Source organism: Cupressus sempervirens, chromosome 3, assembly GCF_028749045.1.
Source record: "Cupressus sempervirens isolate cs-2001-9-10 chromosome 3, ASM2874904v1, whole genome shotgun sequence".
Classification (NCBI taxonomy): Eukaryota; Viridiplantae; Streptophyta; class Pinopsida; order Cupressales; family Cupressaceae; genus Cupressus; species Cupressus sempervirens.
Window position 1 is genome coordinate 489,200,914 of NC_143120.1, and position 144,179 is coordinate 489,345,092.

General features: G+C 34.7%; 1 protein-coding gene across 1 annotated transcript; it reads right to left on the reverse strand.

Annotated features, from left to right (window-relative positions):
- Positions 1-6,476: 6,476 nt before the first annotated feature.
- LOC149567302 (protein PIN-LIKES 7-like) lies at positions 6,477-65,287 on the reverse strand. Its single transcript, XM_089820484.1, has 10 exons — positions 65,022-65,287; positions 46,229-46,308; positions 45,571-45,695; positions 45,055-45,176; positions 44,565-44,813; positions 34,633-34,710; positions 33,725-33,825; positions 7,988-8,040; positions 7,628-7,813; positions 6,477-7,017 (listed from the first exon to the last, which is right to left on the reverse strand). Exons 1-10 carry the CDS (start codon positions 65,154-65,156, stop codon positions 6,893-6,895), a joined length of 1,254 nt encoding a protein of 417 aa, XP_089676610.1. The 5' UTR covers positions 65,157-65,287; the 3' UTR covers positions 6,477-6,892.
- Between the last annotated feature and the right edge of the window lie 78,892 nt (positions 65,288-144,179).

A 144,179-nucleotide genomic window follows, 5' to 3' on the forward strand; every position in this document is an offset into this window, starting at 1 on the left:
TAGAAGCACTGTTGAAGAGAATACAAGCTATATGGGTGCATTTTAGTTAAACAAGGAGTTGTCATTCTTTATGAAGAAGCATCCCACTTTCAATCAATGTATCTCGATCACCTCCATGTAAAGACGTGAAGATACAAAAGAAGAATGTAGAAGGAAAGGGAGATAAGTGTAAAAAAAATAATTTTTAAAAAAAGGACTAAATCATGTGCTCAGATTGAACCACAAACTTGTAAGTCATGGATGCATGATTCCTAAAGTGATTGTAAAACAAAAACATCATTGTAAGAACATCGCATAGGCAACATGATCTATATTAGAAACAATGATAAAGAGGTTAAGTTTGGCTATAATATCAAAACATCCATTGAATTAGGGATTAGATCATCACATCAATTAGACTAACAAGATTAGGAACATGTGATACATCCTAGCCACCATTAGAGTCAGAATTAGATCATCATATAAATTAGATTTAAAAGATTAGGAACTGTGATATGTTGCAAGAGCAATTATACTTGTAATTCATACGATCCTTGAAAAAAAAATTAAGACTCATTAGACATCTTTATTGTTAGATTGGAATGTTCATACGTTGTGTTTATCCTGCATATTAGCCCGTTGCCATCTTAAACAATTGCAATTATAATTTATTGCACCATAATACCTTCGATTCATATAGGGCCTCCAATATATCTCAGATCAAATACATTTACAGTTTGGCTTTGATACTATGTTAAGTAACATGGATCGTTTTTGCAAATGCAATTATATTGTCATTGTTATGGATATTTTCCAAATGTATATTTGAGGACTCATAAATATGAGAGGAGGAGACATGTCTTATGAAGAGACATGTCTCTATAGTTAATCATCATTAATTAGCATATTAAGATTATAAATAACCATATGCATAATATATAAATTATTTTCTATATAATATAATATATGTATTATGTATAATATATATAAGAATATTTCTCTAATGATAATTTACTATCAATAATGAATCTTGTGATCATATCAATTTGACTGTAACTACAAACTTAACAACATGGAATATGTTGAGCATGAAATTTCATGTCGTGTCTAAACTTGGAATCTTGAAAAGGCTTTGTACAGAGAAATAATATTACGTCTCTTGTGTTGTGAGCCATTTATTAAATTGGGAGATTGTTGATAGTCACTTAGAATTTCCCGTGAAAAAAATTATGGTGCACATTGACAGGCTTCCTTCCACACTTTGCAGGGACTTCCATAACTTCACTATTGCAGCCAAAATAAGGAGCTCAATATTTCGATAAAAATCAGAGCTTCTCATGTTTGAAATAGGGTTCGAATTGTATGGTAATTATTGGAGATCATAACGAGACACTTTCTACCAATTGGTATCTCTAGCTTTCTATTGGCGGCAAAGGAATAGTTGATTCTTCTTTGTCAAAAATAAACTCTTATTGTTACACATGTGGAGGTTGTATGTAATGCCTACCCCTAGTTTACTTTTCATGTCGATTATCAGATTCTTTTAGCCCAGATTTATGATTATGTTTAAAGATTAGCAGTACTTGGTTACTAGATTTGATTGGATGTTATTTCATACTCAATTATATATTTGATGAGCTACTTAATACTCGGTTATTTCATGTGTTCATGATTACTCTTTCGATGATGATATATGTATGTTCATATAGTAATTTTCAGTTATCTCATGATGATAGATAGATAGATGATTTATATACAGTTACTTACCCCATACTTGCATGTGTATGGTGTACTTGTATGTTTTACCTTATGTTTGACATTTCTAATGTAGTTGAGGGAGTCATAATCACTTGGTAGTCAAGATCTACAAGATGCGCCACTCCCCACCATTTCATGTTTAGTTTAGATTTATATGTATATGTACATGCTCAGATTTTATGCAGATTGCAAGTACCGAGCATCAACTTCCCTGAATTGTCAGGATGAGCTTGCCCTATCGTAGTATCTCAATGGTAAAAGAGGGGAGATAGTTCTTGAGTCCAAATCCTAACCCTAAGCCAATTGTCCTATAAAGTAGCACAAGTATCTGAGTTATTTACCCTTCCAAATTCATCAAGTGACGTGAATTCGTGATTTTGACCTTTGAGTTTGATTTAGTACTATGTCCTTTATGATGAGTTTCTTTTTAGTTTTGTTGGTCTGTTGTGATTTTCAATTATAATTAAATCAAATAAAAAGATTATTTAATAATTTAATTCAACAAAGATTTTATAAAGAAAAATTAATATTTAATCATATTTAATTAATTAAATAAAAGAATTAAATTTAAATATTTAATTAAAGTTCTAATTTTGGGCTTAAATTATATTTATTTAATTTAGTAATAATTTATTAGGAGTTTCATTTTTATAATAAACTCTAAATATTATGGTTAGTTAAATCAGTAAATATTTTATTTAAAGACATCTTGTCATTTAATAAGAGAAAGAGAGGAAATAAATATAATAAAGTTTATTTTAATTAAAATACAAAAAATTGCACATAAAATTAAAATAAAATAAAATAATAAAGTAAAAAGTTTCATGTGATTGCAAAACTGAAACCCTAACAAGAAGAAAGTTATTTATTAAGAAATTAGAACTCATTTCTTTACACATAGATTTGGAGGAGTCAATTTAAAGAGGATTTTCAAAAAGACAAGAATTATTGCGAGCTCCAAGCATTCATATGGTTAGCATCAAAGTGAGGTAGTATATTGTTGAGTTTTGTACTATAGTTTTACTTTCGAAATTTTTTGTCTTCTTCGTGCTTGTTTGAAAATCTTGTCTTAGAAATGATTCTATTTGAAAACCTTGTTTGTGAAATCATTGTTTTTCGTTTCAAAAATATTTGTGGTTGAAATCAATTTGAAACCCTTGTTGAGAGATCTTGTTATTCATAAATAGGATTGATCTATAAAAATAGTGAAATCAGGATAGGGGTTTTGTAAGGAAAACCAATTTTAATTACTAAATTGAACTATTTTAATTTTGTTGCCCTATAAGATCTAGATCATAATTACATTATATATATATATATAGTACAATAACTCATTTTTTCATAGGGGGTTTGTGTCTTGTATTTTTTAAAATAATATTTTTAAAAAATTACTTGGGAAACGGAGGCAACCATCTCCCCCATCTCCCTTGTGCCTGGCACTATATATATACTATTGTGGCAACAGGTTGCGTGCTAGGCACAGGGAGATGGGGGAGATGGTTGCCTTCGTTTCCCAAGTAATTTTTTAAAAATATTATTTAAAAAAATACAAGACACAAACCCCCTATCAAAAAATGAGTTATTGTGGTATATATATATACCACAATAACTCATTTTTTGATAGGGGGTTTGTGTCTTGTATTTTTTAAAATAATATTTTTTTAAAATTACTTGGGAAATGGAGGCAACCATCTCCCCCGTCTCCCTGTGCTTGGCACGCAGCCTGCTACCACAATAGCTCACAAATATATATATATATATATATATATATACCACAATAACTCATTCTTTGATAGGGGGTTTGTGTCTTGTATTTTTTAAAATAATATTTTTAAAAATTTACTTGGGAAACGGAAGCAACCATCTCCCCCGTCTCCCTGTGCCTAGCATGCAACATGCTGCCACAACAGCACACGTTGCATACAACAGTCATAAGCACTACAAGCAACGATTCACGATACTATGTGAACCCGAGAGGCTATAAACCTTGGGAAATTATTATTTTTTATTATATTTTTTTTAATAATTTTTAATATAGTTTATAAGTATTATTATTAATTAGTTTAAATTAATATTTAATTTTTTTATTAACTGTTAATAATTTTTATTATAATATTAAAATTAATAATGATTATTTATTAATAGATTAATATTATTTATTAATAATTTAATTATTATAATAACTTAATAATTTTTATTAAAAGATTTGGTTAAGAATGTCGTTAATTCATATTTAACTCATTCATTGTTATTATTATGTGTTGTGATTAGTTATTATTATTATGTATAAATCTTAAATAGATTTGAACCCAAGACTTCCCACATATGAGGCTCATAATTTATCGTTGTGTTGTAGGCTCTTGCCTGTATTTAACTCAATTTTAAATTGGGAAGATTAATTTTTTTTTAATGAAGTTTATTTTAATTTATGATAAATCATTTTATATATAAAATATGAGGTTTATATTTAGATGACTTTTAATAGATTTTTGAATCTATTGAGATTCTTGTAAACTCAGAAACCCTAACAACTTTGACACTAGAAAAAATGGAAAACTATAACCCTATTTGTAAATCAAAATCATATGTTTTCAAAACCAAACAATTTATGAAACTCCATTTGTTATACATTTAACATGATGTATGATTTACTAGTGTTGGTTTTGGGTTTGACTTAGTACTTAACCATTCAATATGTTTATTAGAGGCTTAGGGAGTTTTGTTTTGTGATATTGTTTTGATTATGATCTTTTATTCCTAACCATGGTGATGTATTCACACATTTTTATGATGAATTTTGATTAGTTATTTGCTAGTGCTTTCCAGTTGCTTGTGTAAAACTGAGGTGAATAGTGTGACTTTCTTGTGATAACCTTTGAGTTCTCAATCTGTTATCTTTTGATGTTTTCCAATTGCTTGTATAGAACTGAAATGATTATTATGGTTTTCTTGTTGTAACCCTTGACTTTTTGATTGGTTATCTTTGGTGTCTTCTAGTTGCTTGCATAGAACTCAGGTGAATATTGTAATTTGTCTTTAGGTGCTTTCCAGGTGCTTGTAAAGGACTGAAGTGAAAATTGTGATTTTTATGAATAATACTTTTCTTGAACTTAAGGTAGGTTACTTATGTATACATTGAAAAGTGATTTGCAATGGAAGTCAGAGCCCTAAAGAGCCTTCTTGGGTAACCCATTATAAATTATTTTAATGAGTGATAACATTTCATTAAATAAATTTAAAATGAATTAATAAGAATCAGTGTTTTTCCTCGCTCATGCCTTGAGTGCTAGTATAGGCTAGGATGGGAGTAGAGAGGATGTTTGGTTGCGACCTTGCTTTGTTAGCATGCTTTGTCTGTACGAAAGGATATTGATGCCACATAGAGACACTAGGGGGTCACACTTTAGAGAGGCTTCCAAGATAATTTTAGAGTTGACTCGTGTGATGACACTTGCCCACTAACATAGTAAATTTCCTATGTGTCTTTGTTGCCTCTGAGTTTAAATGTCACTTGAATCTTGGTACCTTTAAGATAAATTGCTATCAAGTTTTCCTTGACCTAGATGTTGGTTGTGACTTTTGAGATTGTTACTTGTTTGGGACTTGAGACTATCTCCTTAACGCAGTGGGAGTAAGCCATTAGGTTCCACGAGATCGGGTGGTAGTGTTTTTTCTTATACCTTTGACATCTGACAGCTAGATGTCGTTGTTGGATGTCTTTATGCAATGATTCCTATCATTTTGATCTTGTGTTTTCTGATGGTTGGTTATATTCTGTTGTTTTGTATTTGATTATCAAAGATCTTATGAGATGATGTATTTTATTCATGATGTATATTCTTTGAACTTTTCATGCCTTGTGACTTGTACAGTGGATGATTATGCATTATGATTTGCCAAGTGACATCTTATATAATTGTATATTATTAGATTCGTACTTGTTTTCTATCTATAATGTGGATTTGTTATGCACCAAATTTAATATTAATAAAACTTATATATGTGATTCAACATCATGGAACCCTTAGGAGATATAAGGAGATATAAATTTTTTATGAATTATTGTTGTGTATGTGAGTTATTGCTTCTGCTATATTATCTGTTTTGTTTATTATCTTTATAAAAAAAAAATTGACAAACTTAGTAAAAATTTAAGTTAATTTCTTTTGGGTTTCTGACAGGGTGTTACACTGTATAAGCAAGAGTTGAATATTCCTTGAAAGAGTTTTTGTTTAAATCAGTATAGTTGTGAACATTTTTTGTATTGAGGAATGAATAATGCATGCCAACATGAATTTCTGTTCTTGGAATCCATAAATATAATCGGTGTTTCTCTAGCACAACTTTATTCGGTTTGAGCAAGAGCAGTTATCATTTAATTAGAGTTGAGCAGTCAATCAATTTAAGCCCAAAATAGTAACATATTGGTTGTCGAGGGACAATCTGAAAGTTTATTTGATACAAGTATTTGTTCAAATATCAATCTGCGAATTTATAAAATTCTTGCGCAAATTTGGGAGCAATTAGTGTAAGGGATCTTAGACCTCTAAAAGAAAGGAGATAGTTTCTCTTGATTGTTCTGAATGAGGACTAATTTTATATGAGACATGTTTCAGATTTTAGTCAAATATTTGTTTGATTTGCATATGTAATTTGGGTTGGATTTGGTCTGTCATCAAAAACATTGATAGGGTAGTATAAATTCAGTTCAAGACAAGTTCAACAGATAAAATAATGCATGAAGTTAATCCAATCCATTCTTAAATAAAGAGTCAAAACAGACTCAAATACCAATGTATTTACTTCTGGAATCATATCTATCTTCATAGAACAACAATCCAGAGTCCTCACAATAAACTGCATCTGCCAATATAAATAAGGGCAAATATACATTTTCAAGTTGATAATTTAGCTCGATACTGGTAATAAAATACACCTTAACTCCTTAGGGACATGTGACCTCATATGCACTCATGAAGCACCCTTCCATGTTTAAAATAATGAAAAAATTAATAAAAATACAACAAAAATCATAGTGTAAGAACAAATAAGCTGAACTCCGTATTGACTTTCAGCAAACATAAATATGATTCATGTTGTTCTATTGGGATTCAACTGCAAAAATACATCGAGTACCAAAATGGATGTACCCAATTCAGATTAAAATCCACATATAGAACGTGGACCATATAGTGATAGCTACTGCTGCCAATAAGTAGGTCCACAGAAAAATGACAGAGCACTCACTTTCAGCAACTCCAAACAACTGTGTCATTGTTCCTACATCAATTCAATCTTTGTCAGACACGAGTTAAAAATTGCAGATTTATTTCAGTACAAGAGAATATGAAGAAGAATGTCAGGAAAGATTAGTGAGTTTGATTATTGCATATGCTTATAAACTATACTACTTTCCCCTGCATTTACAGATTGCTACCAAATTCAACTATTTATGTTTCTAATACAGTTGATTTCAAAAACAATCTTTTAAATATAAAATGAACTCTGAAAAACTAATGCCAGCAATTTATACTTCTAATGCTTTAGGCATTATTTAGATGTTCCATGTTTCAACCATCCAGCCCTGAGTCCCGCTTACCCCATAACCTCCCACTTCCCACATTAGAGCTCTACCTTTCTGCCACATGTGCTTTACATGTATGAAATGGGTAACGCTTATTTTACACGTAATTAGCTACCAATGACAATGTTAGAGCTGCTATTTTGTGATGCGGCAATATATTACTCACATTCCTTAAATCACTGAAAACCTTTAATTGAAAATTGTACCACATTTAGGTTCGTCATAAATAATTAGTTTTTCGCCAGGTTAAGTGAAAGAAATTATGAGCACCCAATATAAGAGGGAAAATTAGGTTGAATTGTATACCGAGGTTCATGGCAGGTGGCAGTGCAAATTGTATCAACAAGATAAATTGATATAATGGGTCTGCTGGCACTGCCCCAAAGTAGATCGCTGCTTTCACTATGCATAGTCCTACCAAGGGAAGCATCAAAAACCGCACAAGGATGATCCCTATAATAATTGAAGGTTTTACAGTTGCAGACTGTAGCCCTGCAGGTAAGCATAAGATCTTAAGAACAGAAGATGATGGATAACATCATACAAGAAACTGAAATCTTCCATGATTTCCTAAACTATTTAAAGTAAGGAGATTACATCTAGACATGTAATTTTTATAAACGTGTTAATATGGTACACTAGTATCTTCAAACACCAAGTGAATACCTTTAGTTAAATTTCCTCCAAGTAAAAGTGTAATACTTGGTATTGTTCCATCTCTGCAATGTAAAAAGAAAATAGAATCAGACTACATAACTCTTGAGATCAGAGATTATCTTCCTAGAGAATTAAAAACAGTAAAAGAAATTTTAGCAACGTTCCATGGCATTTTGATGACAGGGATGGGGGAATGGCAGGGGTTGTGTTTCAGGGACAGTAGTCTGAGGGTGTCCTTTTTCCGGATGGCAGGAGGCAGTTTTATATATATATATATAGAGAGAGAGAGAGAGAGAGAGATTCTTACAAGTGTAAAAGTGACCCTATGTTTATAGCTTTATACCAGTAGTTTTTCAGTGGTATAACAGTGGTTCAGCAGTTTATTAGATAAAAACGACATCTGATTGTTCATGTTTAAATTTTAGAATCAAAATTTTAAATTAAAGTAACAAAGAAAAAAATGTAGTTTAAATTTGAAGTTCAAATTCAAGTCTCAAACAGTCAATACTTTAAAATACAATTATGCATTATCTGGGCTATCAATATTAAAAGACTTTCTATGGCACTCTCTAGCTGAAGTTGTGGTTTGTCCAGCGGAATCCCGACCATGCTTACTCTATTATTCATTGTAAACAAGCTAAAGCTTAAGGATTAAGTGGGTCACATCAGGAGGAATCCACAGCCCTCAGATCCCCATCTCTATAACTCGAAACCTTAAACAGTGATCTTGATATCAGATATTTTCTCCAGCAGCGAAGGCACAACCTCTAGTAGTACCACCATCAATAAAAACTTAAAACAGAATGTATCTTTACTTTTCATATTAAGGTGAATAAGGGATGTGGGAGTCCACACCCCTTTGGGTGACAGAAAGATTTCCATTAAGATGATGGTTTCCCTTTAAGATGGTTTTACCAGTTGGTGAAATCTAAAACTGTTATGTTCAGCAGAAAATGTTAAAATTTGCTGTGACTTATTTCCTTACATAAAATATCAATTCTTTTCAAGAAAAATGCTCCAAAATGCCAATAGAAATACGAAAAAATAATTGATCAAAAACCCCAAAGTTTTAGAGGGATATTTGTAATAAATCTTTTCAAAATCCCAGTTTCGAAATCCCAGGTGAATTGTTTTTTATTTATAATAATGTCACTGCTACACTATATAACTATAGAGGAGTTTACATTTGAATGCAAAATAATAGTGTTAGAGCTCCACATGCCTTCCAAGATATTGCTTCTTTTTTGTAGGTAACTCCGACTTTCAATTAAGCTTCCACTTTATATTGCAATGTAAAATGCATTAATTGGCTTCAATTCATCTGTTTCAGTGCATTGAACTTTCCATAACATATTAGGCTTATACAATTTAGTGCATCACACACTGGATTGCCAACTAAATCCAGATCATGGACAGATGTAAGATGGGAAATTCATATTTTGTCATCACTGATTTTCATCTTTGAAGTTACCATCAATAGTAAAGTTGAGCAACAATTGGAAGAAATATGCAAGATGAAGCTTTAAACATAGACAAACAGATAACAGAGAAGGCCCAAGTAATCATTATGATTCCATTGTTAAGTTTCTTGATGCCATAAGTCATTATTTGGTGGAAAAATCAACAAAAACAAGATTGATGAATTTTGCAGTTTGACTAGGTATAATTCCCCATTCTTGAATCTCTTCCATTAAGAAAAGTGCAATACAAGTGTGGACAAGGAGTGGCAGTCCTTGAGATCCATTATCAGTAGTAGTTAGTAAGTAGAATTAGTATAAGCTACTATGCTTAAAGAACAAATGTTGAAGGAAACTGTGACGTCTTATAAATAAGATGGTTTCCTAAGATAGATCGCAAAATAAAGATCATCATACTCAGTAAGGAGAGCATGTCCATCAATAAGACCATTAAACTCAAGACCACAGATGAATGATTACCTTCAAACAAAGACAATACGCATTGGGAAGTACCTACGTGGATAATGAGCATAATCCAGTACTAGTCAGCAATCCATATTATTAAGGAGGTGAAGAGTTCATAATTGGCTATTGAGAACTCATAGCGATACAAACATCAAACTTCCTTGCCAAGAATGATATCACTCAGGAAATCGAGCATATATAGTCATGTATATGATTTAGATAATTGCAGACAATATCAATGATCAAGGCTGGCCAGCTACATCCATGGAGGAGGTTGATATCAATTTTGCACAAATAATTGATAATCTTTGTCAATGACAATATGATAAGAAGAACATTACTAGTATCGATTAATGATATCAATTTAGTAAGAAGACTAAGCAATTAACAAGCTAAATGAAGAGGTGTGATAAGTATGCAGAAGTTAGCATTTTTTATTAATGTAATTTACTAATTAGTAAACATCCTGGAAATGGGCAATAATGAAGGGAAGTGTCTCATTGTTACCAAGATCTTTTCCACTCCATTTATGATCATCAACCATTTTTTCTTTACTTATTAATCCATAGTGGATCAGCTCTGTTAAGAGAAAATTGCTATTGGCATTATTGGTTGAAGGCATATGGCGCAGATCAGAGATGGCATCCAAGGATTGCAGATATAACGGAAGATATACCAGACACAGAATCCATTATTAAGTTGCAGTCATTCCATTAAACATCTGAAACAGCAACTCATCACTTCTAGTGATACTATCTAAGTTGTATAATTAAACTGCAATACAAGATATAGCAGCCATTGCTAAAAGAAAGATAAATTATAATAATTAATTGCATAGCTTTATTGACTATATTAGATACAGCATCATCTTCGTTTATCTATAAGTGCTAGACCATATTTGTAGAAAATAATACATTGTATATCAGATACTGCTATCATTTCAATTTGCATAAATTAGTTGCTATATCAGAAATAGAAATTGATCACTGGCTTAACTTCCATTACTTGATTGGCATAGTAGAAAGGAAAGTAAAAGTAAAAGTCCCTATTTACTGACTTAGTCAGAAATGGGAACATTACACTAGGTTAACCAACATTAGTTGATATGCTGACAAGGTTACATATAATAATTCAAATGAACATATATGTGTGGCTAGTTTGACATAATCAAATTCAAGCTCTAACCAATATTTTCTCTTAAAATGTATTGAAGGACGCAAATTCCCTTTGAGGTTGCTGATCTACCAACATTAGTTGATATGCTGACAAGGTTACATATAATAATTCAAATGAACATATATGTGTGGCTAGTTTGACATAATCAAATTCAAGCTCTAACCAATATTTTCTCTTAAAATGTATTGAAGGACGCAAATTCCCTTTGAGGTTGCTGATCTTAGTTCTGAACTTTGACATCGAGGAAACATATTTGCCTATGAATTTGAGCTTTGATGTGCAATATCAGGATAGTAGCATCAATGGAATTGGCAGTGATTCCTTTAGCCAACATTGATTTCTGAATATAACATATTTGATTACTTTGACCTCATTTAACATGAATTATAGTCAATCTTTCTCATCACATATGTTGGAGGACTGAAATATCATCAAAGGCTGCTTACCGTAGGTTGTGAGTATTGACAGGAGGAAGCTAGATTTTTGCCTATGAATTTAAGCTTTCATGTCTAATGACAGGATAGTGGCATCAATGGGACGGATTGTGATTTCTTTAACCAACATTGATTGCTAAAGAAAACTATGTTAACTTTAATTTGACTGTTATGGATGCTTCTCATCCTGTATCAAATATTGAATATTTGAAAGATACTATATGGCTTTAGTTTGCTCTCCTAGTTTAGTGAATAGAATCTAGATCATTATTTAATTGGGAAAATCTCCTTCTTAAAGCACTATCATTCTTTATTGAGAAAACTCTATATTTATCTATATTCCATCTTATCAAGTTGGATTGGATCTACGCAGTTATTTTCCTTTATCAAGTAGTATTTATGTCAGTTATTCGACTAAGATGTCTATATTGAGCAAGACACCTATTTTTAGACTTGGCTTTGTATGGATTCATAATTTCATAATCATTTCTTTTATGCTAGGCTTTGTGGTGAGCTGATGCTCCTTAGCTGAAATAACAATCTTGTCAAAGGAAAAAAACTTAGGCACATTGCAAGCATGGGCATCAACAAACTTTCTTGAGGTGGCTAAGGATGAAGATGTTCTGTGGTTGTGACTATTACAGTAAAGAGTCATTGTCAAGCAACATTACATTTGTGGTGGAAGTCATTTGCAGCGACTATGAAATTATTGCAGAGAGTCATTTTCCCTAATTGTGTAAAATGGTTGCATCAATAGCACAACTCCAGTAGAAATTCAATCAGTTGTTTGAAAGCTGCTGCAGGAAGTCATTTGTAGCAGTTACACAACTACTGCAGAAGATCATTCGCAACAGTTGTACTGTTGCTGCACAAATCATTTGCAGATACAAAGCTTATGCAAGAAGTTGTTTGCCAAAATTATATGTCTGTTGTGGAAATTAGTCACAGTAGCTTTGTGATGGTCTCAACAAGGAACTGTTTAAAAGCCACTAAACAGTTTTAATGATTTCCTTCATTCATGTTGTCCAAGACTTTAAATTTTGCAGAAGGGGAGCACTTCACTAATAACTTACAAATACAATCTAGGATAGGATTCAAAGGGCTAAAGATTGATTCAAAAACATGCCTCGAAAGAAAGGCAGCCAAATTGAATTTTAAAAACAGTACTTTTTACTTATGTTACTGGGTCCATAGGGCCTGACTCAATCAGATCATATCTGGGAACCCCTAGGGCATGCATCAGGCATGTCTTGGGAAACCTTCCTTATTCCATGTACAACTATCCAAGGAAGTCTTAGCACATACATGAGAAAGCAAAAAAAAACAATATGCAAGAGAGAAATATCATATATTTGTCATTTTCCTCATTGGTTGCAAGAAAGCTTGCAAGATTAAGAAGATTATAGAATATCCTAGACCTTGCTGCCCGGATCCAGGTCCGGGTTCGTGTCCGGGTTCGCTGCAGGTCCGGGCAAGGTCCTTATTTTGGATTGTGGGTCCTTCGGGGTTCGTGACCCACAGTCCAAAATAAGGACCTTGCAAACCTGCAGTAAACCTGAAAGGACCCACGGCGAACCTAGAAGGACCCACGATGAACTCAAGAGGACCCACAACAAACCCGGGAGGACCCACAATCCAAAATAAGGACCCTACTTAGACCCACTGCAAACCAGGAAGGACCCATGGCAAATCTAGGAGAACCTACAACAAACCCGAGAGGACCCACAATGAACCCAAGAGGACCTGTGGATTTCTCTTTTTTTTGTATATATATATATATATACTCACGAACCCAAATGGGAAAAGAAAATTTGCTTGAACCCAAATTTGTCCCCGAACCCTAATCAGCAACTTAGATATTCTACAATACTAAAACAGCATAAAATAATAATATCCTGCAACTTTAGGGTGGATCATATTACACTTCATGTACCATGCTGCTTACAATTTCTGCTCTCTTCTCACCTAGGATATCCCACAATACCAAAACAATGGAAAAAAGGCCAATGGATAGAATCAAGGTTACAGACATCTACGTTTGTTACACTTGATAAAAGGAATAATATACTTTATATTTCTTTTAGTATACATTTGCCTCCACACTTGAGTAGAATCTTGCAAGTTGTACAAGGATATACATTTTGAGACACCTTCTTCAATTAAGCAGCAAGAACAGAATTTTTCGTAATGCTATAAGATTGAAGTCATATTCAAATGTGCTAGTAGATATTTAAAATTCAAAAAATAAACACCCACATATATTGCTTATAATAACATGGATAAGGCACCTAAGAGCAACAAAGAAAATTAAAAATTGTGTCACAGCCCCAAATTCTAGTAACGAGAAGTTCTGTGGATCCCAAAATAGAAACTTTGTCTATGGGCTAAAATAGAAATTGCAATATAAAAATAAGCTCTTATTATAAAATAAGTTTCATCATTTTAGTGGGAGAGGATTACCTTCACTAGAATAATGAAAATGGAGAGAATTACAAGCTCTCCTTAATCGAAATCCCCTTGTACATATTTTCATGATTATTCGGAATTTCAACTATTGTAGGACCATCTTCTTCATGAACATAACATATTTCTTCATCAAAAGAAGAATGTGAAAGCTTCATACTTAACCAAGCAACAATCTCCTACGTGTCTCTGGATATCCTACCATGGTTTTCTAACAATAAGTGGAGGTGAAGAAGAATCTTCTATTACCAATGCCATTTGCACTACTACACCTTCTCAATACCCTCTTACCTAGAAAATATAAATACATTTATATTTATATTACTTTTATGGATTTTTATATTATATGTATATTGTACAATCCTACAGACCTAAGCTGAACCTAAACCCATACATATGCCTAAATGGGCTATTGACCTAACTTTCAGTGAGGTTCCCTTGGATGCATTCCTCCATTTCATGTTGTGCATTTGCTCTAGTTTGTGCTTGATCTTTAGGCTTTCTTTTGTGCCACAAGCTTTTCAAAATCATCTATTTTACCTTACAATTTGTTTCATTTTCTTTTTACATGCCTTTTATTGTAATTCATTATGTTTTTTGGCACCTATATGTATGTTTTCTTATCTATGGTGGTTTATAATTCAGCCTCAAGCTCCTCTGATGGCAATGCTCACATCTTTTCTATATCTAGAATGCCTTGGGTATCTCTACCAGTCCATAAGAGTACAAAATTCAAATTGTTGTTGGTGCTGAAATTAATATTTTGGCACTCACACTCGAAGGATTCACCTTTTTTGACTTGCCTATCCATTCACCCAACCACTCAAGGAATGTGTACAATAGTGTCTCCTTTGGTGATCACCTCCTACTATAGGTCAATATAGAAAGTCCTCATGACTAGCTAATTAGCTCGAGCTATCTTCAAGGTTTTCTTTCTAGCTCTATTCACTTGCTATAGTCTATAATTGTTACTCTTGGTCCTCTCCTTTATCACTATTTCTTCCTCTACACCCTCCATGTGTCATTATGTTACAGGAAAAACACAAGCAACAACCTACTATGCAATTTTGTTTTACCTTATAAACCTTGTTCCCCATCATCACTACTAATTGATCTTCCCTACTGCACTCGACCCTCATAGTCAATGCTATCCACCTTTGCACTTGTTGCTCATGATGCATTTTTCTCCTACATGACTCCACCACTTTGGTCCACATGTTCTCAATGCCAACAAAGTTTCATCCATGGGTGCTCATGGACTATCCTACAGTGTCATGTGGTGATTTTCTAGCATCATTTATAGGTCCTACCTTTTTTCCATTGGCTTGTGGCTCTACATGATGGGGCAGATTTTTTTTGATGGAATAGACGGACCAAATTCTATTACTAAAAACAGCTCAAATAATACAGCCAAAAATAAATTTGGGACTGATTATTAACTACATGGATTCTCCATGAAATGACTATTCGTGATTTATCACCATTGGTGGTAGAAACACAAAAAGAATTGACATTCCACTTGGTGGTATATCGTATATCCAAGTGGTGACTCAACCGTCATGTGCCCATTCGAATACTATTCTACCCGTCAGCTACAATATAGAATTTACCGACAACATCATCCCCCCAAAAAGAAAAGTCATCTTCAGACGACAATACAACAAACTCAAAATAAACTAAGTACATCAATGCATAAATACTAAACAGAGGGATGTGTCCCTGGCGTAGTGGCTATTTGCGCCCTCAACTCGTTCAGCTCCACCCGTAGCTTGTAGACTTGCTCTTTCCTAACCTTTAGTTCCACTTCAGCCTCCATCTGAAGCTCTAAAGCTGATTGCATCAACCCTGCAATTTCTCCCAACTCTTTCTCCTTCTCTGCTGCTACTTGTTCCTTTTCCATTGCCAACCTTTGTAGCTGACTCTGTCTGTCTAATAGGGCTGCCCTCTTGGATTCCCAAGCTGTCCTCTCTGTGGCTAACCTGGCAGCTGACTCCTGCCAAGCCCTCTCAGCTACTCCCTAATCTGCCTGGCTCCTCCGAAGAGTGTAATACGCCTCCTAGTGTAACTTCACTATCCCGTGAGTCAAAGCCTCTACTCGACTCTCCATACCAGGATCTCTCGTCATGGCCCAATCCTGCCGCATCTCTGTAGTCTCCACATGTGGCCATCCTCACTCCTCAAAACAGACCATAAAGGCAATTGGGCATTCTAATCTCATAGAGGATATCGCTCCATCTCGTTCACTACTGAGTCCAATGCCTGAGTCTTTGTTGAAGCTAACACCTAGCGAGCCTGAGTTGCTAGAGCTGCTACATCAAGGAATGCCTCTCTCATCCCTACTTCCCGTGCTACTAGATGTTCTTGTTGCAGACCCATAGCCTCTCCACTGCTTCCGCTATACACTCAACAATGCTATGCAATAATCCCTTAGCCTGTGTCTACCCAGCCTCTTGTGTCTGCAATGGGTTCTCCTCTAGAATTGCTTCCCACGTGGGTTTCAAAAAGTACGTCACTCGAGGTGCCAGAGTATGGTGGAACCACGTACTCAAGTAAGCACTCAGCTTTTGGGTTTGGCTCTCTCTGTCTTGCTCAAGTGATGCTAGCAGTGTCGTGTCTACTATAACCACTGCATCAGAACCCACTACATCCAATCGGACACCTGATGCCCCCAACTCTTCACCTATCGATACTTCCATTACCCTACCTCTATGTCCATCTCAGTATCAGGTACTAGTGTCTCCTCTCCAGCCTCTGGTAAGGTCTCACGAGTCGGCTACATCGTTACCTCCAAAGTAGCTATCTCCATTGGTGACAGATGTGCCTCTGCTACTACCTCTGGAATAGCTCGTGTCTCTACGGCGAGCTGCATCACAGCTGACACTGGTGTCATAACTATCGGCTGCCTAAACTGAACAAAACCTGAAATGCCATGTATGCCAGCAAGAGCCAAATGTGTCGTAGTTGAAAGTGTAGGCCATGGCAATCTCAATGGCGTAGTTGTGATCACCTCTACCTCCTTATCCTCTTCCTCTTCCCCATCGGTCCCACTCTCTTCTGAAGAAGTCTCCTCTCGACCAAAATCTGTGTTTCCACCATTTGGCCTTGGTCGTTTCTATCCAATGGTTTTGGTGTTAGATTATGGTGACTGATCAGGAAAAAAAAAATTTGGGCCCTGGCCGACATGGTAGCCGACATATTATGGCCGACATATGGCCGACATGTTATAACCCTAAAGCGGTTTAATACTTGTATACAAGGGTTTAGGGTTGGGTATTTTTCATTATGTTGTGATGCGAAATTGGTTCTTGCGACAGTATTGAACTGTAAGGGATTACGGATTGTAATCAGGTTGTAATCACTGGATTGTAATAAGATCGGACTTGCTGTTTGGTGGACGTAGCCCAGGGATTGGGTGAACCACGTTAAAATTTGGTGCCTTGTGTTCATTTTTGTGTGATCTATTATTTTCTGTTATTGGTTATATTTGCATGTAGTTTTTTTTTTTTTTTTTTTTTTTTTTCTGTCTGTGGTTTATCCTAACAAGTGGTATCAGAGCGAGGTTGTCTTTCAGTTATCCTCTGCAAGAAAGTCTCACGGTTAAGTGGGAGTCTCACGGTTGAGTGGGAGCGATGGCAGATGAGGGTAAGCTGAGGGTTGACAGGTTTAATGGGCAAAACTTCCAATTATGGAAGATGCAAATGGAAGACTATCTATATCAGAAGGATTTATGGAAGCCGTTGGAAGGAAAAGCCAAGAATCAGAGAACTATGTCAGAGGCTGAATGGGATCTTTTGGACAGAAAGGCACTCGGAAGCATTCGGTTATGCTTGGCACCATCGGTGGCATTTAATATTACAAAAGCAAAGATGATAGAAGATTTGATGAAAACCCTAGTGACACTGTATGAAAAGCCCTCCACTTCAAACAAGGTATTTCTCATGAAGCGTTTATTTAATATGAAAATGGCAAAAGGTGGATCTGTTGCAGATCATTTAAATGAGTTTAATACTATTACTAGCCAGTTATCTTCTGTGGGTATCAATTTTGATGAAGAAATTAGGGCTCTCTTGATTTTGTGTTCTTTACCTGAAAGCTGGAATGGCTTGGTAATGGTGGTGAGTAATTCTGTTCCTGGATCTAATACCCTAAAATATGATGATGTGATCGGTGTTGTTTTGAATGAGGAAACTCATAGGAAATCCTCAAGTGGATCTACATCAGGAAGTGCTTTGAATGCACAAAGCAGGGGCAGAACGACTGAAAGAGGAAGTAACTCTGGAAATCGTGGGAAATCAAGAGGAAAGTCAAAGGGGAGGAGGTCTCAATCAAGAGGACCAAATGATTGCTGGTACTGTGGGAAACCAAGGCACAAAAAGAAAGATTGCTGGAATCGAAAGAAAAAATGAAGGAGATAAATCAAATGGAGACAATGAGGCAAATGTGGTAAGTAACAAATCCGAAGAGGATGCTTTGCTTCTGTCTTTAGAGAGTGTTGATGATTCATGGGTTTTAGATTCTGGTGCTTCATTTCATGCTACACCTCATAGAGGTTATTTCATTGATTATGTCCAAGGGGATTTTGGGCTTGTTTATTTGGGGGATAATGAACCCTGTCAGATTGTTGGAAAGGGAAAAATTAAGATTAAATTGCAGAATGGGAATCATTGGCTACTACATGAGGTAAGACATGTTCCAAGGCTGAGTAGAAATTTAATTTCAACCGGGCAACTCAGTGATGAGGGTTGTGTAGTTACTTTTAATGATAAAAATTCGAAGGTTTCAAAAGGTTCCCTTGTAGTAGCAAAAGGTGTGAAAGTAGGCACCTTATATCTTTGTACAGGTCATATTGTTCCTACTACTTTGATTGTTTCAGAGAAAAATGAATGTTCAAGAACAATTGCTGCAGTTAAGCAAGGAGAACAAATAGCTGTTGTAGATTCTGATACAGCGCTGTGGCACAATAGACTTAGGCACATGAGTGAGAAAGGTATGAAAGTACTTCATTCAAAGAAAGTTTTACCAGGTCTAAAATGTGTTAATATGGATTTCTGTGAAAGTTGTGTGTATGGAAAACAAAAGAAAGTGAGTTTTGTAAAGACTGGGAAGGAAAACAAAAAGGAGAAATTAAAGCTTGTGCATACAGATGTATGGGGACCAATTCAGGTATCTTCCCTTGGTGGCTCTCATTATTATGTTACATTTATTGATGACGCAACTAGAAAAGTATGGGTTTATTTCCTTAGACAGAAATCTGATGTATTTCAAACTTTTAAGAAATGGAAATGCTTGGTTGAAAATGAGACTGGTAAGAAATTAAAATGTCTCAAATCTGATAATGGTGGTGAGTATTGTAGTCATGAATTTGAAGATTATTGCTCCACTAATGGTATTCGTAGATAGAAAACTGTTCCAAGGACTCCACAGAAAAATGGAGTGGCTGAACGCATGAACAGGACTATAATGGAGCGCGCAAGGAGCATGAGGTTGCATGTTGGGTTGCCCTTACACATGTGGGCAGAGGCTATCAATACTGCAGTATATTTGATTAATAGAGGTCCCTCTACTCCTTTGGGCTGTGGTATTCCAGAGGAAGCATGGACTCGTAAGAAGGTGAGTTATTCTTTTCTCAAGACCTTCGGTTTGAAGCTTTTGCTCATATAGACTCTGAAAATAGAACCAAGCTAGAAGCTAAATCAAAGAAATGTGTCTTTGTTGGATATGGCATTAATGAATTTGGTTATAGGCTTTGAAATTTTGAAAATCTTAAAATTGTTAGAAGTCGAGATGTCATATTCAATGAGAAAGTGTTGTACAAAGATCTGTTGCAGCAACATGAGAAAAAAGAAGATGATTATGTAGTGCTGGATGATACTCCAAAAGCTAATGTTGCAGCCATTCCTCATGATGTGCAACAACTGCAACAACAAATACCACACACACCAGTGAATGTTAGAGGGTCAACGAAGCAAATTAGACCTCCACAAAGATTTTCTCCCTCTTTGTATTCTATTTTACTTACTGATGCTGGTGAACCTGAAAGTTATGATGAAGCTATGCAGGTGGATACTAAGATTCAGTGGGAGTCTGCAATGAAAGATGAAATGGACTCTTTGTTGAAAAATAAGACATGGGATTTGTGCAAGTTGCCTGCAAGTAAAAAGGCTTTACAAAATAAGTGGGTTTACAGGTTGAAAGAAGAGGAAGGAGGTAAGAAAAGATTTAAGGCCAGGTTAGTTGTAAAAAGATTTGCACAGAAAAAGGGACTTGATTTTGATGAGATATTTTCTCCTGTTGTTAAAATGACTTCTATTCGTACTGTTTTAAGTCTTGTGGCTACTAAAGATTTGCATTTAGAGCAGCTGGATGTTAAAACAGCCTTTCTTCATGGTGATTTGGATGAAGAAATATATATGGCTCAGCCACAGGGATTTGAGGTCAAAGGTAAGGAGAACTTAGTGTGCAAATTGAAGAAAAGTTTATATGGCTTGAAGCAAGCACCTCGACAATGGTATTTGAAATTTGACAGGTTTATACATGACCATGGCTATAACAGGTGTCATTCAGATTATTGTGTTTATTTTAAGAGGTTGGATGATGATAGCTACATTATTTTATGTCTATATGTTGATGATATGCTTGTAGCTGGGTCTAACATGGATCATATTAAGGGGCTGAAACGCCAGTTAGCACATACATTTGCTATGAAGGATTTGGGGGCAGCAAAACAAATCCTTGATATGAAGATTTGTAGAGATAGGAAGAACAAAACATTGACGCTATCTCAAGCTGATTATGTTGAGAAGATGTTGCAACGTTTCTCTATGGAGAATGCTAAAGCTTTCAGCACACCTTTACCTAGTCATTTGAAATTGACTAAGGAGATGTGTCCCAAGACACAGGAAGAGGAGGATAAGATGTCCAAGGTACCCTATGCTTCAGTTGTAGGAAGCTTGATGTATGCTATGGTATGCACTAGGCCAGATATTGCACATGCAGTGGGAGTCGTTAGCAGGTATATGAGTCATCCAAGATTTGAGCATTGGAATGCTGTCAAGTGGATTCTCAGATATTTGAGAGGAACATCCAATAAGTGTTTACACTTTGGGGGCTCTACTACTGATTTACAGGGCTATGCTGACTCAAATTTGGCTGGGGATATTGATACCAGGGGGAGTACTACAGGTTATGTCTTTACTGTTGGTGGGGCAGTTGTGAGCTAGGTTTCTAAGTTACAAAAGATTAATGCTCTATCCACTACAGAGGCAGAGTATGTTGCTACTACAGAGGTAGCCAAAGAGATGATATGGCTTCAGTTCTTCTTGGAAGAATTGGGACATCCTCAGAAGGATAATTATTTGTTCACAGCTAGTCAGAGTGCCATTCATCTTGCTAAGAATTCAGCTCTGCATTCTAAGACCAAACAAATACAGTTGCAGTACCATTTCATTTGGTCAGTTTTGGAGGATGGACAGTTAAAGCTGGAGAAGATACATACCAATGACAATCCAGCAGATATGTTGACAAAGGTTGTAACAAGGGAGAAGTTGAACTCCTCTTCAGCTTCGGTTGGTCTTTTAGACTGAACATGAATAAAAGAACAGCAGAGTCCAGGGTGGTTTGATCCAGTGGGAGCCCCATGTGGTAGTAGTATTGGTACAGGATCAGTCTCCAAGTGGGAGATTGTTGTTTAGTGTGGAGCTTGATTAGTCCCCAAGTGGGAGATTGTTAGATTATGGTGACTGATCAAGAAAGTACTGTACATACTTCATAAATAGTAGTCGACATGGCCGACATGGTAGCCGACATATTATGGCCGACATATGGCCGACATGTTATAACCCTAAAGCGGTTTAATACTTGTATAAAAAGGTTTAGGGTTGGGTATTTTTCATTATGTTGTAATGCGAAATTGGTTCTTGCAGCGATATTGAGCTGTAAGGGATTACGGATTGTAATCAGGTTGTAATCACTGGATTGTAATAAGATCGGACTTGCTGTTTGGTGGACGTAGCCCAGAGATTGGGTGAACCACGTTAAATCTTGGTGCCTTGTGTTCATTTTTGTGTGATCTATTATTTTCTGTTATTGGTTATATTTGCATGTAGTTTTTTTTTTTTTTTTTTAAATTTCTGTCCGTGGTTTATCCTAACATTTGGTGCCAAGTGTATCCAAATGCCTCCACTGCATAATCAGTGGTTCACCAAGTGCGAGCGGTCCCAATTTGGCCTCCAGTGCACCAGTGGGGATCATCCACATCATTGCCTCAAGAAATAGGCCGATGTCATAATGCGGCATGTAAAAGGTCTTGTGTTGCAATGTCATGAACTTTGACATCTGTTCGGCCAACAATGTTGCCTAGTCATATACCCTACCATGCAAAATCTCGTTCATCATCGCTACATGTGGAAATGAAATATCCAAGGCACAGCTAGAACTTGTGAGGTGGCTCTTCACAATGTCCATCAAACAGCACCAGTGACCTTCCTGTATATTAGATTTCTTCATCCCTCTACCCCTTGATGTGTTTGAAAGGGTCTCTTGTTCTATCTAGGACAAGTCTCCACACACAAGCTATATCAACTACATCTTCACTTCCCAACTCATCTTTTTAGGCTTACCTTCTATTTTCCTTCTACCTTGAGCATGGCCAGGTATCCCAAATACCCATGTGAAGTCGATCGGTTTGAATGACACTACTAAGTTGCAACCAAGATATTCAAACGTCCTGATTCAAGAGAACCTGTCATACGTTTCTATCATTATGCATAGAAACCCTTCATAGTCTCTAATGCAAAATACTAGCATTTGCACCACCTATTCTACCTGTGCTTTCCAGATACTAGCTTTCACCTGGTGGTTGTCTAGAGTCTCCTGCCACCACTTTCGGCATTCTGCACCATTTAACTCTTCGAAAGTAACTCTGTACTACAAGAATATTTGTCACAGCCGGCTATTTTGGTTGCTTTACTTTCTTCTTACTTGGACCTATACTGGTTCCTCCTATTACACGGACTCTTGATAGCACTGTCTTCATATTCCTGTTCATGGTTGAATCTTCGTCCAGTTTCTTTTTCCACGCCCTTTTCCCAGCTGACTACATAACTATCACTTCTTTGTTATTTTGCTAGATAGATCACAAACTATTAGGTCAATTGCTTCCCTATACAAATTGTTACAAAATTTCTCTCCTGCCTTAGCGTCCATACAGATCCATACGACCCTCCTTCAAAGCTCTGAACGGCTTCTGTTGTACGGCTACAACATTTCCTCTTCCTCAAATTGTACGACCAAATGATATCGACTCCTCTTGTGATTGTCTTAGCCGTACAGTAATGTAGCTCCTTGTTTTGGTGTACGAAAATTGCTTCCTTAGAGTTCTGCTTCCTTCTCTATGTTACGTCTTGGCAGTATGTGTCATGTCCCCTTTCTAGAGTGGACATCAGAGACGATAGAGTTAGCCTATAAAGGAGTCTCGTAAGCTGGCAGTGGTGTTTAGAGACTTAGTCAAGGTATATAGTGTTCAGATCTGGAGTTTCAGACAGTAGGAGGGCAGTTGAGAGTAGTTCCGTAATTGTAGGAGGAGTTTCCTACATTTTAGGAGGTGGAGATGGGTTATAGTCTTGAGTCTCTACAAGATCATTCTATGGTTTCAACTTTGGGAGATTTGGAAATGTTGCTATTTTTTAGGAGTATCCCTAATTTTGAGGGATGAAACTATCAGTTATTTCAGATTATCCAGCATCAGTCACAGGAGGTGATGAGTTTAGTTTCACCTTGTAGAGGTGTTTTGGCTATTAGTTTACTATTTGGGAAATATTTTAATATATTTAAATATTCTCCTAAGTTAGCATTTTAATAATTTAAATAAGGCTAAGTTATAGCCATTTTGGAGTAATAAGGGTTTTTTGGCCTCATCTGGGTGAATATCCCTTGGTGTAATAGCTCGTTCGAAAGGTCTTGAACTTTTCTAAATATTTCTCTTTTGACTCAGAGCATTTCGGTGAATGGATTTCTTTTTATTGGAAAAAAGGTCATTTTCTAGATACTTGACCACTTTAAAAATGAGAAATATATTATTTTATAACCCAACACCACATGGGGACACTTTTAGGGTTCGAGATAAGTTTGGTGGGTTATAAGGAGGTAAAGACAAAGTTCTAAGTGATTGTTGACATATTACATCTTGGATTTGTGATTTGGGCTCTAATTGAGCTTTCAGCACTTAGGATGCCAACCCCACTTGATTTGCCTGTTTGGAACGTAGCCCCCAAAATAGTGGTTTGGATTTGTTGCAATCAAAAGCATCTTGAAAATTGTGCATTGTTTCTTCTGGAGAACGCAGTATTGAGTCAGAGTTTTAGTTGGGGTTTGGGCATTCTATCCACATGTGGGCACTTTGCAGTTGTACGCCAGTACCTTGTAGCTGTACAGTAGCACCTGGCAGCCATATTCCTTCCCACGTGCAGCATCAGAGAGTTGGAACCTGGCCGTAGCTTCCTTCCGGGCTCATATTTCTCCTTCACGCCTTGAGGTTGGGTTTATCCTTGGTTGTAATCATCTGGATATTATTGTAAATCTTCATCTGGTTATAAATTAGGTTTTATATTCAAAAATCTTCTTGAAGTGAAATTGCTTTGATTGTATTTGAAATATATTTTCAGAATTGGTTCATGTTATTGTACTTCTATTATTACTTGTTGAAAAATATCAAAAACATAAAACAATCAAACTCTTCTGCAACTTTCGTCTAGCTCTGCAAGAAAATTTTAATAAACAAGGAAAAAAATTTAAAAATAATAAAATTACAGCAAATCAGCAAAAGAGATCCATCAAGGATCTTTCAGTGCGCTCCTTACTTCTTCCCCTTTTTTCTTCTTTTTTTTTTCCTTGTATGATACTTTCGGCTTTTACTTCTAATTTGGCCATACAACATTTCTCCACAACCGTACAGTTTGTCCTTCACACTCGCAATTTGATGTACTATCCTTTCTCTATTTTGTTTCTGTAAGGTCCTTGTGTCTAGTTTCTCCTTCCCATCATACACTGTATGGGCTTTTGCTTTGTTTCTCCAACTCTTTTTCACTGTACGTCGTATGGTCTTTGCTTTGATCCCCTTCAATTTTATTTCACTATATACCATATGGCCTTTGTGCGCTGTATCTCTTCCACTCACTATCCAACGTATAGTCTCTCTGCTCTGTCTCTCCTTTTGTCATACATCGTGCAGTCTTGCCTTTATTATGCTTGGCCTTTCTTATAGCCATACACCGTACGGTCTTTGCACCTTTTGTCACTGCTTCCTACCTCCGTACAACATACGTTCCACAAACTTTAACGGTTGTTTCTCTTTTACTAGCCGTACAGTGACTTTAATATACGTGTAGGACTTTTGTATGGGTCGTACATTGCAATGTTATCTGTCCAGTCTTATTGAGTTCTTAACCTGCTCCTTAATGCCGTATGGTAGGCCGTACGGTGCAATCTTTCCACTAATTGTTTTAATGACTACTGTTTAATTTAACAATCATGTTCCAAATTTGTTGCTTTCGTACTCCTTTAACACTCCAATCTTTTATTACTTTATTACGTCGCACTCAAAAAATTTGTTCCACTATATTTTATTTACTTATCTTACATATATATAGTATTTACAGTAGTTCTTCTCTCAGTGGTTCGTTGGTGGGGCAACATTTCTCTAATGATATATTTTTAACTTCGACCCATTCACTGCGTCTGGTATTTCTTTCCCGTCCAGTGTCCATAACTTGATTGCCCCATTATCGCCAACTTCTCGTATCTTGTACTGTCCGACCCATTTAACTTTGAACTTTCTAGGTCTGATTTCATTCTGTCTATTATACTTCAACACTAACTGGCCCGATTGAAACTTGTTTAATTTTAAGTGCTTATCATGCCATGCCTTCAGCCTGTTTTGTGTAACTTCGGTGGCCCATTGTACCTGCAACTATCACCCATCGAGTTTGTTCAAGTTATAAAATCTTTCCCTTAAACTTTCCATGTCACTCAGCTTGTTCTCAATTGCTATCCTCAAACTCGGTACCATGAATGCTGTCAGTACCATTGCCTCCTGCCTGTACATCAGCTAGAATGGAGTATGTCCAGTCGTTACTTTATATGAAGTACGATATGCCCATAAGGCTGATGGTAACTTCTCTTCCCAATCTTCTCCTCCAACTGCACAGGATTTATAAATCACTCAAACAAGGATCTTGTTCGTGGCTTCGGATTGTTCGTTGGCTCTCATATAGTACGGGCTCGACAATGAATGATAGCTTTTAAATTCAGTGGTGAGCAATTAGATAACATGATTAACAAAGTGTCCTCCCCGATCACTTGTCAACTGTAGTGGAATCTTGTACCTGGTGATGATTTGCTCATAAATGAATCTTGTTGTGCTTACTGCCGAGTTATCCGGTAGTGCGCATGCCTCTACCCACTTAGTCAGGTACTACGTCACTACCACAATGTATCTGCACCTTCTAGTTTTGCTTACCTTCAAAGGTTCGACAAAGTCCAATCCCCATCTTTTAAAGAGTTCTTGTGCGTGCAACGGATTCAGAGGCATGAAGTCCCTTTTTAATGGTTTCCTAGCTTGCTAACATGTGTTGCATGCAACAACCCAGTCTCTAGCATCATTGTGTACGATTGGCCACCATAATCCTGCTAGAAGTATGTTTCACGCAATTGTGTCTGGCCCCATGTGTCCTCCTTCCAGTCCTTCATGCACTTCCTTTAGTACCTTTGGAATTTCCTCCTCTAGGACGCACTACATTAGAATCTGATCAGGTCCCATTTTGTATAATAGCCCATTGATTAACTAAAATGTTCGGCTCCTCAGCACCAGTTTCCTTCTCTCATTTGGTGGCATTTTTCTTGGAAACTGTCCTGTCGATAGCTATTCTTCGATGCGTGTGTACCAGGATGGTAGTACTATAACATGAAATAGCTGCACATCTGAAAAATCATCATTAACTCCTTCTGGTGGCTCCCTTGATTTTATTCTCGACAAATGATCTACACTTACATGACTTTTCCCTGGCCGCACCACGATCTCAAATGTGAACTCCTATAATAATAGTAACCATCGACTTATCCTTCCTTGAATAATTGGCTTATTCACCAAGTATAGCAATGCTTGATGATCTACGTAGGAATATGAATGGCGTCGCCAACAAGTAATCTCTAAACTTTTGCACTGCATACACCATCCCTAATGCCTCTCACTCCGTCGTACTATAGTTTTTCTTTGCCTTCGATAACAATCTACTTGCAAAATACACTGGGTGGTCCAATCCGTGGTCACCTATCTATGCCAATGTTGCTCCAATGGCATAATTCGATGCATCTACATGAACATGAAATTCTTTGTCCCAATTCGGATAGGCTAGAATCGATGCCATGGCCAATCTCGTTTTCAATCCCTCAAAAGCTTCATTCTGTTCAGCTTCCCATTTGTAAGGTTCACCCTTGCAGGTGAGTTTGTCTAGCAAGTACGAAACTTTTGCAAAGTTCTTAATAAATCTCCAATAATAACCGATGTGGCCTAAAAATGACTATTTCCAACACATCTGTCGAGGGTAGCATCTCCAAGATTACGCGGACCTTGTCTGGGTTTGTCTTCAACCCTGCTTTACAAGGTCTGTCTTCAACCCTGCTTTACAAACTATGTGTTCGAGTAGCTTTCCCTGTGGCACCATGAACCTACACTTCTTTGGGTTCAATGCCAATCTTGCTCATCTACACCTCTCCATGCATTCTCCGAGTGTCGTTATGTGTTTTTCCTCTGCGCTAAAAATTGACTAGTCATCTAGGAATGCTTTAAAACTTCTGATAGACATTTTATCAAATATGTGTAGGATAATCCTTTGAAATGTCGCCGAGGCATTGCACAATCTGAACAGCATCCTGTTGTATGCATATACTCCATCTTCCAAAATGAATGTTGTTTTCAATTTGTCTTCCTCAACGATTGATATCTGATTGTACCCTGAGAATTTGTCCATGAATGAATAAATCTCATGCCCTACTACTTCCTCCAAGATGCTATCTGTAAATGGTATCAAAAACAGGTCTTTAATTGTTACCGCATTTAGACATTGAAACTCTACACATATTCTTATCTGCATTGTGTCCTTTTTTAGGGATATCACGATCGATGATACCCACTCACTCGTTTGCACTCTACAAATGATTCTTGCCTCTAGCATCCTATCGATTTCTTCTGTGACCCATGCCACATAGTTTCTATTCATTCAGTATGGCCATTTCCGTATGGATACTACACCTTCGATCAATGATATACGGTGGATACATAGCTCTGGTGGCACTCCTTTTAAATCTTTATATGTCCAAGCGAAGACATCCTTATACTCCATAAATATTTTGAACATTGTCGCCTTCAAAACTAGGTCCCAATCATCTCCTACAAGAATGTTTTTCAGATTTTCCTCATCACCCAAGTTCATTGTTTTCACCGTAGGCTCTTCATACTCCATCGGTTTATCTTTACTGAATGTATGTGCCAATGTTTCATCCACCTACGCTTCTCCCTCTTTTAGTTCACTATACTCCTTTGGAAACTCATTACCTTCTTTTTCTTCCTCGACACCCAACATGTTGCAACTCGAGAAGAGCTCGTAATCTTCCATCTACCAATGTAATAGTCCATTCACCGAATCTAGGTCGTCATCAGTCGACCCTCCTAATCTCAACACCCCTTCTTTATCTGGTTCCATTCTCTTTTTCCTTCATCATCACTCCTGCCTTCACCCTCTAAGTCTGACGACGTTGCCTCGTCCCCTACCATTTGTGTATGCAAATCAATTATGAATCTTCTGCCTCCGCGTTCCATGGATAGAATGTTCCGTTTCCAATCATGTTTTACTTTTGCCTGTACTAACCACCCCTGTCCAAAGATGACATTATACCCTCTTCTCTTCAGTGGGATGACTACAAAATCTAGTAAAAATGGTTGCATCCCAATCGTTACCGGTTGTGCCATCAAAGTTTCCAACAATTTTATCCCATGCTGGTCTATCGTGAGTAACTGGAAGGTACGTGGCCACAACATGGGTTGTCCTAGCTTTTTCCAAATATCTTCCAGTAGCACGTTCACACCCAATCCTTCGTCTACAATTGTATCTATCAACACAATGTCTAGAATGCTCATCTCAACTACTACTGAGTGTCTTCCTGTCGTAAGTGCCAATAGCATCAGGTCTATTGCCGTTGTTCCATTACTATCCCTTCCTATTTCCTTCATCACTCTCGAGGCCGGTGTCATTCATAATAGTTGTTTGCAATTGTGGCATCATGAGACGGTGGTCATTTAATTTAATAGGAACTTTTGTTTGCATTATCTGCCTTATCATGTTTTGTTTTGCTAAGTTCCTTTTCGAGGTTTTGACAGTGTCTTTTACTTGTGATTTCCCTGATTTCATTTGCCTTTCCAACTCTGTTCGTGCTTTGTGCATCAAGGTATTTTTCTTTTTTCATCTGCTCTCGTGTGACTGCCAAGACCTTCTCATCACATATTTCAATGCTTAATAGATTTACACCTTTCTTTGGGCATTTTGAATCTTCGTGGTTTCTCAGACCACACCATCTACATAGTAGCTACGCATCTCCTTCGTAGTACAATCTTTAGCGAAGTGGCCCCAGAGATTGCACGCACGGCATTGAATCATCGGCCGTCCACTCGAGTCGTACTGTATTCGACTTTGGCCTCCATTGTTATTGTTGTTGTTATTGCCACCCCTTCCGCATCTATTATTGTTGCGATATCCTCCCAAAGTTGCATCGTTGCTTGTGTTGTTTCCAATGGACACTTCCTGCATTAATAACACCTGCTAGTGTCCTTTTGATTTCATGTTAAATGAGCACTCCTTTAGAGAATGTCCTGCAACCTGGCAGATGTCACAAAACTGTTTCTTCGAGCATGAGCCCTTTGTATGGCCATCCTCTTTATAGTCTGTGCACCACAGTTCTCCCTTCACTGTGTCTGGATTCTTTTTCAAATTCTTAAATTCTTTCATCATTCTGAGCATATCTTTCTATAATGCTTGAACTTTCTTGTTTGATTCTTCGTCACTACTGCTACTGTCAGATGATGAATCGTCTAAGGTCGACAATTTATGCTTTTTTTTTCTTACTTTTCTTTTGTTCACTTTCCAGATCCAGTGCACAATTATACATGTCAATGTACGATGCAGGTGGTACAATCTTCATCTTCTTTTTCAGAGCCGGCCGCAACCCCTCCACAAACCATCATTTCTTCGATCCGTCTGCTAGTTGACTTTCCATCTTCCCAACCAGCTCTTTCAACTGTCTAGCATAGGCCCAGATTGTTTCATTCTTTCCTTGCTTGGTGCTATATATCTCCGCTACTATTTCATTATCATCCTGTACCAATTGAAACTTTGCTATGAACTCTTTTTCTTACATCCACCCATGTAGTCAGTTTCTAAGGGTCGGCATCCGAAAACCAATCAATTGCCACACCCCGTAGGGTTGCTGGGAACTATCTAACCCAATCATCTTCGTCCATCACGCCATTTGTTGTACATATGGTTTCACATGTCTTGCAATGTCTGATTGGGTCTACTGTACCATCACCATTAAATTTCAGTAGTTTTTCTTTAGGACCTACCATTGCTACTTTCTTTTGATTCTTAGATACCTGAGCGCCCGTGTTGTTCTGAGCACCCGCGCTGTTCCGCACAACACCCGCATTGTTCCGCACAACACCCACGTTGTTCCGAACACCACCCGCACTGCTTCGAAAAACCATCCTTCCGACAACTGCATTACTTGGTGAGAAAAAATCTTCCTCAAGCGAAGTTGTTTGATTCTCTTCTTGTATCCTTTCGTTGGGTGTATTGGGAACAAAGAGTTCACTCCACGCTCGTGCTCCCTCGGCACTTCAAGTCGTGCGAGTTGCTTCCCTTCCATTCGACTGCTCTACCCTCGACATATATAGGTTAATGAACTCCTTGCTTGTTTCTTCCACCAAATTCAATCGCTGTCAAGTCTCCTCCAGCAATTTCTTGGTACTCCTAGGTGAGTGCACTCCCTTCGTCTATGCCCTTTCACCCCCTCGATGTCTGTCATCAATCTATTGAAGCTTCTATCTGCACTCTACCTGCTATGCTAAAATTAAAACTTCTTGTGTTGTACGTATTTCATCCTTGTTTTTTACCTTGTTCCTAACCTTGTTAAGCAAATTCGGCATTAATCTTCATAATGTTCCTTCATTCTAGGTTCGTCTAGCAACGGCGCCAAATGTTTATCGTATAGGGTAAAGATACTTAACGCATGTAGTATAGCACGATATAACACAGAACGGGTACTTTATTCATATACGCAATATGCTTATTACAATAACTCCAATGATGATTCAAAGTCTATTCTGGATGGTGTACATATACCTTTCTGAAGGAGTGACTCAACCGTCACGCGCCCGTTTGGATACTATTCTACTCGTCGGCTACAATATAGAATTTACTGACAACAGCCATGTGGTGAAGGTGGGTCCCTGTTTGCATTTTATATGACACCCTTGGTCTTGGTCAATTCTCTTTATACAACACCCACTTATAATGAGAGCACATATTAGTTTTGCACCAACTGCCCAATGATAAAACTGCCACATGGACAGTAGAGATCTCACTAATGTTCGAAGGTTTTACTAACCCACCATGCACTATTCACATTGATTGACAAAAGAATGTTGATGTCATGGTTATTATGGTTGTACCTATAGATAGTAAAAACCACAATCAACATAGGTACATTCTCCGTTACTTTTACTTGTGTACAAAGAAGACTATAAATCTCACAGTTTATGGTTGTGACCCTGCAAGTTAGTTAGGTACACCAATACAAGATATAAAGGAATGTTGTACACTAATACTTAATTAGCGAGTACACTGATTGAGCTAACTCTGTCTTATTCCGCTAAGCTAGCAGTATGTTGACTGGTCAACCAATGCAGTTGCAGAATTCTTCCAAGTGTAATTGGATGGCTTTCTTTCAATAATTTTGGCTACTTGTAAGTTTGCAAATATAGATTGTAGAGACTAGCTTATGGTTAATGGTCGCAGTTCTGGTTTCCATGTTTGTGCTTGCATCTGTCTGGTGATTGTGAGCAAGGTAATGCTGAATTTCCCTTGATCAAGTCACCAGTCTACAGTGATTCCCTGTTACTCCAACATCACTCTAATCATGTTAAGATATCTTTTATTCTTGTAGTGTAGTTTCTGCCCTGCATATGTGTTTAGGCATCTCAAGTGAGTTAATAGTCAAATCATACTTTCAAACGCCTATGAACATATAAATTGTACTCACCTCTATTACCAGTTGCTACTGCAATATTCTATTTTAAGAGAACTGATCCATAATAAACATCTGGAGGGTTGTAATGGGTAGGTTGCAAGAGACACATGTATAATAGGTTAAAACTTACGGGGATTCATCAAGAGTGACAAGATTTTTTCTTTCATCCGTTGCTCTAGATGCATGCTTGATTGAAAACTGCTTGTTAGTGAGCTCCAGTAAGCTTGATCCTGTTTTCTATTAGGCACAGCCAAGGCCTGACTCCTATTTCTTTTTTTCTCTTTTAATTGATTCATGGGCTAAAGGGAAACTGCCTCCTCGTCTTCCAAAAACTAAAGAAGAGGAGATGCCCTTCTATGCATTGGCCTCAAACTGTCCTCATTGTTAATCCAACTCATTGGCCAAAACACATAGCATCCCTTGCCTTGGTTGTGAATAGTGGTTCTAAGGGAAAGAAGCCCAATAGTTTTGTGAGCCAACATACACAACAAATTATTTATAGAATGAAACATAGGAGAAGGAACTTGAATTGAAGAAAGTTAATACTTACCTGAGCTTGACTTCTCTTAATTTGTAACTAGTTTTCTTGAAATCCATCAGATCTAATAGCTCTTGTCAAAAAACAGAAGCTCCTAGGCTTTTTCATGAATAATTCTCTTGAATTCAGATTAATTTGCATTGAGAAGAAAATTTGAGAAAGGGAATGTGAAGAATTATAAGTTTATACCAATAGATTCAGACTTCTTCAAAGATTTGTTAAGATGTGTCTTTGGTAGCTTTTAGATGAATCTTGAAAGAGCATTTATTTCTTCATCTTTATATGGTATAGTTCTTGGTAATGTTTATGTTTGTAAAAATCATACCATGAAACAAAAAAGAAACTAAAACTGAAGCCTTCTTTTGGAATCTTACTTGTCCCCCAATTCTATTCCACATAACTAATTATTAAAGAATAAATTGAGTACTTGTTAAGAAACGATTGTTGTAATGTTAACTGTTTCATTAGCCTCTCATACCAACAACAAATAAATATTAGTAATGCTCAACTCGGATTAATATTATAAATTACAACAAAATTGTTGCAGATATTTGTTCATGAACAATAATTTACTGAAACTTTAGCATGCGATAATAAATATACTACAAAACAAATGTGAAGTTTATTTTTTACTTGTAAAAAGCTATGAAAGAAGAACGTACTTAAACTTTGACATGTGATAGTTGACATACTGACAAAAGAATGTAAATTTCCTTTGTTGCTTGTAAACAACAATATAATTTTTCTCAAGTCTCGTCACCTATTTAATACATTGTTTGAATTATAATATCCCTGAATTTCTATGAATCAAATCATAAAATGTGCAAAATATAAACTCAAAATGTGCTTAGGTACACACCCTAATAAAGCGATAGAGCCTTGGATGACTTGAAGAGGAGCACCCTGGCCAACAAATAATCTTTTTGTCTGTGGAATTGCTCCAACAATAAATCCCAGAATCTGCAGAGTGAATGCATAAATCAAATGCAGCTTAACTCTTTCATATCCAATCAAAATTGCCATCGAGAACTATAGTCCATTTAATTGCATTTAAATCTGTTCTAGCAATAATAGCAACATTGTTTGATCAAAAAAACTAACAATAATGTGTTAAAACTTTTCCAAAAATTTATTATGGCTACAACACAAGTATTTTGATCATTTATTAACAAAAATTATAAATGTTTTCATGTTCCAGTAAATGAAATAATGAGCATCGATATGCCTCTCTGTTTCCTAAATCCAGTTATTCTCCTTTATATTTCACAATTTTCATTTTATTTCATCAAATAAGAATCTCTGGCCCTTTTTCCATGCTTCGCTTTCCATCACTTATACCTTCTTTAATCAATAATTTTGAGTACTCTCGAAATATGAATAGTACTCTCATGCATATCTTTAATTTGTCATCCATAGATACTGTTTGTTTACAGAAATTAGTGAGAGGTACCTATTATGAATTTGGTTAATCGTCACATGGTAATTTATTTTCAATAGTTTTGACTTAGGTCTTATGACTCTTACAAGAATTCTTTCTACCAGTGATATATTCTGGCTGTACGAATAGAATTTTAGATTTTAAATCTTTGAAGAAACATATTACATGCATTTTTCAACCACCTTCACAAAATAACATTACTTGAATCTTCATCAGGTCACATTAATTCATTATAAGCTTTATCTCATGTTAAAATTATGGTTATACAAAGAACAAAATGATAACATTGATGTCCCAAAAGACATGTAAAGTAAGTCAGAGAATTATACCGCTCCAATTGTAGGAGGTGCCATGATCTCTTTAAGGTGAAGCCCATTTGTAAGTTTCTTTAAATGGTGTTGAAAAAACTGCAGAACAAATCATTATTAAGATATGAGGAATTAATAGTTTCTGGTAAATCTCAATAATAATGTATAATCCTTGGATATTCACTCAATATTTACCAAAATAATGTGCCACAAGTATTTCACATCGACAGAAAATTATAGGCAGTTCTTACAGAAGTTTTTTATTTATTATGACAAGGAACCTTAATACAAAATGATAAATTAACAAGTACCTGTGTTTTAGCACAACAATATATTATGTATTCAAGGGGCAAATCATGAAGATACCTAATGTGTTCATTAAATCACTTCAAACAATTGTCTATCTGCAAGGACCGAAAACTACAACATATAGTTACAGATTACAATTGAAAATCTCTAGTAGGGGTTAAAACATAGAAAGAGCTTCTAATAAAGTGCATAATACAGGAATTTATGTGTTGTGTTTTCTTTTTGAGAACAGAAAAGGGATTTCATCTATGAAAGTGATTAATGGAAGTGTAGGTTTTCAGTTCTTCCACGATAGATTTCCAATAAGACTACCTAAGAAAAGAGACTTCTTAATGTATAGTGCGGTTGCTTGCCCAAAAATTGAGTATAAAGGTTTAAGGAACAGCTAACACCAAATTGCCATATAGAAAATTATTTAAGAGAGAATTAACATTACTGAATGTTTTATAACCAATATCATGGTTCTAAAATTTGGTGAATTGCAAGAATTTTTGCTGAACAAGTTAACACTCCATAGATTTACAAGTTGATTCTATCAAACGTCTTGTGATTTCTTTGGGAGTGACTTCACATTTTTTGTTTGCAACTCAGTTAGACCATCCAAGTTTTCACCTACAAAATCACTCAAACTTGGCAAGTTTTTGCTTGCAACTTTGCTACCGAAAACACCAATAGTCCTTGTTAGAACCCTGATTTTTGTGTTGTCATTCTCATTTTCAGTGATAAGGATATCACCAATGTTTATTGATTTTCAAATGATTGAAATACTTACCTACAATCAATGCACCATGAAAGTCCCTCTATCCCTAGACACCTTGTGGGGTGATGCTCCTCAGCCCCACTAGAGACTTTCACCCCTAGACCTTGCTATGGTTTTATAAATTTTGAAATTGTTTTGGGCTCCACAAAATGGAAAGAGTCTCTTTCCTTGTTTATATAAAAAAGTTCAACATTTTTCAAGTTTCCCTGCTAAAGTAATTTATTTTAATATATACTTTTGGTTGGCCAAGTCAATCTCAATTCCAAGTAATGCTAATATGATAAAAAGTAGACTAACATATCATCAAATTCATTATTTATCAATGAACCTTGGGAGAACGTTCCCCTGTCCCCCACCCCAAAAACAAAATTTAAAAACCCCCAACATCCAGCCCATTCCAAGGATGCACCGGAGACTCCCTAGCAATGCCAGCACAATTTCTGCCCACCGCCAAAAAAGCAAGGACATCCCTACATTCCCAAAATGCTAAGGGGTATGCAACAATGTCCCTCAAGCATTCTGAGGAGGCTCAAGCATCCCCCAACATAACAGCTCAATAATGTGAATTTTAAAAAGAAAACACATTTTTTAATTCATTCTTTGGTTCTTTTGATATCATGCTAGTCGATGTAATAATCTCTATCATCAAGTATTGTTGATATCTATTAGCATATGATATAATAGAACTTTTCCATTTGTTGATTCGACAATTTAAAATTTTATCATTGTGTAGTATTGAGTATTCTAATTAGTAATTCGATGTTTACTACTCAATGTTCAATATTTATTTGTCAAAGTTCAATGCAACGTTCAAGTATTTAGTAATTTACTATTGAACATCTTTATTTCTTATACATCTTTTCATAACTACCACTTTAAGTACCATATGTATAGTGTATAGTATATACAACCCGCATAGAAACCAAATTTCTATTGTAAGTTCAGTTGCAGTGTTTAGCCGGTAGCACCCTTAGTACTAATTTGCCTCAAACTTGGTATCAGTCTTGGTCCAATACACCTATTGGTCCAACCAAGGTACTCACGAACGCACGTTGGCTCATTCTAAGATAAACTAGATACTTGGGTGCCCCTTTTTTAGTTTTTACAAAATTTAATTTGTTTTAAAGTCCATGTCTTCTAAAAGTGAAATGAAGCTTAAAAGTGATCTTTTTAACACTACAAGAATTGGGTATACCATCCCCTATAAACTTGAGTACATTAGATCAACTTTTTAATGTGAATAGTGACGCTAGCATGACAGGTCCTCTGCTACCATTTGGGCTAGGGGAAGACTAGATCTCTAGATCTCGTGACTTCTTGCTTTACCATAGTAAGATCTTTCCAATCAAGCTAGGGCCTAGTCCCCATAAATGTGAGTTTCAAAACACTTAGGGAGGTTATTTCTCTCATTTGTTGTGCATGTTGCTTTTTGTTGAAAGTTGACAAAAAATTTGGCTTCTAGCATCAAATAGAGGGAATTGAATATTGATTTTTGAAGCTTGACCAAGTGTTGCAGCTTCATTTCTACTCATTCGCAGGCTTCCATTGGCAGAAAAAGGGGAAAAAAATCATTTTTTTAATCCATTTCACAAACATAAAATAAATTTTATTTACTTTACAGTTTTACCTTTATTTTCCATCTTTTTGTTTTTGTTTTGAATGTGTTCATAAATTTCTTGCTATAGGAACTAAAATGACATCTACCTCTTCCTCCATAAGCACAAATAAACAACAAAAACACAAAGCAAACCCAAATTCTCTTCTAGGAAATGTGCTGATATTAAACAACCCATAGGTCAAAATGTCATAGATATCTCTACGATAAGTTCACTTATTCCAATATTGGTGGTGCAAGAAGTTATGAAGCTTTCTAGCATGAAATTATCGGATAAAATTTCCAAAATATCGCAGAGAAACTGGGAAAATATCTATGATAACTTGATGTTTTATCATGAAAAGTCAAACTTATAGCTCGTGGATGCATATACACAATGACCCAAAAAGGGCAAAGCACGATTTTTATGAATGCAAAAATAGTTTTGGCGAGGAGAGAAAGGGTGGACTATTTTGATAGTGTACTTGTATTTGCTTATAGTTTTATAAAGACAATTTTCTATTTTTAGTTTTCTTTAGAATTCAAACTATCAGACTATGGTATATATATATATATATATATATATATATATATATATATCAGCTTGCTTGGTTTGTTTACTCATATATTTGACTCATTAGATGCATCTCTTTATTGAATTTTGCAAAAAAAAACGCATTTCTAAATAAATTTAAGCAATTTTTTGAGTTCCCAGTATTTTCCCATGAAGTTTACAACTTATCTACCATATTTACGGATATCTTTTTTCTGTCCTCAGCTATAAGATATTGATAACAATATGCTGAACTATGATACAACCACTTCCAGGAGGCAAGGGAATACCATTGGAAATGTTAGGGATGTGATGTGGAATATATAATAGTTCATATTTTCAAGTGATAGGCCATTTGTATTAAATATCAGGAAGAGGCATTAAAAATATGCAATGGAGAAAAATGGTGTTCTCCTACCACAAAGACAATGTTAAAATATATTAAGGAGCACTAATACTGTGGTAGAAGACCATTCATTTTTTACTGCAACTGATCCTAAAAGTAAAGCACTCATTGTACACAAAAGAAAGAGATCTTTGGAAAGTGCATCTCAAAATAAGAGGCGAGACATTAGTAACCAAGATGTATATATGCAAATGGGTTGGCTTTCAAGTTATCTTCTCCCCATAATGAAAAAAAAAGTTGGAAAGTGTTAATGAAGCTCCAAGAGGGTATAAGGGCTTAGGGTATGAGAGGGTACATGAAACCTTGTTGGAAAAAAGAGGTCAAGGAGTTTGAAGATACATTAAAGCCCACAAGGGATTCATGGATTGAGACAAGTGTATCCACTATTTTAGATGAGTGGAAAGTATCAAACAATCATCCCTTGATGTATCCACTATTTTAGATGAGTGGAAAGTATCAAACAATCATCCCTTGATCACTATCATGGTTGTGTCTCCTAAATGGGCAATATTTTAAGTCATAGATTGTAAGGAGAGGGTAAAGACAGGAAATTTATTGCTAATATTCTCATCTCCAGGATTGAGATGGTGTACCTAGACACATTCAAGTCATATCTGACAACACAAAGAAATGTAGAGTTTATGGTTTGTTAATTGAAGAATGACTGAACATCATATCTTTTGGATGCCTTGTGTGGTCCACTCACTCAATCCTATGCAACAAAATACTAGGAATAAAATTGAGTGGACCAAAGGGATTTATGCATAAGTTTAGGACATCTAGATGTTCATCACCAACCACCACATATCAAGGGATTTCTAGATCATTTTTAAACTTGGAGCTATTGAAGGTAAGTTTAGTAGTAATTTATTAAAAACATTAGTATTTTCTATTTTTCTTATTTTCATAATTTAATTGCGTAATATATATTCTTTAAAGTTTGTCTTAATTTTTTAATCATAATGTATTTAGTTTCCATTATGTGTTACAAAGACTTGTTTTGCATCTAACACAATCATCTTGAGACGGATTGTGAAAGTTAAAGTGGCACTTTGCAATATGGTTATGAGCCAAAATTGGTCTATATGGAATCAAAGAAGCACTAAGAGAGAAACAAAAATTTATCAAAAGATATTAGATGACTCGTGGTAGGATCTCGTGGATTATCTTCCTAGTTTCACTGAGCCCATTATGAGCATGATTTGATACACTAGCAGAGATAGACATTGCATTGGATAGTTTTATGATGGCATCAATTCAATGCTTGAGAAGATGGAGTACATCATAGATGCAAAAGAGCCAGACCCTAAGGAGACATTTTTTCAAACAATTGCATGTGATTTTCGAAGAAAGATGGAACAAGATGACCACTCCTTTAAATCTTTACTATGCATTGACTAAAAATTATATTAAAAATTCAATATCTTGACATGCCAAGAAGGCTTGCACCATATAGAGATTTAGAAGTTTATGAAGGGCACAAAGCAGTGTTTCATTGACTCTTCCCTAAAGACGATGTTCGAGATTTGATTATGAATGAGTTCATAGATTTGTGCATGCAAATGGTCCAAGTGTTGATGCTATTACTTATAGGTTTGAGAAGGATGCTCCTAGTTGGTGGTACCTCTATGAATAGTTCTTCCAAAACCTGCAAGCTTTTGCAACCAAAAATTATAATAATTGAGTCTAACAATTAATGAATATTTATTTTATCACAAGTGGTTTTTAATTTATAATTAACTTTCTTTTCATAGGTTACTAGTTCATCTTCATTAAAAAGATATTGGAGAACAATCTTTCATCCATTCAAAAAATGCAATAGAATGTAATTAAAAAAAGCACAAAACTTAGTATATGTGAGTTCCAACTTGTGTATCCTTTAACACAAGAAAAATGAATACAAAGAAAGGAAGTCAAAGATATGGGAGGTACTAGAACACCTAAGGATTTTTTCTTCAAGGCTATTATGAGCCTATGGTCATAGGATGACCTTTAGGTCTAGTTTTGTCTATCTCGCCTAGATCAATGGACTTATGACTTGTTGGTCTCAACCTTGCCTTCACACATGTCACATAAGCTTGGCATTCAATCTATCAAGCCATGGTGGAAGGATTCTAAGTGGTATCTTGGGAATCCTCTTTCCAATTACAAGCCCAAGATGGGTTATCACCCGCTCGCCCCCCATCTGCCAATAGTCACCACTCTCAACCAATGCTAGCATTTGTAGTCTTCTAAGAAAGCCTGGAGACTTCAATTTCTTACTATTTTGTTCACTACCACAAAAAAAAAGATTGCACGCTTTTCTTGGGGCATGCCTTTTCAATGGTTGCCTTTGGGTTCCATACTTAAACACTTGGGGGTTTTGGACACCAAATACCCTTTTTGTGGGCAACCAAACTTTTCTCCATATTTTCTAGTTTTCCAGAAGAGCTCAATATTATTGGAGTTGGGTACATGTTTTTCGGCCCTTTAGGCCAATATCCTTTTCTTGGCATATGGCCTTGCTAGGTAATTCACCCAAGATCCCCTTTAAGTTCTTCTAAATTTAGCGTGCTTTCAAGATGGAGATTTTATTCACATTATGGATAGATTGAAATATTGTTTTATTCTCTCACAACTTTTTGGATATAAATGTTTCTACGTAAACTAATTCTTATATTTGTAGTAATGTGATAGTGATGATTCAAGTGCAAGCCAATAAAGTGGCTTTGGAGGTGGCCCACCTGCAAGAGCTAGTTCAACATTGGGGTAGTGCCCCTTGTATGATGGTCGAAGTGTCATTGGACTCTACTTTTGCAAAATGGACTTCTCCTAGTAGTCGTAGTTCTTTATCTTGCTGCTCTCAAACCTTGTAGTCCTAGGCCCCTCGTCATTATACTAGTGGGAGAGATGATTCATGGAGGTGTCGCTCAAGTTTGCCATTGTGTTGTGGCTTTGCGTCAAGTTGTCTTGTTGCTACTCCTATGCCCTTGGTACCTACTAAATTGGACTAGCCTGATGTTGAAGGTGATTTTGCCTAGCCTACGACCACTTCCTCCAAGTGGTTTCCTCGTGTGGCCCTAGCTATCTCACATTCCAAGAGGGAGGAATAAGAAGAAAAAGACATGGAGACAGATGAAGACAAGTGGTCCCTCCTAGACCCAAGCCCCAACTCTAATGGTGTATGGGGTAAAAAAGATGATCAAGATGCCCCCCTCGCTTGGCACTTCTTTGGCCACATGAGGTGGATTATTCTAGTTTTTTTCATAAATAGTTGAATTGTACTATGATTTCAACCTTGGGCGGCTTGACTCCCGCAAGGTGATCTCCTATCCGCTAGATTTGTTTTGTGAATATATACTTTAATATTATAAATCAATAAAGGCCTACCGATCAACCAAATGATGCGGGATATAGAGCTAGAGCATACAGACTTGGATGCTTCCATTTCTCAACTTATTGCAATTGAGAACTTGAGAAAAGAGAACACTATTAATGCAATACAAGTCAAAAAATGGCTTGGCATTGCTTGTGGTTCATCTAACGTTAAAGACGATGATGATGTTGCTGATTTGGAGGATCCATTTGATGATTAAAAATTAAAAATAAAGTTCCAATTGTTTAAACAATGATAATTGAACTCAATATTATTATTTTAATATTTTGATATTGAACTTGACATATATGATGCTATGATGGGATGATCATTATGTTCTAGTTAGAATTTTGTTGTGCTTTTGTTGTTTATATGATATTATGTGAAATTCTAATCTGAATTCATGCTTCTAGGCTGCATAGATATAGATATCGATATATTATTTTTACTTATTGACCCAAAACCCGATTTCAATTTTTTCTTGTATGAATGAATTAGGTTCTTTAACTTGAACATGAATTGATAACTTAGAATATACACAGAAAAGTGGTAACCTCGTGATTACATGAAAAAAAGACACAAACATATGTAATTAAGGTATTGGAATGATGTGGTCATAGAGCCACCATTTTTTTTGTGTAAACGTATACCTCCCATGGATTTCATTGTGCACCAAAGATTAAAAAAATTAAATTATCCTCCATCACTATGTCCTAGAAAGAACAAAGGGAATAGACCCTATCACTTTGTGATATATGGTGGTATCTCAACAAAAAAATTATCTCGTCACACTTGCAATTGTTCAAGGGCCTCAATCCATGAAACCAACCATATTGAAAATGTTTGGTTTAGCCAAATAATGGTCCCCTTCTCAATATGTAAGAAATGCCCAACACAGAAATCTAAGTTGGAGTTAAAAGTAGTCAAAGGGGACGTCCAATTAACCTAGATGTATCAAAACTAAATTTCCTCTCTAATGGATTGATCAAGGCACCTCTTCCCCTAGAATAAGGCCACAAGGGACACATAAGGAGTACCTCAAAGTGGGTAGATCATCCACAAGAATGTTACTAAATTGAAATAGAAAACAAGCATCAAATAATCATTGAAACCAACATATGAGGAAATGAAAAAGGAAATGTCCTCTATAGAAGAGTACTAAAAAGGATGTATCACTTGCAAAGACAAGGTTGAGAGGCAAATTTTAAAGAAGAGGACCAATAAATCAAACTCCATAATAGGTATAAGAAATGGAGATCTCTATAGGGCCCTCTTTGTAGAAGATACAAACATGAAAAGGGAACCCTTTGTGATATATTTGATTGCATCATTTCAAGCTCAAAAGTGATACTATATGATCCATGTATTGTTTTTTATATTTGGGGTTGAGATCTGATGGTTGCACTAATATGGATTCCCCTTGGCATAAATTTCTCAATTGTAAATTGTGGGATTTTGGAATCGTTTAGCATGAATTCTAACATTTTCTAACAAAGCAATTTTTATCTTCTTTCCTTTGAAAAGGTACTAGAGTTGATATCTTATAAAATTTCTATGGAAAAGTATAGGTTTTGTCTTCCTTCAATGGATATTTTGCACATGCCATGTTTCCTTGTTAAATTTGTTGCAAGTGGCAAGTTCTTGGATGCAACAGAGGTATGATATTCTAATGTTATCTTCTAGATACAAACTCATTAAGGATGGTGCATATGTTATTCACCATCTACTTTTATAGGAGATGTTACAAATTCTATTGGCTTCATTAATCCCTTTAACTTTAGACCAAGAGTAGATATTAGTGAGTTCAATGGTTGTGGTTGTCCCTTTGATATGCTTGAGCTTTGGGTAGTGCCTCCAAGAGGCTCTAATGTTTGAATTTTTTCATTTTGTTATATAATGGAACTAGATAGGTGCAAATTTTTTATACATTAGGGTTCATAATTATATTGAGCCTACACACCTAATAGAAAGGAAAGAAAAAGACATTTTGTAGTCCACATATACTAGCCATTTTGGGGGGGTAACAATGATAAGGGACCAGCCATACTCCTTACGGGAGGCCCCTAACTATGCTACAATTGAGACATACATACCTTACCCCTTGTAGAATTTGAAATTGTGACCTCTCTTTCAAGAGCACATGTTCTCCATCACAATCAACTTAGGTTGCACCCAATTGATAATTATAAAAGGTAAGGCCCTTTCAAATGTATATAACACAAGTGTTATGTATCACTTCCCATTTATACTCAATTAACTAATTAATAGTTGTTTTATATGCCAGGTGAATGAGTTATTCCCTCCCTCCATCATGACTATATCTTGGAAAAATTAGAGATTGTGTTCCAAACTTCCAACAAAACCTTATATGCATCTTTGTGTGTGTTAGTGTATGTGCAAGCAATACACACACATGATACTATCATAAGCATCTACTGCAGATACCAATCTTTGTGTGATCACATTATTTTCTTGTATATCTTCACAGAATGTTGTTTAATCTGTATAAATAAAAGCCAAGGGAAATTGTCTACCAGCACCATGAACTTGCATCTTAAAGCACATGAGAAATGAACTCAGAGAATAATTTATACCCTGGATAAGCTCTATTAAAGTTTTTAGCTTAGGTTTGAGCCATAAGACAGATTTAAAGTGCTAATGACTTGACCAAGGGGCTAATAAGGACACATGCAGATTCGCAGGATATAAAAGCTAATAGAGGCAAACTACATGAACAAAAAGTTATGTAATAAACTTGACTTGAAAAAACAAAGGATCCTTCCCATAATTTAACTATACTAAGATTTTCCTTATAATTGATAAATCTAGGTGATAGGCTAAGAAAAATGTACCTTTACATCTACAGTACTAAAATATTCAGGAAAAATCCAAACTCTCAAATAACATTTGTATATCTTCGATCCATAACAAAAATTCATAAATATTATTTCATGGAAAAAAATAAATAGAACTCACATTTAATTTCCCAACTTCTTCAGAAATAAATGAATCTGAGGGATCCTTGTTGCCAATCCTTTCCATACAACTTGGAACTTCAGTATGGACTGCTTGTAAAAGACTAGATTGTAATCCAGTGTTTGAGGATTCTATATGTGGGATCTTTTTATACAGTCCGGGCTCAATTTCCCCATCATGTTCATCCATTTGAATTGATGCTGACCTCACGATATTATAGGTGATAGACCAAATATAGATGGCACCGATCTGTCCAACAAAACATATTAGAGACAAGTTAGACAACAATAACTTTCTGTATAACAATATAAACTTGCTTGAACAATCAAGTTACCAGCTCTATAACACTCTTAATTTTCTTATCAAGGCATAGTACTCCCCAAAGCATGTCTTCTATTCAAGTCAGAAGTTGCATGATAGTGTACAGTAAGTTTTTTATTACATGGTTCCCAATAAAGTATAAATATACAACTTTCAAGGGAAACTATACCGCCATAGAAAACGATGCATAAGCAATTCCATAATCCATGCAAACATCAACATCACCAAAAGGACTTCCATTTTGCTCACAGAGTGCAGGAACAATAATGAGAAGCAGATTCCCCAGGTTTCCTGTACACATCACAAGTATTACTCCAAAGAAAAGTAACATGTTGTGATGCAAAGAACACCAGACGAATGTACTATATTTTAGAGGGGCCTGCCGCTAGTAATGAATAGTAAGATAAATCAGGTCAACTTTACTACAATGATAGTAGAGAAAAATAGAACATCCAGAGGTCTTTGTAAGACATGAGCATCAATAAAATAGTTCTAGAGATATTTAAGTCTATATATCAGAAGAGGAAATGTATTTACAACATTTGCATGATTGCAATTGTTGAATGATTGTTCTTAAAACTAAGTAAAATCTGCATGAGTCTGCAAATCTAGAAAGTGTAACCTTCTGTAAATACATGTAAAACTGACTTCAATTGATAGTGCAATAGACATTAAATGCACCTACCTGAACAACAGTTCCCTATAACAAGACCACTTAAATGTCTTGGAGTTCTTGTAAGCTTCACAACAATCCATCCTAGAAGTCCTCCAATCAAAAAAGTAAGAAGAATATTAATGGGCATATACCACCTGCAGCAATCAATATAGGATGTTATTATTTGATTAAAAGAAACAATAATATCAATTTATAATCAGATTAAAAGAAGCTAAGAATATCAACTTCCACTGTCTACATAAATGAATACTTATTATCAATACCTATGAAAATGATTGTCTTATTTTTTATGCAACTTTGCAGTCCTACCCATATAAGCAAGGGAAAATGCATTCCAATCACTTTTTTTGTACACAACTTCGTAGATGCACTAGTTGTTATGGACCACTGAATGCAAGGTATCTTACTGTCTGGTGCTTTTTAAAATATTCATTTAAGAATAATATACCATTTAAATTGTACATATAAAACATAATCTGAAAAATAGTACACAACTAAATGCAGTAGATTTAGCAAATCAATCACAACTAATAAGAATTTTGATAAAATTACAGTATTCTTTCTGTTTTCAAGTTTCAATTGCAATGGTAACCACGTCTCCGTCATGCTGACCAACTTGTTGACATGGCATAAAATAATTGAAAAAACTTACTACTGCACCACTTACCAAGAAATTATATCGTCAAATGTCACTGATTTTGCCAAGCTTGCAAACATAAGAGCTGGTGTAAACACAATAAACACAATCTGCAGAATGACATACAAACCAAAAAAATATAAGAAACTTATTTTTGGTTTCCATGATGGGAGTTCTCAATTATAAAAATTATTGAAAGACTCTGCAGAGAATAATATAGTGCTGATTCAAAACAACTAAATGCAAGAAAAATAAGTAGCTTAGCTTTTAATAAAATAATCATTTGACAAATGGCTAGATTTAACACGTTCCAGTATCCGACTTTTTAAACTCTTAAGAAAAGCTTTACCTCTTCGCAAACATACTTAGACCTTTTAAACGAATAGAGAAGAAAGGAACTTTGCATGGTGTAGTCATGGAATACAACAACCTTACCTAGCATACATGAATTTTTTCACCACCATTGTCGTGTATCATATTCAAGAGTCCAAGTTACATCCAAATCTAATTTTATCAGGTCATACCCTCTAAAAGCATCAATTATAGACTATAGAGGCCATAAATAAGGCTATCTTTTGATCAGTTTAATTAAGCTAAAGCATACAGTGTAATCCCATGTACTCTTGTCAAAACTAAAGACCTGCCATATATGATACTCTCATCAATAACTCACTTTTATGTGTATTTACTACTTTATTCTTGTGTCATGGTCCTTGGCATCATTCTAGAATAAAACAAAAGATTTCTAACATCTACAAAGTCAAAGATAGTATATCGGGCAGCAGATCTTAATATTTTTGTTTTGTAAAGTGCTTATCTTCTCATTCAATTTGATAATGAATTTTCCTTTTCTCTCAACCATTTTTTGGCTGATTAATTATTCAAAAGAAATTACTGATAAATCACTTATGTTCTTCCCTTGAATATTTATGTAAGCTTTACAATCCCAAAATAAAAAGTTTCTATTTCTGGTTCAGATCTGGTCACCAGGGCCTGCTGCTGGTATGCTTAGGCCACTACTCTATTGGGTTTGATCGGGATTGAGATTGATCATCCCCCTCCCTATCAATTTTCTATAGATGCTACCACTCACCTCCTCCCCTCTCGTCATGAGTTGAACAGGCATGTTAGACTCAATATTTATGAACAGTAAATTATGACGACTTGGAGCAACACTTCAAGAGGGTTGCGTTCGAGGATGGCCTTTTATTCCAAGCACTTCTTAGATATCCATGATGAGATTATTGTGTGTCCTACCTATTTAACTCAACATTGGTGCCTTGCCCTTTGTATCTCTCTCAGTTCCGTCAAAGTTGGATCCCACCAACCTAGATACCAAACTGATCATCACATTGACAAAGAGGACAAGATTTGCCACTTATGTACCCTTGCAAAGACAGAACCAGAGACTCACTTAATTTTCCATTGTCCCATCTACTATGTGATCATAGGGAGGTTTTACTATCTTTTCAGAGATTGCAAGTCCTTGTTGGCTTTTTTTAGTTACATTGTCTAGTGTTCTATTTCTAGGAGGCCACTCAGCTTCAGTACCGTACTTTGAGACTTTATGCATCCATGTCCCCTGCCAAGGGCATGAAGTGGCAGTTCTACACACCTGTTCCCATCCATATCAAATCAATGAGACCTTGTTGTGGACTCACAAGACAACAACACTCCTCATCCAGTAGTATTTAGAGATGGCCTGGGACCCTTGGTCGCCATGTTCCTTATCATTGTGTGCTAGACTTCTTTCGGCCAAGGAAGGACCCCTAGCCCTTTCCTTGGTGTCCTCATCCAGTAGTATTTAGAGATGGCCTGGGACCCTTGGTCGCCATGTTCCTTATCATTGTGTGCTAGACTTCTTTCGGCCAAGGAAGGACCCCTAGCCCTTTCCTTGGTGTCCTCCTTTGCTTTCTTTGTTTCTTTTCTCTTTCACAAGCACCATTTGGTGCCCTTGTTGTGGGTGGTTTCCCTTGTTTGTAAACTTTCAGTCCCTTAGACACTTGTTTTGATTAAGTAAAAACAGGTTTTGAAAGGACCTGAAACCTTTTAACAAAAGGCCATAAAGATATAACAATGAGGATAAAAATACAACTGTGGAAAACCACCCAACAAAACAGAGGGACACACCAAAGTTCCCAACAAGAAGACAAACAGCCCAAGAAGTAATAGACCATCAAGATTTACATTTTGGTCCAGTCTTTTGAGAGCATAAAGACATATCAAAAGAAGGAACAGAGGATTTACCTTTTTTTCCTTTGATTGATGTCCAACCATCCTCTACCTTCCCAGCAGCCTTTTGCCAGTCCCAATTGACCCCCAACAACCCCTCATCAATAGAGTCGGCAACAGAAAAAGGGACAGCAACAACATTACAATCCAAAGCCAGCAAAGGGACAACAGTCGAATCAACAGAGACAACAACAGGCAACGAGTTAGAAACAACATTATGATTCGAAACCATCATAGAGACAATAGCAAGCGACGAGTCAGCAACAACATTTTGATTCAAAACTGTCATAGAGACGACCTTCGAATCACCAGAAACAATAACAGAATCCTCGGCCAAAGAGAGATCAATATGCGAAGAGCTATACGAGCCATCCACCTCCATAGAAACCTTATGAGCCGTGTAGCGTTCATTCAAAACCCTCGACCACCAAGAAGGTGATTTCATCGATCTAGCCTTGTCAGAGGAGCAACTCGTAGCAAGATGGCCAATCTTATGGCATTTCCTACATCTGCAAGGAATACCCTCATAATCAAGCAGTTGAATCCAAGAACCAGTTGGAGAAGCCAACTTCAACATTTTTGGAAGCCCCTTGGCAGTATCCATCTCCACTAGGATGCAAGCATATGTTGTCCTATAGACATTGGAAGAAACCGAATCAACCAATATGAAATCCCCAAGAGCATCCCCAATAGCCTCCAGGATTGAATCCTACCAAAAATGAAGGGGAAGATTCGGTAACCTCACCCAAAGAGGAATCTTATTATAAAGGTTTCAGTAATCGAATTAAATGCTGGAAACCAAGGTTTGTTTGGCCATCAGGGGGTACCTTTCCTCCCAAGAGAAACCACGACCTAGTATGGCATTTCTATCATCAACATTAGCAAATTTCACAATAAGAAAACCCCATGCCATAGGGTATATTAAAGATTTCAATAGTCGGATTAAATGCTAGAAACCAAGGTTTGTTTGGCCATCAGGGGGAACCTTTCCTCCCAAGAGAAACCATGACCCAGTATGGCATTTCTATCATCAGCATTAGCAAATTTCACAATAAGAAAACCCCATGCCATAGGGTATATTTGCATTTATTCCGAAATGATTGGTTCCCAAAATTTGGAAATCCAAGCATACAAATCTAAAAGAAAGGGCCAAAAACCCCAAAAACGAAAAATAGCAGCCGTATTGGAGTAATCCACCACATATGAGTTGATCTCCTCAACTACATCTTGTTCAAAATAAAGCACAAGGGGATTACTAACTGGGACAGGCATAGCCGAACGACTGACTGAAGATGGCTAGATCCCCTTCCTCACAGGATCCGAAATAGTTGCCTCATATGCAACCACATCTGCATAAGAAAGAGCAGAACGAACAGGAGAAAAATTCGCAGTAGGAGAAACATGAACACCGGGACCAGGACCACTCCTAGCCGCAGTAGACACCACATGAGGAAACCTAGCCACAGTCGTCGCAAAAACAAAGATCTGAGAAGCTCCCTGGGCAGGCAGAGACGTCGCAAAAGCCCCAATAACTAGCGCAGGAGAAGACGATGGACGAGCAGGTGAAATCACAAGAGCAGGAGTAGGAGTGATCTTCACCGCAACCAGTGCAACAACATCCCTGACCGAAGGGACCACAACAAGGGCAGTCATAGAATGAACGACAGGAGCAGAAGTTTGAATTCGCCCATGGGCAGGAGCACGGGCAAGAGCGAGAGGCATTGGTTTCTTGTTGGACATTAATAAATTGTCTTATCTGTTTCAACTTTCCAAAAGGCATGTAGTAAACAAATACTAAAGATCCATAAGATTTTTTCATATAAAATATTATAGAAATCGATCACCTTATATTGTGATAAAATAATGAGAAAATGTATTTTGAGGAAGGTGCCTTTTTGGCAAGTGGGAACATAAGGTCATGTGCATGATGTTGGCCAATTGTATTGACTGAATGAAGAAAAAGGGAAGAATTTATCCCCATAGAAAACAATAGCCATAGTTAAAAGTTGGTTGGTGAGGAAAAATTTCCGATGGGATTTTAAATCTGTTCAACAATGAAGGATAAGAGAAAAAGCCTTGAAAGAGAAGGATAATGGTCCTTTCTGGAATACAAGAGAGTCAAAGACAAAACAATTTGGTTCTAGAAAGGGATGATGACTCACCAAGACAAAAAATGTGGTGGAACCACTTTGAGGGCTGCTTAAGAGACTCTAAATAAAGAAGTTGATCAATATATCAAACATGATATGTAATCTGGAAAACATGACTTGAGGGTCTGATTCATTAGTAACAAGTCAATGAACTTAAATGTCCAATCCAAATAAGTATCTCTATTGCAATATTACCTCTTCCTCATCCATTTCTCAAACTGATAATAGATCACAACATTTTAGAAACTCCACAAATGAACGCGTGGTGATATTTTAACTTTCTTAGAGTAAGAGACAAGAGAACGAGCTCCCAAAGAATCCCACAAATGAAATGGTATAGAATATGGGTAGCTCCTTCAGTAGCTAAGGTGCCACAAAATAATGAGTTACCTCCTCTCGAAATCTACCTCACAAATTTGATGGCAACAATTCTAGCATACATGTTCTGTAAATGCAGTTCTAACACTATTCCCAAGTAATAATGATATGAAGGAATCTAACTAGATTCAGTAAAGTAGCAAACACTTAATTGTGAAAATCTCATCACCCTCCTACACATATATTAGTATATAGTATACACCAACATCCTTTGTAGCAATCGGGAAGTTGGTTAACAAGTTAGTGAATTGTCTAGCTACTTGGTACAATGGGCAAATAATTGACAATAGCCTAAGCGTTCACAATAATTGTGACCTCTCCAATCTTTAACAAAAGTAGCATAAACAAATTTTGTAAGTTATACTTGTGGGCACCATCTTGGGCCCCAAATCAATGTCATTTATAGTGTGGAATAATCAGTTCTTCCGAGATGGTCATAGTTAACATTGAACTACACAAACTTCAAATTTTCTTCAACAAGCATCACCACAATAACAATCAATATAACCCCATCAGTGAAACTAAAATTACACTAGGGATGCATCCCTCGCCTTATTTCCCCTGTCCCCATACCTGGGACATTTAAAGGACTTGGGGACAGCCAAAAGACATCCCTCATCCCCTTTTTTGCAAATCTAATGGGGGCATCCCATCCCCCCTTTTTGCAAATCTAATGGAGACATCCTAGAAACTTGGGGAGGATTCCCAAAAAAAAAGGGGACGTATGTAAGTCCTGAGAATAGTCGAGGACGCCATAGTCATCCCCTGACCATACCAGAGACGATCGTTTGTCCTCAATTTTGTCCAAGCAAAAAAGTCAAAAATAAATAAATTAATTAAATTTTGTTTAACAAAAAAGCCAGAGTCTTGAGTATAGGTGACTCCAACAGTATAGCGGGGTGTTGATTTTGAAGATGCGACCTAGGTTGATAAGGAGTAGGTACTAGCAAGATTAGTTGGGGTTCCATTAAACTAGGGTGCCCTTCTTCCCATGGGTTATGACAGAGATGACTCTGATTTTGATGCAAAGTTGGCTAAATCGGAATAGGCGCAATAGTGTAGTTTAATTTTTATGTATTTTGATTTTTATATTGAAAATGAAACTATATGGAAGCACTAAGGCTTTGGACTTTTTGGTTTTGTAACTTATTTACATATTTTTTGTTATCAATAAATTCCAATTTCCAATTTTGAATGCATATTGTGTTTTGAAACAATGAAATGTTGTAAACTTATGTTTAAGGTTCTATGATGCAAAAACTAATATACTATTGGCTTTAAAACTATCATTTCACCTTCTAAAAATATCCAAAATGATTATCCTAACATCGTGGACGCCTAGAAAGGATTCAAGCGGTTTGATATTATCATCATTGATTCTGGACAATTGTTAAACATGGAGCACTTTTTCATAGCAGCCCCCTAACATGACAATTCTAACATGGTCCCTGATTCCTACAAATCATCAGAGGTCATCTGCGGCAAGAAATTCTTTCAAAGTCTTGTCATTTAATAGAAATTTGCTCAGGTAGCTGTCATTCTCTTATCACCCCAATCATCCCCAATTAATTCCTCATGGGATCCCATTGATGAAAAAAGCAATGAGGCATCCATACATTATCCATAGTGACCAAAAGACTTGATGCTAAGGAATCCAGTTGTTTAGATTTAGCTACTCAATGGCAATGACAATGGCAGAGAGCAGGGCAGAAAGGAATATTCCAGATCTAGGCACTACAATTCAACAATTGATAGGTCAGTAGCCATTTCATCACGTCTGCATCCATTGCTACCACCGCACAGTGTCTTTTTTGATCAATGCTACTTATTAGGGTACTTCTATATCTGCGGTCACGATTTTTTGAGGAGCATCAGGCTGATTGCTTTTATTAAATGGAAATGTTCATCATTATAAAAGAAAACACTTTATTGCAATTTATGTTCCTCTAACAAACTATATCACAAAAATCTAGATAGAGGAAAGCTCTAAACAGCGAACAGATGAAGAATTTAGCTGCCGACTCCACTGAGGCAAAAATATTTCCAAAAAGAGCTAGGTGACCATAATACCGGATGATGAAATCAAGGCTGTTAGAAGAAATTAACATCAAAGCAGCAGAAACTCAAGGAAGATGAAATCACTGTCCTGGGTCATTCATAAGCGAGGATGGACTGTCAAAAAGAGTACGCCCACTTTTCTTTCCACATTTGTCTTCCCTTAATTCCAGTCTAATAGCTATATTGGGCATCCCATTAAAATTATTATTATCTCTAAAACTGTTGCGATCCAGCCTTCGACGTCTCCCCGCCTAGAATTTTTTTGCACTGAACCAAAAATAACTAGAAGCAATCAGCCTCTTCCGCTTCTGTGACAAGAGCCATTCTGAAATTCCCCCTTAACATGGAAGCAAGCAGTCACGCTCAAGACATTAAACTACTACTGGAACAGATTCCCACTCAAATCATACTTCAAGATATACAGTTTTATCTAATTTAAATTACTTTTCATGACTATACAGCAGTGGCGGAAACCAAAAGCAAACTAGCTAGCCAGCAGAAGCGTATTGTTCTGCTGATTGATAACGACACAAGGACAACCAAATCGACGTCGTCAACTGTTTAAATAAGCAAGAAGATTATCTCATAATGCGAAGGCACCATCAGTTTGAATAAAAAGGCAAGATGAAGACTTACCATAGCTGTCCAACATAATCAAAATCAAGTAGAACCCAACAGATCGAAAAATGCAAAGAATTTCCCAATGGCTGAGAACCATGTATTTTTGGATCGTGCACATGAAAGAGGCATTATTGATTGGCCCTAGGGTACTATTAGAATAAACAGGGCTGGTCCTCTTAGCACCAAGTGCCAAGTGCATCAGATGTCCCAGCTTCTTAAAATATAAGCAAAACGCTGCATTACGCAAGTTATCTTCATAATGCCGGCTAATATTTGTATATTCGGATTGATTATCACTAAATCTGTTTTCCACGTTCTCTTATAGCTCTTATTCTTCCCCTCTTCAGACTAGACATTTGTTTATATGTCACTCACATGTTGAATTTGGTCCAGATGACCAGCCTCTGATATTTATGTACCTACTAAGATTATTCACATGAACTGTCATATACACAACACTTTTCACGTTGCAATTAAATGATCCCACACCAGATTATCGTAAATGATTGTAAACGTGATTCGAGATTCGTCCTGCCAAAAAATTCTCAATTAAACTTGGACAAATATGAAATCGGGGGTCATAACAATCTATGAAGAACCCGTGCGACATTGGGGAAACACAAGAATCGTCTCATCTTCCCCAATTTCTTTTAGATTCCAAAGGAAAAAGCGCGAATTGTAGTGCAGGTTACGCACGAACTGTGAAGATAACTTTCCAACAGCCACATATACATAAATTCCATGGCGTTGCTTTGAGAGCTCTGAGGGAGTGGTATAACTGACCTTATTAATATGATGGCGAGCATCTGCAGTGAGCACAGAAATGCATGAAGTTGCAACAAAAGCTCCTAAACCACTGATTATCAGGAACCTCAGCACTGGCATCGCTGCCACCTCCAATAACGCCCAGAACGCCATCTTTCTTTCCTCGCTCCTTATCAATTACCAGTGGCTTTTTTTATCGACCTAAAGATAAGACCTGTAATTGGAGTACACCTTCCATTGTCATTGCGAGTGATTAGGAGTGAAGGCAATGCAGCTAAGACATTGCCCAGTTCAGCGTCTACTTCTAGAGCCTCATATAAATAGCACTCATAATCTTTATACTCCCGCGAGTTTCATGCGTATATCGTCACGGCATGACATGTCTCGCCATCTTTCACTAAATTTAATTCAGTAGGCCGTTCATTACATATATCAGCCAGTTCAAGTTCACATGTGATCAACTTTGTAGGGCGTATATGTATTTATATATTGGAGGTAACATTTTATTGAGAGTTTTAAGACTTATTATACAACTATTCTCATCAACTGCGATGTCAAACTGGAGATGGAGAGGCTGAAAGAGGCTGAAAGAGTTTACATGCTGTGCAATTCTGGAAATTTCATGCTGTGCAATTCTGGAAAGGTGGCTGGAAACAGAGCAACACTCATACTTTGTTAGAATGTAAGGTATACAAGAATATCAGATTCAAATTTGTGGATATTATATTGAGACCTCTGGACACAACTTATTACAACTTATTCAGCCAAGAGAATATTGAGAAGTTAAAAATCATCTTCATCAGTCCAGAGTGAAATTTTGATGAGAATTTATTTTATTTCCTTTAAACACTCTTTCATTACTAATTGTTTTGAGTATAACTATTAATACAATTATGATTAATGTTTAAATACTAACTCATAGAGTTGTATTTATTCTAATAATAATTATGTATAAAAACAATATAAAATTTGAACTCTTTCAATGATTTTGTGAATTGTTTTTTTAATTTTTATTTTGAAAATGTTTTCATTTCTATTTTTTAATTATAACAGTATAAATTAGTTTTTATATTTAAATTTGTACAATCTTTTAGACTCTTTTACATAGACTAATTATTATTAAAATAACTTTCATTCAATCGAATTTTTAATTTATTTTTATAATATATTTATGAAATTATTAAAATTCTTTTAAATTAGAATGCATTTGCATTTAATTTTTTATTTTTAGAATTATTAAATTATTAAATTTTCATTTTTTATTATTCACTTTTAATTTTTTTATTTTTAACTTTCCTACTATATTGAATTATATTTAATATTATCATTCAACTAAATTTATTCCTATGTAATTAGATTTTGAATTTTTAGCTATTTGTGGAGTGTTGGTCAAATTTAAGTAGGGGGATAGAAATTGTCCCCCCAACTTAGACTTTTCTTGTGCCAATTGTCAATCATATACTAATTTTCAATAATTGAATATTTTTTTTAAAAAAACATGAGATCAAAATTAATGGGACCTCCCACTTTAAATTAATCCTAAAAAACTCCATAGTGCCAAAGTTTTTAAGCCCCCTCCATGGAGCTGCACCCTTAGTAAAGAGCCCTTTAAAATAGATTTTTTCTTTCATGTTAAAAAATAATTAAAATTTTATGGTTGTTCAAAAGAATTTTTATAAAAGAGTATGCGTGTATTCTCAATTTTTATAAATGTCTCTATATTTTGTAATATTCAATAATCTAAATTCTTCTAATAAATTAGTTTTGATCTTATAAACATTATAAATTTTCTATTTTATTTTAAATTATATATGTGATTTTGAAAGTAATACCCCCAGAGAGAGAGATGGGTAGTGCTCCCAAAACTAAAATCACCTAAATAAAAAAGAAAAAGTATTGAAAATGAATTTTTTTATGCATAAGGAAGGTGATATTTTGTGTGGAGAATAGTAGAAGGTGCTATTTTGTGTGGAAAATAGTAGAAGGGATGGGAGATAGACATAAATTAGTGTTTTAGTGGAGACCTCAAAAATGTCATTTTAACACTTATTTTCATAAAAGTTATATCATATTTTTAGAAATAACTAATTATATATGATCCCAAGTAAATATACCACTAAACTTAATCCAAAGAAATTTATGTTTTACACATATTACTTACCAAAAAAAAGAATATGTCACCATCTAATTATATAAACTCAACAAAATTATTAAATAAAAAACTTCACAAATAATAATATCACAAGTAAATTTATTACTAAACCATTATTATTTGCTATATGTGACTTAGTATTATATTTAATATTATACATAAATGTGATTTCATAATATGCATAATATATATGTATGATAAATATATATCATTTTATATAATAGATGTTTCTATGTTTTTTTTTCTTTCTATTTAGTTATGCTTCTATTTTGGTGAATGCATATTTATATTATCTTATTGAAATACAATATAATAAATAAAAAAATTAATTTTTAAAAATATAAAATTAAAAAATTTCTAAAGCAATGAACTTAAAAACTTGCTTCTTTATAATTATACATATATTACTAATTCATATTATAATTTTCTAATTTATATAATATTTAAATTTAAAATAAAAATTCACAATCAATTTTTTTCTCAAAACGTAGAATGAAAGACATGAAAAAAATTTAGCTGTTATAAAAAAATCATATGCCAAGTAGAGGTGACTGTCAAATTTCAAGCATGCTGCTAAGGTCTGTTTGATTTCTTAAAGGTGATAGGAATTGGGTTTTTCAAAATCCAGATTTGAAACTTTTTGTGTTTGTTTCAAAATTGGCAAAATGGAATTAGCATACTAGACTTCCAATTTTGCCTCAAATCCAATTTTTCAACTTCCTACTAGCAAGTACGAATTGAAAATCAAAACCTAATTATGTTTTTTAAGGAGTGCAAAAACAATAGATTGGACTACTTTTTGAAATTTGCTTTCAACTCCAAGCTTACGCTTAAAAATGTGTCTTCACACGCATCTTTCGAGTGAAACAAACAATTCAAGTAAAATCCTGAAAATCGAAATGAAGATTTGCAAAACCTTGATTTGGCTAAATCAAGGTTTGTGGAAATCTCGGTTCTTTAAATTCGACGAACCAAACGAACCCCTAATGCACTAGCTTAAGCTATCTTTGACAGACGCATCTTCATGAAAATTATTTTTATTTTATTTTATTTTATTCTAATGGCTTGCAAATATACATTGATGATATGCACGTTCTTAAAACCAATCAATAACATTCAATGCTCATTTATTTCCTAAAAGTACGTGTTCATAAAATCAAAGTTTAAATTAAACTAAAATAAAATAAAATAATTTAGAAAATTGGTCATTTAAGAGAGGACACGTGGCAACTCACATGTCAATTTGCCATATTTTAAGGAAAAAACGAAATTAATTGATTTGGTACATATACAGCCTGAGTTGGCCTAGTGGTGGAGAACTTGTACTCTTGAATGAGAGGTCACAAGTTCAAATCCTACTAGTGGGTAGGGTATGTACACCTCGTTTGAAGCACCAAGCGCCTCTCGAAAAAGAGTACGAGGTAGTCCCATATCACTGTCACCATATGTAAACCCAAAAACTATGGTTTCAGCTGATGGGGAAGAGGCCCTTCGCTAAAGCTGGTGGCTATACAGCCACAAGCGCCTCTTGAAAAAGAGTACGAGGTAGTCCCATATCACTGTCACCATATGTAAACCCAAAAACTATGGTTTCAGCTGATGGGGAAGAGGCCCTTCGCTAAAGCTGGTGGCTATACAGCCACAAAAATGCACTTCCTTTACATAGCTTTCGTATGGAAGTGCATTTTCGTAGCTGTATAGACGTTGCCCTTCACTAAATAGCAGAACTGCACCGGATTTACAGTTTTTAAAATTTATTAATTAATTTTTAAGTCACAGAACAGTAGTTCTGTGATTTTACAATTAATTAATAAATTCTAAAACTGTCATGTCAGGGACAAATTTTCTACTAGAGAGTACTTGTCTCTAACCTATCTTTTATATATATTAATAGTTAATATTTTTAATTATTTAGATGGATAATATGATCAATTTATATACTACTAGAACATTGCATAAGTTTTTTATTTTAACCCATTATTGGAAGCTCCCAATAACAAAGAGATATTCTTAAAAATTGACATAATTCAACTTACCGTAACCCTGAATGCCTATTTGAGCTTTCTTTCCTCCTCCTAATGTCTGACGGTTAAGGGGAATCTGGGCGCAGAACTTTCAACCATAAGACATAGAGCAAGTGGAGGGAATCATGATTTTAGACAGAGGGAACAAAAAAGTACTCCACGCGGCTGAAATTATTGTGGAAGCTGAGCCCACAGATTCATTTCCAGCTATTTCTGTAATTATTTTATGCCCCTTTTAGGTAAATGTTTGTTCTGTTTTGTAACCTGTCTGAAATATTTAGGGAGATTGCGTAGCTATACGTGTCTGCCTACCCCCTCCTTTTTCATCTGTTCTATACAAAACTTTGAAACTAGACCACTCATATACACCACTAGGTCGAAGTTCCATCCAGCAATCAAACATACTCTTCCATCATAGCACATTAAGTTTGCTAAAAGTGTGTCGTCTTTTGACCCCAAATCAATGTTATCAACTGTGTGCATTAATCATTTCTTCCGGGATGGTTGTAGATCACCTTGCTCTACTCAAAACTTCGTATTCTCCAACAGGCATCCCCACAATCACACGCGGCCTTTCCTGGCCACATGAACGCTAAAATACTATGATCTATCAGCATTAAAGATTTTAATTCACCTACAAATGACATTCACTATTGATATCCTAAGATCCTAGGGGCTCAAATATTACCATCGCTGTTTCTAGAGAACTTTTAGAAGAATATAACTACTGACTCCACTGAGACCAGAAACAACTGACAAAAAGAGCCAGATGGCCATAATACTCGATGAGATCAAGGTTGTTAAAGAGCTTAAACACCAAAGCAGCAGAGACATCACTATCCAAGGTCATTCATAAGCAAGGCCGGACTGCTAAAAGGCTTTGCACACTTTTGTTTCCACAGTTTCTTCCCTTAACTCCATTCTAATCACCTACATCGGCCGTCCCATCAAAATCAATCTTTATTTCTAGAACTGTGTAATCCAACCCTGCTCCTTTCCATTCCTAGCATGAAATCTTTTGCATTGAGCCAAAAATTACCGACCAAATCAAGCCAGCCCCTTCCACTTGTGTAACAAGTGTCACTCTGAAAACCCCTTCCCTAGCTCAAGACCAGAAGCCACCCGAGAAACAAATTCTCGCTCGAATCATACTTCAATACATACTACTTTAGCTGATCTTAAATGATTCTCATGACAATGATAAAGTTGCAGAAACCAAAAGCATGGAACAAATTAGACAGTAGAAGTGTACTAATCTGCTGATTAAACAAGCAACAAGGTTAACTCATGATGCCAAGGTCTGTCAATTTGAATGAAACGGTGAGAAGAGAACTTCCTATAGTTATCAAACATAATCAAAATCAAACAGAACCCAAGAGATTAAAAATATGCATAGCATTTCGCCACGCCTGAGATCTTAATAAAGTATCTTCGGATCGTGCAAAATGAGGCCTTTGGATCGTGCAAAATAGAAACAGGGTTGGTACTCATCATATCACCAAGTGCCAGGTGAATCAGATGTCCCGGTTTCTTAAAAATGCAGCATAATGCTTCGTTACACAGCTTATCTTATTAATACCAGCTAACATTTCTGTCTTGGATTGCTTACGACTAATATGTTTTCTATGTTCTCAAATATTTTCTTATTATTTCCCTCTTTAGAATTGACATGATCTACTGTATACCACTCGCGCTTGGTCCACAATCCAGATGACCAGCCTCCGAGGTTTTTGTATCTATTAACTTCATATTCATTAAAAAAATAGTAAAACTGAGAACATTCGAACAGACAAGTCAGATACACCATACGTTTCACGTTGCAATTATCACATTTCCCAATTCGGCAGCTACTTAGGGAGCCTATTTATACTAATTCCATACTCTTCTTCTACTCCCACGAGTTTCATGCGTATAACATGTTTCACTCATTGCCGTTCAATAGAATCTAATCGTACATGAACGCAGCTAAAATATTTGATTGTGAAATATGTGTTTTAAATACCGGCTCATTTATAACTGCATTTATTGTAATTATGAACCCTATGTTTATAACATATGTTAATATGTGAACGCCATGTTTATGAACATATGTACATATTGAAAGATGAACATATAGTTTCTAGACTAGATTGTGTAGAGGAAAACTTTAAGCCTTTTCTTTACGAGACTAAAACTTTCTAAAAATAATTCTAATATAAAATTCATGGGCTCCTTCTATGAGACGACACCCTTAGTAAAGAGCCCTTTAAAAAAATACAAAAGCAATTTGCTATGTATATTTAAAATAGATTTTTTTTCTTTCATGTTAAAAAATTATGAGAATTTTATGATTGTTCAAATGAATTTTTATAAAAGAAAATGCATGTATTCTCAATTTTATAAATATATCTATATTTTATAATATTCAATAATTTAAATTCTTCTAATAAATTACTTTTGATCTTATAAACATTATAAATTTTCTATTCTATTCTAAATTATATATATAATCTTGAAAGTAATAGGCCTAAATATATAGAGAGAGAGATGGGTAGTGCTCCCAAACTAAAATTACCTAAATAAAAAGAAAAAGTATCTGAAAATGATTTTTTCTATGTATAGATAGGAAGGGTGTTATTTTGTGTGGAAAATAGTAGTAGGGGTGATAGATAGACATAAATAGCTTTTTAGTGAAGACCTCAAAAATATTATTTTAATACTTATTTTCATAAAAGTTATATAATATTTTTAAAAATAACTAATTATAAATTATCTCAAATAAATCTACCAATAAAATTAACCTAATCAAATTTTATTTTTATTTTTTTTACAGTTTCACCATCTAATTATATGACCTCAACAAAATTATTACATTTAAAAATTCACAAATAATTACTCTATCAATTGGAAGTGATTTCACATATCCTTAATAATGAAAAGTGCCATCAATTTGAACATTAAAAACTTTTCAAAGTGAAAATCACAAAAATCACAAAAAGCCTGCTCCTAATACACTAGATTAAGCTATCTTTGGCATGTGTAAAAACTATTTTCTATTTCATTTTATTTTAAGGACTGGCAAACATACATTGATGGTGGGCACGTTAAAACCAATCAATAACATTCAATGCTCGTGTTCATAAAATAAAAATAAAAATAAAAATAAATATATCAATTTAGAAAATTGGTCATTTAAGAGAGGACACGTGGCAACTCACATAATCAATTTGCCATATTTTAAGGGAAAAAACAAAATTAATTGATTTGGTACATATAGATTGACAGGGGCAAGTGTAGGTTGTTGGTAGTGGAATGAGACAGCCGGAAATAGACAGAAAATCAAACATTGCCCTGTACAGAACAGTGTACAGAACTCCAAGATCCCGTGAACGAACGTGAACCTTACACTACTTTCGGGAACAGATGCGCAGCTTTACACTTTTCGGTTGGGAAATTTTCTCGAGGAAAGCTGATTGGGGAAGAGAGCCAGTATACCATTGGGTACTTCTGTCAGATACTTGTCTCTAGTCCATCCTTAGATATTTTTTATTATTTTGATTGGTTATATGATCAATTTATGTGCTAGTAGAACATTGCATAAGTTTTTTATTTTAACCCATGGAAGCTCCCAGTCCCAATGAGCAACAGCCTCTACAAAGAGATATTCTTAGAAATTGACATAATTCAACTTACCCTAACCCTATATGCCTATTGGAGCTTTCTTTACCCCTACTAATGTTTGATGTTTGACGGGGAATCTGTGTGCAAAACTTTCAACCGTGCGACATAGATTTAGTGGAAGGAATCATGATTTTATACAGAGGGAACAAAAAAGTACTCCACGCGGCTGAAATTATTGTGGAAGCTGGCCCACAGATTCATTTCCATCTATTTCTGTAATAATTTTATGTCCCTTTTAGGTGAATGTTTGTTCTGTTATGTAACCTGTCTGAAATATTTAGGGAGATTGCGTAGCTATACATGTCTGCCTACCTTCTTCTGGTTTCATCTGTTTCATATTAAACTTTGAAACTAGACCGGTCATATACACCACCAGGTCAAAGTTTCATCCTCTGGCAATCAAACATACTCTTCATCCTCATAGCACACTGAGTTTGCTAAAAGTGTGTCGTCTTTTAACCCCAAATCAATGTTATCGACTGTGTGCGTTAATCATTTCTTCCGGGATGGTTGTAGATCACCTCGCTCTACTCAAAATTTCATATTCTCCAACAGATACCCACAATCACAATCGGCCTTTCCTGGCTACATGTTACTCAATACTATCAGCATTAAAGATTTTAATTCAGCTACAAATGACATTCACTATTGCTATCCTAAGATCCTAGGAGCTCAAATATTATCATCGCTGTTTCTGGAGAACTTTTAAACATGAAGCACTTTTACATACCAGCACCCCAACACAGCAATACTGACATGGACTATAATTCATGCAAATCATCAAAGATATATAATCCGCTGAAATGAATTGTTTCAAGGTCTTGTCGTCTGATAGTAGTTTTCTCAGAATCTAGATTGCTGTCAATCTCTGATGACCGCAGTCGCTCCCCTTAATTTCTCATGGGATCCCGTCAATGACAAAAGCAAAAAGGTACCATATACATTATCCATGGTGGCCAAAAGACTCAGTTCCAAGAAATCCAGCTGTTCGGATTTAGCCACTCCATGACAATAGCAGAAGACAGTGCAGCAATGTATGTTCCAGATCTAGGGACTATGATCCCACTTGATCTATAGGTTATCGGCCATGTCATCATTTCTGCATCCACATTGCAAGACGTCACTTTTAATCAACGCCACTTACTGGGGCATTTAAATATATGCAGAGACATGAATTGTTGAAGATCATCAAGCTAACTGCTTGGCCAATAAATGGAAACTTTGAATATCGTAAAAGCAAAATGCTTTAATGTATATTATGTCCCTCTGAGAAACTATACCACAAAATCCAGATAAAGATTCGAACAGCAAAAAGAAGGAGAATATAACTACTGACTCCACTGAGACCAGAAAAAACTAACAAAAAGAGCCAGATGGCCATAATACTGGATGATGAGATCAAGGTTGTTAAAGAGCTTAACACCAAAGCAGCAGAGACATCACCATCCAAGGTCACTCATAAGCAAGGCCGGACTGCTAAAAGGCTTTGCCCACTTGTGTTTCCACAGTTTCTTTCCTTAATTCCATTCTAATTACCCACATCAGCCGTCCCATCAAAATCAATCTTTATTTCTAGAACTGTGTAATCCAACCCCACTCCTTTCTATTCCTAGGATGAAATCTTTTGCATTGAGCCAAAAATTACCGACCAAATGAAGCCAGCCCCTTCCACTTGTGTGACCAGTGTCATTCTGAAACCCTTCCCCTAATATGGAAGCAAGCAATCAACTGAAGACAACAAGCCAACCCAGAAACAAATTCGCTCAAATCATACTTCAATACATACTACTTTACCTGATCTAAATGATTCTCCTGACAAAAATAAAGTGACGGAAACCAAAAGCATGGAACAAATTGGACAGCAGAAGTGTATTAATCTGCTGATTCACAACGTCTCAAAGACAATCAGATCACCATCATTAACTGTTTAAACAAGCAACAAGGTTAACTCATGACGTCAAGGTCTGTCAATTTGAATGAAAAGGTGAGAAGAGAACTTCCTACAGTTATCAAAAATAATCAAAATCAAATAGAACCCTGCAAGACGTCAAAAAAACGCAAAGAAATTCGCCACGCCTGAGATCTTCATAACGCATCTTCGGATCGTGCAAAATGAGGCACCGTTGGTTGGGCCTTGGATCGTGCAAAATAGAAACAGGGCTGGTCGTCATATCACCATGAAGTGCCAGGTGAATCAGGCCCCAACTTCTAAAACAAATGCAGCACAATGCTTCATTACACAGCTTATATCTTAATAATACCAGCTAACATTTCTGTTTTGAATTGTTTACGACCAATGTTCTCAAATATTTTCTTATTATTTCCCTCTTTAGAATGGACATGATCTGTATACCACTCACACGTTTGGTCCACAATCCACATGACCAGCCTTCGAGGTTTTTGTATCTATTAACTTCATATTCATTAAAAATATAGTAAAAATGAGAACATTCGAACAGACAAGTCATATACACCATACGTTTCACGTTGCAATTAAATAATCCCAAACCAGATTATCGTAAATGAAGATTAGATAATCTTCCTGCCAAAGACAATTTCACTTAAAAGTCTGAAAATTGTGAAATCAGGGCTCTAAAAAATCTGCGCAATATTTAAGAAATACAAGAATCATATCATCATCCCTAATTTCCTTCAAAATTTAAACAAAAAACCGCGAATTGTGAGTGCAAATTGAGTACGAAATGACAATCTTTAACTTGCAACATCGATAAATTAAGCTATTCCATGGCATTATTCGGAAAACTTTAAGGAAGGGCACTGACCTTATTGATATGATGGCGGGCTTCTGCAGTGAGCACAGAAGCGTATGAAGTTGCGAGGAAAGCTCCTAAGCCACTGATTAACAGGAACCTTAGCACTGGCATGGCTGCTACAAACAACAGCCCCCACAACGCCATGATTCTTTCCTTGCTCCTCCTTACTCTTTACCAGTGGCTTTTCTTAAATGAAAGATGAAGCCCTGCAATTTTTGGGCAGAACTTTGCTTTACCAGTGAAGGCAATGCAGTTATCACATTTCCCAATTCGTCAGCTACTTAGGGAGCCTATTTATACTACTTCCTCTTTTTCTACTCCCACGAGTTTCACGCGTGACATGTTTCACTCATTGCCGTTCAATAGAACCTAATCGTATATGAACGCGTGTTGAGTAAAGGCTAACATTTTGATTGTGAAATATGTGTTTTCAGTACCGGCTCATTCATAACTGCATTCATTGTAATTATGAACGCTATAGTTGTTGAGTTTTTCAATACTTGTTCATTATTAATTGTATTCAATGTAGTTACTGCATGTTATAATTATTATAACAATCGTAAATAATATAAAAAATGGTTTTTGAATAGTCTAAAAGTTTTGTCGACCATATTGTCTTTTCAGATTCTTGGTTCTTGCTGGGGTTTTCTGTCATGTGTTTCATATTTATTTAATTTTGTTGTTTCGTATGTTAATTGATTTTATTTTTCCTATTGTTTCACATGGACATGAATGCAAGCTGGTTTTTGATTAAATAATAATAAGAAGAATATATTTATAAGAAGTAATAACTTCTAGGTAATAGTAACAAGTAGGTTTAGGCGAATTCTAAAGGGAAGACGATTTCTGATTTTCTGATTTTGCAAGTTAACGACATGGAGGTCGAGAAGTGCAAGTTGTGCTCCTCTCTAGAGGAACAAGTGGTTGTTATGAACCAAGAGGACCCCAAATTACTATTCAGTTCTTGATAGAGGATTGAGCGAATATCTTCCTCAAGGAGAAAGGCGACAGGAAGGCTAACTAGTGCCTTTTCCCTCCCTCTGATTTCTTTATGTGTTCTTGGTTTTTTTTGTGGGTCACCGACTTGGTTAGCTTTAAAGCAGTGATGTCTTTGTTTAAAATCTTGTTATGTTTAGCTGGTTATGGTACTCGGATATTTTGTTAGTTGTTTAGAAAGTTTAGGGGTTGTTTTTTTTCCGCTTGATCGATTGATAATAATAGAATATTTATATAAATAATAATAATATAAATATAGATTAGAAAGTTTTTCAATAATAGATTAAATGATTTTGTATTGTACTATTGATTACATTGTATTTTTAAACTATTGTTTTTGTTAGGGTTTTCTTGACTGTCATTTTTATTTGTTGTTTCATGTAGATATAGATGCAAGGCGAACAATACGATCCATTGATCTCCAAAAAATAATAACTTTTAAATAGTGCATGAAAATTAAGTATTGTTTGAAACTTTCAAAAAAGTTTAAATGAACAAATGAATTTTAGTAACCTACTATAGACTATCAATATCATTATTAACCATTTTGTCTTTGTTTAATAAGATCTCTACAAGATTGACAAACTTATACAATCTTTTAGACTATTCATTTAAAAGAATTGAATTAGCGAATCCTTCTTATAAAACTGTACATCCTATTGCAATTGATACAGCCGACATAGTAAATAAAAAATAATTCATTTTAAAATACCTAAACTTTATAAAATAAAATAACTTAGATCCGCTGTACCATGGCCTATCTTTGACATGTGAGCGTCCAGATATCTTAATTATACTTTATTATAATTTTATATTTTATAATGCATCAGTGGAGCGTAAATGTGTATTTAATTTTTTGAGTACGAGATGATGTCTAATTCTATTCAATGAAATTATGAAGAAAAGGATTATTCAACAATAATACTAAATATTAGTTCATTAATAGTTGTCTTCAATGTAATAATGCATGCAATAGTTAGTTATGTAATAATAACAATAATGATTGTCTAAAATATAGAATAAAATATTTGGGAGCAATGTTAATTATAATGGCTTTTTAGATTCTTGATTTTTGTTGAGATTTTTTATCATTGATTTTTTTTTTCAATTTAGTAATTTTTTTGGGTTTATTAATTTTCTTTTTGTTTCACAAGTAAGTGAAGGCAATTTAGTTTGATTGAACAATAAGAATATTTAATCTCTAATAGGTAATAATCTATAAATAATTATTTTTTCAAATAGATCTAAAAAGGAAAATCTTGAAAGTGATTTGAAATTTTTAAATAAGATTCAAATAGTTAAGACTTTATAATGGTTTAAAATTTTAAGGTAAGATTTAAATGAATGAGTTTTAATGATGTTGATAAGTAAAATATATTTTCACATTAAATTAAATTTAAAACTATTAGATTTCGATAAGAATACTATATAGTTTCTAGATTGGATTTTGTAATATTAAAAAAAATTGTACATTAATGTTTCGAATCACACTCCATTAGAATGCAAGAGAGTGGCACAAGAGAAAGATGGTAATATTGTTATGAGGATTCAACTCATTTATAGAATAATGGCTCACATGAATTCCTATCATAAAATAAACAAGTGCCACTAAGTGGCTAAGTACTTGCCTCTAGTTTAAAAGTAAATCAAATTTAAAATTAATTAGCATACAAATTCATATATGTGATAAAGAAAAAGAAAATTCCTAATGTAGAATGTAAAAAAAAAAAAATTAAATAGGTTTATGAGAAACTGTATTCAATTATGCACACTTTGAATTAAAAGTGTATGAAAATATGTGAAAGCTATGAAGTAGTAAAAAGTAACTAAACAAAACAAGGTAGAAAAAAACTTGGAAACTATATATTATTTTTAAACAATAAAAATTCAACGTAAGATTCATTTCTTTTTTATTTGGTTTAAATTTTTAAATTTTATTAATATTTAATATTTTATTTTAAAAATAATTCTAAATAATAATAATGATAAAAATGACTATTAAAATAATAAAAAAATTTAATATTTGAATAATCTTTTTTATCCATTTAATTTCATTTTTTTGATAGGTAATATTTGTTTTTTATTGATATTGATAAAGAGAGCACATTATGGCAATATGGATAAGAGCCTTATAGTTTAAACTACCCTTACCCTGCCCTTGCTAATACCATTAGATAAACAAAAAAAAAGAGTATAAACACTCTAATAGAACACACTACCCACCCATACATTAAATCGATTTCTAAAATAAAAAGAGCCACCACCACCCTTAGTGTCAACTACTTCTTGAACCAATTCACTGCTTCCTCATGAGAAAAGGTTGGGGTGGAGCGGTCATCCTTCACCGAGAACACTTGACTCATCCTGCATCGCTTTCCACTGTCCTTCCCCTCATCAATAAGAAAAGAGGCATTGACCCATATTCCCTCTATTGTGGACGCACCCTCGTGCAAATGAGATTTCTTTGCAATCTAAAGGCAAATTTGTTGTCTAGGGGCTAGCATGCTCTTCCTCGGCATGACCTTCATAAAGCCTCACTCCTCCTCCTTCGTCATCCAAATGTGCTCACTCAAATATTCCATGATCATTTTCCAATCCTATTCTACTTTGGGGACATGAGTGCCTTGCAGATTTGAAGAAGGCCACACGACCAGTGGTTGAATGGAAGAGTTCCCTCTGCCAATCAGTCGCAAAGGTTCAATACCCATCTCAATTCCAACACCTAGGATAGCTCGCTCAATAATATCATCCAATCCCAGAAGCCATTACCTATCCACACTTGCAGCCATGACTTGACAAACCTCTTCTTTCGATCCCCTCACCAACAATGCAAGCACCACAAACAGTGATGCCACATCCAAGTTTGACCTCCTCTTCTAGAAAGCCTCCAGATACTCTAGCCCTAATAATTGTTGAATGCCTTTCAGAAATATCAGGTCATTAAGAAAAAAAGATATGTTTCAGGTGTCATGTGGATATCTGGCCTTCATAGGTCTGTATCTGAGAATTTGATCTGAGAGCATAATTCACCTCCATTTCTAATTTAGAGAAAAACAAATGAACTTTCCTTGCCTTCATCCTGAATATAACTACCTCAAAGCTCTCTAGAATGAAGTATCGAAGCAAGCCAAACACTCCTTTGACATGTGTGAGGGATACATTGGTAACATGGATATCTTTGCGTACTGTGGGATTCGTAAGTCAAAATCATGATGTCATTCCTCTTAGACTCCAAATTGAAGTACCATGAGTGAATTATTAAATATAATGGTAAAACAAATTTGCTCTCTTTATTTAATCACCAAGGTGACAAAAGTCCTCAAAAAATTCATATTGAGGGCTCGATGCTAAATTGGCACCTAAATTAGCTAACCGATTCGCCACTCTATCTACTTCATGAAAGAAATGTGAAACTTTAAAATCATCAAAGTCCAGAAGCAGCTCCTTGATTTTTCATATACTTTGATCCACATGTCATGCCTCCATCTTTCCTCTCTTAATGCCATTTATAATGCTTTCAAAGTCTTCTTCTAGATGTATACATTTACATCCAATTTTTGCTCCTAATCCCAAAGATTCCCTAGCAACAAAACATTTTGTAGTGTTATTTATACCATCCTATAAGCGTTTAGCTATAAATGCAAGTATGTTACCCTTATGGTCTCTTGTCATACATCCACACCCCGATGCACTTGGGTTTCCCCTTGCCACCCTATCAAATTAATTTTAACTCATCCCTCCTCTAGAGGTATCCATAGCGTCATCTCCCTTTTTGAGATTGGATTAGCCCCAATACGCCATGAATGGGTTGGTACTTGATAGTGATGTAGGAGCATCCTGGGTTTTCCTTGCGATCCTGCACTTTTTCTCTTTCTGCCAGTGATTACTGAGTTCTTAGTTGCTGCCAAGTGATTCCTTTTGATGTCGAGGTCATGTGGATGCCAAGTGCCAGTTTTCATTTGCCGAGTTGTTTGTTTGTGGTTCCAATTTGGGCCGATTCTACTTGCATTTAATCTCTATTAGGTAGCTAATATTTGTAAAGACTCGACTTGTGGCCTTTCTACGTTCTAGATGCTTCTGTAAGTTGTTTTGGTGAGTATTTAAGGAATTCTAAGGTTAGGTTATAGAGAGGGAGTGAGAGAGTAAGAGAAGGATAGGTAGACAGAAGCTAGAGGTGAGATTGCGAACAAAATATATGTGCTTGGAAGTGAGAATTAAAGACTATAATTTGTATTGGATGTAACCTAGAAGGCCTTATAGCTGAGCATGTATGAAGATATTTTGATGAATCAATAAAAGTATTTCACTCTTCTTCCTCCTTTGGTTGTTGTTCTTTCTGTTTGCTTCTGTTGTGTTAACTCTTGCAGGGTGGTTTGGATAGCTAGGCGAGCCTTTGGCCCTAGTTATTCATCCTTGCCTGTGTCAAGTGGTATCAAAGCTTGAGGTTCATCCTTGTGGATATTGGATTGTGTAGAACCCTGATTTGGATTTGGTTGTAGGGTGGCAAATTTTGTGGATTTGACTTATAACTTGCATAGGGTTATGATCTTGTAGGAACCTAATTTGTAAAGATGGTTTGTGAGAGAGGAAATAATTTTGATAATGCTATATTGGATCAATTGAGACAAATTGTAACTAGATTAGATGTTGTGGAGATAGCCCAGAGGAGAGGAGCACATATTGATGATGTAAGTGATGATGAAGCAACAACACCAAACCATAATCCAAAACCTGAAGAAGATCAAGATGAGGAAAGACTGTTGCGAGTGTTGTCTAAGGAAAATTCAAAGCCTACTGTAGAAGTTGTTCCTTACGATGGAAAATTAGATATCAATGTTGTGTTGGATTGGATCTCTGATATAAAGTTCTTTGAGTATGAAAATACTCCTAATAATAGAAAGGTGAAGATTGCAGTCACTAGGTTGAAAGGTCATGCATCACTATGGTGGGAGCACTTGCAAACTAATAAACAAAAGAGAGGAAAGGAGAAGATCAAAACTTGACCAATGATGGTGAACAAAGTAAAGAACAAATTCCTCCTTGCTGATTACCAAGTTAGCTTGTTGAGAAAGATGCAAAATTTGAAACAAAAGGACATGATTGTGAAAGAATATACCGAAGAATTCTATATATTGGACATCAGATCTAGACATGTGGATGATGATGTTGAGAAAATTGTAAGGTACATAAATACAAGATGAAATAAGTTTTGTAAAGTTGGAAAGTGTAGAAGAAGCATATCAATATGCCTTGAAAGTTGAGGAGATTTTGATAAAGAAGCATGAACAAAGACAAAGAGGTAGAGGTGGTAGATTCTAGAGAGGCAGAGGTAGATCGTATGGTGAAGGTGGCAGATCTGACAATTTTATACAAGATAAAGACAAATCTAAATGGAAGAATGATGACAAAGGCAAGACTGAATGGAAAAGTGATAATTCTTACCAAGGAGACCTAATTCTTACCGAGGAAGAGGTAATTCTTATTCTAGAGGTGGATTTCATGGTAATTGTTTCAAATGTAGCAAAGAGGGGCATAGATCTTTTGAATGTAGATCCTCTGGAAGTGGGCAAGTTAACAAAAATGATGTGACTCAAGGAGATGATGAGGGTTGACCAAGTGGACCTAAGGCTAGAGAAAATATGATGGTGAGAAGAACCTTATGTAACAAGGGAAGTAATGAGGAACCTGTTTTAAGGAGAAGTCTTTTCAAGACAAGATGTAAGATGGCTAGAAAATGGTGCAAAGTGATCATTGACAGTGGAAGTTCTACAAATCTGGCATCAAAAGAGCTAGTTACAAAGTTACAATTGCAGAGGTTGAAATATCCCAAACCCTATCATGTTTTGTGGATCAAAGATGAGCATAAGATATTGGTAAGTGAGCAATGCCTTGTGAAGTTCAAAATTGGACATTACTTTGATGAAGTTTTGTGTGATATTATGCCCATGGATTGTTGTCATATTTTGTTGGGTAGACCTTGGCAATATGATAGATATGTTGTACAAGATGGAAGATTGAATCAATATACTCTTTGGGTAAATGGGAAGAAACAAACATTGTTGCCTTTGATTGAAAGTCCAGATGAGGTCAGTTGTACTGCAATAAAAGTTTGCATGGTTAATGGAAAGCAATTTGAAAAGGAAATGAAAAAGAATCAAGTTTGTTTTGTCATAATTCCTAGAGGACTGAGTGTTGGTAGTAATGACTAAGTAGCAAAAGTTGGTAATGACAAAGTGACAACAGAAGTTGTAGAATTGCTTAATGAGTACAAAGATATTATTGCTGATGATATTCCTGATGGTTTACCTCTAGTAAGAAGTATAATTCATTGTATAGATCTGATTCTTGGAGCTAGTTTTTCAAACAAAGCACCATATAGATTGACACCTACAAAGAATGAAGAACTTAACAGACAAGTGCATGAGCTGTTGCAGAAAGGTTTGATCAGAGAAAGCTTGAGTCCATGTGTTGTACCTACTATATTAGCACCTAAAAAGAATGGAGAATGAAGAATGTGTACTGATTCTAGAGCTATTAACAAAATCACAATGAAATATAGGTTTCCTATGTCGAGGATGGATGACATAATGGATTGTTTGAGTGGAGCAAAGCATTTTACCAAGATTGATTTGAAGAGTGGCTATCATCATATTAGAATTAGAGAAGGTGATAAATGGAAGACTACTTTCAAGACAAAAGATGGTTTGTATGAATGGTTGGTTATGCCTTTTGGTTTAATTATACACCTAGTACTTTCCTAAGGTTAATGAATGAAATTCTAAAAAAAAATTTGGGTAAGTTTGTGATTGTTTATTTGGATGATATTTTGATATTTAGTAAGACTAGGGAAGAATATCTTGAGCATATTAGACAAGTATTGCAAAGGTTGAAAGAGGAAAAATTGTTGATTAATTTGAAAACATGTTCTTTTATGCAAGAAGAGATTGTGTATTTGGGATTTGTGATTTCAGCTGATGGATTGAAGATAGATCTTGAGAAGGTTAAAGCAATTTTGGAATGGCCTACACCTGAGAATGTGGGTGAGGTAAAATCATTTCATGGTTTGGCTAGTTTTTATAGAAAGTTTATAAAGAATTTCACTGTTGTTTGTAATGCTATGACTGAAACAATGAGGGGAGATAAAAAGGAATTCAAGTGGACACATGGAGTTGATAAGAGTTTTGAGACTTTGAAACAAAAGGTTGCTAAATTACCTATATTGGATTTACCTGATTTCAACAAAGTATTTCAAGTTGATTGTGATGCAAGTGGTAATGCAATAGGAGTTGTATTAAGTCAAGGAGGTAAACCCGTTGCTTTCTTTAGTGAGAAGTTGAATGATGCTAAAATGAAGTATTTTGTGTATGATCAAGAGTTTTATGGTATTGTTCAATCATTGAAAAAGTGGAGACATTATTTGATTCCTAAGGAGTTTGTGTTGTATACTGATCATAAAGCTTTACAATACTTGGGAATTCAACATAAATTGAATCAAAGACATATGAAGTGGGTTGAGTACTTGTAGAGTTTTACATTTGTGATCAAGAATAAGAGTGAAGTTACTAACAGAGTTGCTGATGCATTGAGGAGAAGATGTTCTTTGTTGACTGAAATGAAGGTTGAAGTTCTTGGTTTTGATGAAATGAAAGAGTTGTATGATGTTGATTCTAATTTTTCTAAGGCATGGAGAGAGTGCAAAGCACCAAATTTGATAGATCACATAAGTAAGTATGATGAGTATTTCATTCAAGAAGGTATGTTGTTCAAAGGCATTCAATTGTGTGATCCTAAAAGTTCTATGAGGTTGAATCTGATTAAGGAAAAGCATAGTGGTGGATTGGCTGGACATTTTGAAATTGATAAGGCATTGAGTTTGTTGAAAGAGAAGTATTATTAGCCACAAATGTATAAGGATGTTTAGAAATTTGTGAAGAGTCGTGGAGTTTGTCAAGTTGCAAAAGGAGTAAGTTAGAATATTGGTTTGTATACACCTATTATTGTTCCTAAGAAACCTTGAAGTGACATTAGTATGGATTTTTTTCTTGAATTACCTAAGACAGTAAAGGGTTATGATTCCATATTTGTTGTAGTAGACAATTTTCTAAGATGGCTCATTTCATATCATGTAAGAAGACATCAGATGTTGAGCATGTTGCTAAACTTTTCTTTAAAGAGATTGTGAGATTGCATGGATTACCAAGAAGTATTATTTCTGACAGAGATAGTAAGTTTTTTGGTTATTTTTGGAAGACTTTGTGGAAGAAGATGGGTACTAAATTGAAGTTTAGTTTTGCATTCCATCCATAGACAGATGGACAAACAGAGATTGTGAATAGAAGCTTGGGTAATTTGTTGAGGTGTTTAGTTGGGAATAAGCCAAGTAATTGGGAGATGGTATTGGCATAAGCTAAATTTGCATGTAATAATTTTGTGAATAGGAGTATAGGAAAGACACATTTTGAGATTATTACTGGAATGAAGCCTAAAGGAGTATCAGATCTGAGAGATATTATTAGTGAAGAAAAGAGAAGCGCTGCAGGGGAAGCATTTGCTAATTTCATGGAATCTTTACATAAGGAAGTGAAGTTGAGGTTGGAACAAAGTAATCAGAATATAAAAAGAATGCTAATAAGTCTAGAAGACATCATGATTTTGGAGTTGGTGATGAGGTGATGGTTCATTTGAACAGACAATAAGCTGAAGATGAAGAAGTTTGGACCTTGTAAGATCTTGAAGAAGTTTGAAAGTGGTAATGCTTATGAAGTTGAGTTACTTGATGACATAGATATATCTCCTATATTCAATGTTGTCGATTTATACAAGTATCATGAATCAAATGATGAATTTTTCATATTACCCTAAGAAATAGATTAAAGAAGTTGAACAAATATTAAGTCAAAGAATTTGTAAGAACACATAAGGATAAGATTACTATGAGTATTTGGTGAAGTGGAGGAATAGACCTATTGAAGATGCTACATGGATTTCTCAATCTATGTTGGGTTCAGCTTAGATTGTGACACTTGCATGATTCAGGAGAATCATTTCTTCCAACCTTAGTTGTCTGATGCAGGAGCATCCTGGGTTTTCCTTGCAATCCTACACTTTTGCTATTTCTGCCAGTGACTACCGAGTTCTTAGTTGCTATCGAGTTCCTTTGGTTGCCTAGTGAATTCTTTGGATGCTGAGTCATTCTTAGATGCTATCAAGTTCCTTTGGTTTTCGAGTGAACTCTTTGGATGCTGAGTCATTCTTAATTGTTGCCGAGTTCCTCTAGTTGCCAAATGAATTCTTTGGATGCCGAGTGAATGTTTTGGTTGCCAAGTGCCTTTGGTTGCTGAGTGATTTCCTTTGGTTGTCAAGTGTTGGAGGATGTTGAGTTCATAGTTGCTACTGAGTGATTCCTTTGGATGTCGAGCTCATGTGGATGTCAAGTACCAGTTTTTATTTGTCGAGTTTTCTGAGTCCGGTTCATGTTTGGGCCGACTCTGCTTGCATTTAATTTTCGTTAGGTAGCTAATATTTGTAGAGAGCTGACTTGTGGCCTTTCTATGTTCTAGAATCTTCTGTAAGCCATTTTGGCAAGTATTTAAGGAAGTCTAAGGTTAGGTTTTAGGGAGGGGGTGAGAGAGGAAGAGAAGGAAAGGTAGATAGAAGCTAGAGGTGAGATTGCGAACATAATATATGCACTTGGAAGTGCGAATTGAAGATTGTAATTTGTATTGGCTGTAACCCAGAAGGCCTTACAGCTGGGCATGTATAAAGATATTTTGATGAATCAATAAAAGTATTTCACTCTTCTTCCTCCTTTGGTTGTTGTTGTTTGTGTTTGCTTCCGTTGTGTTAACTCTTGCAAGGTGGTTTAGATAGATGGGTGAGCCTTTGGCCCTAGTTATTCATCCTTGCCTATGTCAAATACTTGGGAAATCAGATTGTAAATAAGCATCATGCCTAGTGTATACTAAGTGTAAGGCATTTATGCTAATGATGCAAAGGATATTACCTCTGCAATTGCTCTTTCAAGCCTCTGCCCAAACCTTGGCCAAACTTCTTCCTTGTCCTGAAAAATCCTTTTATTCCTCTCTTTCCAAAACTCCCATAAGGTTATGGATGGAGTGATCCTCCATGCTGACCTAAACACTTCTTTGTTCTTCTTTGCTAGCCAAGCTTCTAGCCATCCTAGTAAAGTGGATGATACTGGGCTTGGCCACCCCAGTCTTGTTGTTCATTCTACAAAATCTTGTTGTATGTCCCAAATAATTGCTAATCTGACATGTGTTAACTCTATTTCCATATCTAGGTCTAAATTGATTAGTCTATAGGCTACAATCCCTAGAAATATACCCAAAATTGTTTCACTTATAACACATAACTTCATTTATTATGATATTTTTTTCCCAATGGTTTAATAGTTGCAGGGTTAGTACTTTCTTACATTCTATTATCATTATTATATCTAGTTTTTTTACATTCTTTAGATTTATGTCCATAAGAAAAGAAATTATAACAATAACCATAAAAGGGTTTTGTATACTTACTTATGCACTCCTTATTCATGTGTCCAAGCTGATTACATGCAAAACATCTTCTATTGAATTGTTTTCATACTTCTTCAGATTGTTTAGGTTGATTAGGTACTTCTTTGTTCAAATCTTCTTACCGATTAAGTTGGTTGTTCACTAGATCTCATTCCTTAGTAACTTAAGATCTTTTAGACTATTCTCCTTCAATGTATCCAATCCTTATTTTGTATCCAACAATGTCTTTGTGCTATAATCTTCTCATCAAGTGTTTCTTTGTTTGTGTACATTCTCCTTTAACAATAGTTTTGTACTTCTGAACTTTTTTATACTATAACTTTGTAGTCTCAAGTTCACATGTCACCTTGGTAAGTTTGGATTTCAAATTTGCATTCTTAGATCTTTAATGTGACAGAATTTTCTTCTCATCTTCCATCATACTCCTCTTTAAATTTGTAATTCTAAGTTCATGTTTCAGAATTTCATTCTCCTTAAGCCTTGAAACTGCTTCACTATCCTTGATATGATCATTTGACTCTTTCTTTTTCAATCTGGATGATTAAATCTTCTCTTTCAATTTCTAAATGAAATCTTGTTCATCTTTAAGTTTGATCTTCAGTTTGTTTGTTTCCTCTAAAATTGTATCAAGTTCCTCCAAGAACTTCCTTAAGATTCTTTTGCAATTGTTCCATGTCCACAAAGACCTTACTCAATCTACTAAGCCTTTTTCAAGTAACTTTTCTTTGATACCAATCATTAGAAATAAGGGATATTGAGGGTGGCCGAGGCAGGGGGGTGGTGAAGTAGTGTTCCAAAAAGTTTTGCCCAACTATGGATATTATCAATAATATTTAAATTTGTATATATATGATCAAATTGAAAAGTAAACATAACCATAACACAATGTAACTCATAACACCATTATTTATTAATCAGGGAAACCATGTGCAAGGTAAAACCCTAGTGGCAATGGTACCAACAAATGATCCACTAATAAAAAGTGTCTTGTGAAAGATATTGACACTATTAGGAATCTATTATGTCTGTATAGTGTATCTATCCTTGTTAGAGGATTAGGCCTTGTTATGATTCTCAACCCTATTAGTAGTTGGTATTACAATACAAAGTGTGCAAGAAGAGCCCATTGCTCAAACATGCATCTACAACTTTACATGCTATCAAATAGAGATAGATATATAAACCTTTTACAATGTTGTTATCTTCAATATCTAATATGTCCTATTGGTTCCTTCTTAAAAACTGATTTTACAAAGGTTCTTTTCTACACTAGTATCAAATTTGCATCTATACTAATCATAAAAAGTGTGCATTCAAAAATTATATCATTACAATACAATGCCACACATCGCTAAACCAAAATTTTCTTCCTTTATACCAAATTCTTTCATTTTGTCAGCCTTGTTTCTTGATACTTTTCTAAATCTTTTGAATTATCTTATTCCATGTGTTGATTAACATCTAGGATGTTATCACAACATTTTCAAGTAATTATTTTGGTAAACCAAAATAATTCCTTAACCAAAATGCCTTTATCTATGTCATATCTTGGTAAACTATTACTGGTAAATCAACAATACCTATATCCATAAATAGCCAAATATTTAGTTCTTTTACCCATGTGTTATATACACTATGTTCTTCCTTCTTGTAAGTGCACACATTCTCAAGTGCCTCCAGTGATTTATGGTTAACAAAATAAGATAACTATACATTGTTTTATTGATATGCGCTTAGACAATTTTCTAAGTTATTGTATGTTAAACTTATCCTTTCATTTTTCCATCTCAAAATAAGCTATGTGTTTCCATAAATGACAACCCTAGTATATCACCTTAACCAAATTGATAATAGTTTTGTCACAAAAAAATTGGAAACTAGGTTTTCAAGATCTGGAAGACACAACCCTAGCTCATGCAATTGACATCCCAATTTTTCTTAAGGATGAGTGGGTTAGATTTTTGCTCAACAGGGTGCACGAGGAGTACATGCGGCTCGAAAAACCCTATAAGATCATAAGAAAAGTAATTGAAAGAGGCACAAGGTTTAGGAGAACTGGAAAAGATCTGACCATCAAGAAATACAAGCCAACTAAAGTGGTAGAACTAACTTGATACCATCACAGTGGCAGAATGTGTTTGCTGAAGGATATAAAAAATGAAAAGGTGAAGTTTGAAGCAATGGTGATTTATCACTGAATCTATCACTCAAGTAGGAGAAATATGGTACCAAGTGAAATGGTGTATGGAGCACATCAGATAATAGCCAATCACACCTCACTTAACCTAAGTGGGTGGCTATACATGCAGAAGATGGAGAATCTATGAAAGATAAAGAGGGATAACGGTGCACACATATTCAAATATAGTGCAATATTAGTTTTCATATTATTTTTGTTCAAAGTTAATTTCTTGGAATTTTGAAATTCCAGTGGAAGTCAAAGAATCACGTCATAAGACAAATCAAAAACATGTACAAAAGATTGGTTAGTAGTTCCCCTAACTCGCTTGAAAAATACTTTAAATAATTTTAGTCAGAAATGCATAGGAGAAAGAGGATAGTATCAAGTTTGGCTATAGATTTTAAGACATATGGGACATTTTCTTCTTAGGAAGCACAAACATGAGGTGCATAGTGTAAGCGGTTCATCCATTGAACCCATTAGTTGGTTGAATTACCCTATGAACTTCATTAAGAATCAATAAGAAAACACATTGACCAGCTACTGGCAATGCCAATTGACAGGAACAAAAAGGTTCAAAACAACCAATAAGTAGATGAAGGAGCTCAAGAAGCAACAAGAAGCATTTTCTATGGAGAAAAAGAAGAAGAAGAAGAAGAAGAGAATAGGTCAAAGCATACGATAAGATGAAGAGGAAAGAGAACAAGAAGAAGGTCAGAAGAGTCATCAACTAGAGCCTAGAGTTGAGTCTTCACTTGAGCTAGAACTGGAAGAGGAATCCATCAATAAGAAGACCTCCCTACCATTAAACCTTTGACGGTAGAGACATATAAGAGGAAAGTGTAAGTGAAAGACAAGAAGAAGCCTCCAATTCCACTAGAGGAAGAAGAATTAGAAGAGTAGACAAAGACAAAGAGTCTCAAATCGCCATAAAAATAGTAAGAATATTATGGATGATATTAAAAATAATGGTCGCTATTATACATTAGATAAAATATTTTCAAAGTTCACCAAAGCAAACAAGGATAGAATTGTAAGTGTTGTATTGGTAAGTCTAAGAGTATTTTGTTAGAGTAATAAAGTATTTTCTTATTAATTAAATCATATCTATTTAATTATTAAGTCACTTAGTATCGCTAGTTTACTTAAGCTAAACTTTAGGCATATAATAATTAATTCTTTTATTAATTATTATCATGCAACTTAGGTTAGATTCCTATTAGGGTTTTGATCTCCTTTTATAAGGATTGATCTCTTTGTAATTTATTATTTACTTTTGATAATAGCAATTTCTCTTTTTCCTCATCAAGAATGTCTCATCTATGGATCTAGGAATTCTAGCCTCCATAGCTTTTTCTTCTCTCTTTTTGTGACAGGTGTTTGCATGTAGGAGATTCCTAGGAGCTATGGGGTTGATCTCTCATCAACTTCAATATGGTATTAGAACTTTAGATCTTCATGCCCCTATTCTGTTTATGAGAAGTCTAGATTGGTTTTCAAAACTGTGCTTTTTCTTTTAGAAGGTTTCATTTTTTTAGAGATATTTTGTATTGAATCTAGAGCTCATTAAATTTTGGGTCACTTTGAGCCGAAATGAACATCACCATTGAGCTTAGAGTGCCCAAAAACCCCTATTTTCATATAAAATTTGTCCATTTTGGACACAATTGACTAGTTAGACAAAACTTCTTACTCTCAAATTTGGCACGCTTCACAATGCAATGATTTTTTATCAAAAAAATTAATTGATTTTTTCTTCAACTTTATAGAAAAAAACCAAAAAAATAATGCATGCTTTAAAAAAAAATCAAAGTATCAAAAAAGCATTTGTTTTTCTATTTTCGAAAAATTCAAAAGTGTAAAGGACACTGCATAGTGCTGACATCAGAAAAGTACTATTGCAGTAGGTTTGACAACCATAGGTGTGACATCAACAATCTTGGAGCTAAAATTTGACAGCCTTCAAACTGTCTTGTCTTTGATTTGTTTTGTCCTCAAAAGCCGTCTCTAGTTTTTTTGTCGCATCTTGGTCATACGAAACTATTTTTTGACAAATCTTATATCTTCAGAAAGCTCTTTCCAAGCCCATCATGATGGTGTAGGTTATTTGGACTTTTGATGCTATTTGGTTTCTTTTTTATGTAGTCAAATCTAGAAGTTCTATTTTGCACTCTGGGAGACACATCTTGAGCATTCAATCTCCGATTTGGAAATTCTTTATATTGTTAAAAAGGCCTTTGAGATCTCTTTCTAGCGATCGTGGTTTTTTATCTAGATTATGCTTCAAGCACTTTCTATTCATTCTTTTGCATTTTTGCATTCTGGTGGATATCTTGGTTGTGTTAGGTCCGAGGATCGATTTCGTTGCTTCAAATGATTCATCATGGGTTTTACTATTTGTTCTATCAGCTTGATGTCTCTTTTGATCTTTTGATGGGTTTTGCAAATGCACTAAGATAAAGTTTCACTCTATTGCATTTTGAGATCTTGCACATCTTTGTGTTTTGTTGTACTTGCACTACACTATATAGTGCCTTGGGGGGTTTTATGTTGGCCATATTCGTCTTCTTCCTTTTCAAGTGAGTTTTCCTTCCATGACATTAGCCTCATGATGTGTCAGTGACACGTACCAATATAGGTGTTTGTACTTCTTTTGCACTCTCAATGTTCCTAGTTCTTCTTTCTGTAGGAGATATTACATTTAGTTTTAGTGTTCATGTCTTACCTCTCAACATTATAGGAGAGTTATGTTGGTTCTATTTCTTTCTTGGATCAATGGAGTGAGCTATGTATTTAGTATTTGATCCTATGCACTAGGCTATTGTAGTGGCGGGATACCTATGCACTTCGGTGAGATGGATTATTTACCATATAGACATTCTTTCATTCCTATTTTTGGAGGCCATGAAGATACCTTCCATCTTTGATTGATCGGCTCTTTAGAATTAGTCTTCTCTACTTGGTCATGTTCTATATAGTGGAGATTCTCTAGATCAGTAGTTTGGCAGTGTTTGTAGCTTCATGCTTTAGTGGTGTTCTTCATGATCATCTTTTATTCCTATCTTCTACGACATTCCCTATTTTGGAGGCTTCTTTAGTCCTTCATTAGTTCTTTTCAAAATTATTTCCATCTCTTTTTGGAGTAAGGTTTTTCCCATGTGGTTTTCTCTATTTCTCCTCTTTTCAGATATCTAGTTGTGCTTGGGTACCTCATCAAGCTTTGTTGTTGGGACCCAAATCTACTTTCTGTAGTAGTTTTTAGGTTTTTAACTACTCCCTAAGTTCATCTTAAGGGGGTGTTAGAGCAATAAAGTATTTTCTTATTAATTAAATCATATTGATTTAATTATTAAGTCACTTATTATCTCAATTTTACTTAAGCTAAACTTTAGGCATATAATAATTATTTTATTAATTATTACCATGCAACCTAGATTAGATTCCTCTTAGGGTTTTGATCTCCTTTTATAAGGATTGACCTCTTTGTAATTTATTAATTCACTTTTGATAATAACAATCTTTCTTTTTTCTCATCAAGAATGTCTCATTTGTGGATCTAGGAATTCCAACCTCCATAGCTTTTTCTTCTCTTTTTTTCTGATAGGTGTTTTCATGCAGGTGATTCTTGGGAGCTGTGGGGTTGATCTTTCATCAACTTCAATATATTTAACAAAACTCTAGGGTCCATCAAACCATTAGTTCCAAATGAGATTTATACAATGATTGGAGATATATGGGCATTTAAGGAATTGTTGAGTGCAAGAATATGCTAGATGATGCTATAGACAGAATAAGACTTGACTTGGATGATGATGAAAGAGTTAGACTAGTCGACTCATGCAAAAAGGATTTCAACATGCTAGTCTTTGTGACCCCGGTAACAAAAGGTCTACAAAAGAAACATTTTAGAATGCAAAGAAGTTTTAATGGCCAAAACTATATGATCAAGAAGAATCTAGCTTGAAATAGGAGCTTGACCCAAAATAAGTGTGTAGTGCCTGCCCCTAGTCTACATTTTCGAGCTACATTTCTGATATCATTGCCAAACTCTTTTAGGCCAATATATGTTTGATGATTAGTATTATTATTTTAGATATTATCAGATGTTGTTTTACACTCAGTTTATTATATGATGAGATTACTTGGTACTCTATATTTCATGCATGTATGATGATTATTCAATGGTTTCAGTTATCAATGATGATTAGTTAGATGGTTTATTATTCCATGTGCTTCTTATGGATACTTACCTCATACTGCATGTGTATGGTGTGCGTTTGTTTTATTTATGTATGGTGTTTCTGATGTGGTTAAGGAAGGGAGTCGTAGTCACCTACTAGTCGGGATCTACACGATGCACCACTTCCTGCCATTGTCTGTTTAGCTTAGAATATTGTGTTTGTACATGCGTGAATTTTATGCAGGTTGCAGGTTGCAGGTACCGACTTCCCTGAATTGTCAGGATGAGCGTACCCTATCGCACTGTCTCAATGGTAAGAGAGGGGAGATAAACTCTTAAGTCCAATTCCTAAACCCTTTAGCCAATTGTCCTAATTGATAATTAGGACAAGTATCTGAGTTAAGTACCCTCTGAATGCATCAAATGATGTAATTTCGGGATTATAACCTTTTTGTTTTGATTTAGTATATGCTTTTCTATGTAGGGTTTTCGTATGTTGTTATATGAGTCCTTGATGTGTTTTCTATTAATTAAGTCTAATTAAAAAGATTAATTAATGATTTAATTTAATAGAGAATTATTATGATATCTTTAATATTTAATTAATTGAGAAATTAATTAAATAAAAGAATTAAATTTGGAGATTAAAGTTCAAAGATAAATTTAGAACAGGATGATATTTATTTAATTTAATAATAATATAATTGGAGTTCATTTTTAAATAAATGCTAAATATTATTGTTATTTAAATTAATTAAATATGTTATCAATTAAGTTCTAAAATAAATTAAAAGTTGAAAGATATTAAATTATTAAGAATTCTAGATCGCATGATCTAAGCATGAGTTTAAATATGAGAATTAAATTAAAAGATTAAATTATAGAAATTAATAATGTTATTTTAATTTCTTAAAAGTGCACATAAGATTAAAGTAATAAATTAATTTAAAATAGAAGTCAAGTGGAATATTAAATAAGTTATTTAATAATTCAACTTAATGTGCATAAAAGTTGAATGCAAAATAAAATAAAAGATAATAAAGGTTAATTTGGAGTTAACTGAGTTGTGCAAAGAGTCTTCTTGGGTAAACGCACAATTAGTGCCCCGATTTGAGGAGAAATTGCTTATCACAACTTTAGGGGTTCATTTTTGAGATAGACGAATTTGGATGGGAATTTTTGGGAGACAATTTTTGGAAGCAAATTTCAGAAGGCTGATACCAAGAAAGTTTTCCAGAGGAAGGTTATTGAGAGGAGCGAATTCTCATACAGTTCCTGGAGATTGCATAATAGCATCAGGATCAGGTAGGGTCTTGTGTTTTTGATTATCCATTAAATATGCAATTATCCCTTCCTGTCTTCTTCGTGTCTGGGGTTTGTAAATCCGAATTCTCTATGATGAAAGTTTTAACTTTTCAATATTGTGAATTTATTAATTGCTCTTCAATAATTTCTATATCCATGGAGACTGGAAGAGTTATTAGAACCCTTGTTTTCTAGATTAATAAATTAAGATTTAATTTGGTAAGGGTTTTGTTTTGAAATTGAAAATTCTAGATTTATATATATATATATATGCTTTGGAGGAAATTGTTTTAATAAAAGTAAACAAAACTAATTAAAAATAAAACTTAATTTGTTTTTAAAATAATGATGAAAATTTAAAACAAAACAAAAATATATATAAAATATATTGGAGTGGGGCGGGGCCACCACTTCCCACGCCCCACACCCACGCTGCCGCGGCAAGTGGTACTGCTGCCTGCGGCAGCAGTAACACCTGCGGCCGCAGGGTATGGCAGGCTGGCGGGCCTTTAAACACGCCATTATTTTATTAAAAGAAAATAAAAATGATTTAATTTTTATTAATCATTTTTTTAAAAACGTTTTAAAATTTTTTAAATTAATATAATTATTATTTAATTTAAACTTTATTAAATTTTAAATTTTATTGAAATTTTATTAATATTTATTAATAATTTTATAAATAAATAAATTATTAATAAATGTAATATGGTCTTTTATGTATTATTAATTAATTTTATTTAAAGTTTGATTTAAATTAAGATTAATTAAATCAAAAATTTGTTTAAGCAAGTTTAATATTATAATACTATTTTTAATGAAAGTGTAGATCATTATAATCAAAGATCAACAAGTATTATTATTAATTTAAATATTACCCTTAGATTGTTTTAGGACTTTGACTTAAAATCAACTAGGGGTAATTAAGTGTTTGATTTGGAGTTAGGAACGAGATAATTTGTAAAGGTGAACTATGGATTCTATCTGTTTAAAACATACGTTCAACTGAAAATGGAAATCTCACATTAACTCAATAGTATATTATCAATCAAATTGAACTATAAAACTTTTTACTTGAATATAAACACTGAAAACTGAAACCTTATTGTTTAACTCATCTGTATGTTTTCAAATCAAAACCAATTGTGAGACTATGATGTTTTCTATATATTGTCTATGCTTTGAGTGTTATGGGGTTGGTTTAGCTTTGACCAGTTTAGGATGTTACCAGAGGCTCGGGGTTTGTGAATGTGAGGCTAGGATGATTTGTTCTCGATCTTTTCAAACCAACCAAGGTAATGTGATAGTATGCTCTATGATGGATGTATTTACTGTTTGTTATTGCTTTCCAGTTTCCTTGTGTGAAGCTGAGGTGTATGTATTTGAGATACCTAACTTAACCATTTTTGAGTCTCGATTAGTTATATTTGATAACCATTTCTGAGTCTCGATCAGTTATACTTGTATTACCTTCTGGTTGCTTAGACTAAAATGTTTGTTATGTTCTTGATGATGTCATGTGTTGACTTGACCATTTGGAGTCTTCGATCAGTATTGTAATTTACTATTGAGATACTTTCTGGTTGCTCATTGGAGAACCATTGGATTTTGTGACTTATCATTGATGCCTTCAGTTGCTGATAGAGAACTATCGTGATCATATGATTACTATTTGATATTATCTGTTGCTCATGAAGAACTGATGTAATTTTGTGGATTATCTTTTATGATGTTTTTCAGTTGCTTGTATAGGACTGAGGTGGTTTTATTATGATTCTTTGATTTATGATTTCATGAGCCTAGGGTAGGTTATCTATGTGTAGAGTCGGGAAGTGGCTTGCAATGGGGGTCGGAGCCCTAAGAGGCTGCCTTGAGAAACCCATTGTAAGTCATTTTTAATAAGTGAAAACATTTACACTAAATGAGAGAAAATGAACCTAACAAGATAATTGTATGTTCTCTCCCATGCCTTGAGTGCTAGTATAGGCTAGGATGGGGTAGAGAGGACGCTTGGTTATGACCTTGCATTCCATAGTAGGCCTCGTCAGTACGAGAGGATACTAGTGGCCGCAGGATCAGTAGGGACCCAGGATTCCTAAGGGATTGCTTGGGTAACTTCTACATGACTTTTGCGATGACACTTTCCCGCTTGCATTTTAGGTTTCCTACGGGTCTTGTGGTACCTCTAGGATTTAGATGTCGATCTTTTTAGGAACCCTTGAGTTAGCATACTTATAGGATTTCCTGGACTTAGAGAGTATTTATGATTATAGGTTTTGTTATCCTATTTGGGACTTGAGACTATCTCCTCAGCGCGGTGGGAGTGGACCATTTAGGTTCCACGCGGTCGGGTGGTAGTGCTTTTACTCTTACCATTGAGATCCGTTCCATGGTCACCGTGGCTGGAGTTTTCATGATTGGCATTTACCTTCACTATGTTCTTGGATTATTATGATGGATGGTTAGATTTTATGATAGATGTTTTATCATTATGGATGTATGGATGTATCATGTATGGTGAATAGTTTTCATATATTTTTACTGTACTTTGTATCATGGATTTGAGGATGTTGTATCTTGATCTTTACATATGTATATTCTTTTAAGCCTTTCATACCCTGTGACTTGTTCAGTGGATGATTGAGCATTCCGAATTAATTTGCCGAGAGGCATTCGGAACAAATGTATATTATGGACATGGGACTTTCTGATTATTCTTTCATATGTATGTGATAGTTGTTAGACTTAGATTTAATTAAATTTAAACGTGACTCAACGTCTTGGGATCTTTAAGAAATGTAACTTGCAATGTATGTTTGTCGATGATTACATGTTATTGCTTCCGCTACTATGTGTTTGATGTGTATGTTATATTTTCTTACTTTAAAAAAAAAAAAAATGTTTAGCAAACTTAGTGAAACTTTAGGTTAATTCTTTTGGATCCTTTGGTGGGGCGTTACAAAGTGCAATAGCAAAAGACAAAGGAGACACCACTAGCCAAGACAACAAGACCATTGGGTTCAAAGAACAAGTCAACATGACAACCTACTACACTGGCCAAGAAAATGACTAAAATGAGCCAAGATCTAAACAAGGAACCCAAGGAGGATGGAGAAGTTCAACAAGAATAATTCACACCATCACGACAAAAGGTGGAAGTAAAGCATAAAGATGACACACATACAAGTGGAAGTCAACTAGAAATAATTTATGTCACAATGTGGACTTAAGTCCTGATCAATGCCACAACAGAGGCATATGAAAGTGAAAAGTAAAGAGAGAAGACCAAAGAGAAGAATTGAGAGAGTGATGTTGTTGATGAAGAAAAAAAAGTACTTGCAATGGAGATCCCTGAAGACATAATGGGATAGGCCACACCTGAGGAAGAACCATAAAGAGAAACTGAGAAAGAACAAAGGCAAAATGATTTTCCATCATCTTAGAAGGAAAAGAATCCTATAGAGACATGATTGAACGGGACACTGTCCAAAGGATAGAGGAGTGTAAAGAAACTAGAGAAAGGTAAAGGTAAAATAAAGATAGATTCAAAAGAATTCTACAACAAAAACAAGAGTCAAGGGAGATATGAATCCCTAGAACCCTCATCACCCATATCATAGGATGAAGGATAATTATATGATGAAGATGCAAAAGATGTAAAGAAAATGAAAAGTCTCTTTGAAAAATTAGATGAGATGGGTAAGTGCCTGAATGAGCTCAATAATAAAGAACTATCAAAATACACTAAGCTCATGGAGAAATACAAGATAATGAAATTATCTAGTAGGAGGCATGAGAGGGAAAGAACACTTGTAAAGGCCAGAAATATATTCAAGCAATTGGCACCAGAAGCCCCATGCAATAAGGAAAATGATTTAATAAGCCATATCAATTTTTTCATAGATTATCTCTACACCAAAGTAGACAAAATAACATAGGTCTTGGAGCAACAGGTTCCAATGACAAACTTGGAAAAGAAAATATGTCTTGTTCAAGACAATAAAGGGGAACTGTCATCTCTAAAAGATGAAATATTAGAAGCATTAAAAGACATAACCCCTATATTTCAAAAGCCATTCACATCACACACCTTAATAGGTGATTTGGATTAGAGAAGAGATAAAGCTCAATATGAGCTTGATGAAGTTGTCAAGGCTTACAATCCACTGATAGGATCCACCTCAAAGCACATAGCAAAGATTCAAGATACCATGTACTCAATACATCAACTAAGAGAAGAAGAAGAAAAGAGAGCAATTTGATTGATGGAACTCCAATGTTTCTTATCCCAATTGCAAGGGATCATTTATAAACATAGAAAGGATATAGAAGCTCAAGTAGCCAAGCTACCAAAAAATACAAAAGAAGTTATTGAGAGCAATTTGCAAAGTTTAGGAGTGTAACACTTGTTTTCACTTCCCTAAAGGAGTTGTGAGAGACTCGCATGTGAACAAAATAGGGGGGTATTATAGGGGCATCTTTGAGAAACTATAAGCCCCTTAAATCCCATATCCTTTGTTACAAGACTATGGGAGAGTTTGATAGATGTGGAATGCATGGAGAGATAAGTAATGTAAGTGATAGAAGAAAGCAAGGACACAAGTTTAGATGTAGACTTGTAGGTAGAGAAAGGCATACATGAATAGGCACCTATGAATAGGTAGTCACAAGTATTTTGTGACTAAGCGAGTGCTCACTTGTGTGTTTCAAATTTTGAATGCATGATTTGAGCTTGATAGTTTTAGGGTTTTGATATCTAGATTGGATAAGTAGATTTAAGGAAAATCAAACTTATTTTTGATATTTTTCTAGTTTTTTCTAGTTTACGATTAGAGAATATTGAGGAAGAGATGAACATAATAGAATAGCTAGCTAACAGAAAACTAGTGCTCAAGCACAGTGAAAGAGGAAGTGGTCATTGATCATTCATTGAGTTAAGCCAAAATAGAGGAAGGAGATCAAAGTATCTTTGTAGAGTATCACAATGGATCTACAAGGCAAGTTTTTTCGCATTTAAGATCTAATCTTTAGTTTTCTTTCTTACCATTGAAACTATTGTAAGCCTCTAATAGGGAAATTTTTTAATAAGTCTTTGAAATCCCTTAACGAGGTATCGCTTAGAAATTGATAAAAATCCTTTAATGGGGTAGCATTAACAAGCTATTGTAATCCTTTCTTTTTGATGCATGCGCTTGAAGAGACTATGATGTATGTTAGCGAAAAAAGGAAGAAGGGGGCCAAATTCACTATCCTACACTAGAGGCTCATGTTTCATATTTTCCAATTTCATATTTTCCTTTGCTTGCCCCATGTGATTGCAATTGACAATGTGCTCCCCTCTAGGGATCCACTGTGCTTGGAATTTATGGGTGGTAGTTATACCCCCACCCTTCAACCTTCCCCTAGCAAAACCCCTGTTAAGGGTAGGAAGAACAAGATTGCCTCAGAACTAGCTGCTAATAAGAGAATTAAAAATGGAAAAGAGGGTGGAGGTGGAAATTGGGGATTTAGATGAAGAAATTGGTGGTCGTAGAAGAAGGTCTGGAAGAATTTCTAAGACTTGTGGAAGATTTAAACAATTGGCAAGTCGCTCTTAGAAGGAGGAGGAGGATGCCACTAACTCTGAGGAGAGTGACAAGAACTCGAGGGATGACCAAGAGAAGGGGAAAGATGAAAGAGACAAAGAGGTGGAAAAATGGGATGATACCCTAGATGGTACTTGGGATTTTGAAGCGGACAATCCCATCAAGGACCCCTCCCTTGACCCCACCCATGTATTTGCCACCATCACCCAACCTCTAATTGACAACCAAGAGAACTCTAAAACTTTGATTGACTTTGCTAACACCATCTCCTCTTCGATTAAAAAAGATGGTTGAGTAAACCTAAAGACCCCCACTGACAATTTTGTGGTGCAAGATAACAACAAAACTCTGGTGAATAACAAGGCTTTAAAGTTGGGAATGGAGGAAAAAGGGGAGGTTACCTGCAAGGATCTCTAGGAGCTCAAAAACAAGTGCAATGTTGTAGAGGAGGGCTTCTCTCCATTCTCAAAGTTCACCCCTAAGGTGACTCATATGACTGCCACTATTCTTTAGCTGTTGGCTAATGCGTCAAAGGAGGACAACCTAGGGAAGGAGGACTTGAAGCTTCTCTATGGTTTCCTTTATGAAGATTGGGCCAAGGTGCTCTTGGATGGAAAAGGAAAGAAAAAAGATGCCACATAGTGGCTTTTTCTTTTACGTTGTGTTTGGTACTCTACTAGTTTTCACTCTCCATCTTTTGGTGATGGTTTTTTTTTTTTGGTTAATCTTAGTTTTGGGCTATAGGTGGTATGATGCAATGACCCCCTATATGCTTGTTGATAATTTGTTAAACTCTTCTGGTTCTAAGGGTTTGATCCGTAGTACTTTTGATTACCGTTATTCTATTACTTTTGTTTTTGATGTAAATCATTAAGGGTGTTGTGAGTGGTTTTCTGCTGGTTGTTGGTTGGCTTTTTGCTAGTTGTGCCACCACTATTGTAAAGGGCTAGTCCCCTAGTTTGGGTTGCTTTTATATAAAAAACAAGCAATTGTAATCCTAAGAGATTATGTTCATTCTTGTTTATAGATAAAATGAAAGTGCTTTAATGGGATGTAGGCCTCCACTTTACTTGCTAAGCCATTGAAAATGTATGTGGAGGGAAAGAGATAATCCCCAAATATGATTCCTCTTTATGAACCAAATTAGATTAGTAAAACCTAAAGAAAAGGTATGCCAATACTCAATTTGAATTATAAAGGAGAATGTAATATAAGGAAATACACTCTTTGATCCATGTGTGATAATGTGTATTCAAAATCAAATCAATTGATTGAATAATATAAACCTAGATGCTAAGTGTACACACTCAACCCAATTAAGATATAGATCTTAGATAAAGATATGGAGGAAATAAAGTATGAAAGACTCATCTTAAAATGTGTAGTAGAAGATGTATTTTAGCTCCAAAAAGAGTGAATTGAAGCATGTTTCCGTATATGCAACTATGGATTCATGAATAAAATAATGAGGTAGACAAAACCTTGAAATGGTTTTTCCAAAAAAGCAACAAGGTTCAGGTTGACTTGGCTAGTTAGATTCCTATGACGTCATACCAGGGGCACTATAACAAAGTCAAACCAACTTCTAGAGAAAGCTCTCAGGGAGTTATTTTTAGATCAACCTTCATAATTCCACTATCCTACTCCTATAAACAAAAAATGAAGGATTTTCATTGTTTGGTGGATGGGGGCTTGCCTTGGTCAAGACCTAGATTAAGGAATCAACCTTAAAATTATAAATATAAATGTAAATGACTAAAAAAAATGTTAGGATTCACCATGCTTAAATCCCTCGTCAATAAGGATTTTGCCTTGTAGAGTGTTGAATACCTTGAATTCGATTTGTGAACATAGGGTATCTCCATGATTTGCAATAGATATACCAAAATCCTATCAAGGTGCCATGGATGTAAGTGTGCATCAATGTAGAAGATGATGAATGATTTAATATAGATCTCCTCCCTTCATGGCCAACAAAGTTTTAGATCTTGAAGAGGAAATGCTTAGAAATGATCCTTTAATGCTTGGTAGAAATTTCCCTTGCTTGAATGCTTGAAAAATGATACGAATGCTTAAACTCCTTGAATGCAAATTATAAAGGAAAAATCTTGGCTCTTGTGAAAGAAGTCTTGATCATGAATTATGGATCTATGAAAATAAAGCCTCCAATTCTCCTTATATATGAATTTTGAGCAGCAAAACAATATAGGTCGACTGGAGAGTGGGACCCAACTAATTAAATTCCCAAGGCCTTTTGGGCTCTGGGCCCTATAATCCTTTAAATCAAGGTTAACATGGTTGACCTTGACCAATTTAAAGTTAACCTGGGTTGACCCTAACCAGTCAAAGTTGACCTAGGTCAACTTGGTCCCAGAGGAGAAGATGCGAGAGCCCTAGAAAGATTAAGTTAAGGACACAAGTTCCTAGGAAGAAGGTGGAAGGAAAGAGGGAAAATGGAGCACCAAGAACATGTCCATCCATAGTCCAAGAAGTTATTATGGCATGAGTGCTAAAAATTCTTAAAAGACAAGTGCACCCATTTTAAGATAGTACATTTATTCCCCCACTTTAGTAGGAGTATGAGTTTCCTCAAACTCACGGTAAAATAGATCAAAAAAAGAGAGTTTATCTTATCAAGATCTAGGAGACACATAGATTACCAAACCCCCAAGAGACTTGAGTCTCCAAAATGATAATAAGAGAGATAACACTACTGAGTAGTGTAGTTGCTCCCCAATTAGGTTTGTGTGCCTTATTGTGAACTACACAATAAGGGGAAAGAAAAGAGGGGGAAATATCTCTGCAAAGGTGGTGGCATTGAAAGGTCTAGCAAGTGTGTGTGTGACATGCTAATCAACCCATCTAAGATGACAAAATACAACATACAATAAAAAATGACAACATTAAGATATACAAACTATTTTTTTTCAAAATGACTCAAGTAAGTCTTCTCAAAAGAATGTTATATACACACTCAAAACTTTAAAACATGTATTGACTAATTACTACTGCTTGCATGTTTGAAGGGTGCAAGGGTTAAGTCGACAGTCTCATTCTCGTATGTATCTATATCTTATTTCCTATATTTATCTTTGATTTATTCTCTCTCTCTCTCTATCTATCTATCTACCCTCTATACATCTATCACCTCATATATATTTATCATTCTCTCACTTTGTCTCCCTTGTCTTCCCTTCCTATTTATCTTCCTAGGATCCATTATGTTTTCGTACAATCCCAATCTCATCCCGTACAATCCCAATCTCATCCCGTTTTAGATGTTAGGGGCCTTGCACTCAGTAGGACTTGATCCCTGGTGGGCTCTTTGTGAGCCTCTCAACTTCACTAGTGAACCAAGGGCCCTTTGACAATAGTGATTGACTTTTTAACATATAAATTTAAAAATTCACTTTACAAAAAATACATTATGTTGATAATTAAACAAGTTATGACAATTAATAAAAATAAATACCAATCAATAATCAACACTATAACTAACAATATTTTTATTCTCTTGCATATCTTTTATTTTGTTTACATTGTATTAAAATACTCATTTGCGTTCACTATTTATAATGAGGAGTTCCACACTAACACTTCTTCATATGATTCAAACCAACTCAATTCACAATTAATTGTTTTTAAGATTGATTGAAGAATTATTTTTATTTAAAAGTATTTCATATTCTTTTCCTCCATAATTACATATATATATCTTTTTCCATATATTCTATACTCACATTTCAAATTTAAAGCCATATTGATCTATGTTCCAGTATTTTTGACATGTGTATTATTGTGAGACATTACTTGTGTAAGGAATAAAGAGCAAGTACTAAAATCAACATTTGCTTCCCCGAAGTTGCAATTAAACAATGAGGTGCCTTGCATTTTACGAGGTACTAAAAGTGTAAGATCATTAACACATTTGCAAGAGAATACTCAATGTGAAATTCAATCTACTTATACAAATACTTTTAATTTAATGATTTCCACTTCCTTCAATTTAGTAGATCTTATAAACATTAATAAAAGCAAATCACTCATGTTAAATGAGTTGAACGGTCCCATCCATTCTTTCTTTTCCTAGGGAGGACAATATGAGCAACCATTTGAATGTGATTTAAAAAAAAAAAATTCAATACCTACTAATGGCAAATTAGTTGTCCAAGAGTGGGCAAGGCCACCCAATGAATATCATTATCATTATCAAGAGACTAAAAAATAAATGGCATTAATAGCATGTACAAAAGTTTCAACCATGTGAAAGGGAAGTAAGACTTTGTCCTCAAATAATTCGGAAGTGGACCCTTGTTACTATTCCTTGCTTGTCCGCTCGCTCCTTTTTGTCAATGCCATGAAAAGGAAAGGGAAAAAGTGAACAAGCCAACTTAAAAATGAGGGACCACAAGATTCTAAATAAAATAGGAGCTTCTATACAATTTTGAAATAGTATAAATTTTGATTACAAATATTTTCCTATATAACTATAGCTTATTTAAATTATTTTGTAATCTTTTGGAAGAAGATAGAATTTTATAAGTTAATTTTATAGATATACAAATTTGGTCTAAAAATAGAAAATTGGGATAATATAATATAATATAATAATGTGAAATGGTTACTAATTTTACTTGTGAAAATATAATTATACAAATATTTTCCTAAATAATTATATCTAATTTAATTTTTTTAAAATCTTTTGGAAGAAAATAGAATTTTATAAGCTAATTATATAGATATACAAATTTGGTCTAAAAATAGAAAACTGGGATAATATAACATAATACAATAATGTGAAATGATTACTAATTTTATTTGTGAAAATATAAATAAGAATCTTTAGTTCTATTAGGGTTCACTAGTAAATGTATTGGCTAAGTAGTGGTGATGTTGTTGTCCCAACCCAGGTGCAAACCCTCACTAAGTCATTATGATTGTGGGCTTATGCTTTCACTTATCCAATGTGCTTGTGAATTTGGACCTTAGCTTTGTAATAAGGGGATGTGATCACTTATTTGTGGCCTCATTGGTTCATAGCTCCATCTCAAAAGCATTTGATGTGGAATTGGAGGCATGTTATGCATGCATCACTAGTTATATTAAAAAGTTTACTAGACAATTTTTAAAAGAAAGATATTTAGTCTATAACAAAAAAGTATACTAAATATTAAATACATCTGAATATAATGTGTAAACAAAGACATTATGGCAAAAAAGAACAATAAAAGATATTAAGTTCTATTATAAAAAGGTGAATTGAATATTAAATGCATTTGAATATGAAGTGTAAACAAGGACTCATGAGAAAAAGAACAAATTGTAGCATTTTTTGTTTGGGTTGTTAGTGATTGCTCATGCCTAAGATTTTATGATTTGAGTGTTATTTATAAACATTTTAAGTTGCTGATCAATTTTATTTTTTAATTTTAGTTATGATGTCATTTGCGCCTCCTATAAATCTAGACAAATCAACAACAAATGTATTAAATATTCACATCTTTGAACTTTTTGGAGAGTTTAATTGAAGGTGAGGATGATAGAAGTAAGAATGAGAATAATTTAAGTAAAAAAATGTTTAAAGAAGTTGTGGAGGTTAAGGATGCAAAAGAACCATTAGATGCTGTCATTTTTTAGAGTCTAAATCAAATTTAATCACGAAGAATCCATTAAGTGAGGAGTTGAGGCAGGTAGGACAAGGGAAAGATGACAAGGACGTCATTTTTCTATTGATACTCCAAACTAAAACAAGGACTTGTAAAAGTTATCAGAATAAGAAAATTAGAGATAAAAATGTTGTTATTTTCTTTGTGTCAATGTGGATATTATCCCTTCAACAATTTTCTCAATAATTCATGTATAGAGAAAAAAAACCTAAACAAATACATTTCTTTATATTGATTGATTGTAAAAGGATTGTTTGTTTGTTTTTTGTTAAAGAATCACAATATGCAAATGTGGTTACTTAAAAAATAATTAACAAAACCAAATTATTTTTAAATCCATGTCTCCATCACTTAAGATAATACGAGAGGAGATCTTTTAAATTTGTGTTCTAAGATTGTTGGGCATTAAGTTTTCTTTCACCCTAGTTATAAGTTTCTATTGTCCTAGTTGTGGATTTTTATTGCCCTAGTTGCTAAGACTAATTAGAAAAGTTCTTCAAGTGAAAACAATCAGGTTAATGCTTGTATTGATTTATTTTGACACCATGATTAATTTCCAAAGCATGTTTTCTATAAATTAATCAACTATGAATTTGAAGTTCTTGGAGGATTATGTGGGTTTTCTCTCTACAAAAGTGATGCTCACTTTAAAAATATTACTTTAATATTGTTAAAGATAAAAGAGAATAATTTGAATAATTTCGTAAGGGAAAAAATAAGGGGGAAGACAAAAGTAGGTTTCACCAAGACAATGTGACTGATACTATCTTTGCCTTCAAGGATAAAGACAATGACTTTGAAATAGCATGTAAAAAATCATTTGAGAGAAACTACAAATGAATATATCCTCAGAGGAGGTGGTTTTGTCCAATAGTAAAGCTCATCACAAAAATGTGCCATGTTAAATCAACAAACTATAGTCACCAAAAAAATATCCAAGACATTATCTTTGACAAATTAAATGCACAAATTTTCAAGAAATACAAAGACCTAGGAATCCAATCAAAAAGGCCTTACTAATATTGTGAATTCAATACACTCAATTATTAATATCAATATCCTTACAAGTTGGGTGAGGCCATAGTAATGGTTCCCACTTTTTGTCATGAACAAATCAAACAAGAATTGGGAAATTCATTGTTTAGGGGCTTCACTCGAAGCCTAGGCTTCACGCGAAGCACCCTAAGGGCTTTACATGAAACCCTGGGCTAAGCACAAGGCCTATGGTAGTGGGCAACATGGGAGGCTTTGCATCAAGCCATCCAAGCCATATTTTATATAAAATTCGGTGCTGAGCTTTCCACCCACCATTTTTGTGTACCAAGCACTTGGAGCAAACCTACTGATGAGTGTAGCTTGCATCAAATTCCCATCATCATTTTCAGCCTCCTTCAGGAATCCAACATACCAGATATGTAGATATTCTTCATTTTTGTGTATTTTGAATGAATATTTGGTCACTTTTAATGAATATTTTATTGATTTTAATAAATATTTTATTAATTTTAATGAATATTTAGTTATTTTTACTAAATGTTTAGTTGTTTGTAATAAATGTTTAATTGTTTACAATATTTTTATTATTATATCAAATAATTAGTTTTTACTTTTACATGTTTTTGTCATAGTTATTTTATATGATAGAAAATGAAAAACCCTAAGTGGATAGAAAACAAAAAAATAAAAACCCTAGGTGCATAGAAAATAAAAAATATAAACCCTAGGTGGATAGAAAACAAAAAACAAAACCCTAGGTGGATATTTTCACACAATAATTTAGTTAGAAAATATTCAAAAATCATAGTTCAAGCCACAATTAGAAAAGAAAATCTTTCCTCACATTCTATCTCCTAACTCTCTCTCCTTAATTTCTCTTTAAGCTCTTTGTACTTTCTCTCTCCTAACTCTCTCTTCTTAATTTATCTCTCCTAGCTCTCTCTCTTATCCCTCTTTCTCCTTAATTTCTCTTCTCTCTTCGAGCACTCTCTCTCCTCACTTTCTCTCACCTTATTATTTTTCTCATCAATTTTTCTCTCCTAACTCTTTGCTCTATCTTCCTCACCTTCTCTCTCCTCGCCTTCTCTCTCCTCACTTTCTATCTCATCACCTTCACTCTCCTCTCCTCTTGTTCAATCTCCTCACTCTTTCTCTTCACTTTCTCTCACCTTATTCTCCCTCCCCTCTCCCCCTCTCTCTCCCCACCTTCTCTCTCCTCACTTTCTCTCTCCCCACTTTCTCTCTCTCTCTCTCTCTCTCTCTCTCTCTCTCTCTCTCTCTCTCTCTCTCTCTCTCTCTCTCTCTCTCTCTCTCTCTCACACACACACACACACACACACACACACACACACACATGTATTTAATTTGTATACATTTGTTTAATTGTTTTAAATATTTAGATGTGAAATTCAATATTCATTTATAGATGTATGTATTCAATTTATTTGTTATCTATGCATGTACATTAAACTTATTTTGATTCATGCACATTTAATTAATTTTAATTTGTAAGACTTAGTAGGACCTATTAACACATACTAGTTCACCTAATATGACCTATTAACATCTAATACATGACCTATTAGGAAATAACATTAAACTAATAACACATAAATTCCTAATCTAATATGAGCTCTTAAGAGCTTAGATTACTAATAGGACATAATAGGACCTATTATGACCCCTTAAGACCTTAGATTACTAATAACACCTAATAGAACCTGTTATGAGACTTGAAGATCTTAGATTACTAATAAGACCTAATATAATCCCTTAAGGCCTTAGATTACTAATGAGACCTAATAGGACCTATTAAGACCTATTAAGACCTCAAATTACTAATAAGACCTAATATGACCCCTAAAGACCTTATATTACTAATAAGACCTAATAGGACCTAATACAACCCCTTAAGACCTTAGATTACTAATAAGACCCGATATGACCCTTTAAGACCTTAGATTACTAATAGGACCTATTATGACCCCTTAAGAGCTTAGATTACCAACAAGAGCTAATAAAACCTTAGATTACTAATAGGACCTATTATGACCCCTTAAGACCTTATATTACTAATAAGACCTAATAGCACCTAATATGACCTCTAAAGACAGATTACTAATAAGATCCATTATGACCCCTTAAGACCTTAGATTACTAATAGAACCTAATAATTTTCATATTAGTTTTCATTGAATACATGTTCTTGTAATTACACACACACATACAAGTACTTAATTCTAAGTCAACATTTAGTTCACACATGTTACTTGTAGATGGCATCCCACGATAGAGATCATGTACCCTAAGATCATAGGAAACCTCAACCTCAGGGTCAAGGATAGGAAGAGGGTCAGAGACATGGGCATGGACATGATCAATGGAAGTGATGGGGATAGGGACATGGTCATGGATAGGGACCACATGTTAATGTACTCCTTGTCCACCCTCACACTCTTGATTTGGCAATTATATTCCAATTGCCACCTCAAAGATTCAATAACTCAGATCATCAATTGACAGATCTTAGAATCATCTATATATAGATATATTTTCCAACATATTTTGACTAGTTTTAAGGATCTTACTGACTGACTTAGATCATAGTTTGTATTCAAAACACAGTTTATAGATAGGATTTTTCTAGAGCTTAGAGTAAAGGTATCATGTGATATGTCCTTAGAGAAGGTTCACACTTCAATTCCTAAGGAGACTATCAAATGAGAGGTCTTCCCATTTTATGAGTGTGAGGCCAAGGTCAAGGTATATTAGGTTACTAAATGTGTTGTGCCACAAATTGATTGTATGATTTACCCTTAATTCCTAGCAACACGTAGTCACTATCCCAATAATGACCAAATACCATTATATTTTCCCTATCAGTTGTACACAAAGATCTATTTGGGGCACCACGTCAAGTATTTAGATCTTCTAGGATATTATGGTCAAGGATGTGATAGAGTTTATGATCAGAATGAGTACCACTTGAGATTATCATGTTGCACCTAGTCATTGTATGTTGGTGGGTGAGAGGACCCCAATAGTGACACTAGCAATGATCGCCACTCTAGATAGAGTTGTTATTACTTCTTAGAGGGTAGTAGTTGATTAGATAGGACACATTAAAGCTCTAGGTAGTAGCCAACCGACACTCTAGGTAGATATATTATGAGTAGACCTAGTCAATTTAGATCATCTTCAGAGGCATCATCCAATACCACACTTCCCACTGATGAGGTCTATAGATTTGCACATCATCCTACCCTAGGAGATATACGTGGCCTTAGTGGTGAGAAGAGATATATGGATATGACCTTTTATTTTCTAGATGATCTTTTACAGGCATTTTCATACATGATATATGTGTAGAGGACACCTTTGCATGATGTCACATAGGCTATTAGAATTTCATATAGGCTTATATTTTGAGTGACCCATGACATGCCATCAAATCATGCACATCTGAGTGTACACAACACTTTACAAATACTTTAGCACTGAGCACTCTACATAGCACTTTGACACTCAATCGTTTATCACTCAACACTCTATACAATACTCAACTCAACACTCAGATGCACAATAGTCTATTATAGCTCCACTTGAGGGGATCTTATGAGTTGGAGGTATTTCTATTACTATAGATGGGCTAGATGCAATTGATGAGAAGTTACAAAATTTGAGTCAGACTCATGTTCCCACTGAGATATAATCATATAAGGACATGTTATTTCATCCTATCAATTGTACACCACTTCCATTTCATCTTGTTACTACATCAGATCACACACATCATAGTACACAAAAATCTGCACAAGACTTTAGCATTGAGAACTCTACATAGCACTTTGGTGCTCAATGGTTTATCACTCAACACATTGTACAACACTCAACCTAGCACTCAGATATATAATAGTCTACTGTAGCTCCACCTAAGGGGATCTTATGAGGTGGACATATTTCTATTACTATAGATGTAGTAGATGTGTTTGTTGAGCAGTTGCAAGATTTGAGTCAAATTCATGTTCCCATTGAGATATAATCATATATGGACATGCCATTTCATCCTGTCAACTCCACACCACTTACCTTCCAACTTGTTATTCCTTTACACTCTTCATTATTATAGAGGATTGAGACAATTAGACATGGAGTCTCTGTTGATGACGGAGTAGTATGTGTCATTGATGAGCCTCTTTCTCCTCAGATCCATGTACCTCTTTTAACTTTATTTTTTATAATAAAAATATCCATGCATAACTGTATATTCACGAGCTGAAATCTGCAAAAATAAAATAAAATATTGTAGGCATAGGTAGCATAGCTTACTTCTTCAACTGTGGGCTCTGATCATCATCAGAGGAGAGACATTATTGATGTGACACCTACTACTCATAGGGGTATATATCTGATGGTTGTAACATCCACTAGTGCTCAGGTGATATTTAAATAGACTTTTAAATTAATTTGTACACATGCACTTGATTCAATACATTTAAATTTGTATAGAAATTTTAAATTAGTTCCCATATATACTTGTATGTCTAAAAAATCATTATACTTTAATTTGTAGGGGTCAGTTGATAATCCATAGATACATGATGCTCCTGAGTCTTAATCAAAGGACTGCTCTGTTCGTATGTGTCTAGATAACTCTCTAGTTTAGGACATGTGATATGTTTACTTTATCATTGATCTTGTTGAGACATGTACGTTTATGATTTGATATTTATATATGTATTGATATATGTACATGTGTTTATGGCCCATTTATGATACTTGACATATTTATATGATTTGATATATGATTGGACATGTTATATATGTTTCTAGTTTATCGTCCATGTGATATATGTTTCTAGTTTATGATCAAACATGATTGTTTTAAATTAGGTGCATGATCAGTTATCTAAGACATTCAACTGATTCAATTGTAGATGATTCAATATTATATGATTCATGACTAGACATGTGATATATGTATGTTTCTAGTTTACGATTAGATACATGATTGGATCAATTTATGTGGTTCAACATTATAGGGCATGATTAAAATAATTAGATACATGATTGATTCAATTTTAGATGACTAAACAATATAGTGAATGATTAATGAAATTAAAATACATGTATATAAGTAATAAACATGAAATGAACATATATACATATATAAGTCCTAATTTACATGAAATGAACACGTGTACACATATAAGTCCTAAACATGAATTGAAATTATACACATATATTTTCCCCAAATATTAAATGAATACATATACACATGTATATAAGTCGTAAACATGAAATGAACATACATATAAGTCCTAAGTTACATGAAATGGACACGTGTACACATATAAGTCCTAAATGTGAAATGAACATGTACACATATAATTATCCTAGATATTAAATTAATACATATAGACATGTATATAAGTCCTAAACATGAAATGAAAATACATACATATATAAGTCCTAAGTTACATGAAATGAACATGTACACATATACTTGCCCTAAATATTAAATGAATAAATATAGACATGTATATAAGTCCTAAAAATGGAATAAAAATGCATACACATATAAGTCCTAAGTTATATGAAACAAACATGTATACACATATATATTAGAAATATAAGGCAGACAAGGTTATTGAGAGGGGAGGGATGAATCAAGAACCAATACAACTTTATCTTACTTCACTAATTAATCCTTCATTCAATATTCTAATTGCATGAAAGAAGGAATAAAAGAAAATAAACATTCATAACAATTTGACACAAGATATGGTGACCCAAAAACCTTCCAATTAGAAAGTAAAACTAGGGTGGGGATGATACCCACAAGCTTTAGTACTGTAGTATAAAGTTAACCTATTAAGACTTACAATTGACCACTTCTGGTGATCTTCCCTATTAGGAGCAATAAGGACTGTGAGGTCCACCTTGTTAAAGGATTTACAAGCATACAATGAAGTATGCACTTGGTTAGAAGATTTAGCAAACACTGTTAAGTCTACCCTATTAAAGGATTTGGCTGATGCACTTGTTAGGATGAAATAGTGGTTGATCTCTGATCCACAGCTCTGATTTTTTGGTTGAGATTCCTTGTATTACAATTATCACCTTACTATGATAGATAAAATTCTACTGTCCCTTATACTGCTTGTAGCCTTCTTTGATTTAAACCTTTTCTCATTGCATTCTCTTCACATACATTCTTGGATATGATATAATGCATTACATATATACCAATCCAAATCATAACTTACTAGAGTCAGCTACAATACCAATTTCATCATAATCCACAAAGTTGGCTCAACAGCTATAACTTGACTTTTGAAGACAAACTTGGTGATGTTCTGATACACAAAAAACATTGTCAATGATTGAAAATATTTGGCACTCGGTTAAACTTGAAGCTTAGTCCATACTAATCACTTCCAAGTAGCTTGAAGTTAGTCAACACTCTATGACTCAGTGAACTCTAAGAAGCTTGGTAGCAATTGGATCACTAGGTTGATACAATATGACTCAGTCAACACTAGATCCACTTTGTTAACCCTATGAGCTTGGTAGATGTACGCTTTCATAATAGATGAAGATAATCACACCATTGTCTCTCTCAAGGATACTATATCTATTTTGAAGACTACCTATTCCATCATGAAATACACTTGAATTGTCAACCCAGGGACATAGGACTTGAAATGGGTCAGCATGGTATGTGCACTAAGTTCCTTTAAGAGTCTTAACACCTATGCTATAGGAAAGTAAAATGCATGAAAAGAATCTATACTAATATTAAAAAACAATAAAAACACTTGGGCTAACAACAGATAACTATAGAAAGCTTTGGAAAATGAACCTAAACTAGTTAACAACTCAAAACATCCACCATGATCATTTTTTGCAAGTGTTGTAGGAACTTTCACAGTAGCAATGGTGTAGGACTAATACAATAAATCTGTCTTGAAAATAGAAATTTACAAAGAATGAATGTACTCTACCTAAATCTAGTCCACCTTCCAAGTGGGCCCCCTTGGTTGGTTTCAAATAACTATGAACACAAGTATTCCAAAATCACTCTTTCATTAAAATCCTTCTTTTATTACATCAACTAAATAATTCATGAAGAACATAAAAAGAGTAACTTCTAAATCTTAAATCAGCATTGTCTATTTTCTTATTAGCTAACTAAGATGATCAAAATCCATTATATAGAGGATTGGATACTTATTAAAAACATGACATAGAAGTCTTGAATAAACATCACCATAAAAGAAGGCGGAAGATCAACCATGACATAGTACATTTATTACTAAATAACAGAATAACAACTTGTAGGAAATATAGCAAGTTGAGTATAACTCCTTTGTAGGTGCAACTTATCCTTAGGAACTGAACTGTGCTTTCCTTGCCACAATCAGTCTCCATCATCCTCTTCCTTCCTTTAATGCAGTAACCACCACCCTTTGCATCACTCTTCATTTTCTTGAAAGTTAGAAACATCCAGAACATATATGCAAGATAACATTCCTACTCTTATTCAGATATTAGAACATAGCTTAAGATATTTATATGAAATACTACATTCTATGTATAATATTAATCAAACTATGTCATATACACTACCCATAGGTTTAGTAAATTCTAGTTGTCTTTGGCATAAGTTCACAAGATATTTACAAGAATGTTTTGGAAATGCTTTTGACGAAGCACAAAGAGTAAGTCCGAACTATGAAAATTATATCAAAATTAAGACATTAATATGCCTCATTGGTAGACACTATTAGACTTGGTTAACACTACATAGCTTGTTTAAAACTATGATCTTCTTCACTTCCACCGACTAGCTTGGTAGCCTCTATTATGCTTAGTTTGCATTGAACTTTGTCTCCGAAGCTCAGTAAACAATGTGTAGCTAAGAAAATAATACAAACTAACTTAGGTGCTCGGTATACATTGTATTTTGACTACTTAGCTTGGGAACAACTAAATAACTTGGTTAACATTGCAAACCAAATGATAAGCTTAGTAGCAACTATAGAGCTTGATAGCAATGTAACCAATTCGACTAAGTGTTGAGTCACTAATAGACAAATTGACCTTAATGTCAATAATCTCTCCCTTTGACATTAGTGACAAAAACACTTATCAAAACAAAAATCTGATCATTCAAAACTGTAAGTCAAAAGTTCTTTTGCCATCATTATGTGTCTTCAACTTGACTTTCATCTGCTATGGCTTGGTAACATACTCTATTTTTTTAGTTTTTTATTTTTTTAAAAATTGCTTTTGTAAAAGTATTTTATGCTTACTCATACTACACTATACTGCTCCCCTATACATATATCTCCTGTTAGTTTGTGGTGACTGATCAAGGAAGTATTGTACATACTTCATAATTGAAAAAAAATTGGGCCATGGCTGACATTGTGGTAGACATGTGGCCGACATGTTGTAACCCTAAAGTGGCATAAAAATACTTGTATAAAAGGGTTTAGGTTTAGGGATTATTTTATTTTTATGGTGATGTGAAATTGGTTTTTGTGGTGGTATTGAGCTATAGGGGATTACAGATTGTAATCAGGTTGTAATCACTTGATCATAATAATATCAGACTTGTTGTTTGGTGAATGTAGCCCAACGATTAGGTGAACTACGTTAAATATTTGGTGTTTTGTGTTCTTTTCTATGTGATCTATTATTTTCTGATATTGTTTATATTTGTGTGTAATTGTTATTTCTATCCATGGTTTTATCCTAATAAGTGGTATCAGAACGAGCTTGTTTTTCAATTATCCTCTGCAGGAAAGTCTCACGGTTGAGTGAGAGTCTCACAATTGAGTGGGAGCGATGGCAGACAAGGGTAAGTTGAGGGTTGATAGGTTTAATGGGTAGAACTTTCAGTTATGGAAGATGCAAATGGAAGACTATCTTTATCAGAAGGATTTATGAAAGCTGTTGGAAGGCAAAACCAAGAATTAGGGATCTATGTTAAATGACAACTAGGATCTTTTAGAGAGAAAGGTACTTGGAAGCATTCGATTATGCCTAGCATCATCAATGGCATTTAATATTACAAAAGTGAAGATGACAAAAGAGTTGATGAAAACCCTAGCAACACTATATGAAACTCCCTCCGCTTCAAGCAAGATATTTCTCATGAAGAGTTTATTTAATATGAAAATGTTAGAAGGTGGACCTATTGCAAATCATTTAAATGAGTTTAATACTACTAGTAGTCAGTTATCTTCTATGGATATCAATTTCAATGAAGAAATTAGGGCTCTCTTGATTTTGTGTTCTTTGCCTGAAAGCTAGAATGGCTTGGTAATGGCTGTGAATAATTTTGTTCATAGATCTAGTACCCTAAAATATGATGATGTGATCAGTGTTATTTTGAGTGAGGAAACTAGTAGGAAAATCTTAGGTGGGTCTACATCAGAAAGTGCTTTGAATACACAAAGTAGAGGTAGAATGACTAAAAGAGGAAATAGTGAAAAATCAAGAGGAAAGTCAAAGGGGAGGAGGTCTCAATTGAGAGGACCAAATGACTGCTGGTACTGTGGGAAACTAGGGCATAAAAAGAAAGATTTTTGGACTTGAAAGAAAAAATGAAGGAGATAAACTAGATGGAGACAAGGAGGCAAATGTGGTAAGTAACAAGTCCGAAGAGGATGCTTTGCTTCTATCTTTAGAAAGTGTTAATGATTCATGGGTTTTAGATTCTGGTGCTTCATTTCATGCTACATCTCATAGAGGTTATTTCATTGATTATGTCCAATGGGATTTTGGGCTTGTTTATTTGGGGAATAATGAACCCTGTTAGATTGTTGGAAAGGGAAAAGTTAAGATTAGGTTGCAGAATGAGAATCATTGGCTACTACATAAGGTAAGACATGTTCCAAGGCTAAGTAGAAATTTAATTTCAATAGGGCAACTTGGTGATGAGGGTTGTGTAGTTACTTTTAATGATAAAAATTGGAAGGTTTCAAAAGGTTCCCTTTTAGTGGCAAAAGGTGTGAAAGTAGGCACCTTATATCTTTATACAGGTCATATTGTTCCTTCTACTTTAATTATTTCAGAGAAAAATGAATGTTCAAGAACAATTGCTACAATTGAGCAGGGAGAACAAATAAGTGCTGAAAATTCTAATACAACATTGTGGCACAATAGACTTGGTCACATGAGTAAGAAAGGTATGAAATTAATTCATTCAAAGAATATTTTACCAAGTCTAAAATGTGTTAATATGGATTTCTATGAAAGTTGTGCATGTGGAAAATAAAAGAGAGTGAGTTTTGTGAAGACTAGGAAGGAAAACAAAAAGGAGAAATTAGAGCTTGTGCATACTAATATATGGGGACTGACTTAGGTATCTTCCCTTGGAGGCTCTTATTATTATGTTACATTTATTGATGATGCAACTAGAAATGTATGGATTCATTTCCTTAGACATAAATCTGATGTATTTCAAACTTTTAAGAAATAGAAGTGCTTGGTTGAAAATGAGACTGGTAAGAAATTAAAATGTCTCAGATCTGATAATGGTAGTGAGTATTATAGTCATGAATTTGAAGATTATTACTCCACTAATGGTATTTGTAGACATAAAACTATTCCAAAGACTCTACAGAAAAATGGAGTGGCTGAATGCATGAACAAGACTATAATGGAGCATGCAAGGAGCATGAGGTTGTATGCTGGATTGCCCTTATACATGTGGGAAAAGGCTATCAATACTGTTGTATATTTGATTAATAGAGGTCCCTCTACTCCTTTGGGTTGTGATATTCCAAAGGAAGCATGGACTAGTAAGAAGGTGAGTTATTCTTTTCTCAAGACCTTAGTTTGTGAAGCATTTTCTCAAATAGATTCTGAAAAATAGAACCAAGCTAGAAGCTAAGTCAAAGAAATGTGTATTTGTTGGATATGGCATTAATGAATTTGGTTATAGGCTTTGGGATTTTGAAAATCATAAAATTGTAAGAAGTAGAGATGTCATATTCAATGAGAAAGTGTTTTACAAAGATTTGTTGCAGCAACATGAGAAGAAAGAAGATGATTATGTAATGTTGGATGATACTGCGAAAGATGATGTTCCAACCATTCCTCATGATGTGCAACAATCGCAACAAAAAATACCACATACACTAGTGAATGTTAGATGGTCAACAAGAAAAATTAGATCTCCTAAAAGATTTTCTCCCTCTTTGTATTCAATTTTACTTACTGATGCTGGTGAACCTGAATGTTATGATGAAGCAGTGCAAGTGGATACTAAGATTCAGTGGGAGTCTACAATGAAAGATGAAATGGACTCTTTGCTGAAAAACAAGACATGAGATTTATGCAAGATGCTTGCAAGTAAAAGAGCTTTACAAAATAAGTGGGTTTATAGGATGAAAGAAGAGAATGGAGGTAAGAAAATATTTAATGCTAGGTTAGTTGTAAAAGGATTTGCACAGAAAAAAGGCATCAATTTTGATGAGATATTTTTTCCTGTTGTTAAAATGACTTCTATTTGTAGTGTTTTAAGTATTGTGGCTACTAAAGATTTGTATTTAGAGCAGCTTGATGTTAAAACAACCTTCCTTCATAGTGATTTGGATGAAGAGATATATATGGCTCAACCACGGGGATTTGAGGTCAAAGGTAAGGAGAACTTAGTGTGCAAATTGAAGAAAAGTTTATATGGCTTAAACCAAGCACCCTAGCAATGGTATCTAAAATTTGACAGTATTATGCATGAGCATGAATCCAATAGGTGTCATTCAGATCATTGTATTTATTTTAAGAGGTTGGGTGATGAAAACTACATTATTTTATGTTTATATGTTCATGATATACTTGTAGTTGGGTCTAACATGGATCATATTAAGGGGTTGAAATGCCAGTTAGCAGATGCATTTGCTATGATGGATTTGGGGGCAACAAAACAAATCTTTGGAATATAGATTTGCAGAGATAGGAAGAATAGAAAATTGACGCTATTTGAGGCTGATTATGTTGAGAAGGTGTTGCAATGTTTGTCTATGGAGAATGCTAAAGCTGTCAACACACCTTTACCTGGTCATTTGAAGTTGACTAAGGAGATGTATCCTAAGACACAAAAAGAGGAGGATAAGATGTCCAAAGTACCCTATGCTTCAACTGTAGCAATATTGATGTATGCTATGGTATGTACAAGGCTAGCTATTGCACATGTAGTGGGAGTCATTAGTAGGTATATGAGTCATCTAGGAATTGAGGATTGGAATGTAGACAAGTGGATTCTCAGATATTTGAGAGGAACATTGAATAAGTGTTTACACTTTGGAGGCTCTACTACTGATTTACAGGGCTATGTTGGCTCAAATTTGGCAGGGGATATTGATACCAGATGGAGTACTATAGGTTATGTCTTTATTGTTGGTGGGGTTGTAGTGCCTCTCATGTTTGCAGTCTGTACCTTATCTATTTTTGTTTCGAGAGTTACTTGTTACTCTTTTTTATATTTGTACCTTGAGACGACTCAAGGGTTGAATGTTATACTTTGATTTTCGTACCATAGATGCTTTGTTGCTATGCTGTTCAGTTTATCATATTTTCATGTTGATGCTATTTTGAGATGACAATAGATCTACGATATTTGATTATCTAGTTATATGATGTATTGTTCACAGCTGTGGTTTTTGTGATGTGATGGATCTTATGCTTTGGTTATTTACTTCATTCTCGTCTTTTATGAATAATGCGAACGTGAGTGGTGTAAATGGATTAATGAGTTATTTAATGCTTTAATTTCTTCAGCTATTATGTTATATGCAATTGCGCTTGATCGTGTGTTTTAGTGTGCAGGAATTATATCCCTGGTAGTGGCCTATGGAGTTAGTGATCTAGCTATTCATATTTTGCCAATGTCGCTCCTATATGGTCGACGTATCCTTATTTAGTTATTTTATATTAAAAACCTTTCGGTGATTAGTAAATCCAAACTCATTTGCATTATGTGATTAGACCAGTGAGCATGTCTGTGCTTTTAGAAGTTCGCATTCGTTGCAAAAGTGTTAAGTGATTTTCTGTAATTTTGAGTTTTAAATCTTTTTGGATTTAATTTCTGCCAGCTTTGCCTTAGGTGAATTTCTATTACGAATAATAACCTATTTTTTTTTGGGTTGATTCGGAGTTTAACTACTCCAACTAGCTATTTTCCATAATGAACTATTCACTCAAAATGAATAAATATTAGAAAAGTGAATTAATTATTCACTTATCACTTTTGGAAAATTGAATTTGGAGAGCAAATTTGGAAATCCTCTTCTGAAGGATTATTTTTTTCTCTCGTTGTAGGAGCTGTGAGCGTGGATCTTTGCGAGGTTGGTCTCGTTGGATTTAGCTCGAGGAGTTCTTGCTTTGCCATCAGTTTCAGCAGTTTCGACGAAGTATTTATTTTATTCTATGGGTTTCAGTTTCGACCCTTTTTGCTGTCAGGTAGGGCCTTCCCGTTTTAATGTTTTTGCTCTGTTTTTGCTTCCGTTTCTTGTAGCATTATGTTAGGAGGCTGTGAACTAGTGTTCCCCTCTGTTTTTGTGTGCTAGTTCTGCCCGGTTGGTCGGGTATGAACATTTTACCTGTTTTTGAAATGGGGGTTTGGGTTTTTGGGCCATTATGCTAGCCATTTTTGCATACAGTGTCCGTTTTCAATTATTTTTGGATTTTTGGGGTTTTTGAACCCAAAGGCCAAATGGGTTTTAATTTTGAAATTTTTCCAAATTTGAGATTTTTACCTCATTTTGCATGCCGACCTGTTTTATCGAGTTTTCTCAGCACATTGTGGTTCGTGGACCTGGATGATCCATTTGGATACCAGTCGAAACACTTTTGCATCTTTTATTGCATTGGGATGCATGTAGCATCCGTCATCCCGATTATATTTTCGGTCGATTGACTTTTGTTTGCATTCTCATCTTGTCCTTGTGTATGATCTCTGTGATGGTGGTGCACCACACACATGTATATTTTCGGGTGACCTGCGAGGCCCGATCTTTTGTGGTACTTTCAAAAGTTGTGATCATTGGGGTTGGGTTGGGAGTTTGCATGCCTACGGGCACTCATCGTTGGATGAGCATGGGTAGGGTAGGGTAGCACATGGAGGAGGCTTCTATCTCGCAGCCTGGTGACCTTAGTCTCATAGGGTTGGCAGAGGAAGTTTTAAGTAAGTGATAATTAAATAAACATTGGGTGGTAATAACATTAAAGAAAATAAAATGGTATTTTTGTGCATTGGCCTTCCATTGAGGGAGTTGAGCTACACAGATCCGAGCTTGGGCTTTTGATGCCAAGCGACTCTCCATGATGTCAGTCCCCACATAGTATCCCATTGAGGTGTCTAACCAGGACCTGTAGTTTATGCATTGTCTATGTCTTGGATTCAGTCATCATACTGCTTGGCGTGTGTGTTAGCCATGGTTGTTGTTTTGTGTGTGTGTGGTTGGATCATTACCTCCATCAGCACGGTGGGTGTGGACCTACGGGTGCTACATGGTTGGGAGGCGTAGCTACCTTCACCACTGCTAGGGACCGATGTATAGAGACGGTTTGTTGTTCTAGCCTGATTATTGCTAGATGTGTCACTTGGTACTTCGATTTGCAGAGTATGCTTTCTAGTGATTTATGCTTTCATTGGGATATTGTTTTCCATGTTTACATGATGTTGGTTTTACGCATTCCTTATTTTGATGTCTAGCATATGGTAGATGATGTTATCTGATTATAGGGTTATCTTTTACTTTCTACTAGCATGTTAGATTTCATTTACTTATATTGTAGCATGTTTAGTAGTGATGTCCCTATCACGACAGCACCGATGATTTGATCGGTGGCTTCGGATGTTACGCACGGGGGATGGCTAGGGCCCATGATGGTCTTATGATGCCATTGATGGTTGGGAGGAACTGCGTACTTGTGGTTGTTTTGTTCATTGCGATGTTAGATTTTGTTTTGTATTTCAGTTACTCAGTTCTGGTTCGAGTGTTCTAGCCTCGAAATATGGATCCGGTACTCCCCGGTGTGGAGGTTCTTTTGTCAGTTTTTCCTCATTTTTGACTTTTGGAAGTGTTTTTATTTTGTATGGGTGACATTTGTTCAGCAATGTGCGATATTTAAAAAGTGTCGCACACCCATACAAAATGTATCGTACGATTCTGTAAAGTGTCGCACATCTCTTTGAGAAGTGTCACACGACACTTTCCAATATCACACGCTTCTTAGAGTTGTGTCATGCGACATTGTTAAAGTGTCGCATGCCTTAAGGAAAAGTATTGCCCAGTCCTTGAAAGTGTTGCACTCCTTCTTGAGAAATGTCGCGTGACACTTTTCTATGTTGCATTAAAGTATCGCACAGTTTTTTGTAAAAATCTACGCGGGTGGACAGCGGCCACTTTTCGTTGTGATCCAAACTTTTTAAGAGTTGATCTGGATACCCTTTTGGGCGTTCTTCGACCCTATGTTGTTGCATTTTGATTTCTGATGGTTCTTCTTGAAATCCAATTTTTGAGTTTCTGTTTTAGTCCTTTGGGGTTTAAAATATATCATTTAAGTATAAGTTCTTATACTTAAGATATATTTTAATATATGTGGCGATTCATTTGAGATGGGTTTCAGACCTCTAGGAGCTAAGATAAAGATTCTAGGAAATTTCAGGGCTTCAGAATTCAGACTTAGCCAATTTTCAGGAGTCTATTTTGATCTTTTAGCTTGGTTGATCTCTTATGGTTTCTTGTTTGCATTTTGGTTAGTGGTGACGTTTGGAGATCCGTTGGGTGCCAGGATGGTCGTTTAGTCTTCCATTGCGATCTGTATGTTGTTGTCATGTGCACTTACACTTGTTTTAAAAAAAAAAAAAAAAATTGGCTTGGTTTTCATCCTTGTTTCCAAGGATCTCCGAGCAGGGCATTACAAGGGTAGCCATGAGCTGGGTTTCTAGGTTACAAAAGGTTAATGCTTTATCCACTATAGAGGCAGAGTATGTTGTTGCTACAAAGGTAGCCAAGGAGATGATATGGCTTTAGTTCTTCTTGCAAGAATTAGGACACCCTCAGAAGGATAATTATTTGTTTATAGATAGTCAGAGTGCCATTCATCTTGCAAAGAATTCAGCTCTACATTCAAAGACAAAACATATTCAGTTGCGGTACAATTTCATTCAATCCATTTTGGATGATGGATAGTTAAAACTTGACAAGATACATATAGATGACAATCTAGTAGATATGTTTGGTTGTGACAATGAAGAAGTTGAATTCCTCTTTAGCTTCAGTTGTTATTCTAGACTGAACATGAATAAAAGAATAGCAGAGTCTAGGGTGGTTTGATCTAGTGGGCACCCCATGTGGTAGTAGTATTGCTATATGATTAGTCTCCAAGTGGGAGATTGTTGTCTAGTGTAGAGTCTTATCAATCCATTGTTAGTTTGTGGTGACTAATTAGGGAAGTACTATACATAATTCATAGTATTGTAACCCTAAAGTAGCATAAAAATACTTGTATAAAAGGGCTTGGGGTTAGGGATTGTTTCATTTTTGTGGTGATGCAAAATTGGTTCTTGCAGTGGTATTGAGCTGTAAGGGATTACAGATTGTAATCAGTGGATCATAATAATATCAGACTTGCTATTTGGTGGATGTAGCCTAGGGATTGGGTGAACCATGTCAAATCTTTGGTGTCTTGTATTCTTTTCTGTGTGATCTATTTATTTTCTAATATTGTTTATATTTGCACATAATTGTCATTTCTGTTTGTGGTTTAATCCTAAGATCTCCCTTATTTACATACACATGGAGTATAGTATACTTCTCCTCCTTTACATATCATTCATATTCATATTCATATTCATATAATATACACATATTCACTTCTCCCCCTTTTTGACATAAATGCCAAAGGTGTATAATATCTATATGTGTTAGCATGAATGCTAATGCTATGGGGGAGCATTGTAGAACATTGATATGATGTATTTATAATTGTGTTTTTTATTGATAACAACATAGTAATAAGTTTGTAAAAGCTGATAGTGCAACAGACTGTGATTTTTGTATCGAGAACATTATATTACTTATTTGATGATGCATAGTTACCAGTGCATACTACATTATGTATTTGTTACAAGGGTAAGGGTACAAAACCTAAATCGACAGTGTGCAAAAGATATGGTTGATCTACAAAGAATAGTATGGAAATAGAGTATTAGGAAAGCAGTTCCTATTGTATGATTGCTACAATTTTTTACAATTGTAGTGAAGGGTTGCATAGTGAACTGGAGATAGTTTATTGACCATTGATGACGTCAAAGAGTGCACATGTATGGAAGTTGAATGTGTGAAAGTTTTTGTATAACTGTGAGTTGACAACATCAATTTAAATGTGTATTTCATTTAATTAATGTATGGCAAGCTGACTCAAGGATTTATTATTAAGCATGGTATAAAGAAAAGATGTTTTCCTTGTTTTACATATAGATGAGTAGAGAAGACTTGTGAATTACTAAGCAACAAAGCAATACAAAAACATAGTGATCTACCTATGCGTGTAAGTGACCTTAAGGGTTATTGTTATTTAGTTTAGAGTTCCATATCTAATTAAATGATTTGAAGGTGAAGGAGTCTGACATACTAGATAAAGGAAGAAGTGGGAGCTTGTTACACATCCATTATTCTGAAAAGAATAGTACCAAGGTCAATTGGATAGTGGGTTCATTGATTTGATCTTGAAGCTATTTGGACAGTGGGTTCAACTACCTTCCACAACTCTTAACAATGTTGGCACAACTTCTAACAGGGTTGGAACAAGTCCTAACAGGGTTGGAATCTCGTAACAAGGATTCAAAGTCTCCTAGCAAGGACTCTTTGTATTAAATGTTGTAATAGATTATTAACAAGGTCCATCCTCTAACAAGGAATATTCATATTAGCATATCATTTTTTGGGCATCATTCCCACCGAGGTTTTCTCTCTAATGAAAGGTTTTCCTAGTCAAAATATCTAGTGTAATTATTTATGTGCATCTCTTTATGGTTGTTGTTTACTTTGGCTGAATGGTCAAGATTTTTTAAGAAGATACATATTTTAAACTATCATATAATTGATTCACCCCCCACCCCCTTGCTCAGTTATATTGGTAGGCTATTGTTTCTAACAATTGGTATCAGAGCCTCAAGTCTTTGAAGAAAAAGTTTAACAACTTTGGGAGATCCATGGCATACATGTTTAGAAAGGAAAGTCCAATATTTGATGGCACAAATTATGATAACTGGAAGAATAAAATGAAGCCTCATCATTTGTGCATGGGTCTAGGATATTGTCTTGTAACCAAGGCATCTAAAAACATTGCAGAAGAAGACAATCTTGAAAGTTGTACCATGGAACAAAGAGAAGTATTTATGTGCAACATAAGGCAAGAGAAGTTATATTGTCATCTCTACCTGAAAGTGAGTATAGTTAGGTAAAACAACTCAAAACATCTCACAAAATTTGGAAAACCTTAGAAGCTAATTATGAGGGTGATACACATGCAAAAAAATTTAGATTGCAAAATCTGTATTTCACATTCCAAGATGCTAAAATGATGGAAGATGAATCTATAAAAAGCTATATTGGAAAAATATCTGAGATTGTTGCAGGAATCACATCTCTTGGTGGAAAGAAATCTGATGATGAAGTAATATGGAAATCTTGAAAATTCTGACATCACCTTTCAAGACAATAACACAGATGATTCAGGTGATGATACCCTATACTACCAATTTCACCAAAGAAACATTGCTTAGTAGATTGGAAGCTAAAGAATTCAATCTAAAAAAATTGGAGAGTTAGCAAAAGTTGAGACAAAATTTAGTGCATTTAATATTAAACCTAGTTTAGCAAGGAACATAAAAGCGCAAGGAGACATTGCTAGCAACAACAAATCTATTGAGGAAAAGATCCAGGAACGAATGACTCTTCTTGTGGAAAGAGAAAAATATGGTAAGAATATCTTTAAATGTTGGACATGTAATGAATATGGTCATTATGCATCTAAGTGTCCTAAAAGAGAAAGAAAGTATAAGGGAAGATTCAAATCTAGAAGACCTAGAATTTTTTTATATGCTAATAAAGAAGAAGAAGAAGAATCTCATCAAAACAAAAGTGAAGATGAATTAGGATTTGTAGCTATAAAGGAAGATGACCTTGATAGAGAAATCAGAGAAGAAAGCTCATTGATTTCACGCGTTGAAAGGAAAGATTGGATCATTGGTAGTGGATGTTCACATCACATGACTAGTGATATGAGAAAATTTCTCAAATTCAGAAGCCATGATGGAGGAATTGTCAGAGTAGGGAACAACGCAACTTATAGGAATTGGATCTATCACACTTGATGGTAAAAGGAAATACTGATGATGTTTATTTTGTTGATGGACTAAAACATAACTTGTTAAGTGTTGGAAAACTTATGGACAAAGGTTACCAATTACATTTTGGTAATGATATATGCATCATCAAGGACAAGGAAGGAAAATTGCTTGGTACTGGCACAAGAACTAGAGGTAATGTATTTCAGTTAAATACCACTAAAATTACATGTTTAGTAGCTAAATTTGACAACAGTTGGTTATGGCACAAAGGATTTTGTCACATAAACTTTGATAACATTGTGAAAGCTAGTAATACACTTGCTGTGAGAGATTTACCTAATATCACTAAGCCAACTAACATTATTTATAAGGAATGTATCTTGGCTAAGTAGAAGAAAGTTTCATTTCCTAGCAAGCAGTTTGGTACTATAGAAAAGCTAGAATTGTTTCATACAGATTTGAGTGGTCCCACAAGAACAAAAGGATTCTATGGAGAGAGGTATTTTATGATTTTTGTTGATGATTTTACCAGAATGATGTGGGTAGCTTTTCTTAAAGAAAAATTAGAAGCATTTGAGAAATTCAAGATATTCAAGAATAAAGGAGAGAATGAATCTGGAGTTAAAATCAAAAGCTTAAGATCTGATAGAGGAGAAGAATTTACTTCTAGAGAATTCAATATCTATTGTGAAGAGCATGGAATCAGGAGACAACTATCTTCACGCCATACACTTGAGCAGAATGGGATTGTTGAAAGAAGAAATAGGTCAATTACTGAAGTAGAAAGAGCTATGTTATTCAAAAATGATGTACCAAATACTTTCTATAGAGAAGTAGTCAATATAGTAGTATACACTCTGAACAGAGTATAGATCAGAAAAGGTATGGAGAAAAAACCTTATGAGTTATGGTTCAGATACTCCTCATCAATCAAATATTTTAGAATATTTGGAAGCAAATGCTACATCAAAAGAGATGATGATATCGATAAGTTTGATCCAAGGAGCAATGAAGATATGTTTCTTGGCTATTCATTAAAAAAGAAAGCTTACAAATGTTTCAACTATAGAACAAAAACTATAGTAGAGTGCGCAAATGTGAGAATAGATGAAAAGTTTGGCACCAAAGAGAAAATGATGGATTATAACTCTAATGGAGATGATTATTCTAGGATGAGCAACATACGTAATGAATTATTTCTCAAGACTAACAATGACTTGCAAGATAATGTACAAACTAAAGAAATAAGAGAAGAACAGAGCACAGTTCTTGAAATAAGAATTGAAGTAGCAACTCCTACCCCAAATAAGAATATGATAAGAAATTATCCCACTAATTAGATAATAGGAAGTAAAGAAAATGCAGTAATGACAAGAAGCATAATCAATGAAGAACTATGCTAATATCTCAAGTAGAACCAAAAAGTGCAGATGAAGCAATCAAGGATGATAATTGGATGAAAGCAATAGAAGAAGAACTTCAATAGATAATGAAGAATGACACATGGAAACTAGTCCCTAGACCTAAGGACAAAAATGTGATTGGCACAAAATGGGTATTCAGAAACAAAATGAATGAACAAGGAGAAGTAATAAGAAACAAAGCAAGAAAAATATGCAAAGCAAGACTGGTATGCAAAGGCTATTCTCAAAAAGAAGGAATTAACTATGAGGAAACATATGCACTTTTAGGAAGAACAGACACAATTAGAACATTCTTAGCATATGCAGCAAATACAAAATTCAAGGTATATAAGATGGATGTAAAGTCAACATTCTTAAATGGAGAACTTGAAGAAGAAGTTTATATTGAACAACTAGAAGGTTTTCCTTTGACAGAAGAGAAGGATATGGTTTGCAGATTAAAGAAAGCCTTGTATGGATTAAACAAAGCACCAAGAACCTAGTATGCAAGGTTAGGTAAATGATTAGCAAAGCTTGGATTTGCTAAAGGAACAATAGATAACAACTTGTACTTGAAAGAAATAGAAGTTGGTTTGTTGATAATTATTGAATTTGTTAATGATATCATTTTTGGAGGAAATGATGAAGCCAGTAACAAATTCTCAGAAGATATGAAGAATGAATTTGAGATGAGCATGATAGGAGAAATGAAATTTTTCTTAGGATTGCAAATTATTCAAAACAAAGAAGGAATCTTTATTTCTCAGACCCAATATTTGAAAGAATTGTTGATAATATTTGGACTAGAAAATTGCAAACCTGTTGGAACTCCTATGGTAATTGGTCACAAGTTATCAAACAAGGATGAGACACTTGTTGTTGAACAAAAGAAGTACAATTCTATGATTGGAGGATTGTAGTATCTAACTCATAGTAGACCTGATATGGAAAATATGGTTGGAATTCTAGCAAGATTTTAGGCTGATCCTAAATAATATCACTAGGCAACAGAAAAAAGGATATTCAGATATCTAAAAGGGACATTTGATTATGGCATTTGGTATGACAAAAGTAATGATTTTACCCTTTTCACTTATACTAATGCTAATTGGGTTGGAGATACAGATGATAGAAAAAGCACCAGTGGAGGAACATTCTTTCTTGGTGGAAGATTGGTCTCTTGGCTAAGCAAGAAACAAGATTGCACTTCACAAAGTACCATAGAGGTAGAATATGTTGCAATAGCAAACAACTATAATCAAGTTATATGGATGAAGTAGATGATGAAGGATATTGGAATTACATTCAAAGAACCTATTATTAGTTATTGTGATAATACAAGCACAACTAACATGTCTAAGAATTCTATTTTGCATTCTAAGACTAAGCACATCTCTATAAAGTATCATGTGTTGAAACAGAAAGTTGTAGAGAAAGAAATCAGATTGGAGTACATTAACACTAAGGAGCAGATTGCAGACATTTTCATAAAGGCCATACCAAAGGATATGTTTGAGTACCTAAGAGGTATGCTTGGGCTTATGCCCTTGCCTATTTTAGAATAAAAGATGCAAAAGTGCATCAGCCCAGGAAACATAGCATCATTGATAAACTAGACTGAATGTTGATGCTTCCTCAATGGGGGAGTATCTGTGATGAATAGAGTCATAAAGGACTCTTGGTAATTGGAAATTGGTATACAACAGTGTCTTTAGACACTTGAGTTGTTTATGGATTTATATACAAAATTGTAAAGCAACAGACTGACTTGTGGTCGTGCTGATAAATTATTGGATGTTCAAGAAAATTGAACCATTTGTGTGCTATCTTTGACATTGATGTCAATGGGGGAGAAGTGTGGCATGAAAAACATTATACTATGGAGGAGAAGTATTACAATAAAGGATTTTCATAGAGCAAGATTTGATTGATGAAGAGGATTTGAAAAGACTTGTTGGTATTCTTGGAACTAGATGTTTTTCATCTATGTTGCCATCAATACCAAAGGGGAAGATTGTTAGCATGAATGCTAATGCTATAGGGGAGCATTGCAGAACATTGATATGATGTATTTATAATTGTGTTTGTCATTGATGAAAATATAGTAATAAGTTTATAAAAGACTGACAGAGCAACAGATTGTGATTTTTGTATTCAGAACATTATATTACTTATCTAATGATGTACAGTTACCAACACATACTACATTGTGTATTTGTTACAAGGGTAAGTGTGCAAAACCTGAATCGACAGTGTGCGGAAGATATGGTTGATCTATAGAGAACTATATGGAAATAGAGTATTAGGAAGGCAGTTCCTATTGTATGATTGCTATAGTTTGTTACAATTGTTGTGAAGGGTTGTGTAGTGAATTGGAGATAGTTTATTGACCATTGATGATGTTAGAGTGTGCACAAATACAAAAGTCACACGTGTGAAGTTTGTGTATAACTATGAGCCAAAACATTAATTAAATGTGTATTTGATTTAATTAATATATGGAAAGCCAACTGAAGGATTCATTATTAAGCATGGTATAAAGGAAAGATTTTTTCCTTGTTTTACATATAGATGAGAAAAGAAGACTTGTGAATTACTAAGCAACAAAGCGATGCAAAAGCAGAGTGATCTACTTATGCACGTAAGTGACCTTAAGGGTAATTGTTACTAAGTTTACATTTCTAGATTTGATTAGATGATCTGAAGGTGAAGGAGTCCAATATACTAGATAGAGGAAGACATGGAAGCTTGTTACACATCTATTATTCAAAAAAAAAAAGTACAGAGGTCAATTGGATAATGGGTTCGTTGATCTGAAGCTATTTGGGCAATGGGTCCAACTGCCTTTCACAACTCCTAACAGGGTTGGCACAACTCCTAACAAGGTTGACACAACTCCTAATAGGGATTCAAAGTCTCCTAATAGGGACTCTTTGTACTAAATGTTGTAATATACTCCTAACAAGGTCCATCCTCTAACAAGGAATATTCATATTAGTACATCATTTTGTGGGCATCATTCCCACCGAGGTTTTCCCTCTGATCAAGGGTTTCCCTAGTCAACATATCTGGTGTAATTGTTTATGTGCATCTCTTTATGGTTGTTTTTTACTTTGGTTGAATGGTCAATATTGTTTAAGAGGCTAAATGTTTTAAACCATCATATAACTAATTCACCCCGCCCCCCCAGTTATACTGGTGGACTATCGTTTCTAACAATATGTTAATACCAAAATGTGACAAGAATTCAAAATTTACTTTTAGAATAAGTACCATTGTCTTGTACTAATTTTCTTGTAGCACCTTTCTTGCATGCAATGCAATCTGAACTTCTACTAATAAATCCATCATGTAATTAGCTATGGAGAAGTTGTTATCATGGATGAGTGTCTTTGCATGTGCAATATGTTTTTGCAATGCATCCATGTTTGAAAGAATCATGCCTTGGATTTATGCAATTGTGGCCCTGATCCTATCTTCTTCCTTCAATAATTCTACCTGTAGATTTTTCATATATCTAATCTTTGAATAATGTGTAGGATTATGGCTTGGGTCAAGTGATAGCTAGTGTGCACTTGCCTTCATGTCTTCATCTATCTTGGAAAATTTCTCCTTGATATCCTTTGTAAATATAGATGTGTCATTCAACTTGATAAATAAAGATACAACACTATTAACAGATACTTCCAGTGAACCAAGAATAGTAGAGTTAATAATAATAAAACATTATTAACGATCTATTGCAATTCTTTGTGCAACTTGTTCTAATACTCTGTTCTCAAACTTCCTTTCTACTTGCTAAAGTAGCTTCTCTTATCCATTCAAGTCTTCATTGAATTTGTGGACAATTTCTTCTAACTGATTAATAATAGGTTGAGTACCATTAATCTCAATACTCAGAGCATCAACAAGTATGCTCTTTATATCTTCAAAATTTTGATTCTCTTTCTTTTTCTCTTCTCTAAGATTTTGCCACTTATCTCTCTTCTTTAGTATCTCTCCCATGGTATTCATTTGGTTAGGGGCGAGGGTAGAGATATCCCAAACTAGAATAATTATATCCTCATCCATATCAATGGCTTCTATTTCTTTGTCCTTTTCTTTTAGAATGGTGGAAACAATTTGGTTTCCCTTTTCTAAGACTTTAGTAATCGATTGAGACTCTTTCTCAATAGTCATTGTACTAGCTATGGATACATGTGGAATGGAAACAATTATGGAAATTGATGGACTAGTAAAAAATGCTGAAACACCACTAACAACATAAATACCTTGTTGTTGCTTGGTCAAGCTTGAAGATGGAGGACATTGCTGCTCAGTAGATGAAGTGTTGGGAACCTATGTCATTGTAACATTTAGCTGAATAAATTTAGAGCTTGATAGGATGCTTGGTATAATAGCTGTAACCACAACCAACTCAGTAGAAGCTATCTTTGAGCCAGATTGCACTAAGGTCATGCTCGGAGAGTGATGAAATGAGGCCATAACCGATGCTATAATTTTCTTGGCATTAGTCTCCTCAATACCTTGTATCTTTGGAAGACTTCCTCCAATAGCTTCTTGTTTTTCCTCCTCATCATCTATATTGACATCATGAAGCTCATCATCTTTTATTTCTATGTCCTCTTCCTCATATTCATCATCTTTGTCATCAACATGAAAAAAAAAGTCACTATGTTGATGCAACTTGTAAATGTTCTTCCATGTTGCTATAGCTTCCTTTACTACATATTCAATGTCCTTAGGTAGTATCATATAGGTGTTCAACTTGAGAGTGAACTTCTTTTAATTTTTCTTCAAAGATTCTTTGACTTTCTTCTTACTGAGATTAGGCATGTGTTGCTTCAAGATCTACTCAAAGATGTTCTTGGCTATTTTCTTTGCATGCTCCCATCTAGGCTTTATTGCCTACATAAGCTCATTAGGAATCTATTGTGCAAGCTCATTGGGTGAGTACTTCCATTTACCTAGCTTGGTCATAACAACATCCTCAATCTTCCTTTTCTCATCCTCATTCCTTGTCTCATATTTGAGGAATTTAAAATATGCCATGTCAGTTCCTTCTTTCATCTTCTTTAATATTTCCTAAAGTATAGGTATAGTTCTCTTGAAGACTATTTGCTCGACTTCATCTTCACCTAGCTTCAATTTCTTCCTTGACTTGGTTGCCCTTCTAGTCTTTACAACAAGGGATGACTTCGAAGGTGTGGTTATGATAACCTTTGCTTTCTACCCTAGAGGCTCTTTTGCCTCAAATTTTGCTTCTTTTACTTCATCCTCTACATCATCATCTTCAATATCATTACATTTTCCCTCAGTAAGCATTAGAGGGGAACCTACTTGCTTAGTTCCTTTTAGTAGCTCCTCTACTCTTTTTCTTCCTTTATTTACTACTTGAGGTAACTTAATCTCAAGTTCTATTCTTATCATAGCCTCATAATTTGTGCTAAAGTATGTAGCTTTGGGGTCTACAAGCTCATTCAATAGAGTCTCTATGATATCCTTGGTGTCATCAATGTTAACCTCGTACTCTAGAGGCTTAACCCATGCCACTCTAGGTCTGCCTGTCTAAATCTATACTTTGTCTTAGTCCACTATGAAAAAAATATCATCTTTGTAATCTTCTACAAGTTTCTTTGGGATCTTATATCTATTATACATCTTCTCCTTGAATGTTTCAAAATAGTTATCCATAATGCTATCAAAAATTTCACCCATCTCTGCTATGTACTCATTAATCTAATATAAAATAGGAACATCTTTCCTCCATACTACTGTACCTTTGGAAGGCAAGAATTTCTGAACAAAGAAGAATAAATATTTTAAAAGAGATCCAAAGTTACATGGATTATTCTTTGATCCTCTGATGCTCTCCATGTTATTTTTCAATTGATTCAACAGTAACTCTATAAGGTCAAAGGACAGGTTATTCTTCACAACCTTGTAAGTGAGATCAACAACTTCACCTGACACGTTTAATCTACTAGAATTGTAAATATTGTGTGCAATAACATGAATGCCAAATTTTAGTTCCATGCTAGTTACACTGCTTATCTTCATTCCTCTTCCATCCCACTCAGCAAGAGTTCACTTTTCTAGTTCTACTTGACCTAAGGTTTTGGTTGTCTTTGTTTTATTAAGCATTGGGAGCCTAATGATTCTATGAATCATTTTCTTAGCTATCTAAATAGGTTTCTCCAGCCATAATTGCCCATTATGCAGATGGCTAAGAATATATCTCATCCACTTGACCTAGAAGTCTCTTGGTATATGAGAGATATGCATCAAGCCCTTGGTTTCCAAATGATGATGTCCAGGTTTCAATGCAACATCCACACATAATTCCTTGAATTTCTCATTAATCTTTAGGGTTTTGAATTCTTGGATTGAGGAGTGATAAAAGAACAAATTTCATGCACAAGTAATACCTTAGACAGAATTTGTGACTATGCATGAACTGGGTTGAGCGCCTTTGCAATCAATGGAGTTAGCTTGAAATTTGGTGCCTTGCAGTTGACTCCATAGACTAACATTTCAAAACCTTTCTTGATTTTGCTATTAGAAGATGCCATTACTTGGTAGGGTTACTAAAAATTTCAAAAATCTTTTAGCAACAAACACTTAAATCATTCGAAGGCTCTGAATTCGCTCTTCACAAATAGCTCTAGAAATTTGTGGTGAAACAATGCCTTTAATTTCTTCCTTTTAATGAATTTCCTTCTTTCAATTTTGATTAATGCTTGGTACTTCATACTCACTCAGTGATAGGTTTTCTTCCACTTAGTTTAGTCTTTAATGCTTGAAAGACATGTACAACTTAGTAGAGTCACTATCACTCAGTAGGAACTACCAACTTGAGTTTACAATAATATGTAACCTAACCTTACTTAGTAATGTCTTGTGACTTGACCTTGCTTGTTAAGATATCCTACTTTTCATTATACTCAGTGATCCCTATGCATCTTGAATGCTAATGTGGATCTTTCTATTGGTTAGCTGAAACTAGTGTTAGATTACTTCTTTTGAATCACAATTCCAGTGATCTCCATATGGAACTCAGTTGAAGTGTTTGAACCACCCAACTCATTGACTTGGGTGTCATTCACTTCATGATCTTGGTTTGTGTTCTCTAGAGATTTTGGTACCCATTGTTGACCCATTTGCTTTATGATATTGTTAGCTTTGGCTTTCCCTTCATCTTCAATTCTACTTGTGTTCATATAGTTCTTGGCAAGATGTCCAAGTTTTATACAAATAAAAAATCTTTTTGTAGTATCTCTTTTCCTCATATGATGTTTCACACAGTTTTCTCCAATGTTCCTAAATTCACCACAGTAGTGACATCTGCATCATGTTTTGTAATCCCATTCAAATATTGCTTTCACAATTTTTTTTGCTGGGTTCTACTGCTTGGTTATGCACTATGAAGATTTGTGTCCTTGTTTCTTGTAATTGTGAAATTTAACTTCAAAATTAGTTTTCTCTTCACATTCACCTACACTATGACCATGCTTATTGCAACTGTAACACTTTCCATTGAATTTTTCTTTGCCATTACTCCAACATTTGTTTGATGTATGACATATCTTATCACAATGATTACAATTAGGTATTTGATTCTTTTGAGTTCCTTTCTGAGATGATTCACCCGTGTATCCTATTTCAACTTTTTCTTTGTGTCTATACTGAAATTTTTCATTCAATTGATTCATTTTTTCCAAATATTTCATCATTCTTTCATAGGTTTTCTTTTCAATTTTGAGATCATTCTTTAGTTTTTCCTTCTCTAATCTTAGATTCATAAGTTCTTCATTTGCATTGGTGAGCTGATCAATGAATTCTGCTTGTTGAAGGGATAGTTGTTGGATTTCATTGTTCTTTTCTTCTATCTCTTCTTTGGCTTTGTCTTTTTCTTCCATGACTTCACATAATCTGATTGATTGAATTTCTTATTCTCTTTTTAGCTTTCTGACTTCTTAGAAATTAGAATTCTTGTCTAATAGATCTTTGATTGCTTCATCAACTTCATATAGGTTTCTTTTAGGATAAATATCTTCAATTCTTTCTTCAATGTAAAGATTGTCATTCATTTGTATTGCAAGATCTTTCCTTCTTTTCAATGATTGAGAGAGTTTCTCCTTTGCTTTCTTGAGTTTCCCAATAGCCAGTTCAAGATCTAACTTTTCATTGTCAATAGCCTTATCAAGCTTGTATACCTCCATTTCCTTTAATCTTTTCTCAAGCCATTAAACTTTTGATGTAAGAACCAAATCAGCTCTGATGTGAATTTTTGGAAATATAAGGCAGACAAGGTTACTAAGAGGGGAGGGGTGAATCGGGAACCAATAAAACTTTATCTTACTTTACCAATTAATCCTTCATTCAATATTCTAATTGCATGCATGAAAGAATAAAAGCAAATAAAAATTCATAAAAATTTGACAAAAGATATGGTGACCTAGAAACCTTCCAATTAGAAAGTAAAACTAGGGTGGGGATGATACCCACAAGCTTTAGTACTACAGTATAAAGTCAACTTGTTAAGGCTTACAATTGACCACTTTTGGTGATCTGCCTTGTTAGGAGCAATAAGAATTATGAGGTCCACCTTGTTAAAGGATTTACAAGCATATAATGAAGTATGCACTTGGTTAGGAGATTTAGAAAAGACTATTAAGTCTACCCTATTAAAGGATTTGGTTGATGTTCTTGTTAGGATGAACTAGTGGCTGATCTCTGATTTGCAACTATGATTTCTTGGTTGAGATTTTTTTGTATTACAATGATCATCTTATTGTGATAGATAAAACTCTGATGTCCCTTATACTGCTTGTAGCCTTGTTTAATTTGCACCTTTGTTCATTACATTATCTTCACATACATTCTTGGATATGATATAATACATTATATATATACCAATCCAAATCACAACTTGTCGGAGTCAGCTACAATACCAATTTTATTATAATCCACAAAGTTAGCTCAATAGTTATACCTCAAGTTCTGAAGATGAACTCAGTGATGCTCTGATACATATAAAACACTATCTTTGGCACTCAGTTGAACTTGAACCTTAGTCCATACTAATCACTTCCAAGTAGCTTAAACTCAGTCAACACCATGTGAATTCTAAGAAACTTCATAGTAACTGGATCACTAGTTTGACACCGTATGACTAGGTCAAAACTAGATCCACTTTGTTAACCCTGTGAGCTCAGTAGACACTATTGGACTTGGTTAACACTATAGAGCTTGTTTAACACTACGATTTTCTCCACTTCCATTGACTAGCTTAGTAGCCTCTGTTATGCTCAGTTTACACTGAACTTTGTCTCTAAAGCTCGGTAAACACTGTGTAGCTTAGAAAATAATACAAACTAACTCAAGTGCTCGATATACATTGTATTTTGACTACTTAGCTTGGGAACAACTGAATAATTTGGTTAACATTGCAAACTAAATGACAAGCTCGATAGAAAATGTAGAGCTCAGTAGCAATGTAACCAATTTGACTAAGTGTTGAGTCACTGATAGACAAATTGACCTTAATGTCAACAATATAAGTCCCAAACATAAAATGAATATACATGCATATATAAGTTTTAAACATGAAATAACATACATGTATAAGTCCTAAACATGAAATGAACATACATGTATAAGTTCTAAACATGGAATGAACATGTGTTTACATATAAGTCATAAACATGAAATTAATGTACATGTATATATAAGTCTTAAAAATGAAATGACCATACATAACTTATATGTGTATACATATAAATCCCAAACGTAAAATGAACATATACACATGTATATAAATCCTAAACACGAAATGAACATACATGCATATATAAGTCTTAAATGATCATACATTTTAAATATATCTTGAATTAGGTAAGTATGAAATATCTCAAATGATTCCAAACACTCATGGAGAACACTTAATATTCTCTCATGGCCCTCACTATCTAGTCTGTACTTGTGACATCCACTTTGATGTTTAAGTAGATGTAGAGAAATGGAGGTAGGAACAACTAGGTGGCTATATTGAAGCACCTTATTGTGAGGTTGGTAATGAACAAAGTGAATTCCATATTTCACTAATCTGGTTTGTCTAAGATATGTTCCCTCCAAAATACTAAACCTACACACCATGCATCTAAATATTAAAAATGTACATGTAATAAATAAATTCATTATTTAATAATAAATATGCAATATATAAATATATATATTTGAAAAATAATCTTGTAGAGAATAACATTCCATCATTTTCTGTAGGTTCAATTAACTTCATCCTTTTTGCAATGCAACACAATGAATAATAACTCACTCTTTCTACATTTCCAGACTCAAAAATAATTGCAAAGACTTCCCCTACACGAAAGAGATACCTACATGTATATGTGAGATAAATTGTACTTGTGAATTTAATGTATATAAAATAATTTTTAAATTAAAAATACTTACCAATTCAAACTAGTCCAGAGATATGGCTATTATCTAAAGAAATTGAAGGAATGCCATCAAAATTTTCATTTCATCTCCATTAACTATATTAGTAACAAGTGACACCAAAGTGCATGGATCTAATTATCCACAATTTTTATTGATGCATTCAAAATAACTCTTAGCAATGCAATAACAAAAAAAACATGAATCATCTCTCATATTCAATATCCAATTGTGATGATTGGTACCCATAATAGAATGTAAGGATCATGTTTTTTTCTATCCTCTTGCAACCATGCATAATTTTTATATCCACATGTAAACACACCTATAATATATACATAAAAATTGGAGACAAAAATACATATGCATGTGTATAACTTAAATTAAACAAGGAAAAATATATGTAATTATTTAAATATATGCACATGCACACATGTACCTTATATCTCCCCGTAGGACCAAAAAATGGGGTAATATCTATCATACTGTGAGCAAATCACAAACTCAATAAACATACATTGATACCCTCTATTATACCATGAAAGCCAACTAAACAAAGGAAACTACACAAAGTTAAAACTCCTTTCATTTGTAGCTCCCATGTCCTTTCTTTTCCATATGATGTAGCTCCAATTGCCTATAATGTACACAACTAGGAAGCAAAAGTCTATGATGATGATAAGGATATGAGAATACTAGAAGAAGTGATTTTAAGCTTGAGAGACTAAAGAGCAAGGGACCTGAAGGACTTAGAAGGACTTGAAGAACTAAAAGGTAGAGGTAGAATGCTTAATTAATAATCAACATGCAAGATGAGAGCATTGGACTTGTCACCTTGGATATGTGACTTGGAAAGAGATTCCTTTGAGAATCCATGACACATATAATACAAGATGCCAAATGTAGGATTGTATGATGCTTAGAAGTCAAACATGTCTATAAATGGAAGAGGATCTATGATGCATCACATGACACCTCAAACCCACTTAAAGCCAAGAAACTATGACAACGGAAGCCAAGTATAGACATGCGTAAGGAATAAGAATATATGAATTATGACAATTATTAGCCAAGTGTAAATGGAGAGTCCATGATGTGTCATGCCCATGTGTCATGATGATGTCAAGATTATGTCAATATTATGGGGAATATTTGAATTAAAAATCCATATATCCACACAAGTAGAAATTAGTAAAAATGGAATTAATGGTGGAAAATATGAATTAGGAAATTGTGAATTTCCATGGTTTTGCAAGATGATGACTCAATTAATTAATAAAATTAATTAATTGAGGATGTTAGTTAGAAAGAATAACTAGTGAAATGCCATAGGATTAAATTATGGGTTGTTTAATCCTATAGAGAAAATTAGTAGATGATTGACCAATTTGATTTGATAGATGCGACAATATCCTTTGATGAAAATATGATGATTGTGTAGATCAATTATGGTGATGGTGGATAGATCAAAACCATGATCTGACCAATTGATTGGTTAAAATTTATAACATTCCAAGGGCACATGACATCAATTAAGGACACGTAACATTTAATTGACATTGCAAATTCTACGGGATCAAGATTGATTGATAGGGTTGATATTAATAACACTTGAAAATGTTGAAGATAGGATGATGTGAATGATAGTTTGACCTAACATTGAGAGCCATGACAATACTAAGGTCAAATTGATAGATTTGATGGATTAATAGATTTCCAAGGCACTGAGAGATGTGACAATGCCTAGGTTGGACAAATGATGATAGATTTGGGATGTTTGACATGTTCCAGGTTGATTATGGTTGATTTTGGGTGATTCAAAGTTGATTTGGGGTGATTTCAAGTTGATTTGATATGATATGCAAATAATGTGCAAGAGGACATGAATGGTAAAGAATATTGTTGAGATATTATCAAGTTGGACAAAAGATCACAATTAGTGAAATTAGTAAATGGGATGAGTTAGTATGAAATAGCTTTGAGCATCTACATTTTGCCCATTTTTGATACAATGTGATTTAGAGCATTGTGTCAAAGTGTAGTGCCTGCCCCTGGTTCACATTTTGTTATCATTGCTGAACTCTTTTAGAGCTAGTTTTATGTTGTTGGTTAGCAGCATTCTTTTGAGATTATCAGATATTGTGTTATGGATTCAGTTTATTATGTGATGAGATTACTTAGACTCTACATTTCATGTATGTATGATGATTATTTTTAGTGTTCACAATTATTGATGATGATTATTACATTACTTTCAGTTATTAATGATGATTAGTAAGATGATTTATTATCATATGTGTTTTCTTATGGATACTTACCCCATACTTGTATGTGTATGGTGTGCGTGTTTGCTTTTGTATGGCATGTCTAATGTGGTTAAGGAAGGGAGTCGTAGTCACCTACTAGTCGAGATCTACACGATGCACCACTTCCTACCATTGCCTGTTTAGTTTAGTATATATTGTGTTTGTACATGCGTAATTTTTATGCCGGTTGCAGGTACCCGGTATCGACTTCCCTGAATTGCCAGGATGAGCGTACCCTATCATATTATCTCAATGATAAGAGAGGGGAGATAAATTCTCAAGTCCAAATCCCAAACTTTTAAGCCATTTGTCCTAATTGGAAAATTAGGATAAGTATCTGAGTTGAGTACCCTCCGAATACGTTGGATAATGTAATTCATGATTTAAACCCTTGGTTTGATTTTGTATATATTTTGGCTATGATGGGTTTTTCATATTTTTACCTTATGAGTCTTTGATGTATTTTCTATTAATTAAGCCTAATTAAAAGATTTAATTAATGGTTTAATTTAATGGAAAATTAATATGGTATTTTAATATTTATTTTATTTAATTAATTGGGAAATTAATAAAATAAAATAATTAAATTTGAAAATAAAAAGTTTAAAATTTAAATTTGGAATGTGACTATATTTATTTTAATAATAATATATTTGGAGTTCATTTTTAAATAAATGACTAAATAATATTATTATTAAAGCTAATAAATATTTTAGCAATTAAGTTTTAGAAAATGAAATTTAAAATTGGAAAATATATTTAAATTATTAAAAGATTCTAGATTTCATGTGATTAAAATATAAATATATTAAGATTGAAAAGTAGAATTATTAAAGTTAGTGCATAAGATTTAATAAATTAATTAATTAAATTGGAAAGAGTAAATTAAATATTATATTAATTAATGTGCATTATTTTAATATTTGCTCACATAGGAGTTGGCAAATTCTCGAGAGTCATCATGTAGACAACACAGAAGTTTGCACTTTAAGAATGCACTAGTTGTCTACAATTAGGAGTTAGCATTTTATTTAAGCACATGGTGTCTACAACCTTAAGACTCATCTAGAAGGTTGGAGAATACTCATGCTTGGTTGTCATGCTTATCTTCTAGTGGTTTCTAGAGACACTCTAGATGCATCTTAGAGGCCTTTAAATAGAGGCTCTCCTAGTGTGTTTGGACAAGCTTAATGGAAGCTACAAGCTACAAGCTTCAAGTTAAAATGGAAGCTTCAAAGCTTACATGCATTGGAGAAGATTCATATGCTCATATATTTTCTACATACTCTTATGCTCCTTCTAGCACTTCTAGTCACGTGAGAATTTTGGTTGGCTTGGATCTTAGAGGAATAGCGAATGTTGGAGAAGGAAGGGATTTTCTATGGACTTCTGAGGCATGGCGGATTAGCATCAGTGTCCAGGTGCACTCGTGATATTTGCATATTCTCTTTGCACTCTTTCTCTTCTTGTCTTCATCGTGTCTGTTATATGTGTCTGAATCTTCTCTATGATTGAATCTATGATATGATTGGAATCTAGATATTTTGTTGGTTAAGTAGAAAACATTAGAAAAAAACCCTAGATCCAATTAAGGAAGAAATTAGATCTAAACGGGTATGGGTTCGGATTAGAATCAAATTGAGAATGATGATTTCAAATTTATAGATAAACTTATTGGATGGATTAATGGATATGTCTAGAAAACAATTATTTTAAGAAGAAATTCTTAAACTATAGATTTAGAAAATCTTGTTTGTTCTCTTATCAAGATATGCAAATATGCATACATATATATATATATATATATATATATATACATATACATATATGATGTTATAATTAACAATAATCTGCATATTTTTACATATATAAGTATATATATATATATACATATATAAGTATATATATATATATAAATATATATATATATATATATATATATACATATATAAGTATATATATATATATATATATATATATATATACATATATATAAATATAAATATATATATATATATACATATATATACATACATATATAAATATATATATATACATATATATATGTGTATGTATGTATATATACACATACACATATATACATACATATATATATATATATATATATATATATATATATAAATCGCAGTAGAAATTATATACATGAAATTCGAATTTGGATTATTGGAAAAGCGAAATTCATTTAAATAAAATAAAATTTATATCACTGTTGGGTGGGCGGGATTTACCCAACCGAACCCCCCTTTCCCTTTATTTACCATGGCAGTGTACTCAACTCTGCCGCGTGGATGCAGAGTGCAAGGTACCTGTGGGTGCCTGCACATCGCAGGGTACCCACCTGCGACCATTGTTGAAAACGGGTGGGGTCAACGCGATTTAGAAACCCCTCGTACCTTTCCTCCGACCGTCACTGCAAGGACGTGTGGCATGTGGTAAGGTCGCGGGGTACTCATAGGGTACCCGCGACAGTGGTATTATTAAGCCATGGTCTGAGTGTATTTTAAACTTTAATATGTTTTGAGAATTTGGTATTAATCGAATCATTAATAAATAAAAACATTATTGTTATTAATAAAGTAAGTAATCATATTTATTAATAATATTTTACATTATTATTAAATAATAACATTTATAAAAAAGTTTAGTTAACATTGATAATGTTATTAATTATTAATAATTTGTCAATGTAGAGATATTATTATAGTCATGTAAATTATTAAGTTAATTTAATTATTATAGGAATAGTTAAGTTAATTAATAATTAAACTATACATCAAAATTTGAATAGATGTTGATTTCGATCAAATGAAAATTATGGATTCATGAATATGGTGGTTAATCCAAGCCTTAAATTTAATTAACCATTATCTTTTGGTATACTTTGAGAAGGTTGATCTAATATACCAAAGGTAGTTCTTTTGTTAGACGTCGGTTAGTTATCCTTTATGAAATAATTATAAATTCAATTAAGAGATTTCAGTTTTGGATAATTTTTCATCTAGTCTTAATTGAGTAGTTGTTTGGGGTTGCAAATGACGAATTTTATGAGATTTATTGAAATGATAAGGAGTCATTGATATATTATGATACTAGATTAAAATTTAATTAAGTAATATTAAAATGAAAAGGGGTCATGGATTGTGGAACTATGTACATCATTAATCAACTTAATTAATGTGATGTAATTAATGGGAAAGTTGTTCAATTTAAGTTGTTGAGATTAATGTGAAGTTGATTTAATTGAGATAAGATGAATTTGTAGAAATTCTAGAGCATTATTTTAAATGATGATGGAGTTGTTAATATAGTTATTTAGTTGGTCAAATTTATGCAATGGGTTTAATTGAAATGATTATTATGATTATCAGTGATGCCTTCAGTTGCCAATAGAGAACTGTCGTGGTCATGATTTTCTATGGATATTTTTCCAGATGCTCATGGAGATTTGATGATTCTTATCTTGGACATTTGATGATTCTTATTATGGATATTTGATGCTTTTATCATGGATATTTGATGATTCTTTTTATGGATTATCTTTTGGATTTTCTTTACAGTCGCTTGTACATGACTGTGGTGATTTATGATTCCATGAGCTTAGGGTAGGTTATCTACTTGTAGTGTCGGGAAGTGGCTTGCAATGGGGGCCGGGGCCCTAAGTGGCTGCCAAGGTAACTCATTGTAAGTTTGGTTAATAAGTGATAACATTTACACACTAAATGGGGATTAAATGAACCTAAAAAGATAATTGTTTTGATGTTCTCACCCATGCCTTGAGTGCTTGTACAGGCTAGGATGGGAGTAGTGAGAACGCATGGTTGCGACCGTGCATTCTGTAGTATGCCTCATCAGTATGAAAGGATACTAGTGGCCGCATGAGATCAGTATGGACCCATGGAGTTTAGCTAACTGCCAGGGTAACTTGTACGTGATAAATGTGATGACACTTTCCTGCTTGCAGAGTAGGTTTCCTACATGTCATTGTTGTGCCTCTGGGAATTAGATGTCGGTTTTGTGTGATGGAACCTTTGAGTTAGTATACTTTTAGGATTCCTGAACTTCTAGAGATTTGTGCTATGTGATTTTGATAGCCTGTTTGGGACTTGAGATTATCTCCTTAGCACAGTGGGAGTGGACCACTTAGGTTCCATGCGGTCGGGTGGTAGTGTATTTTCCACTCTTATCATTTGAGATCCATTGAGACACCGTGGCTGGAGTATTCTTGGTTGGTATTTATCTTCATTCTGTTCTTGGATCATTATGATAGAATATATACCTTGTGATGGATGTATTGCTGGTATGTTTCTTATATTGATGATTTGCATATGTTAGATGATGGTATCCTATGCTTTACTTTGCATGTTAGTAGGATGTTTTAGGAGTGACATTCCTACTATGTTAATACCAATGATCTCTTTGGTGCTTTGGAATGTTACGCACAGAGGGATGGCTAGGATCCACATGGTCTAATGATGCTATTTACGGTTGGGAGGAACCGTGCACTTAGTTAGTTATGTCTGTGATATATGGTTATATTTTATGATGGATGTTTATATCTTTTGTGATGATGTATCATGTATGACATAATTGCATCATGGATTAATATTGGATGATGATGTTCTTTATTTACACAGATGTATGTTCTTTTAAGCCTTTTCATACTTGTGACATGCATAGTAGATGATTGAGCAATCTAAAATGTAATTTCAAAAGGACACTTGTATATTGTTTAAGAACATTGGATGTATCATCGATGTGATGTTAGATGAATAAGTTATGATTACATGTGATTCAACTTTAAGGGATTCATAAAGAATGTAATCTGTTATGTTATGTTCACTTTTAGTTGGATGTTACTATTTCTTCCGCAAGTGTTGTGAATGGTTTTACTTTCATGTTTAAAAAATAATTATTTGGCAAACTTAGTGAAATTCTTTGGATCCCTTGGCGGGGCATTACACAAAGAATCCTAATGAGAAAACCATAGCAACATGCCCCAATAGGGATGATATATATGGGTGGCCCCTTGATAAATTTATTGAGATATGCATATAATAGGTTAATTTCTTGACAATGAGAGGACAAAGCCATAGCAATTGACAGATCATAAATTGGAGCTCAAATGTGAAAGTTATGGGATCCAAATTGCAAAGCGGGGTCAATTAGGAGCCCGAGAGTAATTTCAAGGGTTACCGCTCAAGATAGTGACAAAATAATGAAAATGATAGCTCAATTTTTTCACAACAAAGATACAAATCCAATGCAACTAACAGATTACAAACTAACTGTGCTCTGAAAGTGCAGACTACTCCCTAGAATGCTCCAGGGGCCAAAATCAAATCGATTGTTCTCAGAATGATTTGAAACTATGTGTGCATGGCCAAAATGATAGAAAGAGGTTAGAACATGGGTAAAATCAGCCAAAAAATGGTTAAACATGGTCAAAATTGGGTCAAATTGAGGCTATACATTATGGAAAGCCATAGAAGGTTGATAGACATTGTAGGATGATGTAGGAACACATGAATGCAATATGAAGATGTTTTGGTGTATTAGAACACATGATCATGGTGGTGGATGAAGAGATCAATGATAGAAGACTAAGGAGACAAGATGAGGACTATTTAGAATGAGGTGAAGACTTTTTCTTTCACAAAGTGCACTATATGTTATTGAAGCTTTATTTTGATATGGTAGAGGGAATGCAACACATCATGGCATAAAGGGCCAAAGCGCAAATACAAACTTTTTGTGTAAACAAGCACAATGTAGACATAAAATGACCTTGTCCTTCCTGAGGCATATATACATGCCCCAAACTCTTAAAGGTACATGTTTAACAGATAGAAAAATAAAAGATGACCATGAACCATCCTAACCACTCTCATAGGTCAATGTATATCATTGAGTGACATAGACACATGATTGAAGGAAAAACAAAGAAAAATAAAATCACTCACTAAACAACATGAGCCAACAACTATTCTTGTCCATTATTACTTTCTTTTTAGTGTTTTGAGTTTGCAGATAGTGTTTGATAGGTTGATCATGTGATAGCTCTGATTGTTGATAGGTTCATAGTGACATGTTGGATTGATTATTGGTTCACATTACTCCGATAGTGTGATTTGTCATTGAAGTGTAGTGCTTTGAGTTTTAGTCTACAAAAATGCAAGTGTTTAAACAAAAGGGGTGATTATTCATAGTGACTATTTACAAGGTTTATTACAATTTTTTGATGGGTTTTGTGATTTTTAGAGTTTTTTAGGATATTTGATATTTTTTTGTAACTGGTTTCTTCAGGACATTTTATGATTTTTAGGTTTTATTTCAAGATGTTATATGATTTTTATCAATTTGTTCAGGATGTTTTATGATTTTTAGTGATTTTTTAAAGGACATTTTATGATTTTTATGATTTTCTCAAGATCATATTTGAATTTTTAAATTTTTTTAGGATCATATTTGCATTTTTATGATTTTTTCAAGATCATATTTGAATTTTTAGTGTTTTTTCAAGATCATATTTGAATTTTTAGGATTTTTTTTTAGGATCATATTTGAATTTTTAGGATCATATTTGAATTTTTAGGATTTTTTTAGGATCATATTTGATTTTTTAGAATTTTTTCAGGATGATATTTTAATTTTTAGGATTTGTTCAAGATCATAATAGCGTATGCAAGTGCTACCTCCAATCCATTACATGATAAGTCCGATGGATAAAAAGTGCATAGGGATATACCCCTAGTTCAAGTTCAAACTCATGCACTGTGTAGGTAATATGCCTCCAAGAAAGATGTAGACTATGTACAAAGGCCAAAGTCAGAGTATGTACAAATTGGTGTCACTTGGGTAAGATAAAAATGGACATTAACCAGTTCATGGGCCATGGTCAAGGATGAGGGATGTCTTGCAATATGAAGTATATGATGAAGGAATGACAAAGGGGAAAAACTAGATGGAATCTTGATAGATGGAGGAGCAACAACTAACTTCACATGGCGCCTATTTGCTAGGTTTTCATCATGGTACTTGCCTAAAGTGCCTGTTTTCCAGGTTTTCACTTTTGGACAAAATTTTTCTTGTGACTCAAATTTCATGCCAAGATGCCTATTTGCTAGGTTTTCATCAAGGCATTCATTTTTTCATGACTTTTTCACTTTTTTCTTTTCTTTCTTTTCATTACTTTTTGCTTTTTTTTGCTATATTTTAAGGATTGTTAGATAGAATCAAGTATAGTACTTGTGGAGATGCATGCTATTGATGGACACCAGCAATGGTTCACCCTCTGGGGTTGCAAGCTGATATATTCTAGAGCCAAATGTTGTAGTAACTACACAGGGTCCTTCCCAGTTTGGTTTAAACTTGCTTGGTTTTTTCCTATGCTTTTGAGTCTTATAGTTCATCTTCAGGACTAGATCACCGATCTCAAAATGATGACCTCAGACTTTCTTATTATAGCTTCATTTGAGTTAGTTTTTTTAAGCTTGTAGATGTGTCAAGGTAGCTCATCTCCTCTCATCAAGCATCTCAAGTTCATGGAGTCTAGATACTCTGTAGTGTTCATCATCAACAACATCTTGTAGGGAGACTCTCAATGATGGAATTTCAACTTTAATGGGAAGTATTGCCTTAGTTCCATAGAGAAGAGAGTATGGTGTTGCACCAGTGGGAATATTCAAACTTATTCTATAGGCCGAAAGAGTTGGATTTAGTTGTAAGTGCCAGTCTTGACTAGAATCATTGACAGTATTTTGGAGAATCTTGACAATGGTCTTATTAGATGCTTCTGCTTGGCCATTGCCTTGTGGATGGTAAATACTAGAATATCCATGGTAGATGTTATATTTCTTGCAAAGCTTATCCACATCCTTATTTTGAAATAAACTACCATGGTTAGTAATAATAGCTAAGGGAATTCTATAAAGACATATGATATAGTTTAGAATAAACCTTGAAATCTACTTTCCAGTGGTGAAAGTTAGGGTGATGACTTCTACATATTTGGTAAAATATTTTGTTGCTATTATGATGAACTTATAGCCATCAGAAGAAGGGGGAGAGATAGCTCCAACAAGATCAAATACCCATTGTGAGAAGTGACATGGAGATATGACTAGCTATAATTCTTGTGTTGGTGCATGGATCAGATTACTATGTATCTGACACTTATGACATGTTTTGGCAAAATCATGGGCATCTTGTTCCATGGCGAGCCAATAATATCTAGCTCTAACAAGTTTCTTAGATAGAATCAACCCATTGAAATGACCTTTACACATACCTTTGTGAACCTCGTGTAGTTGTGTGAGTCAAGGCATCTAAGAAGGGTTTGGTCAAAGGATCTCTTATAAAAGGCGTCACCAACAATGACATATCTAGCAGCTTGGTGGATAAAGATGTGATGTTCATTCTTGGATAAGTTAGGGGGTAGGATTTGGGCATGTAGGTGATCATAATGTCTTGATACTAGGGGGAATTGGGACCAACAAGTTCACACACAAACTTAGATCGAGAGAGTTCAAATGTTGGAATCAAAATTTTCTCTACAAGGAACTCACAACACTTCACATTTTGAGGCATATCAATCATACAAGTGATCGTAACCATAATGTCAACTTGCTTGTTGTGAATTGGTTGTTGATGAAAAGAGATAGTGACAAATTTGGATTTAAGAAAGCCTTCCATCTACTTGTAAGGCATTAACTTATCATCTTTGGTTTCATAGTAATCATTAACTTGGCAGATGACTAACATATAGAATCCAACATACCAGCAAACTAAAGTCCCACCCATCCCTGCAGATCAGATTGGGAGATAGATCAGAATAAAGTAGCCCCTCGATCTTGGGGGTGGGAGGCAATCTAACCCCCCACCCATCCCCACACACATAGGAGGTCTGACTGGCGCTTGGGATCTTGTCATGATGCTAACCTCGGGGTGAATATTAGATCAGATTGGGAGACAAAATACAACATGGTATACCAGATTGGGCACTCTCCCCATCTGGCTCCCTCTCGAAGACAAGTCACCAAAAAATTTTAAATGTTGAATGTTTCATTAGATAGCTAGCTTGACTCTTTTGATCATTGCCTCATATTCTACTATGTTTTTGGTGTAATTGAATGCTATCCAATATGAATTGGGGATTATGTCTCCTTGGGTAGTGATAAACATAATGCCAACTCCCAAACCATTTCTTCTATGTGATCCATCAAAGTAAAGCTTACATTCATTAGCTATATCCATGTTTAAAATGGCTTCATCTAGAAAGTCTATCAACATGGGATGATCATCTATCATAGGTGCTTCTGCTAGCTTATTAGCTATCACTTGCCCTTTAATTACTTTTCCAAGTCCACATATTCTATGTCAAATTTACTAAGGATCTAAGTGCCCTGTGAGAGTGGCCTTGCTGAGGAGATATTTTAACGGATCAATCTTGGCAACAAGCATTATTTTTTGATGGAGCATGTAATGTATTAGCTTTTGGGTTGCAAAAATGATGACAAGGCATGCTCATTCAATGAGTGAATAATTTAGTTCATATCCCACAAGTGTTCTATTGATATAGTAAATAGCTCACCCTCTTCCTTGTTCATCATTTTGTGCTAAGAGAGCTTCTAATGTTGTATCTGTAGCAGATATGTATAAAATGAATGGTGTTCTTGGAATAGGAGCCATTAAAATTGGTGGATGTAGAAGATAATCTTTGAGATGTTGGAAAGATTCTTCACACTGGTTGTTCCATTGAAAGGATACTCCCTTATGTAATAGGTGTTGAAAGGAGTGACACTTATCTACCAGTTGTGCAATGAATCTGTGGATAGACTGTAATCTCCCTTATAGAGTTTTTAATGTTTTTAGATTTATTGGAGGAGGCATTTCAAGTATTGCTTTTACTTTCTTAGAATCCACTTCAATGCCTCATTGAGAAACAATGTATCCTAGGAGCTTTCTAGAAACAACTCCGAATACACACTTTTTGCAATTTAAATGGAGCTTATAGATTTCCATTCTATTAAATATTTGATCTAGGATGCGCAAATGATCATTTCTTCTAGGGGATTTGCAAAGTAATTCATTGACATAGTCTTCCATGAGGATGTGCATGAAATCATGAATGATGGTAGTCATTTCTCTTTGATATGTTGCCCCAACATTTTTAAGGCCAAAAGGGATGACATTCCAGTAGTATGTTCCCCAAGGGCATGTAAATGGTGTTTTGTGTTGATTCTCAGGAGCTATTCTTGTCTGATCGTAACTAGAGAATCCATCCATTAGTGATAGCATCTCATATCCAACTATCATGTCTATGATTATGTCTATATTTGGTAATGGGAAATCATCTTAAGGACATGCTTTGTTAAGATCACATAAGTTGATGCATATCTAGATGCCCCCATAGTGTTTTCTTACTGGTACTAGATTAGATATCCACTCTGCATAGTCAATGGGTCTGATAAAGCTGACATCCAACAATTTCTTCAATTTAGCTATGACAAGGAGAGCAACTTGAGGATGCATCTTTCTCAACTTTTCCTTTACTAGTTTCACTCTTGGTTTTAATGGCAAGTGATGAAAGACTAGCTCAGGATCTAGTCTAGGCATGTCTACATAAGACCAAGCAAAGTTGATCTACCTCTCTAGAAAGAATTTGACAAATTCCTCTTTTTCCTCTAGTGATAATAAGGTTGCAAAATGTATGATCTTAGGGTTGTTAGGTGTTCCCAAATTCATATCATCTATCATTTCCACAAATAATACTGATCTTTCCTTTAATGGGGGTATGCTTGATATTCCATCCTCAGACACCTCATAGAGGTTTTCACCCTTGGATACATCATTTATTTTTACTTTTTTATGGTCTAATGGCACTTTTTAGTTTACACCAAGAGACCTACTTTTGTCTTTTTTTTTTCTATTTCTTCAATTTTACTACTGGAAGATGGAGTTGACTCCCCAAAGTATGCCATGATGTTTAGGTCAATGGAAAATCCTGACTTATGATCTCCTTGTGGTAAGTCTTCATGGAGCTCAACGAATTTTGTGATGGCGTCATCATTTTCAAACCGGTCAAATATTGGTGGTCCTTGTTCATTCCAATCAATAAGTTTAGGGTAAACTAGGGAAATGCAATCATTGGTGTTGAATAAGCTTTGGTCAAAGGAAATGATATGGGTATCATTGTCAAAGGGGCCATAAGTGCCATGTTCAGAGGCAGGAGGGCTGGGGTCCCGACATATTTTATCACAAGACTATGGATGAGTTGAAGGGTCAGTAGAATTGCTAGTGATGTGATTATCCTATATGGGTAGTTCATCAGGATCAAAGATGTGGTCAACACCAAAGGAGGTATCAGGGTCATCAATGTTGTATGTAGGTTTTGTGAGCTCAGGTTGGGTGTTCTCAGATGCCTTTTCATTGTTCAAAGCATTCACTTTCTTAGATGAGGATGATCTAGTATTAGGGAAACCCAAAACAAATGGTTTGAATACAAGCCCCAGGCTACGAGGTTGTCTTGATGCAATAATAGGATGAATAATGCCTTGTTTTTGAGGTCCTAGGCCACTACATCCATCATATCCCTTTTTCTGCATGATGGTGAATCCAAGTCCATATTTATCTAAGGATATATGAGTAGGTTCTTATTATACTTTAGCCTTTTCAATCCATGTAGATGTGTTTTCATAAACATGTTCTTCATGTAGTCCACCTCCACTAGTGAAAGTCACAGAAGGTTTCTTTTGAAATGTAAACTTAGGCTTGTTCTGCATAAGCTATGGTTTACCATATGACTTGGGAGAGAAAGGGAGTTTTCTAATGTGAATAGCGTGTGACATGGAATACTCACCGTGACCTTGGTCTTCAATTTTGAGCTTTCCTTTAAATGTAGGCACGAGTGTGGAAGGATCAACATAGTTGGAAGACTCGAGTGGATTTTCCACATGATTTGTCAGGACTTGGTATGCAGTAGTTCCTCTAAGACTAGCACATAATTGAAATGTGTCAGGATCACTAGGGATGGTAACCTCAACATTTTTATAGGAAAATTTTAAGCATTAGTGGTATGTAGAGGGCACTTCTTTCATAGCATGGATCCAAGGGCGTCCTAGTATCATGTTGCAATTCATTTTGATATCTAGGACTTGGAATAATGTATTCTCAATAGTTGGACCAAATCTGATGGGTAAGATGATGATGCCTTTGGAGAATCATTCACCATCATCATAGGCCTTTATGATGATTTTTCAAGAGGGATCCACATCTTTATAGTAACTAAGACCCTTGATGACTTTTAGGGTACAGACGTTTAGTCCTGCTCCACCATCTATCAAGATGCATCTGACCTTGGCATTATGGTTACAAATTTTGAGGTGAAGGGGGTCATTGTGGTTGGGTCTATCCTTAGGAATATCATGAGGGGAAAAAGTGATATGCTAAGATGTGGATAGGTTCTCAACCATGGCTTGGAACTGGGCAACATCAATGTTATTTGGGACTATTGACTCTTTAAGGGCTTGATCCAAGATCTTCTAATATTGGGGAGACACACACAGTAGATCCAAGACAGATATTTGTGTAGGTGTCTTGCCATGCTATTCAACAAGGTTATAATTAGGTAAAGCAAGATCATTAGGTCTACTAGGGGGTGTAGGTCTAGTAGAGGCAATAGGGCTAGAAGGAGCTCTAGGCAGGGTGATCTTGGTACAACATGTAGTGACAATGTAATGATGGTCTTCAACCTTTAAAGTGAATGTGGATATGTGGAAGTTAGACTCATTGAAATAGTTGATGCTATAGTCATATCTAGTGCATGTATAATTCACATTAGCTTGTGAGTTTGAGTTTGAACTAGAGGGTGAGTTTGAGTTTGAACTAGAGGCCTTTTCTTTGTCATGATTACCAAAGGATGTTTGAAAATAGTGTGATCAGAGCTAGATGCTAGCAGTGACGGATCTACTGCGATCACACCATCATCAATAAGGTCTTGTATTGCATATTTTAGCTAGATATATGATGAGGTCTTATGTCCTTTGGTGTCATGGTAATCACAATTTTTTTTGTCATCCTACCTAGAAGCTTTAGTTAGTGGTTCATCTTTGATTAGGGGTAACTACAGGAAGTTATTACTGAGTAATTATTGAAGTGTAGTCTCAAGAGGTATCCCCAAGGGTGTGAATTTTTTATCATTGGTTCTACAATATCTTCAAGGTCCATCCGGTGGGGAAGTCTCAGTTTTCTATTCTAGAGGTGGTGTTTGATTGGGAGTTTGCAAATTTGTAGGGTTCACACCTTTCAAAGTCAGATGAGGTTGTGCTGCACTAATTGTTCATGCATCCACAATACCATCATTGGTCACATTTTTTTTTTGGAGAGAAATTTTTCCTTATCATTAGATGAGTTGGTGTTTGTATTTTCCTTTTTGGTTTTGAGGATTCCCTGATGGATAAGAGCATGTTTAATACTAGCCCCTTTTTTCATCAATTTGGAAATGGTGCTTGGACTTTTGATCTTGAGTTTGTACTTTAAGTCAAGGAATAGGTTATCAATGAAAAAATTAACTTGTTTTTCTTCAAGTATGTTTAGTGAGCATTGACTAACTAAGTTTCTCTAGCATAACAAGAATGATAAATGGTTCTCCCATCTTTTGTTTAGTTAAGAAAAAATTAGAGAGTGTCACCTAATTTGTGATATTGAAGGCAAAGTGGGAGAACTAGGAAGTTTGGAGTACCATTCAAGTGCGAGCCCACCTAAAGAATGAGGGATCAGTCTCATGAGATAGGTGGGCTCATCACTAAGCTTGGTACAAGAGGCACATAATTCCTTGATGTGATCAAGAGGGTTTCCTTTTCCTCAGTATTTTTTGGATCTTGGAGCCTCAAAGTGTTTTGGGAATAGAGGCACATATAGACATCTATCAAATGGATTAGGACGTAAGTCCCATTTTGTATATAAAGCCTATTTCTTCTAGATTCCCAATGACTCAACTTGTTTGGAAAGTTATTTGAATTGTTGTAGTAATTCTTCATTAGGGTTTTGCATGATAGTCTTCTCTTCAAGTTTTTCGTGTCTGAGAACTATGTCTACTCAATTTTGACATTTTTGTGTCTGAAGGGTTGGGTGATGTGTCACTAGGTGGTGGAGGT

Coding starts and splice junctions, on each gene's coding strand:
- LOC149567302 (XM_089820484.1), bottom strand. CDS start 65,156: ATGGCGTTGTGGGGGCTGTTGTTTGTAGCAGCCATGCCAGTGCTAAGG. Junction 46,309..65,021: donor CCCGCCATCATATCAATAAG/GTCAGTGCCCTT, acceptor GTCATTCTGCAG/ATTGTGTTTATTGTGTTTAC. Junction 8,041..33,724: donor GGCTCTATCGCTTTATTAGG/GTGTGTACCTAA, acceptor TTTACATTGCAG/AGATGGAACAATACCAAGTA.